Genomic DNA, 144179 nt, shown 5'->3' on the forward strand with positions numbered 1-144179 from the left:
GATGAGTAGTGATTGGCATATTTTTGATTGGTTGGAATTTGGATGAGCAAAATTGATAGAGAGACCCCCGATGTGGTGGGATGGCAAATCCACCATCCCTCACAGACGTGGGGCAAATGCGCACTAGCTTATGGGGTTTATGGCAGTGAAAACTAGCCCGGGGGGGTTAGGTTATATTGTGTGTAGGGACCTAGAAGATTGACATTAGGTAACGTTAAGGTTTAGTTAGTGACTGATACCTGTAGAGGGGACGCAGGTAGATTAGTATGGATGATAATGACGAGGGAGCGCAATAGTTTAAAGGGACGACTGGGAAGCGCAAGTTTCAGAGGGGAGTAGTTAGATGAGATGATGCCGTGTGTTTGAGGATTGAACAGGTGTGATTGCACAGGTGTGCAACTGAACAGGTGTGTGGAGCAGTGTATGAGTGAGTGATGGTGATGTGTGTTGTGTTGACCAACTGGTCCAGGAAGAGGAGGAGGGTGCAGGTGGCACCAGGTAGGATTGCACAGGTGTGCAACGACAGGTGAATGAAGAACAGGTGTATGTGGCTGTGTGGAATAAATGGAGTATTGGAATGGATGGTTGTGGAGTGAGTATGGTGGAAATTGTGGAGTGGAGTGGATGGTGCGAAGGTGTGAATGGGGGAAGAGTGGACCCCCATCACGGATACCCGGGGCGGGTAGTGTAAGTGTTAGGTAGAGGGTACAGGTAAATTGTGGTTGGATATTGGCATATGTGGTGCGGGTGAAAGAATGGTCTTTGGATGGGTGCATTAGTGTTGTGGAAATGGCTGGGCGTGTAGCCTGTTAGTGTGTGTAGTTGGTTTGGGCACTCCACCACTGTGAGGATGTCGGCCAGGTGAGGCCGCAGGTGGGCTCTGGGAGCCGGTAGTTGTGGATGGGGCCCGAGGATCCGGAGGACGGACCCGGGTAGCCCAGTGCCAGAGAGGGCACCGAGTGGGGAGAGCGCCAGAGGGCCTTCCCCAGGTTGATAGGTTAGGGTAAGGAGCAGGTAAGCTCGGAGGCAACTGCAGTGGTGGAGGTGTGCAGGTGGGTAGACCTGCTGGGAGAGCTACACGTCGCAGCCCAGAAATTGTGCGAAGGCACCGGGAGATGAATCGGGGGAGTGAGACCCCAAATTGAGAAGCACCACAGTTTGGTCAATGGGAATTGGTTTTTAGAACCCATAGTGTAAGTGGCCAATGGATTGGCAGGGAAAGACCCCGGGTAGTGTAAAGTGTGTTAATGTCATTTAGAAAGTAGTTAGGATGAAGTCTCCTCGCACCATCTGCATCCACTCACCTGAGGTGACAGGTACTCCACACCATGCCATGTTTTAATTATTTTTTACTGTGCAAATGTTTGGATTGTGAGACGCATCATGACGTGGGTGTGACATTGTGCGTAATTCCATCTCTGCCTCCTTATGAGGATTGATGACGAATTGGGTGATGGCAAATTTTGGATAGAGGGATTGTGGAGACGAATTTGGTGGGAGAGATAGACGGGGTAGAATCGACCCAGGACCTCGGGGAAATGTATGTGGAGGAAAGGGTGGAGGAGAGTAAAGAAGGTGTGGTTGAGGGGGTATCAGGCGCACAAGATGGCGTCCTCGCGCACATGGTTGTTGCGGCACCAAATTTAGTCGCGGCAGCCGAGCCCGCAGTGCCAATGGACTTTTGCCTATTTATGACGCATTTCATGGCATCTATGAAGGGTGACAGTAGGGGATTGGATGCAATGATGGCTACCCAGGGAATCGACATGAAAAAAAGGAGGAAGGAAGCAAAGGACAACCCGGAGGGATATCGGGAGCAAATAAACGACAGCATAAAAAAAATGGGGGAGTTCGTAGATGGCATGGGAGGCGGGAGAGGCACATCGGTGCACGACGAGGTAAAGCAGGTCGAGAAGCGCTGGTTGAGCGAAGCGGAGGAAAGCACGGGTACAATGACGGGGGTAGAAATCGCGACACGGGGTTTGGAAAAGCCGGCGACCAATGAGGTAGAGGGAATTTTATTAAAGCCAACGGTCGTCGAGGTGAGTAAAGAAAAAGCGGAAGTGGGTATTGAAATTGAAGAGATGACGGAGGTAGCCCGGGAATTGCAGGGAGAAATGGAAAATGTGCAAAGTCCCTGCTCACATCACGATGCTGTGCTTAACCCGAATGGAAGTTTGCAGGTTTTGGTGCAGGGAGGAAGAAGAACCCCGAAGGTGAGACGTGCTGTTGTGTATTGTGCGGGGAGATTTTGTAAGAGGATGTTTGGCGACAAAAGAATATTCGCGCGCTTGGGATCGAGGAAGCATCCGGGCGTTGGTGAAGGGTCCCGTGTGAGTGGAAATGGCATGCGTGGGAGGAAAAAGTGTGCGTTGGCGAGTGGGTGTGTTATAAAGTGTGGGAGTGAAACCGAGTGCGAGCGAGAATGCACGTCGGGGTGTATGGAGTGTGACACGAATAGTGAGTTGGTGATGGCGCAGGTGCGAGAGGGCACATCGGAGCGTGAGTGTGAAACCGAGTGCGAGCGAGAATGCACGTCGGGGTGTACGGAGTGTGACACGAATAGTGAGTTGGTGATGGCGCAGGTGCGAGAGGGCACATCGGAGCGCGAGTGTGAAACCGAGTGTGAGCGAGAATGCACGTCGGGGTGTACGAAGTGTGACACGGAGAGTAAGGTGGTGGTGGAACGTGTGCGAGAAAGCACACCTGAATTGGGGGTAGCGCGGGTGTGGGAGAGCCCATGTGAGCGTGTTAGTGGGTGGATGCAAGAGAGTGCACGCCCATGGTGAGTGTTACGGAGGACGTAACGGAGGAGAGGTGTGCGCAAGAGTGTGCGCGAGAGGTGTGGTGTGTAACAGGGAGAGCATTGGTGGAATGTACGGACGGCGTTGGAACGCCAGGTTTTGTGAGGGTGAAAGGGGTAGCGTATGCTTGTAAGCATGCAAGTAAAGCATCGACGGTAACCGGGTCAGTGGTTAGGGCGACGGATAGCCGATGCGAGCACTCGGTGCGAGGGGTGCTTTGTTGGGTGCGAGGCCCAGCGCGGATCGATGCTGCGTCGCTTCTCTTCGAAGCGTCGTTGCCGATTCGGGCTTGGCCCCGCCCCGCACGGTCGAGTCCGGGCCTTGTCGGGCGAGGCGACCGGTCCGGTTCGAGGGCGAGTGGGAGGAAGCGGACGGTGCCCCCTTGTGGGGACGGGGTTCCGACCGGGGGAGATTGAGCCATCGGGCCCGGGACCGCAAGGTGCCGCGCCGAGATGGTGCATGGAATCTCGGTCCAACCAAACCACCCCCCTTGAACCGAAAGCCGGACGGATTCAACCTGCAGGCAACCAAACCACCCGAGTTCATGGCTCGGCTGTACGATGCCGGGCTGTAGATGTGAATTGGCGCACCGAGAGGATGTAATAAGTAGACGGGTGATGAGGATAGTGTGTTGGTCCCAAAATTAGAAAAAAACAAAATTTGATGATTGGCAAAGGATTGGCAGTAATGATTGGCAGATGATGAGTAGTGATTGGCAAATTTTTGATTGGTTGGAATTTGGATGAGCAAAATTGATAGAGAGACCCCCGATGTGGTGGGATGGCAAATCCACCATCCCTCACAGACGTGGGGCAAATGCGCACTAGCTTATGGGGTTTATGGCAGTGAAAACTAGCCCGGGTGGGTTAGGTTATATTGTGTGTAGGGACCTAGAAGATTGACATTAGGTAACGTTAAGGTTTAGTTAGTGACTGATACCTGTAGAGGGGACGCAGGTAGATTAGTATGGATGATAATGATGAGGGAGCGCAATAGTTTAAAGGGACGACTGGGAAGCGCAAGTTTCAGAGGGGAGTATTTAGATGAGATGATGCCGTGTGTTTGAGGATTGAACAGGTGTGATTGCACAGGTGTGCAACTGAACAGGTGTGTGGAGCAGTGTATGAGTGAGTGATGGTGATGTGTGTTGTGTTGACCAACTGGTCCAGGAAGAGGAGGAGGGTGCAGGTGGCACCAGGTAGGATTGCACAGGTGTGCAACGACAGGTGAATGAAGAACAGGTGTATGTGGCTGTGTGGAATAAATGGAGTATTGGAATGGATGGTCGTGGAGTGAGTATGGTGGAAATTGTGGAGTGGAGTGGATGGTGCGAAGGTGTGAATGGGGGAAGAGTGGACCCCCATCACGGATACCCGGGGCGGGTAGTGTAAGTGTTAGGTAGAGGGTACAGGTAAATTGTGGTTGGATATTGGCATATGTGGTGCGGGTGAAAGAATGGTCTTTGGATGGGTGCATTAGTGTTGTGGAAATGGCTGGGCGTGTAGCCTGTTAGTGTGTGTAGTTGGTTTGGGCACTCCACCACTGTGAGGATGTCGGCCAGGTGAGGCCGCAGGTGGGCTCTGGGAGCCGGTAGTTGTGGATGGGGCCCGAGGATCCGGAGGACGGACCCGGGTAGCCCAGTGCCAGAGAGGGCACCGAGTGGGGAGAGCGCCAGAGGGCCTTCCCCAGGTTGATAGGTTAGGGTAAGGAGCAGGTAAGCTCGGAGGCAACTGCAGTGGTGGAGGTGTGCAGGTGGGTAGACCTGCTGGGAGAGCTACACGTCGCAGCCCAGAAATTGTGCGAAGGCACCGGGAGATGAATCGGGGGAGTGAGACCCCAAATTGAGAAGCACCACAGTTTGGTCAATGGGAATTGGTTTTTAGAACCCATTGTGTAAGTGGCCAATGGATTGGCAGGGAAAGACCCCGGGTAGTGTAAAGTGTGTTAATGTCATTTAGAAAGTAGTTAGGATGAAGTCTCCTCGCACCATCTGCATCCACTCACCTGAGGTGACAGGTACTCCACACCATGCCATGTTTTAATTATTTTTTACTGTGCAAATGTTTGGATTGTGAGACGCATCATGACGTGGGTGTGACATTGTGCGTAATTCCGTCTCTGCCTCCTTATGAGGATTGATGACGAATTGGGTGATGGCAAATTTTGGATAGAGGGATTGTGGAGACGAACTTGGTATAGGGGAAATATGGGGAAGACGTGACAGTAGTGACGAATTTGTAAATGTGTAGATTTTTGTACATATGGGGTAAGGGCAAGGGTAGGGTAGGTGACAGGGGGGTGACGTACGGTAGGGACGAGCTTTCTCACTTCGCCCTCCGTACGCATTTCGCCTTGCATTGCCTTATTGATGTGTACCCTTGTGACCTTACCCCTCGCTCAATTGTCTTTCCCCTTTTGTCTCCCACATGACCTGTGCGCCACTGGGTGCCGAGGGGAGCGTGCGTGGGTCGGCCATTGTGCGCCCGAAATTCCCAGAACCAGCTGTCTGCATCGATGCACCACATTATGGACCACATGTCTGTGGCCGAGCACCACTTATGGACCCCATGGGTTGGGGCATGGCCCCTCTGCTGGAACCGGCCATGAGGGCCCGAAATCTTGCTGGCGGACCTTGGCCACAGGGCACCGATGCCCCACAGGTGAACCACACGTAGTCGGCCCTGTGGGCCATAAATAAAGAAAATAAAAAGGACACATTGGGCACACGTTATTGCAAATAGGCCGCCAGTAAGCAAAGCAAAAGAATGACAACAACTGGAAGAAATAATAATAACCAGCAGAGGGAGCCGAAGAGCAAGAGACCACCTGCAGGGTTAGGGGTTGTTGATTTTATTTTTATTGAACATTGTTGAACAGTGATGACTGCACCGATTGGTGCTTGAGGGTGCTTTGGTGCGTTTTTGGGTGCTTTAATGGTGCATTGATGCAGAGCAGACTGTCTCCCCCCCCCCCCCCCCCCCCAGAAAGAACAATCACAGGTCCTGGGTTAGTTTTGTAAATAAAAATAGCGTCATTGTAAATAATGCTTCCCACCGTCAGTGTATAGTTTGAAGACCATTCCGCAATTCGGTTAACTGTGGGCGTAAGTCTGTTAGGCAGGGTGCAATGGAGCAGCGGGACACATTTATTTATGTTTTAAAACTGTCGCACTCAGGGTCAGGTTAAAAGTAGAGGGAACTACACCTACGTGCCACACTAAGGTAAAAGTTATAGGCCCGGGACGTGCCTAAGGGGAGGAGGGTGCAGTGTTGTGGATATGAGAATGTTTTTTTTATTTTATTGTTGTGGTAAAATGTTGTTGTAAAAGGTTGTTGTAAAATATCACCCCTCCTCCCTCCGTTTGTGGTTGTATAAAGGTCAAAGGGCGTTCCCGTAGTTAGTCCATAAAACATACATGCAGGACACGATATATCTTTTTTGACAGTTATATCCTTATTATGTGTATTCGTGTAAGGCTGTGTCTTCCATTAATTGAAATACTCCATTGGACCAGTGAAAGAGATAGATTCCCTTCATTCCCACTCCCAACACTTCCATTCCCCCCTTTCCGTCAATTGCAATTCGCATTGCCAACTGCATGTTGGGCGGTTTTCCCTTCATCCGCCATTGACCACGAGGCAGGGTTGGGGGAGAAAGGCGGGTCCCCACCTCGTCAGAGAGGGGAGGAGTGATCCAGCCCCACTCGACCAACCATGAACGAGGGGTTTGGCTTGAGAGGGCGGGAAGAGAACGTCTGGGGGAGGTTCGCAAAGGTTGAGGGGCGGGGCCTATATAACCCACGGCGGGGGTGTTCCCGAGGAGATGCACTTTGAGTTGGTCTGAGTCGGTTGCCAGAGGAGGGTCAGTGGTTGCATTGGTTGCGGTGGTAAGAAGTCGGTGGTGAGAAGTGGTGGCATCGAGGGGTCAGTGGTTGCGTTGGTTGCGTTGAGTTGTCAATGGTGAGGAGACACCAGGGCCAAGAGAGAGAAGGTGCCAAGGGCCATTACCAGCAGTTGCGCCAGAGACGGCAGACGCGCCCTGAGCTGAGCCAGAGAGGCAGCGTTGACTCCACCAGGCAGCTTCAACCCGTTACCCCGCGGGGACCAAATAGCGGTGGCATCGGTGGCCGTCGAGGTCCAGCCGATGTCCCGTGCGGGATCAAGCCCGAACCATCTGCCCCAGCTGAACCTTCCCATTCCTCCTTCCAACATTCATTCCATTCCATCCTTCTTGTATACGTGAGTTTGTTTTGTTTGTTCTGTCCCTGGGTATTTAATGAAGTCTGTAGGTAAGCTAATAATTGCACTGTGTCTCTGATCCTTCTGTATATTATTTTATTATCTTTCCTTCTCCTTGGTTACTTTGAGCATGTAAATAGTAGGAATAAATTTAGTGGTATTTCCAACCTTTCTGTCTTCTTCTTCTCCTTCTTCACATCCGTGTCGCCTTTGTCTTTTCCCTATTGACTAGCTACGGTGCGATCCGGCCAACGTCTGGGTGAATCGGGTGAGTCGGGGATCCTGTAACGGTCGCGGTTAAATACACCACCGCTCGGTCATCATAACATCTAAACCGCGATCTGTAACAATATATATATATATATATATATATATATATATATATATATATATATATATATATATATATATATATATATATATATATATAAAGGAGGAGTGTCTGTGTGTTTGTCTGTCTGGATGTCCGCTTATAACTCAAGAACGACACATTGGAGAAAATTTTAGACACAGATTCGGAATCAGCATAAAATCCCGGTGGTTTTAGGCTACGTTTTATTTTAATATCAATGGTTTAAAAAAAACCGTGCCAGCTGCAATTCCATGGTGTAGTTTGTGGCGGCGCTAGACGTTCGGGGTGTATTGCAATGGTTTGTCGGGTTTGGCTGTGGGTCCAGAATAGCTCCCATCTCCTTATGTCTTCCATTTTAATTTTGATTCTTCTGTTACAACGCCTTCCTTATCTACCTTATATCCCCCCGACGAGGCCGCTACATAATTTCATGCGGCAGAATTTCGTGCATTTTGAGTGAAAGAAGTGAGACGAAGTTGTAGGAGGAAGAACTAAGAAGAGGCGCGGTCACTGTGGAGGCCTCAATCGTGAGTGGAAATGGCGGGAATTGCGTTTGTATCGCAAAGTAAAGGATCTGCATTCATTTCTGAACTTGCATTGGTGGATTGTTATACATCTGCATTATTTTTCATTAAAAAACTTTATGTTGAACTCGAAGGCTCCAAGCATGGACTATATATATAGCCCTCATTGAGGTAAAAATAAAAGTAAAAAGCCTGCTATCGCTTGCCAAGCTAGCCGTTCCCCCCTCCCCCCTCCCCATCCCCCTCCCCTCCCCCTCCCATCCCCCCTCCCCTCCCCCTCCCATCCCCCCTCCCCTCCCCGCTCCCCCCTCCCGTCCCCCGTCCCCTCCACCCTCCCCCCTCTCCCTCCCCCCTCCCCCCTCCCCTCTCCCCTCCCCCCTCCCCCCTCCCCTATCCCCTCCCCTCTCCCCCCTCCCACTCCCCTCCCCCTCCCACTCCCCTCTCTCTCCCCCCTCTCCCTCCACCTCCCCATCCCTCCTCACATCCCCCCTCCCCTCCTCTCCCTCCCTCCTCTTCTCCCCTCCCCCTCACCTCCCCCCTCCCCTCCTCCCCCTTCCTCCTCTTCTCCCCTCCCCTCACCCGCTCACCCCCTTCCCCTCCCCCCTTTCTCCCTCCCCCTCCCCCTCCACTCCCCCCTCCCCTTTTCCTCCCCTCCCCCTCCCTTCCCCATGCCCCTCCCTTTCCCCCCTACCCCCTCCCCTCCCCCTCCCCCCTCTTCTCCCCTCCCCCCTCTTCTCCCCTCCCCCCCTCTTCTCCCCTCCCCACCCTCTCCTCCCCGCCCCCCCCGTTCCCCTCCCCTACCCTTCCCCCGCCCGGCAATGCCGGGTACTTCCCATGGCCAGCTGTACGTGGGCTGATCGAGGGTTGGAAAACCAAGCAATCTTTATGTCTTGGCACCAAGGAAGAAAACCAGAAATGTTGTATACCAAGAGGTTTTGAAAATTGACAATTGACAAAACGTCATGTGGGAAATGTACTGTGATATTGCTCTAAAATATACATGTTCTTTTCATCATATATTTGTCTTATTCTTATTCAACCCGGGCGAAGCCAGGTACCTCAGCTAGTATGTATGTATGTATGTATGTATGTATATATGTATGTATGTATGTATGTATGTATGTATGTATGTATATTGTTGCGGATATGAGGATTGTATGTTTTTGATTGTGTGTATTGTATTGGAAATTGCTGTGTAACATTGTTGATTATGGCCCCTCCTGCCTCCAGAGTTGTGTAAAGGTAAAAAGCGCGTCCCGGTAGTTAATTCCATGAAACACCACATTGAAGGACATGATAAAACCCTTGTTCAGTAGCTTATATCTTTATTATGTGTTTTAGGGTAAGGCCTTGTCTTCCATTAACATGACACTCCATTGCACCAAGTGAAAGAGATAGCTTCCCTTCATTCCCATTTCCAAAAACCTCCATTTCCCCTTTCGTCGATTGCCATTCGCATTGCCAACCAACAATTGCCGCCATTGACCACGAGGCAGGGTTGGGGAAGAAAGGCGGGTCCCCACCTCGTCATAGAGGGGAGGAGTGAGTCAGCCCCACTCAACCAACCACGAACAAGGGGTTGGAATTGGAGAGGGTGTGGAGAGAGACATCAAGGAGGTTCGCGAAGGTTGAGGGGTGGGGCCTATATAACCCGCCGCGGGGCGTTCCCCAAAGAGATGAGCTGAGAAGATAGATGAGCTGAGAAGGCAGATGAGCTGAGGAGGCAGATGAGCTGAGAAGAGAGATGAGCTATGACAAGAGCTGAGTTGTGAGGTCCAAAAGCAGAGATCATCCAGGGAAGCGCAAAAGCCTGCTATTCGTCACCTTGCTCGCCAGCGGCAGCGTCCCCAGCAGCAACACTCGACAGCCGTTTGGGACCTGGACGGCGGTTTTGAGCAGGGCCGTGAAGGGACGGCGGCTGCCGAACGCGCCGATCGTGCTGCCAGCTCTGGACCTTCCTCTCCTTTCCAGCCATTCCTGCCTGCAAGTTCCCCATTCATGTACGTGAGTTTGTTCTGTTCGTTCTGTCCTGGGTAGTCAATTAAGTCTGTATAAGCTAGTAATTTGCACTGTGTCACCTGCTTTTTCATGTCCCCTGTAAATAACCGTGACTGCTCTTTTTTTGCTTGTGTGTGTGTAAATAATAAACCCCGTTACTCTTCTGTACGTCTTCTTCTTCCTCTTTGCATTCGGTCGCTTTAGAGTTTTCCCACATTGAATAGCTGTGGCGCGATACGGCCAACGTCTGGGTGAATCGGGTGAGTCGGGGAAAAACTGTTCGGCCGCGGTGCCTCCGCTCGGTAAATAACATCTGATCCGCGGACCGTAACAATTGGTGTCAGGAGTGTCGGATCGGACCCGAAGCGCGCTTAACGCGCTCAAAATTACGAGCTGCTGGAAATTTGTGTTTTAAAGCAAAACGCGAATTTTGAAATCGCGCCATGGCTGGTCAAGGCGACGGGATGCCGGTGGGAGAGATAGACGGGGTAGAATCGACCCAGGACCTCGGGGAAATGTATGTGGAGGAAAGGGAGAAGGAGAACATTGGCAATGTGGTTGAGGGGGTATCAGGCGCACAAAATGGCGCTCTCGCGCACGTGGTTGAGGGGGCCACGGCCGCAGAACCAATGGGCGTGGTCCAAATGCAGGCCTCCATGGAGCAATTTATGGCGCAAATGCAGGCGTCCCTCAACCTGCAGGGGGAACGATTGGAGGGCCAAATGGGACAAATGGGGAACCGGATGGATGCTCAGGGTGAGCGGATAAGGGAGCGATTGGAGGGCCAAATGGGACAAATGGGGAACCGGATGGATGCTCAGGGTGAGCGGATAAGGAACGAAATGGGGGGCAAAATGGGGAAAATGGGGGGCAAAATGGGAGAAATGGGGGAACGGCTAGAAGTTAAATTTGAGGGGTTAGACAACGGGATAAAAGAGGTAAAGAATGGGTTAACGGGGGTGGAAAATAGAATGGCTGCCCAGGAGAATCAGTTAGAGGGGGTGAAAAATGGGTTAATGGGGTTAGAAAATAGGATGGAAGGCAAATTGCGGGAAATAGGGGAGCAATCCGCCCGAGAAATTAAACAGATGGGAGAGCAGATAGAGGAGGTGAAAATCGGGGAAGAAACCAAACTGGATGCTCAGAGGGATGAATTGGGACAGATGAGGGTGGCATCTACAAAAGAGAGCGAGGAGATGAAAGAGGAGATACGACGAGGTGTAAGTGAGGAGGTCTCGGGGGTACGCGAGGAGGTAAAGCGAGGTGAAAAGCGTGTAGAGAAAGAGGTGAGAAATGGGACAGCAAAGTTACAAGGGGGCATAGAGGACCTGACGGAGGAGGTGGAACAGCTGACGGTGGGACAGACGGAGTTAGTGGAGCAGGTACAAAAGAACACTGCGGTACTAGGAGGGTTAAAAGCGACACAAAACGACATTAAAAATGACTTGATAGCGACACAGAGGCAATGTCAGATGGTACGTGAGGGACTGACAACGAGGTTGGAAGAGGTGACAGAAGTAATGGAGACGAAGGACCGAGAGGTGAGGATGCACATAGAGACGGTCAAGATAGCCTTAGAGGACGAACTTGAGGAGACGCAACGGGAAATAAAAGAGGTGAAGCAAAAATTAGAGGAAGTGGAAGAAGAGGTGAGTGAAATTAAGAAGAGACGGACGGAAACTAAGAGAGAAATACAGGAGGAGGTAATGGAATTGGTACAAGGTTGGTGCTCAAATCGTGATGATGTGCTCGCTAACCAAATAAAGAGTTTGCAGGTGGCGAAGGAGGTGCGGAGACGAGGTGCCAAGGTGAGTGGCGATATACGTGGAAATGTACATGATGTGAGGGGAGCTTCAGTTGGCTTGGGGGTTGCTTTGGACCCGGGTGTTCGTGAGAGGCCGTTGGTGAAGTGTGTGACAGGTATGGTGTGCGAAGGAGGAGGTGTGCGAGAATGTCCGACTCTGGGGTGTGTGAGGAAAAAGTGCGCGCCGAGGAGTGAGTGTGCTGTCGAGAGTGAGTTGGTCGAAGCGCGTGTGCGAGGGGGCACATGGAAGCGCGGTGTGGTGAGTGTTACAGAGGATGTAACAAGAGAGTGTACACCTGTGGTGAGTGTTACGGAAGAAGTAATGGGAGAGTGTGCGCAAGAGGATGTGCGAGAAAGGTGTGTAACAGACAGGGGAAGATTGCGCTGTCAAGAGTAAGGGAGAATGCACGCCTGTGGTGAGTGTTACAGAGGATGTAACGAGAGAGTGTACACCTGTGGTGAGTGTTACGGAAGAAGTAACGGGAGAGTGTGCGCAAGAGGGTGCGTGAGAAAGGTGTGTAACGGACAGGTGCATGAGGAAAGAGTGCGCTGTCGAGAGTAAGGGTGAGTGTGCTGTCAAGAGTGGTGGTGAAAGTAGTGAGAGTGACACGGAGCATGAGTTGGTTGTGACAGGTGAGAGAGGATGTACACCTGGAATGGAGGGATGCACACCTGGAATGGTAGAATGCGTATGGGAATGCACGCTGGAGTTGGTCGTGAGGCACGTGGTTGGGTGTGCGAGTGAGAGCACACCTGTGATTGTCACAGAGGAGGTGACCGAGGAGGGGGCGCGAAGAGGTGTGTTGGTGAGGTGTGCGAACGACGAGTGTGTGCAAAGGTGTTCGGTGGTCAGGTGTGTGACCAGGTCTGTGAGCGAAAGAACGAGTGCAATAACGAAGCACGCGGGGTGTACGGGCGGCGTTGGAGCATCGAGCTCAGTGAGGGTGAAAGGGGTAGCGTATGCGTGTGAGCATGCAGGTGAGGCATCGACGGTAACCGGGTTAGTGGTTAGAACGACATTTAGCCGAATCAGGCCCTCGGTGCGCGTCGGGCAGCTTCGCGTGCCGCGAGGGCCAGCGGGGATCCGAACCACGGCGGGTTCGAAAGGACTGCCGTACGTGATCCACGCTGGGCCGCTTTGGAACGGCCGCATCCGTGCTCCACTAGGCGGAGCGGGCAGCCCGATAGGAAGGGTCGTCATGGCGACCCCTTTTTGTTGAGGCGTTCCGGCAGGTCGAGATCGGGCAATTGGATGGCTCCGTGCTGAGATGGTGCGTGGGATCTCGGCCCGGGTAAGCGTCCTTCCCTGCACCGAGTGCCGGACGCATCCAGCCGCCAGCACCAAACAACCCGCATTCATTGCTCGGCTTTACGAAGCCGGGCTGTGGAAGTGAATTGGCACACCGAGAGGCACTAGTGAGTGGACTGTGATGATGGTAATAGTGATAGTGATTTGATACGACATTTAGAATAGTGAGTAGAATTGGCAGTAATTGGAAAATCTTTGATTTGTGGAAATTGGACGAGCAAAATTAATAGTAAGAGATGCCCCATGTGGTGGGATGGCAACTCTGTCATCCCTCACAACGGGGGCAAAGGAGCACTAGGTTTATGGGGTTGATGGCAGTGAAAACTAGCCCGGTGGGTTAGGATATTTCGTGTGTAGGGATCTAGAGAGATGACCTTAGGTAACGGTAAGGTTAGTTAGTGACAAGGATACCTGTAGTGGGGACGCAGGTAGATTAGAGTGGATGATAATGACGTGGTATGTGCTTAGTTTAAAGGGAAGACGGGGAGCACTAAGTTAGTAGGGCAACAGGTAGATTACATGATGCCGTGTGAGTGTTGGAGGTGTATAGAAGTGCATTGTGAAAAGTGTGTGAGGAACAGGTGTGATTGCACAGGTGTGCAACTGGACAGGTGTGTGGAGCAGTGTATGAGTGAGTGATAGTGATGAGTTGTGTTGACCGAATGGTCCAGGGAGAAGGAGGGTGCAGGTGGCACCAGGTATGATTGCACAGGTGTGCAACAACAGGTGTATGGAGAATGGTTGTGTGAAATACGTGGAGTGTGGAATAAATGGTAGTGTGGAATATCTGGAGTATTGGAATGGATGGTCGTGGAGTGAGTATGGTGGAAACTATGGAGTGGAGTGGATGGTGCTAAGGTGTGAATGGGGGGAAGGATGGACCCCCATCACGAATACCCGGGGCGGGTAGTGTAAGTGTTAGGAGAGGTTATAGGTAATTTGTGGTTGGATATTGGCATCTGTGGTGCGGGTGAGAGAATGGTATTTGGATGGGTGCATTAGTGTTGTGGAAATGGCTGGGCGTGGAGCCTGTTAGTGTGTGTAGTTGGTTTGGGCACTCCACCACTGTGAGGATGTCGGCCAGGTGAGGCCGCAGGTGGGCTCTGGGAGCCGGTAGAGTTGTTGTGGATGGGGCCCGAGGATCTGGAGGACGGACCCGGGTAGCCCAGTGCCAGAGGGCACCAAGGGGTGACAGAGACAGGAGGGGCCTTCCCCAGTTAGATAGGTTAGGGTGAGGAGCTGGGTAAGCTCGGGTGGCAAATGCAGTGGTGGAGGTGTGCAGGTGGGTAGACCTGCTGGGAGAGCTACATGCCCCAGCACAGAAATTGTGCAAGGGCACCGGGAGATGAATCGGGGGAGTGAGACCCCAAATTGAGAAGCACCACAGTTTGGTCAATGGGAATTGGTTTTTAGAACCCATAGTGTAAGTTGGCCAATGGATTGGCGGGGAAAGACCCCGGGTAGTGTAAAGTATGTTCATGTCATTTAGAAAGTAGTTAGGATTGAAGTCTCCTCGCACCATCTACATCCACTCACCTGAGATGAGGTACCTCCACACCATGCCAGGTTGTTTTATTATTTTTATTGTGCAAATGTTTGGATTGTGAGACGCATCATGACGTGGGTGTGACATTGTGCTTGATGTTCCATCTCTTCCTCCTTATGAGGATTGATGATGAATTGGTGATGGCAAATTTTGGATAGAGGGATTGTGGAGACGAATTTGGTATAAGGGAAATATGGGAAGATGTGACGATAGCGACGGATTGGTAAATGTGTAGATTTTTGTAAATATGGGGTAAGGGCAAGGGTAGTGTAGGTGACAGGGTGGGTGACGTACGGTAGGGACGAGCTTTCTCACTTCGCTCTCCGTACACATTTCGCCTTGCATTGCCTTTGTTGATGTGTACCCTTGTGACCTTACCCCTCGCTCATCTGTCTTGTCCCCCGTTTGTCTCCCACATGACCTGAGCGCCACTGGGCGCCGAGGGGAGCGTGCGGGAGTCCGCCATTGTGCGCACGGAAATCCCAGAACCAGCTGTCTGCTTCGATGCACCATATTATGGACCACATGTCTGTGGCCGAGCACCACTTATGGACCCCATGGGTTGGGGCATGGCCCCTCTGCTGGAACCGGCCATGAAGGCCCGAAATCTTGCTGGCAGACCTTGGCCACAGGGCACCGATGCCCCACAGGTGAACCACACGTAGTCGGCCCTGTGGGCCATAAATAAAATAAATAAACATGGACACGTTTGGGCAAGTTTTATTGCAAATAGGCCGCCAGTAAGAAAATGAAAGAAAGACAACATCTGGAAGAAATAATAATAGCCAGCAGAGGGAGCCGAAGAGCAAGAGACCACCTGCAGGGTTAGGGGTTGTTGTTTTTATTTTTATTATTGAACATTGATGAACAATGATGACTGTGCACCGATTGGTGCTTGAGGGTGTATTGGTGCGTTTTTGGGTGTTTTCATGGTGCGTCGATGCAGAGCAGACTGTCTCCCCCCCAGAAAGAACAATCACAGGTCCTGGGTTGAGTTTTGTAAATAAAATAGCGTCACTGTAAATAATGCTCCCCACCGTCAGTGTGTAGTTTGAAGACCATTCCACAATTCGGTTAACTCTGGGCGTGAGTCTGTTAGGCAGGGTGCAATGGAGCAGCGGGACATATTTATCTATGTTTTAAAACTGTCACACTCAGGGTCAGGTTAAAAGTAGAGGGAACTACACCTACGTGTCACACTAACTTAAAGTTATAGGCCTGGGTCGTGCCTAAGAGGAGGATGGTGCAGTGTTGCGGATATGAAGATTGTATGTTTTTGATTGTGTGTATTGTATTGGAAATTGCTGTGTAACATTGTTGATTATGGCCCCTCCTGCCTCCAGAGTTGTGTAAAGGTAAAAAGGGCGTGCCGGTAGTTAATTCCATGAAAGACCACATTGAAGGACACGATAAAACCCTTGTTCAGTAGCTTATATCTTTATTATGTGTTTTAGGGTAAGGCCTTGTCTTCCATTAACATGACACTCCATTGCACCAAGTGAAAGAGATAGATTCCCTTCATTCCCATTCCCAAAAACCTCCATTTCCCCTTTCGTCGATTGCCATTCGCATTGCCAACCAACAATTGCCGCCATTGACCACGAGGCAGGGTTGAGGAAGAAAGGCGGGTCTCCAACTCGTCATAGAGGGGAGGAGTGAGTCAGCCCCACTCAACCAACCACGAACAAGGGGTTGGACTTGGAGAGGGTGTGGAGAGAGACATCAAGGAGGTTCGCGAAGGTTGAGGGGCGGGGCCTATGTAACCCGCCACGGGACGTTCCCCAAAGAGATGAGCTGAGAAGAGAGATGAGCTGAGAAGGCAGATGAGCTGAGAAGGCAGATGAGCTGATAAGAGACATGAGCTATGACATTAGCTGAGTTGTGAGGTCCAAAAGCAGAGATCATCCAGGGAAGCGCAAAAGCCTGCTATTCGTCACCTTGCTCACCAGCGGCAGCGTCCCCAGCAGCAAAACTCGACAGCCGTTTGGGGCCTGGACGGCGGTTTTGAGCAGGGCCGCAAAGGGACGGCGGCTGCCGAACGCGCCGATCGTGCTGCCAGCTCCGGACCTTCCTCTCCTTTCCAGCCATTCCTGCCTGCAAGTTCCCCATTCATGTATGTGAGTTTGTTCTGTTCGTTCTGTCCTGGGTAGTCAATTAAGTCTGTATAAGCTAGTAATTTGCACTGTGTCACCTGCTTTTTCATGTCCCCTGTAAATAACCGTGACTGCTCTTTTTTTGCTTGTGTGTGTGTAAATAATAAACCCCGTTACTCTTCTGTACGTCTTCTTCTTCCTCTTTGCATTCGGTCGATTTAGAGTTTTCCCACATTGAATAGCTGTGGCGCGATACGGCCAACGTCTGGGTGAATCGGGTGAGTCGGGGAAAAACTGTTCGGCCGCGGTGCCTCCGCTCGGTAAATAACATCTAATCTGCGGACCGTAACAATATATATATATATATATATATATATATATATATATATATATATATATATATATATATATATATATACAGTGGAACCTTGACTTACGAGTGCCCCAACTTACGAGTTTTTCGAGATACGAGCCGTCACTCTGGCGGTTTATTGCTTTGAGATGCGAGCCGAGATCCGAGTTACGAGCTTTCGCCACCCGGTCACGTGGTTATCTTGCCGTGCACGTACAGTATCTCTGTCGTGGTATAGCGCTGCATTTTAGTTTTCGCATTTCGGTTATTTTGAGTTTACGCCGCCAGGTGGGTTCCGGTCACGTGGTTATCTTGCCGTGCACGTACAGTATCTCTGACGTATAGCGCTGCATTTTAGTTTTCGCATTTTGGTTATTTTGAGTTTACGCCGCCAGGTGGGTTCCGGTCACGTGGTTATCTTGCCGTGCACGTACAGTATCTCTGACGTATAGCGCTGCATTTTAGTTTTCGCATTTCGGTTATTTTGAATTTATGCCGCCAGGTGGGTTCCGGTCACGTGGTTATCTTGCCGTGCACGTACAGTATCTCTGACGTATAGCGCTGCATTTTAGTTTTCGCATTTCGGTTATTTTGAGTTTACGCCGCCAGGTGGGTTCCGGTCACGTGGTTATCTTGCCGTGCACGTACAGTATCTCTGACGTATAGTGCTGCATTTTAGTTTTCGCATTTTGGTTATTTTGGAAAATTTCTTAGTTTTAACCATGGGGCCTAAGAAAGTGAGTGGCAAGTGCAGTGCTGAGAAGAAGAAGAGGATGATGAGCTTGGCTATGAAACACGCAATCGTCGAACAACATGAGCGAGGTGTGCGTGTTGTCGACTTGGCGAGGCAGTACGATCGTAGTACTTCTACGATATGTACGATTTTGAAGCAGAAGGAGTCGATAAAGGCTATAACGCCAGCCAAGGGCGTTACGATTATTTCAAAGCTCCGGACCTCTATCCATGAAGACATGGAGAAGTTGTTGTTTGTGTGGTTGACGGAGAAGCAGCTCGCAGGAGATACCGTGACCGAGAGCATCATGTGTGAGAAGGCACGAGACATTTACGGGGATTTGGTGCAGCAGACGGCGGGAACATCAACGGACGAGGCATCGGAAGAGTCATTCAAAGGCAGTCGTGGATGGTTTGATAATTTTAAGAAGAGGACCGGCATTCACTCTGTCGTCAGGCATGGTGAGGCAGCAAGCTCGGATGTGAAGGCAGCTGAAGATTTTATTATAACTTTTGCCAAACTGATAGAAATTGAAGGATACATCCACGTGGTCGTGCGTTGGCGCTGTGTTACGACACTTGCCTCACTCATTTTCGAAACATTTTGAAAGGGAGGAAGAAACAAACCTCGTTGGACAGGTTTTTATTGAAACGCCCTGCAAGTGCAAGTGAAAGCGAGGAAAGTGTGGCGAAAAAGGCAAAAGTTATCCCCTCCACCTCCGCCAGCATCTTCGTCTGATCTTCAAGGTAAATACACTTAATAAAACCAGTTTATTTCTTTACATTGTCTTTTATTATGTACAGTATATACGAGGTCGTGCTTGTTTATACATTATTTGTTATTTATAAAGTACATTTTCCTTATTTAAAAACACGTAACAAAAAAAATTGGTGTGGTTTTTTGGGGGCTGGAACGGATTAATAGCATTTCAATGCATTTCAATGGGGAAATTTGATTTGAGATACGAGCAATTTGAGTTACGAGCTCCGTCACAGAACGAATTAAACTCGTAAGTCAAGGTTCCACTGTATATATATATATATATATATATATATATATATATATATATATATATATATATATATATATATATATATATATATATATACATACATATATACACACACACACACAATTATACACACAACCAAAAGTATGCGGACACCCCTTCTAATTAGTGGATTCGGCTGTTTCACCCACACCCATTGCTGACAGGTGTATATAATCAAGCACACAGCCATACAATCTCCACGGACAAACATTGGCAGGAGAATGGGCCGTACTGAAGAGCTCAGTGACTTTCAACGTGGCACCGTCATGGGATGCCACCTTTCCAACAAGTCAGTTCGTCAAATTTCTGCCCTGCTTGAGCTGCCCCAGTCAAATGTAAGTGCTATTATTGTGAAGTGGAAACGTCTAGGAGCAACAACACCTCAGCCGTGAAGTGGTTGGCCACACAAGCTCGCAGAATGGGACCGCTGAGTGCTTAAGCACGTAGTGCGTAAAAATCGTCTGTCCTTGGTTGTAACACTCACTACCGAGTTCCAAACTGCCTCTGGAAGCAAAGGCAGCAAAACAACTGTTTGTCGGGAGCTTCACGAAATCGGTTTCCATGATCGAGCAGCCGCACACAAGCATAAGATCACCATGCGCAATATCAAGTGTCGGCTGGAGTGGTGTAATGCTCACCGCCATTGGACTCTGGTGCAGTGGAAATGCGTTCTCTCGAGTGATGAATCACGCTTCACCATTTGGCAGTCTGATGGATGAATCGGGGTTTGGCGGATGCCAGGAGAATGCTACCTGCCCCAATGCATAGTGCCTCCTGAAAAGTTTGGTGTAGGAGGAATAATGGTCTGGGTCCCCTCCCGAACTAGCCTCCCTCAGCCCCCTTCGTCGTCGAAGTGGTCAAACATGTCATGTGTTTTTAAGCATGGACAGCTGTACATTGCAGCGAGCAGAGTACTATGGCTACGCCACTGTTAGACTTCCGGTCTTGTTTTTGCAAACCTTTATCCCCATGGCTAGGCGATCATTTGTAAAATTTCGCATTGATCCGTTCAGCGATTCTGGAGAATGTTTAAAGTTTATGACGTCATAGGCAATGGCAGCCAATGTAAGTCAAAATTTGCAAAAACAAAATTCGTGATGCACTAACTAACATTGGTATCTGAGTTAAAGTTTCGTTGAGCTAGCTATTACGATTTTCTCAGCATTGTCTCCATTTTGTGAGAATAATAATAATCTTCACAAGAACAAAAGGCTTTCAGTGCCCAGTGGGAACCTCACAGGAAGCCTAATTTCAATTAAACAACACAGGGAAAATACCACAAAAAGATACAACGAATGAGGAGAACAAAACAAAACAAAAAACCCGTGCAGCCAAAAAAAATGAGCTGTCCCGACAGAGCTTGATTTTCACGACCCAAAATCGAGCGAAGGAAAGTTCACGCAGCTTCCTCGATTACGTTGTGAACATGACTCATTCAAAACATGAACATCGGAAAGTAAGAAGATCACAGCACGCTTGTTGTTATTATGAAGCTCGTTCTCCAGGTAACCAGATATGCACGAAGCAAGCGAGTCCACGGGGACAGGTGAAGCCTTCGGGGCACTCTTGCTCAACGCAACACCAAACCTAATCTGCAAGGTTCTTCCAGGATCCAGACCAAAGGTATTTTAAATTAACTATAAATTCAAGACAAGACCTCGACATGGCTCATTAACTTTGGCTCCAACATTTTGATGGTGCAATATATATAATAAACTCGTGTCTCGCTACCATACGTCACAGAGCGAGCGAGAGGATGACGTCATTACGTCGCTCGGCTTCCATTCGGGTCAATGACGTCAGAGCGGCGATCCTTCAAGGTCTCCGATACGTCAACGCGGTCACGTTTGTGTAGAAGTGAAGTGTTGAAGTTCATTTTGTTTACTCCATTTAAACACTATATATATATAGTTGTGGATATGAGGATTGTGTTTTTTTTTGATTGCTTTATTCTGGACCCTCCTGCCTCCAGTTGTGTATAAAGGTCAAAGGTCGTTCCGTAGTTATTTCATAAACAATCACGTTAGCCAATCATAGATTTCCCCTTTGTTGACAGTTATTTCCTTATTCTGTGTAGTAGGCTAAGGATTTGTCTTCCATTAATTTAAATACTCCATTGCACCAAGTGAAATAAGAGTAGATTCCCTTCACATTCCCCTTCCAACCATTGCCAACTGCATTCCCTCAAAGCCTCAATTGCCAACTGCACTGGGCGGTTTGTTAGGGTTGCTACAGCTGTGGTTTGTTTCATCCCAAGACTCCATTAGCCACAAGGTAATCTCAGAGCCGAAGGTGGGAGGAGTCGGCCCAGCGCCGGGAACAAGGCGTGGCCTTGCCAACGCCTCCTCTAAAGGCGGGATCGGGAGCCCGCGCGACCAACCAGGGCCGAGGTGAGCTCACCGATGGGCGTGTCCTGGACACCAGCGGCTTGATCGCCGGAGGCGCTATAAAGAGCGCGTGCGGAAGCCTTTGAAGGGAAGGCAAAGCGAAGCGAAGAGAGCAAGAGAGAGAGAGGGAGAAATAAGCAGAAAGAGGGAGTCAGGGCGAAGCAAGAGAGGAAGAGAGGGAGTCAGAGAGAACAAGTGCCAAGTGCCAAGCCTGAGGACAAGTAACAAGTGCCAAGCCTGAGAACAAGTGCAACCACCGCAGCTTTAAACCAATTGAACATTGCGCTCCAAAATGCCTCGGTAATATCCTGATTTGAAGATGCCATGCACACATTCCAGGCACCGAGTGCCAGAGGCAGCACAGCAACCCCAAAACGTCACTGAATATCCTCCATGTTTGACTGTTGGGAAGATGTTATTTTCTTTGAAGGCTTAATTTTGTTTTCTGTAAACATATAGATGATGTGCTTTACCGAAAAGCTCTAATTTGGTCTCATCTGTCCACAGGACATTCTCCCAGAAGGATTTTGGCTTGTTCAGGTGTGTTTTGGCAAAGTCCAGTGTGGCTTTCTTATTTCTCTCTCTAAGCCTGGATCTCCTACCATAGAACCCCCTTTCATTGAGTTGGCGATGGATGGTGTGAGTTGATACAGTCGTACCTTGTGTCTGAAGGTCATGTTGAATCTGTTTGGCAGTTGATTGAGGTGCTTTCTCCACCATTCGAACAATCCTTCACTGTAATCTTCGATTAAGTTTTATCTTGCGGCCACGTCCAGGGAGGATGGCTACAGTGCCATGGGCCTCAAACTTCCTGATAACATTGCGTACGGTGGACACAGGAACATCAAGGTCTCTGGAGATGGACTTGTAGCCTTGAGATTGTCCATGCTTGGCTTCAATCTTGTGTCTGATCTCCTCAGATAATTCTCTGTTTTTTTTTCTTTTCTCCATTCTCATTGTGGTACACACAGTGACATAAAACAGCAGAATGACTCCTTTTCTCTATTCAAACTGGTTGAATGAGTGATTTTTATATTGAAGGCACCTGCAACTCACCACAGGTGAGTTAAATTCCAAAGTAAAGCAGAATCACCTGCTTGAAATCTAATTATTTCTAACAACTTCTAAAAGGTGCCAATAATATTGTCCAGGCCATTTTAGGATTTCTGTGTGGAATAATCTAAGATTTAGTAATTTTTTCAGCTTTTTTGTTTTGTTCCACTGCAAACCAAAGAAATACATATGTGGATCCCAAAATATTTTTTAATTTCCACAATTTTCTGGAATAAATGGTGCATTATTTGGAAAAAGTGCAAAGGATCCAATATTTTTGGCCACAACTGTCGGTCATAGATCATGTGCCTGCAATTGCAGATTTTTAGGATAAGGAATTCGATTAAAACATTTTTGGCTGGTACACCACTTCACCTATGAGGTCATCATAATCATGCTTTTGTTCCCCATTGGGAGTACTTGACAATGTGCCAAGTTAAAAAAATTTCCATTCAGCGGTTTCAGATAAATATTTTTTGCATTATTTGCTTTTAATTCAAGATGGCTGCCATACCACGTGACATATGACGTCACAATTATCATAAAAACATTCTGCATATGTTTCACTCCTACCCTGAAAGTTTCGTCGCAATCGGACTTATGGTTGCTGAGAAAAACGAGGTTTAGCCTGTACGGACGGACAGACGGACAACCCGAAAACATCATGCCTCCGGCGGCCAAAAAAAAAGATTTCACTTGCACTAACTTACCCATAAACCTCCAACCAGGAACTGTTAAAAGTAACACCTGTGCCTTTGTGAAAACAACCACCTAAATTTAGAACTTGAGTCATTCGCCAAGATTACAGACAACTTTTACTGAACTTCAAAATAACAGTATATTATCGCATGCACGGACGGGGTGTGTGAGCTCTCGTTCACCCGTACATGTGGGATATGGACAGTTAATTGAGCAGTAATACGAGAGTTTGAAAAAATGATGTATTAATGCACGGACGCATGTAAACGCAAGGCCTTTCATGCACGTGCTGTGTGTGTTTACAGTGACTCGCTACAGTTTTAACCTGTCGTTCCTAGGTTCACTTAATATTGAGATTCCTCAAGGATCACTCAAACGCAGCCGAAACTGGCAGTGTTCGTGCGGAAAGGCAGAAAAATGGAAAAATGTTCCATTACAATTCAAATGGTTTATGAAACATATATGGGAATCGAGAGAGGTGTGGCGAGATGCCAGTAAATAAATAAATATCGGTACAGACAAAGTGCTCTCAAAGGAGTAGGGAAGCACTAGCACTTTTTTTTTCTTCTTTTTTTTGGGGATACAGAATCGAGGCTCGTGAAAGAGCTAACATTTATTTCACAAACAAATCAAACAGACAAACAAAATATATAAAAAGAGGGAGCGGAAGACAAGATGGGGAGAGAAGGGGAAGCACACAAACAAAACATTTGAGAGCAGGGAGATGTGTGGGAGGGAGAATGCATGGGGGGAGGAGGGGTGGGAAGGGGTGGGGGGGGGGTGGGAGAAGTATAAAATACAAGGACACCAAGGACTTCCAGGACAGAAGTTGGTATTTCAAAAAAGTCGATTTGGGGTTAAATTAGCGGGGGTATAAAAGATCAAGATTTTGGATGGGGGAAGATAAGAGATGGTGGTGAACAGCTGTTTTAAAGACCTGGAGGGTGGAGTGGGATTGGAGAGTGAGGGAGTTTGTTCCAGAGGTGGGAGAAAAGGGGAATGAGGAAGTGAAGGTGACCAGAGGGTCTTGATTTTGGCAGTTTAACCATAAGAGGGTTGCAGGCAGATCTTGTGCGACTTGTAGGAATATTTGGGGGACAGAGCCCAGAGAGAGCTGGGGGGGGGGGCAAGGCCGGAGAGGAGTCGGAAGAAGATGGAAAGACCACCAACCTACCTGTGTTGAGTGAGTGAAAGGCCCTTGGAGTTAGCTTCATCTCGGGAGATTCCAATGATTCTGAATGCTTTGGTTTCAACAGCGTGAAGACAAGCTAGGTGTGAGGCAGGAGCACCAGCCCAGAGGGGAGAGCAGTATTCCAATGAGCTGCGGATGAAAGCCTTGTATGTGCTGAGGAGCTCAGGTTTGCCAAGGAAGGACTTCGCACGATGGAGGATGCCCAGTCGGGGACTGGCTTTGGAGGCCAGATTTGAAATGTGGTTTTCCCAGGAAAGATCATGGCAGATAGTGAGACCCAAAAGCTTGAGTGACAGAACTTCTTGGAGAGGATTATTCAGAAAGTGGATGGGAGGGTTGTCCAGTCGGTCTTTTTGGAGAGACATCGTAAGAGTGTGAGATTTGTCAGGATTGAAAGACATGTTCCACTTGTTTGCCCAGTCTGTGATTTTGTCCATGTCTGCAGAGAGTGAGGAGGCTGCAGACTGCTGATATGAGGGATGAGGAATGGAGCGACAGAGAGTAGAGTCATCAGCAAAGAGATAGAGAGGATTTTCAAGAGAGTCAGAGAGATCATTGATGAAGACCAGAAAAAGCACAGGGCCCAGAACACTGCCTTTGGGAACTCCAGCCTGAACAGGAAGAGGAGATGAGAGAAACCCATTCAGGGCCACACGTTGACTATAACTAGAGAGGAAGTCCGCCAGCCATGCGTGGAGATTTCCATGGTTACCAAAGGAGGAGAGTTTGGTGAGCAGAGCGGGGTGCCAGACCGTATCGAAGGCTTGTATAAAATGAAATGGAATGAAACACAAAAGCTGAACTCAACTCTGGTGCTAGTAATAAGTAACAGAATCACATTAAACAATGGGACAGGCAAGGACTTCTGGGTGGTATGGAGCTTGTGGATGTGTAGGTTCACGATGGTTGTGGCTGTAGTACAGCCCAGGGCATGAAGGTGCGAAGGCAATGTCCTCCCAACTCTCCTCACAGGCCTGCATAGTTAGCGATAGATAGAGAGATATATTGTGAGATTGCTCTCCCGGTGGTGCAGCTCCAACCCCAAAAAGAGACCTGAACCTCAACACTGCAGAACTAGCACAACAAGTGGTCTCCACCGAACAAACAGAGCTGAATTGCACTGGACAGAACTCAAAACGGAACTGAACTACCACGCTCAAGCGCACTCATAAACCATGGCACCCCCCCCCCCCGCCCCCACCCCAACCCCTCCTATTGAGCAGTGCATCCAGCTCATTGGCCATCTGCTTATGTACAGTCACGTGAAAAAGTAAGTACACCCCATGTAAAGTTTTGACTTTTTCAACATATTTCAACATACAGCTATTTGATCTTCATTTCAACAATATTGATAGATAAAGGTGATATAATATAACAAATATCATGAAACATTTACATTTTGTAGTCCATTGTATAATTTTAAAAAGCATAAATGCAAATTTCGCATGTGGAAATTCGCACTGTTAACAAAGATACAGGAATCCCCTCTCATGGGGGCTCCCAATTACTTCGCATCATATGGAAGACGTTGGTCACCTGAACAGGACTTCATTGCCACTTTTGTTCTCAACATTGGTCAGACCTCTCCTCGAATATGGAAATATCCTCTGGCACTTCCATTTGAAGACAGAGCAGTTAAAGTTGAGAAAGTGCAGAGGAGGGCCACTAAAATGGTTCCAGAAATCAAGGATCTACTCTCCCAAGATAGGCTGAGGATCTTGAATCTACACTCCCTCTACTCCAGGAGGAGGAGTGATTATTGTACATCAGATTCTTCATGGGCTGATCAGGATCGATCACAGTCATTTCCTCAAGACATACTTTCACAAGAGGTCACTCATGCATGTTATTTAAGGCGAGAGAAGATGAGAAATCAGGAAGTGATTTTTAGCATTAGATTGGTGAATGACTGTAACAGTCTTCAACAGGAATTAGTTGAAGCAAGGATGACAAATTAAGTTAAGTCTAATTAGAACAACACTGGTGGAATATGCGTTTCCACCTTCCATACGTCTGCTCTTCTGAAGCATGTGAACACACTAAGGGTCAATATTACGATGAAAAGACTGTGGTATAATAGGATCAACTTCTTCCCTGAATCCAATGATGAGGATGACGATGATGATGAAGGTCTCAGAGCATGTCATGTTTAGTAAGACCAATAAATTCACTTGAATCCTTGATATTGTTACCTCCACGACCGAAGGTGGATGGAGGTTATGTTTTTACTCATGCCTGTTTGTTTGTTTGTTTGTGATCAAGATATCTAAAAAAGGTTGTGGACGGATTCGGACAAAATTTGGCATAGAGGTAGCGTATATGAAAACGACGAAATTATTAGATTTTGGCGACGATCCGGATTCGGATCCGGCTACTAGAATTTTAAAACTGATTCTTCACCGTTGGGAGATTGGGCCAAAAACAATATATGGCAGGATATCTCGAAGTTATGGACGGATTTGGATGAAACTTGGTGGACAGGTTGTGTGTGTGACAAGGACGAAACGATGCAATTTTGGTGAAGATCTGAATGTGGATACGGATACGATAATTATTTAATTTTTGAAGTGATTCTTCACCATTGGGAGATAGGACCAAATGCCATACATAGCAGGATATCTCAAAAAGTTATGGATGGATTTGGATGAAACTTGGTGGACGAGTTGCTTAGGTGAGAAGAACAAGCCGCTTAGATTTTGGTTCAGGTCCGAATCCAGATCCGGCCTATCAGTGGGATACAAAACAAACTTTTCAGCCTCGGGGAGGTATACGCTCTTCCGAGTGCCGTTTTAGTTTGTTCTTGCTGTTGTAAAATTATTGCTAATGATTGTGAAAATGCCCAAAGTAATTTTATTTTAACCTAATAATTTCATCCAGCTTATCCAAATGTCACTTCTCTCTCCATCTCCAGATGAAGGGCCTGCAAGACGGGCATCATATTCTGCAAGTCAAAAGGATTTCACTTCCGAGGATTTAATCAAAGCGAATATAGGACTGAGAGTGGGGATCAGGACCTTGGAGTTAATAACGGAAACACTCCCAAGAAGGCGCCGCCATTCCTGCAGGTGAGTTCACGCCATTTTTGCAGGAAGATAGATGCAGGAGAATTACAGACAAAACTAGATCCGGGCACTCGGTAGAGCGCATACCTTCGCCGCAGCTACTGTTCTGTACTTGGCATGGGAGTGTATGCGATGTGAAACTTTATGTGAAATGCGATCGATTTTTAAAAATCAGAATTTGAGCAAATCTGTTTCATTCGTCTGTTAATATGCCTCCCCGATTGACAAATCTGCAATTTGAATTTCATTTGAGGTTGAAATGATTGCGGGAGATCGCGTTATAGTGATGACGTCTTGGATGGACATCCTCTTCTTCAGTCGCTCATAACTTTGAGTGAAATACGATCGAGTTAAAAATAGTCAGAATTTGAGCAAATCTGTTTCATTCGTTTGTTAATATGCCTCATCTCTTGACAAATCTGCAATTATAATTTTTTTTGAGGTTGAAATGATCGCGGGAGATCGCGTTATAGTGATGACGTCCTGGATGGACATCTTCTTCTTCAGTCGCTCATAACTTTGAGTGAAATACGATCGAGTTAAAAATAGTCAGAATTTGAGCAAATCTGTTTCCCAAAATCTAATCAAATGTGTCCCGTATAATAACCAATCATCCCACCAAATTTCATGCAATTCGGTTGAATACTTTTTGAGTTATGCGATTAACATACACACACACAGACATACAAATAAATACACAGCGATCAAAACATAACCTTCCGCTTTTGCGAAGGTAATAATGAGAATTGTTGGAATGATTGCTTTAATATAATCTCAAAAAATGGTGTCAAAAACCTAATGATATTGTTGCAGATATGAGGATTGTATTTTTTTTTATTGTGTGCTTTATTATTATTATTGCTTGAGTCTGGCCCCTCCTGCCTCCAGTGTTGTGTAAAGGTCAAAGGGCGTTCCGGTAGTTAATTCCATAAAGCACCACATTGAAGGACACTATAAAACCCTTGTTCAGTAGCTTATATCTTTATTATGTGTTTTAGGGTAAGGCCTTGTCTTCCATTAAAATGACACTCCATTGCACCAAGTGAAATAGATAGATTCCCTTCATTCCCATTCCCAAAACCTCCATTTCCCCTTTCGTCATGGCCAAGCCTCAATTTGGCACATACATCCCCTCCAAAGGCGCCATTGAACATGTGCTCAGGTTGGGGAAGAAAGGCGTGCCCGTCCGTCGTCATCAAGGGCGGAGCCAGAGGGTCGCGCGACCAACCAGGGCCGAGGTGAGCACACCGATGGGCGCGTCCTGAAGGCCGGCAGCTTAATCGCCGGAGGCATTATAAAAGCGTGGGCGCAAGAGTGATAAGGAGGGAGTCGTCAAAGAGAGCTGTGAAGAGAGGTCCATGAAAAGAGGGAGTCGTCAAGGAGAGCTGCGTAGAGAGGTACATGACAAGAGAGGTCCATGACAAAGAGAGGTCCATGACAAAGAGAGGTCCATGACAAGAGTGGCGGTTGCATCCCCAGCAGCTTGAGCCACCGAAACTGCATCCACAGCAGCTTGAGCCACCGAAACTGCAGCCACAGCAGCGTGGGGCCTGGACGGCAGTTTGGAGCAGGGCCGCGAAGGAACGGCGGCTGCCCAACGCGCCGATCGTGCTGCAGGACCTGTTGGACCTCCCTCTCCTTCCAGCCAATCCTGCCTGCAACTTCCCCATTCGTGTACGTGAGTTTGTTCTGTTTGTTTTGTCCCGGGGAATCAATTAAGACTGCATAGGATAAGCTAGTAATTTTCACTGTGTCACCTGCTTTTTCATGTCCCCTGTACATAACCGTGACTGCTCCTTTTGCTTGTGTGTGTAAATAATAAATCCCGTTACTCTTCTGTACGTCTTCTTCTTCCTCTTTATATTCGGTCGCTTTAGAGTTTTCCACATTGAATATCTGTGGCGCGATACGGCCAACGTTTGGGTGAATCGGGGAAACTGTTAGGTCGCGGTGACTCCGCTCGGCAAATGTACCATCCTTAACCGCGGACCGTAACAATATCTTCATTCATGACAAATACTCAAAACTTGGAAGCAATCACAGGTCACCATTCATTGTGCATGACTCCGACACTCGTCGTGTTGTATCTGATTGCGAGATGGACGATCTTGCATGTAATGGGGATTCCTGATTCTTCATGTGGCCGGGGGATATTAGTGGGGTTTGTTCGATCCACAGTTTAGGTCAATCATTAAATTAATTCTTGCACTTCTGCTCGTTACCTCCGCTACCAAAAGGTGGATGGAGGTTATGTTTTCACTCCTGTCTGTCTGTTTGTTTGTGAACAAGATATCTCAAAAAGTTGTGCATGCATTTGGACGGGATTTGGCAGAGAGGTAGTGTAGGTGACAATAACTAATCGATTCGATTTTGTTGTAGATCCAAATCTGGATCCGGGTCAGAGAATTAAAAAAGTGATTTTTCATCATTGAGTGATCGGGCTAAAAGCGATACATAGCGGGATATCTCAAAAAGGTGTGGACTGATTTGGACGACACTTTTTGGACCGGTTGTGCATGTGACAAGGAAGAATCGATTCAATTTTGGTGAAGATCTGAATATGGATTCGGATATGAGAATTATTTAATTTTGTTGTGGGATTCTTCCCCATTGGGTAATAGGGCTAAAACCGATACATAGCGGGATATCTCAAAAAGTTATACATGTATTTGGACGAAACTTGGTGGACCGGTTATGTGTTTCACAAGGATTAATCGATTCCATTTTGGTGAAGATCTGAATTGTGGATTCGGATATGAGCATTTTTTTTTTTTAATGGGAATCTTCACCATTGAGTGATCGGGCTAAAACCTGATACATAGCAGGATATCTCAAAAAATTATACATGGATTTGGACGAAACTGGGTGGACCGGTTGTGTGTGTGACAAGGATGAATCGATTCAATTCTGGCGGAGATCTGAATATGGATTCGGATATGAGAATTATTGAATTTGTTATGGGATTCTTCACCATTGAGTGATCGGGCTAAAAGCAATACCTAGCGGGATATCTCAAAAAATTATACATGGATTTGGACAAAACTTGGTGGACCGGTTGTGTGTGTGACGAGGATTAATCAATTCAATTTTTTTGAAAATCTGAATATAGATTCGGATATGATAATTATTTAATTCCTACGTGATTCTTCACCATTGAGTGATAGTGCTAAAGCGATACATACGACATCGCACAATATCTCAAAAAGTTATGTGTTCATGTTTCATAAACTTGCAAATCTAAATAGAAATTTAAAGGATTTTCAGGTTCATTCACAAAACAATTAACTGCTTTGAAAGAGTATATATATATATATATATATATATATATATATATATATATATATATACATATACATATATATATATATATATATATATATATATATATATATATATATATATATATATATATATAAACACCTTTAGAGCCCATTTTACCCCGCAAAGCGGGGGTTGGCCTTTTTCGGGCACCGTGGTTGTTGTTGTTTTTGTTGGTCCCCTTTTTGAAGCAATGTTTTACGGCCGGATGCCCTTCCTGCCATCCAACCATTTTTGTTGCCTTTTACGACAAGCAGAGAATTACCAGTGAACTGGTACTCAATTAGCCGACCTCGGAAGGATGATTCAGGCTGAGTCAACCCCCCTGGTGTTACTTCAGCGATCGACCGGGATTACGAACCCAGGATCCTAGGTTATCCTAAGCTAGCACCCTAGCCGCTAGCCCAACACCAGGCTTATATATGAAAGACTATATTGTGGTGCTGCGCACACACGACTCGATTGCCAGAGAGGTAGGCCACAACGCGTTGATACAACAAGAGTCTTTATTCAGAGCTCGCACTTCAGCACCGGGCGGGCTCGAGCTTAGAGCCCCATATATGTCCCGAGGCCACGCCTTGCCCCCGGGCGTGGCCGATCGGTCGAAAGGCGGGGCATGCATTTTAGTTCCTTGCCTGGACGCTCGCGCCACCCACTGGTGCGCGGAATTATTGCCCCTTGTGCCCGCCACACGCCCCCCCCCCCCCCCCCCAGAATTCCCGTGCACCTGAAGGGTGAGCTTGTGGGGAAGCCAGATGACCTGGCCGAAACGCCCCCTGGCGATGCGTGCAGGGCTGGGGGGTTCCGGGGTTCTCACCGCCGCGGGGGCGGCCTCGAAGCGGAGGCAGAACTGCTTGCGGGGGGTGGTCCAGATCGATGTGGGCCGGCTTGAGGCGGTCCACTGAGATACAATCCGAGGCACCGTCGATGGCGACGGTGAAATTTTTGTCCCCGGTCTCCAGCACGCGGAAGGGCCCGTCGTACGGGGGCCGTAGCGGTGCCCGGTGGGCGTCGTGCCGGACGAAGACGTACTCCGCCGTGCGAAGCTCCGGGCGACGTGGGAGGACGGGCAACCGTGGTGTGCCATCGGTTGCCGGGGCGAACCTCCGGGCAGTCTCCTGCAGGGTGGTGCGCTGTTGCGCCGCGGACCAAGGAGCCATGGAGTCGGGGATAAATTCGCCCCGTACCCGCAGTGGTTGCCCGAAGACCAGCTCCGCCGAGGACACATGCAGGTCGTCCTTGGGCGCCGTCCTGAGGCCCAGCAGGACCCAGGGGAGCCTGTCGGCCCAGCTGCCATCATGGCGGCTGGCCCGGAGCGCGGCCTTCATCGAGCGATGAAAGCGCTCGCACAGGCCATTGGCCTGGGGGTGGTAGGCCATCGTGCGGTGCAGTTAGACGCTCAGCCCTTGCGCCACCGCGCCCCAGAGCTCCGAGGTGAACTGGGGGCCGCGGTCGGACGAGATGTCCGAGGCGGAACCGAACCGGGCAACCCAAGTGGCGATGAAGGCTTGCGCCACATCAGCCACAGACGTCGCCGCCAATGGCACGGCCTCCGGCCATCGTGTGGTGCGGTCCACCATGGAGAGGAGGTGGGTGAACCCCCGTGAGGGGGGCAGAAGTCCCACCAAGTCGACGTGGACATGGTCGAACCGACGCTCGGGCACCGTAAACGGGGCCAACGGGGCCTGGGTGTGGCGGTGGACCTTTGCGCGCTGGCATGCGAGGCACGTCCTAGCCCAGTCGCGGACGTCCTTCCTGAGGCCATGCCAGACGAACTTCGCCGCGACGAGCTCCTGGGAGGCCTTCATGCCCGGGTGGGACAGGCCGTCGATGGCGTCGAAAACCGTGCGCTGCCAGCCAGCGGGCACGATGGGGCGAGGCCGGCCGAGGGAGACGTCGCACAGGAGGGCCGCGCCCGCGACGTCGAACGGCACCTCGGTGACGCGGAGGCCCGTGACGGCGGTCCGCAAGGCCTGGATGCCGGGGTCGGCGGTCTGGTCCTCCGCCATCCGGGCATAGTCGATCCCAAGGTGGACCGCGTGCGCGACGGACCAGGAAAGGCAATCCACCACCGGGTTGTCTTTACCCGCGATGTGACGGCTGTCCGTCGTGTACTCGGACACGGCAGAGAGGTGACGCTGCTGCCGTGCCGACCATGGCTCAGCGACCTTGGCCATCGCGAACACAAGGGGCTACCAGTGTGGTGCTGCGCACACACGACTCGATTGCCAGAGAGGTAGGCCACAAAGAGTTGATACAACAAGAGTCTTTATTCAGAGCTCGCACTTCAGCACTAGGCGGGCTCGAGCTTAGAGCCCGCATATATGTCCCGAGGCCACGCCTTGCATGGCCGATCGGTCGAAAGGCGGGGCATGCATTTAATTCCCCGCCTGGATGCTCGCGCCACCCACTGGTGCGCGGAATTATTGCCCCTTGTGCCCGCCACAATATATGAACGATGCAATTTGATAATGAGAAATCCCCACTTTTCCACAGGGTGAAATTGTTGTCCAATTTATAGGACGGAATCAGACAATATTTTTTTATGTCTCCGCGGACAAAGTCGCCGGAGGCATTATGTTTTCGGGTTGTCTGTCCGTACGGGCTAAACCTCGTTTTTCTCAGCAAGCATATGTCCGATTGAGACGAAACTTTCAGGGTAGGAGTGACACCCTGCAAAATGTTTTTTATGTTAATTGTGATGTCATAAGTCACATGTTATGGCAGCCATCTTGGATTAAAAGCGAATAATTAAAAAATTATTTCTCGGAAGCCGCTGAATGGAAATTTTTTAAACTTGGCACATTGTCAAGTATTTCCAATGGGGAACAAAACCATGATAATGATGACATCGGTGAAGTGGTATATTAGCCAAAAATGTTTTCATCGACTTCCTTATCCTAAAAACTCTGAAATTGCACGCACATGATCTATGACCCATTTGTATTGGAATATTAAATGTATGACATCATCGGTCACATGGTTTGGCAGCCATATTGGATTGAAGGAGAATATTAAATAATTATATCTCTGAAACCACTCACCCTATCGATGCAAATTTTACAAATATAATCTAACAGCACTGTTGCATATGGTTTGAAAATGATGACGTCATAGGTCACGTGGTTTGGCAGCCATCTTGGATAGAAAAAGAACCTTATCCAATCACACGAAACTTCACAAATGTGATCCCCTACGCATACATATGCAGAGTGAAGGCATCTACCCATTGTGGACTATGGGGAGGCATATTGGCGACACAGTCGCATTGTGCTAGTTTTGTTTTTTTAAATTATGAGTGGGGGACACAGGATAAGAAGGAAATTTTTACACAGGAGGAGGCATTTTGGGCCATCATGCCTGTGCTACACCAACGCCAGATCATACCAAAATACGTTATTTGAATAACTTTTTCTAACAAAAAAACAACTTTGCTCCTCTATCTTCGAAACTGCTCCATAGAAAAAATAGAAACACGGCTCATTATCAAGTACTCCAAATGGGGAACAACATATATTCATGATGATGTCATCGGTGCCTTTATTATGGCGTCATCATTAAACGAGTAGAACACTTGATCCGATCAGTTTGAAATTTATTGAGCATGATCTACACAAACATTGTGTAGGAGAATTAAATTGATGACGTCATTGGTCACGTGTTTCCGCAGCCATATTGTATTGAACATAATTCTACGTCGTCATCAAACCACACAAATACAGCAGCTAATAAACACCACACAGAGTAAACCGCACAAACACGTTCTAGCGAGGGTCTGCAATCAGATTGCTCTTTCTTGTTACTTTTGTTATTCGAAGATGCCTTGGAAAAACGCCACGATAAAGCTATCTTAACATGGATATATGCCTCAACAGTCAACACGCATCCCCTTTGGCGGCAAAAATGCCCTTGGGGTGGGGGGCGGAGGGGGTGTTAAGTCGCTACAACCTCCATCGTCTGACCCTTACTCTCCCTGTCAAGTTTGGTTGCGATTGGATAAGTAACGATCGAATGTATCGCGGTCAGAAATCGTCAGACAGACACCAAATTGCATATTTTAGTATGACTAAGAACAAGACCGAGCTAAAAACACTGCCTTGGTGAATTCCAAAATCCACCAGGAGAGGGAAGAAGAGGTTCCATTGATAAAAGCATGTTGTTTGGGTGAATGGAGCAAGTCAGGAATCCAAGAATGAAGGCGGCGTGGTATGCCACAGGCAGGGAGCATGGCAAGCAAAGCAGGATGCTGGGCTGCGTAATGCGCGAGATGTGTCCAAGGAGATGGTTCTAACCTCTTAATTGAGATTTAGGACTCTCCAACCTGAAAAGCTCTTCCATGTACTAACTCCTCTATAAATTTAATAATCACTGACCTTTTCTGTTTACACCATCTGCTCCTATCATTTGCATAAACTAATTAATTATAATTGAGTCAGCTTTACAAATTAAATTATTTAACAAACCTCATTCATATTCAAATAAAAAAACAAATACAACATGGGAGTCATCAGGAAGAACCTGGATAGAATTCGGGTTCGGCTGCCACTCCTCTACCCTCTGTGCTCCTCTCTTACTCCATCAACAATTATTGATTCATCATCTGGTTGAAGTATAAACGTTTGTTAAGCCATGCTGTTTAAGTTGTGAATCAAATAGTTTATTTCATTATTTGGATGTTATAACCCCAATATTTGAGCTGAAAGTGCATCTTTGGCCATTTTGTAAACTCTTCAACCCCCCCTCCCCACCCCCAACCACCTTGTTGATAAGCAAATAAGCTTGTAATTAATTAAGCTTGTAATTGGCTTGCACTGTGTATATATATAATATATATATATAATTATATATATATATATAATTGGTAAGCTAGAATTGCACTGTGTCCTCCTCTTCTTCTGTGGTTATTTTCTTATCTTTCAATTCTCCTTGGTTATTTTGGTCCTGTAAATAGTAGTAATAAATAATATTTTTTCTTCTATACTCCTTTTGCTTCTTCACATTCGGTCGCTTTAGAGGTTTCCATATTGAGGGTCCGTGGGCGCGATTCGGCCCACGAATATAAATCGGGTCAGTCTTGGTAAACGGCTCACGGTGCAGTCCACTTCGCTCGGCACAACTAATCCATTATGCTGCGTCCGTGAGCGGGGAGTATTTCCTCGCGTGCCGGGAAGCGCTGGTATTTAGGTCATAGGACGGTTTGGGCCTAATACCCTCCCCAGCGTCGACCGGCCGCGGCGTCATACCCCCGGGACCGCGTCGATCAGTAATAAACGAGGGGCTTAATCCCCCCTTGGTAAGCGGGAAAGGCCGACGTCTGGGGTCCGTAACAATATATATATATATATATATATATATATATATATATATATATATATATATATATATATATATATATATATCTATATATATATATTGTTACGGACCGCGGATAAGATGTTGGTTTGCTGAGCAGATGGCACCGCGGCCGAACAGTTACCCCGACTAACCCGATTCCTGAACGTTGGCTGGATCGCGCCACAGATATTCAATGGGGAAAAGACTAAAGCGAAGGATGTGAAGAAGAAGAAAGACAAAGGGTAAAGAATACGAATATAATTTATTTACTATTTACAACCAAAAGTAACCAAGGAAGAAGGAAAGATAAGAAAATATTTTACAGAAGAATTCAGAGACACAGTGCAACGCTAGCTTACCTACAGTCTTAATTAACCCAGGGACAAGACACACAGAACAAACTCACGTACACAAAAGGATGGAAAGGCAGGAGGTGGATGGCTGGAGGGAGAGGAAGGTCCAACGGGTACTGCAGCACGATCGGCGCGTTTAGCAGCCGCCGTTCCTTCGCGGCCCTGCTCAAAACTGCCGTCCAGGCCCCAAGCTGCTGTTGTTGCTGCTGTGGCTGCTGCTGCTGCGGCTGTGGGGACGTCGCATGCTCTTTTCAGGACTCATCTCTCTCGTCTTGTCAAAGCTCATCTGCTTCTGTAAAAGCTCATCTGGTCCAACCACTCAACTCAACAACGTCTCCCTTTCTTCTTGTGCGCGCGGTTTTATAGCGCCTCAGGCGATCAAGCCGCCGGCCTTCAGGACACGCCCATCGGTCAGCTCGCCTCGGCCCTGATTGGTCGGCACAGCCCTCTGGCTCCGCCCTTGCTGACAATGGGCGGGCACGCCCTTCTTCCCCGAGCTGAGCACATGCTTAATGGCGGATTTGGGGCGAAATCAGCAACCTACCGCTGCAACAAACCTGGCAAACTGCCCAGTGCGGTTGGCAATGGAGACTTGGAGGGGATGTAGCTGGAAATGGAGATTTTGGGAATGGGAATGAAAGGGGATCTATCTTGTTTCACTTGGTGCAATGGAGTGTCATCTTAATGGAAGACAAGGCCTTACCCTAATACACATAATAAAGATATAACTATCAACAAGGGGGAAATCTATGATTGGCTGACGTGATTGTTTATGACCTAATTATGGTACGCCCTTTGACCTTTATACAAAACTGGAGTAAGGAGGGTCCAGAATAAAGAAATAATAATAAAAAACACAATAAAAAAACACAATCCTCATATCCACAACACTGCACCCTCCTCCTCCTAGGCACGTCCCGGGCCTATAACTTTAACTTAGTGTGACACGTAGGTGTAGTTCCCTCTACTTTTAACCTGACCCTGAGTGTGACAGTTTTAAAACATAAATAAATATGTCCCGCTGCTCCATTGCACCCTGCCTAACAGATGCACGCCCACAGCTATCCGAATTGCGGAATGGTCTTCAAACTATACATTGACGGTGGGGAGCATTATTTACAATGACGTTACTTTATTTACAAAACGTAACCCAGGACCTGTGATTGTTATTTTTGGGGGGGAGAGACAGTCTGCTCTGCATCAATGCACCCTGAAAGCACCCAAAACGCACCAACACACCCTCAAGCACCAATCGGTGCACAGTCATCACAGTTCATGAATAAAAATAACCAAACAACCCCTAAGATTCTTTCAATCCTGACAAATCTCACACTCTTACAATGTCTCTCCGAAAGGACCGACTGGACAACCCTCCCATCTACTTTCTCAACAATCCTCTCCAAGAAGTTCTGTCGCTCAAGCTTTTGGGTCTCACTATCTGCCATGATCTTTCTTGGGAAAACCACATTTCCAAGCTGGCCTCCAAAGCCAGTCGCCGACTGGGCATCCTCCGTCGTGCGAAGTCCTTCCTTGGCACACCTGAGCTCCTCACCACATACAAGGCTTTCATCCGCAGCTCAATGGAATACTGTTCCCCCCTCTGGGCTGGTGCTCCTGCCTCACACCTTGCTCGGCTTCACGCTGTTGAGGCCAAAGCTTTCAGAATCATTGGAATCTCCTGCGGTGTAGTCAACTCCGAAGGCCTTTCACTCACTCACCGCAGGCAGGTTGGTGGTCTTTCTGTCTTCTACCGACTCCTCTCTGGCCTTGCTCCCCCAGCTCTCTCTGTGCTCTGTCCCCCAAATATTCCTTCAGGTCGCACAAGATCTGCCAGCAACCCTCTGATGGTTAAACTGCCGAAATCTCGGCTCTCTGCTCACCTTCACTCTTTCATTCCCCTTTTCTCCCGCCTCTGGAACAAACTCCCCCACTCCATTCAATCCCACTCCTCCCTCCAGGTCTTTAAAACAGCTGTTCACCACCATCTCTTATCTTCCCCCATCGAAAACCTTGATCTTTTCTACCCCCGGTAATTCACCCCAGAGTCCTTGCAGCGTTCATATGTTTTATTCCTCTCCCACTTCCCCCCAAGTCCTCCCGATGTCCCTGCTCTCAAATGTTGTGTTTGTGTCCTTCCCCCTCTCTCCCCATCTTGTCTGCCGCTCCCCTTGTTTTTTTGTGTTTTGTGTGTCGGTTTGTCTTTTTTGTGATTATTGTTAGCTCTTTCACGAGCCTCGATCTTGTATACAAAAAAAAAAAAAAAAAAAAAAAAAAAAACCTGCTGGTGGTCTCTTGCTCTTCGGCTCCCTCTGCTGGGTATTGCTCTCTTCCAGATGTTGTCATTTTCTTTGCTGGCGGCCTATTTGCAATAAAACTTGCCCAAACATGTCCATTTTTATTTTATTTATTGCCCACAGGGGGCCGACTAGTGTGGTTCACCTGTGGGCGGCATCGGTGCCCTGTGGCCAAGGTCTGCCAGCAAGATCTCGGGCCTTCATGGCCGGTGCCAGCAGAGGGGCCATGCCCCAACCCATGGGGTCCATCAGTGGTGCTCGGCCACAGACATGTGGTCCATAAGGTGGTGCATCGATGCAGACAGCTGTTTCTGGGAGTTCCGGGCGCACAATGGCGGACTCACGCATGCTCCCCACGGCGCCCAGTGGTGCACAGGTCCTCATGTGGGAGACAAAAGGGGGAAAAGACAGATGAGCGAGGGGTAAGGTCACAAGGGTACACATCAATAAGGCAATGCAAGGTGAAGTGCGTACGGAGAGCGAAGTGAGAAAGCTCGTCCCTATCGTACGTCACCCCCCCCTGTCACCTACACTACCCTTGCCCTTACCCAATATTTACAAATTCTACACATTTACAAATTCGTCGCTAATGTCACGTCTTCCCCATATTTCCCCAATACCAAATTCGTCTCCACAATCCCTCTATCCAAAATTTGCCATCACCCAATTCATCATCAATCCTCATAAGGAGGGAGAGATGGAACAACAAAGCACAATGTCACAACCACGTCATGATGCGTCTCACAATCCAAACATGTGCACAATAAAAATAATAAAACATGGCATGGTGTGGTGGTACGTCATCCCAGGTGAGTGGAGGTAGATGGTGGAGACTTCAATCCTAATTATCCTCTAAATGACTTTAATACACTTTACACTACCCGGGGTCTTTCCCTGCCAAACCATTGGCAATCTTACTCTATGTGGTTTTAAAAACCAATTCCCATTGACCAAACTGTGGTGCTTTTCAATTTGGGGTCTCACTCCCCCGATTCATCTCCCTGTGCCCTTGCACAATTTCCGGGCTGGGTCGTGTAGCTCTCCCAGCAGGTCTACCCACCTGCACACCTCCACCACTGTAGTTGCCTCTGAGCTTACCTGCTCCTTACCCTAACCTATCTACCTGGGGAAGGCCCCTCCTGGTTCTGTCACCCCACTCGGTGCCCTCTGGCACTGGGCTACCCGGGTCCGTCCTCCGGATCCTCGGGCCCCATCCACAACAACTCTACCGGCTCCCAGAGCCCACCTGCGGCCTCACCTGGCCGACATCCTCACAGTGGTGGAGTGCCCAAACCAACTACACACACTAACAGGCTACACGCCCAGCCATTTCCACAACACTAATGCACCCATCGACATACCATTCTTTCACCCGCACCACAGATGCCAATATCCAACCACAATTTACCTATACCCTCTACCTAACACTTACACTACCCTCCCCGGGTATTCGTGATGGGGGTCCACTCTTCCCCCATTCACACCTCCGCACCATCCACTCCACTCCACAGTTTCCATCATACTCACTCCACGACCATCCATTCCAATACTCCATATATTCCACACTCCATGTATTTCACACAACCATTCTCCATACACCTGTCGTCGCACACCTGTGCAATCATACCTGGTGCCACCTGCACCCTCCTTCCTTCCTGGACCATTTGGTCAGCACAACTCACATCACTATCACTCACTCATACACTGCTCCATACACCTGTTCAGTTGCACACCTGTGCAATCACACCTGTTCCTCACACACTTTTCACAATACACTTCTGAATACACCTCCAACACTCACACGGCATCATCTAATCTACCTGTTGCCCTGCTAACTTAGTGCTCCCCGTCTTCCCTTTAAACTAAGCACATACCATGTCATTATCATCCACTCTCATCTACCTACGTCCCCACTACAGGTATCATTGTCTCTAACTAATCTTAACGTTACCTATTGTCATCTTCTCTGGATCCCCATCATTATATCCTAACCCTCCCGGGCTAGTTTTCACTGCCATAAACCCCATAACCAAGTGCTCCTTTGACCACATTGTGAGAGATGGCAGAGTTGCCATCCCACCACATCGGGTATCTTCTACTATCAATTTTCTCACCAAATTCCAACCAATCAAAAATTTTCTATCCCAAAATTTCGAATCCAAAAACACTATCCTCATCATCACGTCTACTCACTAGTGCCTCTCGGTGCGCCAATTCACTTCTAAAGCTCGGCTTCGCAAAGCCGAGCAATGAATGCGGGTTGTTTGGTGCCGGCGGCTGGATGCGTCCGGCACTCGGTGCAGGGAAGGACGCTTACCCGGGCCGAGATCCCACGCACCACGCCGTCCAATGGCCCGATCTCGACCTGCCGGAATGCCTCAACAAAAAGGGGTCGCCATGACGACCCTTCCTATCGGGCTGCCCGCTCCGCCTAGTGGAGCACGGATGCGGCCGTTCAAAGCGCGACCCGGCATGGATCGCGTATGGCGGTTCTTTCGACACCGCCGTGGTTCAGATCCCCGCTGGTCCTCGCGGCACGCGCAGCTGCCCGGCGCGCACCGAGGGCCCGATTCGGCTATAAGTTGCTCTAACCGCTAACCCGGTTACCGTCGATGCTTCACCTGCATGCTCACACGCATACGCTACCCCTTTCACCCTCACCGAGCTCGGTGCTCCAATGCTGCCCGTACACCCCGCGTACTTCGCTATTGCACTCGTTCTTTCGCTCACAGACTTGGTCACACACCTGACCACCGCACACCTTTGCACACACTTGTCGTTCGCACACCTCACCAACACACCTCTTCGCGCCCCCTCCTCGGGCACCTCCTCTGTGACAATCACAGGTGCACTCTCACTTGCACACCCAACCACGTGCCTCACGACCAACTCCAGCGTGCATTCCCACACACACTCTACCATTCCAGGTGTGCATCCTTCCATTCTAGGTGTACATCCTCTCATTCCAGGTGTACATCCTCTCTCACCTGCCACAACCAACTTACGCTCCGTGTCACTCTTACTACTTTTACCACCACACTCGGTCGCGCACTCACCCTTATTCTCGACAGCGTACTCTTTCCTCATGCACCCATCTGCTACACACCTTTCTCGCGCATCCTCTTGTGCGCACTCTCCCGTTACATCCTCTGTAATGCTCACCACAGGCGTGCATTCTCCCTTACTCTTGACAGCGCACTCTTTCCACATGCACCCGTCCGTTCCACACCTTTCTGGCACATCCTCCTGCGCACACTCTCCCGTTACACCCTCCTTAACACTCACCACAGGTGTGCACTCTCTCGTTACATCCTCTGTAACACTCACCACAGGCGTGCACTCTCTCGTTACATCCTCTGTAACACTCCCCATCCCTCGCTTCCATGTGCCCCCTCGCACACGCGCTACAACCAACTCACTCTCGACAGCACACTCACTCCTTGGCGCGCACTTTTTCCTCACACACCCCAGAGTCGGACATTCTCACACACCTCCTCCTTCGCACACCGTACCTGTCACACACTTCACCAACGGCCTCTCACGAACACCCGGATCCAAATCAACCCCCAAGCCGACTGAGGCTCCCCTCACATCATATACATTTCCGCGTATATCGCCACTCACCTTGGCACCTTGTCTCCGCACCTCCTTCGCCACCTGCAAAGTCTTTATTTGGTTAGCGAGCACATCATCACGATTCGAGCACAGACCTTGTACCAATTCCATTACCTCCTCCTTTATTTCTCTCTTAGTTCCCTCCGTCTCTTCTTAATTTCACTCACCACTTCTTCCACCTCCTCTAATTTTTCCTTTACCTCCTTCATCTCCCGGTGCGCCCCCTCTATCTCTTCCTCTAATGCCACTTTAACCGTTTCTATGTGCGTTCTCACCTCTCGGTCCTTCGTCTCCATTACTTCTGTCACCTCTTCCAACTTCTTCGTCAACCCCTCATGTACCATCTGACATTCCTTCTGTGTCGCTATTAATTCATTTTTAATGTCTTTTTGTGTCGCTTTTAACCCCCCGATTATTGCAGTGTTCTTTTCCACTTGGTCTACGAGTTCCTTTTGTCCCCCTGTCAGCTGTTCTACTCCCCTCGTCAGACCCTCTATTCCCCCCTGTAACCTAGCCGTATTAGTCCTCACCTCTTTCTCCATACGCTTTTCACCTCGCTTTACCTCCTCGCGTACCCCCGAGACCTCCTCGCTTACACCTCGTCGTATCTCCTCCTTCATCTCCTCCATCTCCTTAGTAGATGCCACCCTCATCTGTCCAAATTCATCCCTCTGAGCATCCAATTTACCTTCTAACCCGATTTTCACCTCCTCTATCTGGTTCCCCATCCGTTTGATTTCCCGGGCGGATTGCTCCCCTATCTCCCGCAATTTGCCTTCCATCCTATCTTCTAGCCCCGTTAACCCATTTTTCACCTCTTTTATCCTGTTGTCTAACCCCTCAAATTTATTGTCTAAACGTTCACTGGTACCCCTTGCTTCGTCCCTCATTGCCCCCATTTGGCTCCCCAATCACTCACTATTAGCCCTCATCTCATCCCTCTGCAGGTTGAGGGATGCCTGCATTTGCATCATAAATTGCTCCATGAGGGCCTGCATGTCAATCCCTCCCACTTGTGCAGCGGGCGCGGCCGCCGTAGCCATGTGCGAGGCGCCATTATGCGTCCCTTCAACCACGTGCGCGAGAGCGCCATTTTGCACGCCTCACCCCTCCTCAACCACCTCCTCATTGCTCTCCTCCCTTTCCTCGCTGTGGTCCTGAGTTACCCCTAACCCCTCTTCTAGCTCACCCACCTGCATCCGATCGCCTTGACTAGCCATGGCGCAATTTCAAAATTCGGGTTTTTCTTTAAAACAAATTTCAGCAGCTTGTAATTTTGAGCGCGTTAAGCGCGCTTCGGGTCCGATCCCACTCCTGACACCAATTGTTACGGACCGCGGATAAGATGTTGGTTTGCCGAGCAGATGGCACCGCGGCCGAACAGTTACCCCGACTAACCCGATTCCTGAACGTTGGCCAGATCGCGCCACAGATATTCAATGGGGAAAAGACTAAAGCGAAGGATGTGAAGAAGAAGAAAGACAAAGGGTAAGGAATACGAATATAATTTATTTACTATTTACAACCAAAAGTAACCAAGGAAGAGGGAAAGATAAGAAAATAATTTCCAGAAGAATTCAGAGACAGAGTGCAACGCTAGCTTACCTACAGTCTTAATTAACCCAGGGACAAGACACACAGAACAAACTCACGTACACAAAAGGATGGAAAGGCAGGAGGTGGATGGCTGGAGGGAGAGGAAGGTCCAATGGGTACTGCAGCACCCATTGAGGAATTGAGGAATTGTGAGGCAATGCTTGTGAAAGATGTGTGTGTGTGTTGAGTGTTTGACTTGCATGATGTGCAAGTGAAGTACTGGTGTGTGGAATGGATGATGTGGAGTGAGTATTGTGGAATGAGAGGAGTGGAGTGTATGGTGTGAAGGAGTGGATGGGGGAAGGATGGGCCCCTTCACGAGTACCTGGGGAAAGTTATGCCATGCCACCCTCCCCCTCCCCCCTCCTCTCCCCCTCCCCCCTCCCCTCTCCCCTCCCCCCTCCCACTCCCCTCCACCTACCCCCCTCCCACTCCCCTCCCCCTACCCCCTCCCACTCCCCTCCCCCCTCCCACTCCCCTCCCCCTCCCACTCCCCTCCCCCTCCCACTCCCCTCCCCCTCCCTCCCCCCCTCACCCCTCCCCCCTCCCCCTCCCCTCCCCCTCCCCCTCCCTCCTCACCTCCCCCCTCCCCTCCTCTCCCTCCCTCCTCTTCTCCCCTCTCCCCTCCCCCTCCCCTCCGCCCTCACCCTCACCTCCCCCCTCCCCCCTCCCCTCCTCCCCCTCCCTCCTCTTCTCCTCTCCCCTCACCCCCTCACCCCCTTCCCCTCCCCCCTTTCTCCCTCCCCCTCCCCCTCCACTCCCCCCTCCCCTTTTCCTCCCCTCCCCCTCCCTTCCCCATGCCCCTCCCTTCCCCCCCTGCCCCCTCCCCTCCCCCTCCCCCCTCTTCTCCCCTCCCCCCTCTTCTCCCCTCCCCCCTCTTCTCCCCTCCCCCCTCTTCTCCCCTCCCCCCCTCTTCTCCCCTCCCCACCCTCTCCTCCCCGCCCCCCCCCCCCGTTCCCCGCCCGGCAATGCCGGGTACTTCCCATGGCCAGCTGTACGTGGGCTGCTCGAGGGTTGGAAAACCAAGCAATCTTTATGTCTTGGCACCAAGGAAGAAAACCAGAAATGTTGTATACCAAGAGGTTTTGAAAATTGACATTTGACAAAACGTCATGTGGGAAATGTACTGTGATATTGCTCTAAAATATACATGTTCTTTTCATCATATATTTGTCTTATTCTTATTCAACCCGGGCGAAGCCAGGTACCTCAGCTAGTATATATATATATATATATATGTATATATATATATATATATATATGTATGTATGTATGTATGTATGTATGTATGTATGTATGTATATTGTTGCGGATATGAGGATTGTATGTTTTTGATTGTGTGTATTGTATTGGAAATTGCTGTGTAACATTGTTGATTATGGCCCCTCCTGCCTCCAGAGTTGTGTAAAGGTAAAAAGGGCGTCCCGGTAGTTAAATCCATGAAACACCACATTGAAGGACATGATAAAACCCTTGTTCAGTAGCTTATATCTTTATTATGTGTTTTAGGGTAAGGCCTTGTTTTCCATTAACATGACACTCCATTGCACCAAGTGAAAGAGATAGATTCCCTTCATTCCCATTTCCAAAAACCTCCATTTCCCCTTTCGTCGATTGCCATTCGCATTGCCAACCAACAATTGCCGCCATTGACCACGAGGCAGAGTTGGGGAAGAAAGGCGGGTCCCCACCTCGTCATAGAGGGGAGGAGTGAGTCAGCCCCACTCAACCAACCACGAACAAGGGGTTGGACTTGGAGAGGGTGTGGAGAGAGACATCAAGGAGGTTCGCGAAGGTTGAGGGGCGGGGCCTATATAACCCACCGCGGGACGTTCCCCAAAGAGATGAGCTGAGAAGATAAATGAGCTGAGAAGGCAGATGAGCTGAGGAGGCAGATGAGCTGAGAAGAGAGATGAGCTATGACAAGAGCCGAGTTGTGAGGTCCAAAAGCAGAGATCATCCAGGGAAGCGCAAAAGCCTGCTATTCGTTACCTTGCTCGCCAGCGGCAGCGTCCCCAGCAGCAACACTCGACAGCCGTTTGGGACCTGGACGGCGGTTTTGAGCAGGGCCGCGAAGGGACGGCGGCTGCCGAACGCGCCAATCGTGCTGCCAGCTCTGGACCTTCCTCTCCTTTCCAGCCATTCCTGCCTGCAAGTTCCCCATTCGTGTACGTGAGTTTGTTCTGTTCGTTCTGTCCTGGGTAGTCAATTAAGTCTGTATAAGCTAGTAATTTGCACTGTGTCACCTGCTTTTTCATGTCCCCTGTAAATAACCGTGACTGCTCTTTTTTTGCTTGTGTGTGTGTAAATAATAAACGCCGTTACTCTTCTGTACGTCTTCTTCTTCGTCCTCTTTGCATTCGGTCGCTTTAGAGTTTTCCCACATTGAATAGCTGTGGCGCGATACGGCCAACGTCTGGGTGAATCGGGTGAGTCGGGGAAAAACTGTTCGGCCGCGGTGCCTCCGCTCGGTAAATAACATCTGATCCGCGGACCGTAACAATTGGTGTCAGGAGTGTCGGATCGGACCCGAAGCGCGCTTAACGCGCTCAAAATTACGAGCTGCTGGAAATTTGTGTTTTAAAGCAAAACCCGAATTTTGAAATCGCGCCATGGCTGGTCAAGGCGACGGGATGCCGGTGGGAGAGATAGACGGGGTAGAATCGACCCAGGACCTTGGGGAAATGTATGTGGAGGAAAGGGAGGAGGAGAACATTGGCAATGTGGTTGAGGGGGTATCAGGTGCACAAAATGGCGCTCTCGCGCATGTGGTTGAGGGGGCCATGGCTGCAGAACCAATGGGCGTGGTCCAAATGCAGGCCTCCATGGAGCAATTTATGGCGCAAATGCAGGCGTCCCTCAACCTGCAGGGGGAGCGATTGGAGGGCCAAATGGGACAAATGGGGAACTGGATGGATGCTCAGGGTGAGCGGATAAGGGAGCGATTGGAGGGCCAAATGGGACAAATGGGGAACCGGATGGATGCTCAGGGTGAGCGGATAAGGAACGAAATGGGGGGCAAAATGGGGGAAATGGGGGGCAAAATGGGAGAAATGGGGGAACGGCTAGAAGCTAAATTTGAGGGGTTAGACAACGGGATAAAAGAGGTAAAGAATGGGTTAACGGGGGTGGAAAATAGAATGGCTGCCCAGGAGAATCAGTTAGAGGGGGTGAAAAATGGGTTAATGGGGTTAGAAAATAGGATGGAAGGCAAATTGCGGGAAATAGGGGAGCAATCCGCCCGAGAAATTAAACAGATGGGAGAGCAGATAGAGGAGGTGAAAATCGGGGAAGAAACCAAACTGGATGCTCAGAGGGATGAATTGGGACAGATGAGGGTGGCATCTACAAAAGAGAGGGAGGAGATGAAAGAGGAGATACGACGAGGTGTAAGTGAGGAGGTCTCGGGGGTACGCGAGGAGGTAAAGCGAGGTGAAAAGCGTATAGAGAAAGAGGTGAGAAATGGGACGGCAAAGTTACAAGGGGGCATAGAGGACCTGACGGAGGAGGTGGAACAGCTGACGGTGGGACAGACGGAGTTAGTGGAGCAGGTACAAAAGAACACTGCGGTACTAGGAGGGTAAAAAGCGACACAAAACGACATTAAAAATGACTTGATAGCGACACAGAGGCAATGTCAGATGGTACGTGAGGGACTGACAACGAGGTTGGAAGAGGTGACAGAAGTAATGGAGACGAAGGACCGAGAGGTGAGGACGCACATAGAGACGGTCAAGATAGCCTTAGAGGACGAACTTGAGGAGACGCACCGGGAAATAAAAGAGGTGAAGCAAAAATTAGAGGAAGTGGAAGAAGAGGTGAGTGAAATTAAGAAGAGACGGACGGAAACTAAGAGAGAAATACAGGAGGAGGTAATGGAATTGGTACAAGGTTGGTGCTCAAATCGTGATGATGTGCTCGCTAACCAAGTAAAGAGTTTGCAGGTGGCGAAGGAGGTGCGGAGACGAGGTGCCAAGGTGAGTGGCGATATACATGGAAATGTACATGATGTGAGGGGAGCTTCAGTCGGCTTGGGGGTTGCTTTGGACCCGGGTGTTCGTGAGAGGCCGTTGGTGAAGTGTGCGACAGGTACGGTGTGCGAAGGAGGAGGTGTGCGAGAATGTCCGACTCTGGGGTGTGTGAGGAAAAAGTGCGCGCTGAGGAGTGAGTGTGCTGTCGAGAGTGAGTTGGTCGAAGCGCGTGTGCGAGGGGGCACATGGAAGCGCGGTGTGGTGAGTGTTACAGAGGATATAACGAGAGAGTGTACACCTGTGGTGAGTGTTACGGAAGAAGTAACGGGAGAGTGTGCGCAAGAGGATGCGCGAGAAAGGTGTGTAACAGACAGGGGCATGGGGAAAGAGTGCGCTGTCAAGAGTAAGGGAGAATGCATGCCTGTGGTGAGTGTTACAGAGGATGTAACGAGAGAGTGTACACCTGTGGTGAGTGTTACGGAAGAAGTAACGGGAGAGTGTGCGCAAGAGGGTGCGTGAGAAAGGTGTGTAATGGACAGGTGCATGAGGAAAGAGTGCGCTGTCGAGAGTAAGGGTGAGTGTGCTGTCAAGAGTGGTGGTGAAAGTAGTGAGAGTGACACGGAGCGTGAGTTGGTTGTGACAGGTGAGAGAGGATGTACACCTGGAATGGCGGGATGCACACCTGGAATGGTAGAACGCGTATGAGAATGCACGCTGGAGTTGGTCGTGAGGCACGTGGTTGGGTGTGCGAGTGAGAGCACACCTGTGATTGTCACAGAGGAGGTGACCGAGGAGGGGGCGCGAAGAGGTGTGTTGGTGAGGTGTGCAAACGACGAGTGTGTGCAAAGGTGTTCGGTGGTCAGGTGTGTGACCAAGTCTGTGAGCGAAACAACGAGTGCAATAACGAAGCACGCGGGGTGTACTGGCGGCGTTGGAGCATCGAGCTCAGTGAGGGTGAAAGGGGTAGCGTATGCGTGTGAGCATGCAGGTGAGGCATCGACGGTAACCGGGTTAGCGGTTAGAACGACATTTAGCTGAATCGGGCCCTCGGGGCACGTCGGGCAGCTTCGCGTGCCGCGAGGACCAGCGGGGATCCGAACCACGGCGGGTTCGAAAGGACTGCCGTACGTGATCCACGCTGGGCCGCTTTGGAACGGCCGCGTCCGTGCTCCACTAGGCGGAGTGGGCAGCCCGATAGGAAGGGTCGTCATGGCGACCCCTTTTTGTTGAGGCGGTCCGGCAGGTCGAGATCGGGCAATTGGATGGCTCCGTGCTGAGATGGTGCGTGGGATCTCGGCCCGGGTAAACCTCCTTCCCTGCACCGAGTGCCGGACGCATCCAGCCGCCGGCACCAAACAACCCGCATTCATTGCTCGGCTTTACGAAGCCGGGCTGTGGAAGTGAATTGGCGCACCGAGAGGCACTAGTGAGTGGACTGTGATGATGGTAATAGTGATAGTGATTTGATACGAAATTTAGAATAGTGAGTAGAATTGGCAGTAATTGGAAAATCTTTGATTTGTGGAAATTGGACGAGCAAAATTAACAGTAAGAGATGCCCCATGTGGTGGGATGGCAACTCTGTCATCCCTCACAACGGGGGCAAAGGAGCACTAGGTTTATGGGGTTGATGGCAGTGAAAACTAGCCCGGGTGGGTTAGGATATATCGTGTGTAGGGATCTAGAGAGATGACCTTAGGTAATGGTAAGGTGAGTTAGTGACAAGGATACCTGTAGTGGGGACGCAGGTAGATTAGAGTGGATGATAATGACGTGGTATGTGCTTAGTTTAAAGGGAAGATGGGGAGCACTAAGTTAGCAGGGCAACAGGTAGATTAGATGATGCCGTGTGAGTGTTGCAGGTGTATAGAAGTGCATTGTGAAAAGTGTGTGAGGAACAGGTGTGATTGCACAGGTGTGCAACTGGACAGGTGTGTGGAGCAGTGTATGAGTGAGTGATAGTGATGAGTTGTGTTGACCGAATGGTCCAGGGAGAAGGAGGGTGCAGGTGGCACCAGGTATGATTGCACAGGTGTGCAACAACAGGTGTATGGAGAATGGTTGTGTGAAATACATGGAGTGTGGAATAAATGGTAGTGTGGAATATCTGGAGTATTAGAATGGATGGTCGTGGAGTGAGTATGGTGGAAACTATGGAGTGGAGTGGATGGTGCTAAGGTGTGAATGGGGGGAAGGATGGACCCCCATCACGAATACCCGGGGCGGGTAGTGTAAGTGTTAGGTAGAGGTTATAGGTAAATTGTGGTTGGATATTGGCATCTGTGGTGCGGGTGAGAGAATGGTATTTGGATGGGTGCATTAGTGTTGTGGAAATGGCTGGGTGTGTAGCCTGTTAGTGTGTGTAGTTGGTTTGGGCACTCCACCACTGTGAGGATGTCGGCCAGGAGAGGCCGCAGGTGGGCTCTGGGAGCCGGTAGAGTTGTTGTGGATGGGGCCCGAGGATCCGGAGGACGGACCCGGGTAGCCCAGTGCCAGAGGGCACCAAGGGGTGACAGAGCCAGGAGGGGCCTTCCCCAGTTAGATAGGTTAGGGTGAGGAGCTAGGTAAGCTCGGGTGGCAACTGCAGTGGTGGAGGTGTGCAGGTGGGTAGACCTGCTGGGAGAGCTACATGCCCCAGCCCAGAAATTGTGCAAGGGCACCGGGAGATGAATCGGGGGAGTGAGACCCCAAATTGAGAAGCACCACAGTTTGGTCAATGGGAATTGGTTTTTAGAACCCATAGTGTAAGTTGGCCAATGGATTGGCGGGGAAAGACCCCGGGTAGTGTAAAGTGTGTTAATGTCATTTAGAAAGTAGTTAGGATTGAAGTCTCCTCGCACCATCTACATCCACTCACCTGAGATGAGGTACCTCCACACCATGCCAGGTTGTTTTATTATTTTTATTGTGCAAATGTTTGGATTGTGAGACGCATCATGACATGGGTGTGACATTGTGCTTGATGTTCCATCTCTTCCTCCTTATGAGGATTGATGATGAATTGGTGATGGCAAATTTTGGATAGAGGGATTGTGGAGACGAATTTTAGTCCTTGAGCCAGACCAAAAGTAATGCTCCGGCGGGGGGAGTAATTCTCATTATGATTTTCCATTAGACCAATGTCTCAAGTGTCAGAAAAGGTGTGATGGACATCTGAGAACGGTAGCTTAGTGCCCGGATGGACGCCATCTTTGAAACCACCCAGCTCGAAAATGCCCATTTGGTGGGGTACATTGTTGCACGTGTATCTGGACTTCTATACTAGCTATCGATGTGCGGTTGACGACTAAATATACGTCCGATGTGTACCGTCTAAATAAAAAATAATATGAAGCATTTTGTTTTAGATTAATTATTATAAAAATCAATTATCGAAAAAAAATCATATATTTTTCAATATTTTATTATTAGACTTGTACTTTTTTTAGTGAAACAACACTGGTATGATTTTCCAAATTATGCATTGTGCTACACCGTTTATCTGTCTATAAAAATAACTCAAAAACTAAAACATATCATCCACCACGAGTTTACAACAAATAAATGTAAAGAGGCATAAAATGACTTAGGTCGCCGCTGGCATTATCTATTCTGACGATAACGCAAGTTAGGAATGTCGTACGGAGAGGATTTTAACACCATACGATATCTAATAAGCAGGCGGAAATTGTTACATAGGAAATCTGCACTTTGGTGGCCATCTTGGATTTCAAAATGGCCGCCAATTATATTAATTATTCATTACTAGAGTTTGGAAAGACGTATGGAGCTGATTTTAACACCATACGATGTATATTCCTAATAAGCAAGCGGAGGTATCATTGAACATGTCATGTTTTAGTCAAATAACACCGGTATGATCTTCCAAATTATACATTTTGCTAAACCGTTTATCTGTCTATAAAGATTTTCAGGCAATTTGGCCTGCATTATAATAGAGAACAACATATGCTATACAATATACAGTGCACACAAAGTTAATCATCAGAGTCGCCATCAGAGTCATTGGCATCCTGAGCCACGATAGCATCATCCTGCACCATGTTGGAGCATCCCTGCAGCTTACACACAACAGTGCACTTCAACCCATTCAGTATGCAGGAGCAATCTGACGGTCGACACGTCCTTCTGCATGTGCATGAGATGAGATTCAAGACGTTTCTGGAAGCTTTGATACGCCGCTTTCCCCTTTTGCAGGGTGTTGAGTAGGTCATTAGAAACGTCCTCCCTCGCAGCCGCTCCGGTAGATATACTGAGAAGACATGACGGATCATCGGCGAATGGATTGGTCCAGTCATTTTCCAGTAGATCACAGATAGCTGTGACGCCAGACTCATCACGTTTGATGCGAGAAGTAGACAAGTCAGGGTGCTTGGCGTGAGATGTGTCGCTGCCATTCACAAGGATAGTTTCTCGTAGTTGCCTCAGTGCAGTAGCCCGATTTTCTGCAGTTAGATAGTATCGTGACACAGCCCCTTGTCGAAGACTAAAACCTCGTGTTCCTCCAGCTGTTTGCGTATCTTTGTTTACTGTTTCTTCTGTTGTCTGATCAACAGCGATTCTGGCAAATGGATTCCCTGGTCTAAGCTATACGGAGAAGTAGCCTTGATTGAAATGCCTGTACAACTCGGGGCATGTTTCGTGGAGTTGCGTCATCTGTGCATAGTACACTGGTAGATATCTAGCATAGTTCACCTTGTTCATTGCGAAACACCAAGGGATCACTCTTCTGACACAAGCCAAGTGAAGCATCCAGTCGCCTTCTCTATCCGCACGAATCAACCCCAGCAGGGTCTCTACCATATCAATATACATCATCCAGAAGCGAGCCAGGTCTCCATGTTTGGTTCGCAGAAAATGTAGGTATTTCGCGAACATGTCAAAGCTCTGTACACATGAATCATCATCGAGAGCAGCAGCGAGAGTCTCGTGGCAAACATCCTCCTTGATGCTGCGAATTTTGAGGTCAGTGCTTCGAATCTGGGGTTCCTTGTCAGGATGATTGCTTTCTATCCACACCTGGAAGCCCTTCCAAATGATGCGCATTAGTGCCTCGTACATCAACTTGTGGAGTCGCACAGCATGGTTGTATTGCTTGCCTTCCAGAACCCTGTTGATGGAACCTTCAGCGATTACTCCTGACTCAACAGCTACATCCCGAAGGCCTGCATCTCCAAACATTTTCCCAATGCTCGACATGAAGTTACAGATGGTATGGAAGTTCCCCATCATGAGCACGATTCTTCCATATCGATCGACATCTTTCCATGCTATTTCGGTCGCCTTAGCAAATAGTGCCTGGTCTAGCACCACCGGTATACGCTCAAGCTGAAGTGATGACATGATGTTCAGAGCTTCTCTGAGGATTTCTTGCACTGTTGCCATATCTGTGGCAGGCGCGTTTATAGTCGGCAGGTAGCCAACTACATCTTCCGTCACCTGAACACGATCTCTAGTCATGATGTTGAAACCAGTCCACGAACTGATTGTCTGGTCGCATGGTTCCAGCATGCGAGTCATAATCCATACGTGATTTCGGCGCTGCGCAAGGGATGTTGCGCCTGCAAGAGTGTCAGAAAGATCTGCAGGCTTGATTGCAGGTGGGCCCTCTCATTTCCCACCGCTGTATATTGGAACTAAATCGCTGGATGACGGGATAGATCGCTTCTTATCTGCTTTGGATACTGCCGATGGAGGTTGGGGCGGCAAACACGACTGCGACTTCGGTTGGACGATGATACCGTTGACGCGATGCGATGTTCCGCCACCACTCAGCGATTCCTCTAGCCTGTCGATGTTATCGAATGCTAATACAGTCGGGACCGAAGGGTGCACATGTGACGGAAGTGGTACTGTATCTTTCTCCACACTTGCTAATTTGTCTATGCATAGCGCTGTCTCGATTTCTTCCAGAACTGTGTACGAACATCCGTGCCCGAGTCGATTCAATATTCTGATGACCTCTGTATTACCGGTGAGCGTTTTCATGACCCACGGAAGTAGGACATGCTTCGATGTTCTGATGGTACCCCGGTGTACAGCATTGATGATATCTTGAGCCATCGACCATACCAGTGTGTCGGCACGCGCAGAGCTACCCCCACTCCCGCAAATCAAAGTATGCAGAAATACACGAAGAGAATCTGGTATCTTCACGTAATCTGAAGTGAGTTCTGCTGGCTGAGGCGGCCAACGTTCATTGTAATGAGCATCTTTGATCTGGTGTCGCAGTGAAGTAGCTGCACGCACAATATTACTTTCACCGTCCGTTCGTTCAAATGCTTTCACTTCTGCTTTCAGGTTTACGCACTCTGCAGCAATCTCTCGCTTTGTCAGATTATCGGGCATCAAGTATACACGGTGTTTCACATTGAAGAAGATGAGCGATTCTCCAAACTCTCTTTGTAATGTGCGCTGCAGATTCTTCTTGATGGAGTCACAAACATCAACTGAAAATGTATCTGAAGACAGGATATCTGTTGCAACATCAACTATTGGAACAATCCTCGGGTTCAAGAACAAGTCAGTGCGAATGAAATTGAATATACATCGTATCATTTCTTTTTTCTCGATATTATCTTCAATGTCAGTTTCTACTTGAGGTTTTTGGGGCCGTGTGTAGTTTCTATAGCAAGAGAACTCTATCTCTTTGCTGATGACTCCACTCTCTGCCGCTCCATTCCTCTTCCCTCAGATCGGCAGTCTGCAGCCTCCTCACTCTCTGAAGACCTGGACAAAATCACAGACTGGTCAAACAAGTGGAACATGTCTTTCAATCCTGCCAAATCTCACTCTCTTACTATGTCTCTCCGAAAAGATCGACTGGACAACCCTCCCATCTACTTTCTCAACAATCCTCTCCAAGAAGTTCTGTCACTCAAGCTTTTGGGTCTCACTATCTGCCATGATCTTTCTTGGGAAAACCACATTTCCAAGCTGGCCTCCAAAGCCAGTCGCCGACTGGGCATCCTCCGTCGTGCGAAGTCCTTCCTCGGCACACCTGAGCTCCTCACCACATACAAGGCTTTCATCCGCAGCTCAATGGAATACTGTTCTCCCCTATGGGCTGGTGCTCCTGCCTCACACCTGGCTCGGCTTCACGCTGTTGAATCCAAAGCTTTCAAAATCATTGGAATCTCCCGCGATGAAGCTATCTCTGAGGGCCTTTCACTCACTCACCGCAGGCAGGTAGGTGGTCTTTCTGTCTTCTACCGACTCCTCTCCGGCCTTGCTCCCCCAGCTCTCTCTGTGCTCTGTCCCCCAAATATTCCTACAGGTCGCACAAGATCTGCCAGCAACCCTCTGATGGTTAAACTGCCGAAATCTCGGCTCTCTGCTCACCTTCACTCTTTCATTCCTCTTTTCTCCCGCCTGTGGAACAAACTCCCACACTCCCTTCAATCCCTCTCCTCCCTCCAGGTCTTTAAAACAGCTGTTCACCACCATCTCTTATCTTCCCCCATCCATAACCTTGATCTTTTCTACCCCCACTAATTCACCCCAGATCCACCTTGTTTGAAATTCCAACTTATTTCCTGGAAATCCTGGCAGTGTCCATATGTTTATACCTCTCCCACCCCCCCCCCCCCTTCACATGCCTCCCCCCCTTCACATGCCCCCCCCCCTTCACATGCCTCCCCCCCAAAGCCCTCTCCCTCCCACAGATCTCTCCATGTCTCCATGTCTCTCGGTCCCTGCTCTCAAATGTTGTGTTTGTGTCCTTCCCCCTCTCTCCCCATCTTGTCTACCGCTCCCGATGTTATTTGTTTTATGTGTCTGTTTGTCTTTCTGTGTGATTAATGTTCGCTCTTTCACGAGCCTCGATCTTGTATACAAAAAAAAAAAAAAAAAAAAAAAAAAAAAAAAAAAAGTGGTAGTGAGCCTCAGCTGCAACCATATCTCGTGTAGTCAATGCCAAAACTCTCTCATCATTGCGAGCTGTCGCAGCATCTCTTATTGTCTTATCTGCTCGAAGTTCAACAGCCAAGACAACTGTTTCATGGGTACGACTGCCTTTTATGAATTTTGAAGCACGCTGGCAAAAAATGCATTAATCATCGTAGACTGTTGAAGTTGATCCTGTCTCTTCCCGTGATGATCGCCGTCGCACCGCATCGCCAGTATCAACTGAAGAACTTCTAGCTGCATTGGTCAAAGTAGCTAGGTGGTTTTTGTGAGTGAAGTCTGATCTACAAGCCCTATGGTATAATATTGGAATATTAGGAAGTTCAACTGCGCCTTCTTGGACTAGCTTTAGAATTGGATAAAAGTTTCTAACTGCGGCTGCGTCACACAATGTCTTCCAAGAACTGTTGCCCGCTGCCTTGCTTAGTTCAGAGAGTGGCGACTTCTTGCTGCACAGGATGCACGTTCCGGACTCAGGTTCAATCTTCGCCCGTTTCGCCTCGACACCGGCCATCTCAGCTGAAAGAACAAAAAGACTGACGTTAGATTACTCCGATATCCGAAAAGCTCGCCAGCTTACATAGACATACTCATCCAAGTCAGTGAACATGTTAGATGGCGCCACAATACAACTCTATAATAGAGTTGTATGTGGCGCCATCCAACATGTTCACTTTTAGTTCTTAAGCCACCCACCCCCCCCCCCCCCCCCCTCAGAAATTAATCAGGTCACCGCAACAAATCTTAGACTGAGATATAGAATATAGAATATAGATATAGAATAGACTGACGTCACTTTCGGCACTGGGTTCTGTGGGTTGATTATCGGCGGGAAATTCCAACTGACATAGTTTCGGTTTGTGGAAAGTGCATGCCTTTTCATATATTTTTTGTGTAAACTCGTGGTGGATGATATGTTTTAGTTTTTGAGTTATTTTTATAGACAGATAAACGGTGTAGCACAATGCATAATTTGGAAAATCATACCAGTGTTGTTTCACTAAAAAAAGTACAAGTCTAATAATAAAATATTGAAAAATATATGATTTTTTTTCGATAATTGATTTTTATAATAATTAATCTAAAACAAAATGCTTCATATTATTTTTTATTTAGACGGTACACATCGGACGTATATTTAGTCGTCAACCGCACATCGATAGCTAGTATAGAAGTCCAGATACACGTGCAATAATGTACCCCACCAAATGGGCATTTTCGAGCTGGGTGGTTTCAAAGATGGCGACCATCCGGGCACTAAGCTACCGTTCTCAGATGTCCATCACACCTTTTCTGACACTTGAGACATTGGTCTAATGGAAAATCATAATGAGAATTACTCCCCCCGCCGGAGCATTCACTTCAAAATATGGCCGGTTGGCTCAAGGACTATTTGGTATAAGGGAAATATGGGAAGACGTGACGATAGCGACGGATTGGTAAATGTGTAGATTTTTGTAAATATGGGGTAAGGGCAAGGGTAGTGTAGGTGACAGGGTGGGTGACGTACAGTAGGGACGAGCTTTCTCACTTCGCTCTCCGTACACATTTCGCCTTGCATTGCCTTTGTTGATGTGTACCCTTGTGACCTTACCCCTCGCTCATCTGTCTTGTCCCCCGTTTGTCTCCCACATGACCTGAGCGCCACTGGGCGCCGAGGGGAGCGTGCGTGAGTCCGCCATTGTGCGCACGGAAATCCCAGAACCAGCTGTCTGCATCGATGCACCATATTATGGACCACATGTCTGTGGCCGAGCACCACTTATGGACCCCATGGGTTGGGGCATGGCCCCTCTGCTGGAACCGGCCATGAAGGCCCGAAATCTTGCTGGCAGACCTTGGCCACAGGGCACTGATGCCCCACAGGTGAACCACACGTAGTCGGCCCTGTGGGCCATAAATAAAATAAATAAACATGGACACGTTTGGGCAAGTTTTATTGCAAATAGGCCGCCAGCAAGAAAATGAAAGAAAGACAACATCTGGAAGAAATAATAATAGCCAGCAGAGGGAGCCGAAGAGCAAGAGACCACCTGCAGGGTTAGGGGTTGTTGTTTTTATTTTTATTATTGAACATTGATGAACAATGATGACTGTGAACCGATTGGTGCTTGAGGGTGTATTGGTGCGTTTTTGGGTGCTTTCATGGTGCGTCGATGCAGAGCAGACTGTCTCCCCCCCAGAAAGAACAATCACAGGTCCTGGGTTGAGTTTTGTAAATAAAATAGCGTCACTGTAAATAATGCTCCCCACCGTCAGTGTGTAGTTTGAAGACCATTCCGCAATTCGGTTAACTGTGGGCGTACGTCTGTTAGGCAGGGTGCAATGGAGCAGCGGGACATATTTATCTATGTTTTAAAACTGTCGCACTCAGGGTCAGGTTAAAAGTAGAGGGAACTACACCTACGTGTCACACTAACTTAAAGTTATAGGCCCGGGACGTGCCTAAGAGGAGGAGGGTGCAGTGTTGCGGATATGAAGATTGTATGTTTTTGATTGTGTGTATTGTATTGGAAATTGCTGTGTAACATTGTTGATTATGGCCCCTCCTGCCTCCAGAGTTGTGTAAAGGTAAAAAGGGCGTCCCGGTAGTTAATTCCATGAAACACCACATTGAAGGACACGATAAAACCCTTGTTCAGTAGCTTATATCTTTATTATGTGTTTTAGGGTAAGGCCTTGTCTTCCATTAACATGACACTCCATTGCACCAAGTGAAAGAGATAGATTCCCTTCATTCCCATTTCCAAAAACCTCCATTTCCCCTTTCGTCGATTGCCATTCGCATTGCCAACCAACAATTGCCGCCATTGACCACGAGGCAGGGTTGGGGAATAAAGGCGGGTCCCCACCTCGTCATAGAGGGGAGGAGTGAGTCAGCCCCCTCAACCAACCACGAACAAGGGGTTGGACTTGGAGAGGGTGTGGAGAGAGACATCAAGGAGGTTCGCGAAGGTTGAGGGGCGGGGCCTATATAACCCGCCACGGGACGTTCCCCAAAGAGATGAGCTGAGAAGAGAGATGAGCTGAGAAGGCAGATGAGCTGAGAAGGCAGATGAGCTGAGAAGAGAGATGAGCTATGACAATAGCTGAGTTGTGAGGTCCAAAAGTAGAGATCATCCAGGGAAGCGCAAAAGCCTGCTATTCGTCACCTTGCTCGCCAGCGGCAGCGTCCCCAGCAGCAAAACTCGACAGCCGTTTGGGGCCTGGACGGCGGTTTTGAGCAGGGCCGCGAAGGGACGGCAGCTGCCGAACGCGCCAATCGTGCTGCCAGCTCCGGACCTTCCTCTCCTTTCCAGCCATTCCTGCCTGCAAGTTCCCCATTCATGTACGTGAGTTTGTTCTGTTCGTTCTGTCCTGGGTAGTCAATTAAGTCTGTATAAGCTAGTAATTTGCACTGTGTCACCTGCTTTTTCATGTCCCCTGTAAATAACCGTGACTGCCCTTTTTTTGATTGTGTGTGTGTAAATAATAAACCCCGTTACTCTTCTGTACGTCTTCTTCTTCCTCTTTGCATTCGGTCGCTTTAGAGTTTTCCCACATTGAATAGCTGTGGCGCGATACGTCCAACGTCTGGGTGAATCGGGTGAGTCGGGGAAAAACTGTTCGGCCGCGGTGCCTCCGCTCGGTAAATAACATCTAATCCGCGGACCGTAACAATATATATATATATATATATATATATATATATATATATATATATATATATATATATATATATATATACACACACACACAATTATACACACAACCAAAAGTATGCGGACACCCCTTCTAATTAGTGGATTCGGCTGTTTCACCCACACCCATTGCTCACAGGTGTATATAATCAAGCACACAGCCATACAATCTCCATGGACAAACATTGGCAGGAGAATGGGCCGTACTGAAGAGCTCAGTGACTTTCAACGTGGCACCGTCATGGGATGCCACCTTTCCAACAAGTCAGTTCGTCAAATTTCTGCCCTGCTTGAGCTGCTCCAGTCAAATGTAAGTGCTATTATTGTGAAGTGGAAACGTCTAGGAGCAACAACACCTCAGCCGTGAAGTGGTTGGCCACACAAGCTCGCAGAATGGGACCGCTGAGTGCTTAAGCACGTAGTGCGTAAAAATCGTCTGTCCTTGGTTGTAACACTCACTACCGAGTTCCAAACTGCCTCTGGAAGCAAAGGCAGCAAAACAACTGTTTGTCGGGAGCTTCACGAAATCGGTTTCCATGACCGAGCAGCCGCACACAAGCATAAGATCACCATGCGCAATATCAAGTGTCGGCTGGAGTGGTGTAATGCTCACCGCCATTGGACTCTGGTGCAGTGGAAATGCGTTCTCTCGAGTGGTGAATCACGCTTCACCATTTGGCAGTCTGACGGATGAATCGGGGTTTGGCGGATGCCAGGAGAATGCTACCTGCCCCAATGCATAGTGCCTCCTGAAAAGTTTGGTGTAGGAGGAATAATGGTCTGGGTCCCCTCCCGAACTAGCCTCCCTCAGCCCCCTTCGTCGTCGAAGCGGTCAAACATGTCATGTGTTTTTAAGCATGGACAGCTGTACATTGCAGCAAGCAGAGTACTATGGCTACGCCACTGTTAGACTTCCGGTCTTGTTTTTGCAAACCTTTATCCCCATGGCTAGGCGATCATTTGTAAAATTTCGCATTGATCCGTTCAGCGATTCTGGAGAATGTTTAAAGTTTATGACGTCATAGGCAATGGCAGCCAATGTAAGTCAAAATTTGCAAAAACAAAATTCGTGATGCACTAACTAACATTGGTATTTGAGTTAAAGTTTCGTTGAGCTAGCTATTACGATTTTCTCAGAATTGTCTCCATTTTGTGAGAATAATAATAATCTTCACAAGAACAAAAGGCTTTCAGTGCCCAGTGGGAACCTCACAGGAAGCCTAATTTCAATTAAACAACACAGGGAAAATACCACAAAAAGATACAACGAATGAGGAGAACAAAACAAAACAAAAAACCCGTGCAGCCAAAAAAAATGAGCTGTCCCGGTAGAGCTTGATTTTCACGACCCAAAATCGAACGAAGGAAAGTTCACGCAGCTTCCTCGATTACGTTGTGAACATGACTCATTCAAAACATGAACATCGGAAAGTAAGAAGATCACAGCACGCTTGTTGTTATTATGAAGCTCGTTCTCCAGGTAACCAGATATGCACGAAGCAAGCGAGTCCACGGGGACAGGTGAAGCCTTCGGGGCACTCTTGCTCAACGCAACACCAAACCTAATCGACAAGGTTCTTCCAGGATCCAGACCAAAGGTATTTTAAATTAACTATAAATTCAAGACAAGACCTCGACATGGCTCATTAACTTTGGCTCCAACATTTTGATGGTGCAATATATATAATAAACTCGTGTCTCGCTACCATACGTCACAGCATCGCTCGCTTAAAGCGAGCGAGAAGATGACGTCATTACGTCGCTCGGCTTCCATTCGGGTCAATGACGTCAGAGCGGCGATCCTTCAAGGTCTCCGATACGTCAACGCGGTCACGTTTGTGTAGAAGTGAAGTGTTGAAGTTCATTTTGTTTACTCCATTTAAACACTATACATATATATATATATATATATATATATATATATATATATATATATATATATATATATATATATATATACATATATATATATATATATATATATATATATAGTTGTGGATATGAGGATTGTGGTTTTTTTTGATTGCTTTATTCTGGACCCTCCTGCCTCCAGTTGTGTATAAAGGTCAAAGGTCGTTCCGTAGTTATTTCATAAACAATCACGTTAGCCAATCATAGATTTCCCCTTTGTTGACAGTTATTTCCTTATTCTGTGTATTAGGCTAAGGATTTGTCTTCCATTAATTTAAATACTCCATTGCACCAAGTGAAATAAGAGTAGATTCCCTTCACATTCCCCTTCCAACCATTGCCAACTGCATTCCCTCAAAGCCTCAATTACCAACTGCACTGGGCGGTTTGTTAGGGTTGCTACAGCTGTGGTTTGTTTCATCCCAAGACTCCATTAGCCACAAGGTAATCTCAGAGCCGCAGGTGGGAGGAGTCGGCCCAGCGCCGGGAACAAGGCATGGCCTTGCCAACGCCTCCTCTAAGGGTGGGATCAGGAGCCCGCGCGACCAACCAGGGCCGAGGTGAGCTCACCGATGGGCGTGTCCTGGACACCAGCGGCTTGATCGCCGGAGGCGCTATAAAGAGCACGCGCAGAAGCCTTTGAAGGGAAGGCGAAGCGAAGCGAAGAGAGCAAGAGAGAGAGAGGGAGAAAGAAGCAGAAAGAGGGAGTCAGGGCGAAGCAAGAGAGGAAGAGAGGGAGTCAGAGAGAACAAGTGCCAAGTGCCAAGCCTGAGGACAAGTAACAAGTGCCAAGCCTGAGAACATGTGCAACCACTGCAGCTTTAAACCACCACAGCTTTGAGCTTCGACGGCAGTTTTCGTCCGTGGCTGCGAAGGAACGGCGGCTGCTAAACGTGCCGATCGACCAGGGGGCGGCGGCTGCTCACTCCCGGCCTGACCGTGCTCCGGTTCCAGTTTTCGTCCTCTCCCTCCAGCCATCCACCTCCTGCCATTCCTGTCATCATTCCCCGCATGAGTCTGTCTTTGTTTGTTCTGTCCCTGGGTTAATTAAGCCTGTATAGATAAGCTAGCATTTCACTGTGTCACCTTTCCTCTTCTGTATTTTATTTTCTTATCCTTCCTTCTTCCTTGGTTTCTTTCAATTGTGTAAATAGTAAATAAATCATATTTGTATTTCTTACCCTTTGCCTTTCTTTCTTCTTTACATCCTTCGTCTTAGTCTTTTCCCCATTGAATATCTGTGGCGCGATTCGGCCAACGTTCAGGAATCAGGTTAGTCGGGGTAACTGTTCGGGCGCGGTGGCCATCCGCTCGGCAAACAACATCCTCACCGTGGTCCCATAACAATTGGTGTCAGGAGCGAGATTGGACCCGAAGCGCGCATAACGCGCTCAAAATTACGAGCAGCCGAAATTCTGTTTTGTTTTGTTTTAGAAAACTCTGAAATTTGAAATCGCGCCATGGCTTGTCAAAGCGAAGGGATGCAGGTGGGGGAACTAGAAGAGGGGTTAGGGGTAACCCAGGACCAGACAGAGGAAATGGAGGAGAGCAATGGTGAGGTGGCTGAGGGAGTATCAGGTGCGCAAAATGGCGCCCTCGCGCACGTGGTTACAGCGGCACCAAATGTCGCCGCGGCCGCGACCGTAGCAGCGCCGCCGATGGATTGGGGGCTATTTATGGAACAAATAAAGGCCTTTATGGTTAAGTCGGGTGAAGAAATGGAAGACAGAAGGAGGGTTGACAGTGAGCAATTAAGAGAGGGGTTCAACAATAAATTTGAGGGGTTGGACAGTAAATTTGAGGGGTTAGACAACGGGATAAAAGGGGTGAAAAATAGGTTAACGGGGGTGGAAAATAGAATGGCTTCCCAGGAGAATCAGATAGAGGGGGTGAAAAATGGGTTAAGGGGGTTAGAAAACACAATGAACGACAAATTGCGGGAAGTAGGGGAGCAATCCGCCCGGGAAATCAAACGGATGGGGAACCAGATAGAGGAGGTGAAAATCGGGCTAGAAGGTACATTGGATGCTCAGAGGGATGAGTTGGAACAGATGAGGGTGTCATCGACCAGAGAGATGGGAGAAATGGGAGAGGAGATCAGACGAGGTGTAAGCGAGGAGGTCTCGGGGGTACGCGAGGAGGTAAAGCGAGGTGAGAAGTGTATGGAGAAAGAGGGGAGGAATAATACGGCTAGGTTACAGGGGGGGCATAGAGGGTCTGACGAGGGGAGTAGAACAGCTGACAGTGGGACAAAAAGAACTAGTGGACCAAGTGGAAAAGAACACTGCAATAATCAGGGGGTTAAAAGCGACACAAAAAGACATCAAGAACGAATTGATAGCGACAAAGAAGGAATGTCAGATGGTACATGAAGGGTTGACGAAGAGGTTAGAAGAGGTGACAGGGGAAATGGAGACGAAAGACCGGGAGGTGAGGACGCACATAGAAACGGTTAAGGTGGCGTTAGAGGAAGAGATAGAGGGGGCACACCGGGAAATTAAGGAGGTAAAGGAAAAATTAGAGGAGGTGGAAGAGGGGGTGAGTGAAATTAAGAAGAGATGGAGGGAAACTAAGAGGGAGATAAAGGAGGAGGTGATGGAATATGTGCAAGGTCGGTGCTCAAATCGTGATGGTGTGCTCGCTAACCAAATAAAGAGTTTGCAGGTGGTGAAGGAGGTGCGGAGACGAGGTGCCGAGGTGAGTGGCGATACACGTGGAAATATATATGATGTGAGGGGAGCTTCAGTCGGCTTGGGGGTTGGTTTGGATCCGGGTGTTCGTGAGAGGCCGCTGGTGAAGTGTGCGACAGGTACGGAGATTATGGACAGAGGAGGTGTGCGAGAATGTCCGACTCTGGGGTGTGTGAGGAAAAAGGGCACGCCAAGGAGTGAGTGTGCTGTCGAGAGTGAGTTGGTCATAGCGCGTGTGCGGGGTGGCACATGGAAGCGCGCAGTGGGGAGTGTTACAGAGGATGTAACGAAAGAGTGCACACCTGTGGTGAGTGTTACGGAGGGTGTAACGGGAGAGTGTGCGCAAGAGGATGCGCGAGAAAGGTGTGTAACGGACGGGTGCATGAGGAAAGAGTGCGCTGTCGAGAGTAAGGGTGAGTGCGCGACCGAGTGTGGTGGTGAAAGTAGTGAGAGTGACACGGAGCGTGAGTTGGTTGTGGCAGGTGAGAGAGGATGTACACCTGTAATGGAAGGATGCACACCTGGAATGGTAGAGCGTGTATGGGAATGCACACTGGAACTGGTAGTGAGGCACGTGGTTGGGTGTGCAAGTGAGAGCACACCTGTGGTTGTCACAGAAGAGGTGACCGAGGAGGGGGCACGAAGAGGTGTGTTGGTGAGGTGTGTGAACGACAAGTGTGTGCAGAGGTGTGCGGTGTTCAGGTGTGTGACAAAGTCTGTAAGCAGATTGAGTGTACCTGGGTGTGTCAGGGAAGGTGCAATGACAAAAAGCATGGAGACAGCGGGATGTATGAGCAAGGAACGGGCTGCGGGGTGTAAGCATGCGAATGGAGCATCGACGCTAACCGGGTTAGCGGTTAGAGCGACTTATAGCCGAATCGGGCCCTCGGTGCGTGCCGGGCAGCTTTGCGTGCCACGGGGATCCGCGGGAATTGTGACCGTGGCGGTTTCGAAAGAACCGCCTTGCGGGATCCACGCCAGTCCGCGCTTTGAACGGCTGCGTCCATGCTCCACTAAGCGGAGCGGGCGGCCCGGTAGGAAGGGTCGTCACGACAACCCTTTGTGGTTGAGGCGTTCCGGCAGGGCGAGATCGGGCCATTGGACGGCTCTGTGCCAAGATGGTGCATGGGATCTCGGCCCGGGTAAACCTCCTTCCCTGCACCGAGTGCCGGACGGATCCAGCCGCCAGCACCAAGCAACCCGCATTCATTGCTCGGCTTTGCGAAGCCGAGCTTTGGAAATGAATTGGCGCACCGAGAGGCTCTAGTGAGTAGACGTGTGATGAGGATAGTGTTTTGGCCCCGAAATTAGAAAAACTAAATTTGATGATTGGCAAAGGATTGGCAGAGTGATGATTGGTAATGGTAGAGTGATTGGCAGATGATTGGCAAATTTTTAATTGGCTGGAATTTGGTGAGCAAAATTGATAGTGGAAGATGCCCGATGTGGTGGGATGGCAACTTTGCCATCTCTCACAGAGGGGGCAAAGGAGCAATAGATTTATGGGGTTGGCAGTGAAAACTAGCCCGTGAGGGTTAGGATAATGAAAGAGATCTAGAGAAGATGACCTTAGGTAATGGTAAGATTAGGTAGTGACAATAATACCTGTAGTGGGGACGCAGGTAGATTAGTTTGGATGATAATGATGTGGTATGTGCTTAGTTTAAAGGGAAGACGGGGAGCACTAAGTTAGCAGGGCAACAGGTAGATGAGATGATGCCATGTGTTTGAGGATCGAAAGTGTATTGAGCAGGGTATGAGTAAATGATTGTGAGTGTGAGTTGTATTGAGATTGCACAGGTGTGCAACTGGACAGGTGGATGGAGCAGTGTATGAGTGAGTGATGGTGATGTGAGTTGTGTTGACCAGATGGTCCAGGGAGGAAGGAGGGTGCAGGTAGCACCAGGTATAGGAGTGATTGCACAGGTGTGCAACAACAGGTGAATGGAGAAAGGTGTATGGAATAAATGGTCTGGAATATATGGAGTATGGGAATGGATGGTCGTGGAGTGAGTATGATGGAAACTGTGGAGTGGAGTGGATGGTGCGGAGGTGTGAATGGGGTAAGAGCAGACCCCCATCACGAATACCCGGGGAGGGTAGTTTAAGTGTTAGGTAGAGGGTATAGGTAAATTGTGGTTGGATATTGGCATCTGTGGTGCGAGGTGAAAGAATGGTGTTTGGATGGGGCATTAGTGTTGTGGAAATGGCTGGGCGTGTAGCCTGTTAGTGTGTATAGTTGGTTGGGCACTCCACCACTGTGAGGATGTTGGCCAGGTGAGGCCGCAGGTGGGCTCTGGGAGCCGGTAGAGTTGTGGATGGGGCCCGAGGATCCGGAGGACGGACCCAGGTAGCCCAGTGCCAGAGGGCACCGAGTGGGGAGAGCGCCAGAGGGCCTTCCCCAGGTAGATAGGTTAGGGTAAGGAGCAGGTAAGCTCGGAGGCAACTGCAGTGGTGGAGGTGTGCAGGTGGGTAGACATGCTGGGAGAGCTGCACGACCCAAACCGGAAATTGTGCAAGGGCACCGGGAGATGAATCGGGGGAGTGAGACCCCAAATTGATGAAGCACCACAGTTTGGTCAAGGGGAATTTGGTTCTTAAAACTGCATAGTGTAAGTTGGCCAATGGTTTGGCAGGGAAAGACCCTGGGTAGTGTAAAGTGTGTTAAAGTCATTGAGGAAGTAGTTAGGTTTGAGATCTCCTTGCACCATCTACATCCACTCACCTGAGGTAACGATGGTACTCCGCACCATGCCAGGTTGTTTTGTTATTATTTTGATGCAAATGTTTGGAATGTGAGACGCATCATGACGTGGGTGTGACATTGTGCTGATGTTCCATCTCTTCCTCATTATGAGGATTGATGATGAATTGGGTGATGGCAAATTTTGGTTAGAGGGATTGTGAAGACGAATGTGGTGTCGGAGAAATATGGGGAAGACGTGACAGTAGTGACGAATTTGTAATGTGTAGATTGTTGTAAATATGGGGTAAGGGCAAGGGTAGTGTAGGTGACAGGGGGGGTGATGTACGGTAGGGAGGGTGTGTATAAAGGTGTGTATAAAGGTCAAAGGGACGAGCTTTTCTCCGCTCCGTCTCCATACGCACCTCACCTTGCATTGCCTTGTTTGATGTGTACCCTTGAGACCTTACCCCTCGCTCATCTGTCTTCCCCCCCCCCCCCCCCTTTTGTCTCCCAGCGAGGACTGTGCGCCACTGGGCGCCGAGGGGAGCGTGCGGGAGTCCGCCATTGTGCGCCCGGAACTCCCAGAACCAGCTGTCTGCATCGATGCACCACATTATGGACCACATGTCTGTGGCTGAGCACCACTTATGGACCCCATGGGTTGGGGCATGGCCCCTCTGCTGGAACCGGCCATGAGGGCCCGAGATCTTGCTGGCAGACCTTGGTCACAGGGCACCTATGCCGCACAGGTGAACCACACATAGTCGGCCCTGTGGGCCATAAATAAATCAAAACAATGGACACGTTCTGTGCAGGTTTATTTCCACCAATAGGCCGCCAGTAAGAAAATGAAAGAAAGACAACATCTGGAAGAACAAATAGCCAGCAGAGGGAGCCGAAGAGCAAGAGACCACCAGCAGCGTTTGGGGTTGTTTCGTTATTTTATTCATGAACAGTCATGACTGTGTACCGATTGGTGCTTGATGGTGCTTTGGTGCGTTTTTGGTGCTTTATGGTGCATCCATGCAGGGCAGACTGTCCCCCCCCCCACCCCCCCCCCCCAGAAAGAACAATCATAGGTCCTGGGTTGCGTTTTGTAAATAAAGTGGCGTCATTGTAAATAATGCTCCCCACCGTATATGTTTAGTTGGAAAACAATTCCGCAATTCGGTTAGCTGTGGGCCTGAATCTGTTAGGCAGGGTGCAATGGAGCAGCGGGACATATTTATCTATGTTTTAAAACTGTCACACTCAGGGTCAGGTTAAATGTAGAGGGAACTATACCTATCTGCCACACTAAAGGTAAAAGTTAATAGGCATGGAACGTGCCAAAGAGGAGGAGGGTGCAGTGTTGTGGATATGAGGATTGTGTTTTTTTTTTATTGCTTTATTCTGGACCCTCCTGCCTCCAGTTGTGTATAAAGGTCAAAGGTTGTTCCGTAGTTATTTCATAAACAATCACGATAGCCAATCGTAGATTTCCCCTTTGTTGACAGTTATTTCCTTATTCTGTGTATTAGGCTAAGGATTTGTCTTCCATTAATTTAAATACTCCATTTCACCAAGTGAAATAAGAGTAGATTCCCTTCACATTCCCCTTCCAACCATTGCCAACTGCATTCCCTCAAAGCCTCAATTGCCAACTGCACTGGGCGGTTTGTTAGAGTTGCTACAGCTGTGGTTTGTTTCATCCCAAGACTCCATTAGCCACGAGGTAATCTCGGAGCCGAAGGTGGGACGAGTCGGCCCAGCGCCGGGAACAAGGTGTGGCCTTGCTAACGCCTCCTCTAAGGGCGGGATCGGGAGCCCGCGCGACCAACCAGGGCCGAGGTGAGCTCACCGATGGGCATGTCCTCGACACCAGTGGCTTGATCGCTGGAGCCGCTATAAAGAGCGCGTGTGGAAGCCTTTGAAGGGAAGGCAAAGCGAAGCAAAGAGAGCAAGAGAGAGAGAGGGAGAAATAAGCAGAAAGAGGGAGTCAGGGCGAAGCAAGAGAGGAAGAGAGGGAGTCAGAGAGAACAAGTGCCAAGTGCCAAGCCTGAGGACAAGTAACAAGTGCCATGCCTGAGGACAAGTAACAAGTGCCAAGCCTGAGAACAAGTGCAACCACCGCAGCTTTAAACCAATTGAACATTGCGCTCCAAAATGCCTCGGTAATATCCTGATTTGAAGATGTCATGCACACATTCCAGGCACCGAGTGCCAGAGGCAGCACAGCAACCCCAAAACATCACTGAATAGTGAATATCCTCCATGTTTGACTGTTGGGAAGATGTTATTTTCTTTGAAGGTTTAATTTTGTTTTCTGTAAACATATAGATGATGTGCTTTACCGAAAAGCTCTAAATTGGTCTCATCTGTCCACAAGACATTCTCCCAGAAGGATTTTGGCTTGTTCAGGTGTGTTTTGGCAAAGTCCAGTGTGGCTTTCTTATTTCTCTCTCTAAGCCTGGATCTCCTACCATAGAACCCCCTTTCATTGAGTTGGCGATGGATGGTGTGAGTTGAAACAGTCGTACCTTGTGTCTGAAGGTCATGTTGAATCTGTTTGGCAGTTGATTGAGGTGCTTTCTCCACCATTCGAACAATCCTTCACTGTAATCTTCGATTAAGTTTTATCTTGCGGCCACGTCCAGGGAGGTTGGCTACAGTGCCATGGGCCTCAAACTTCCTGATAACATTGCGTACGGTGGACACAGGAACATCAAGGTCTCTGGAGATGGACTTGTAGCCTTGAGATTGTCCATGCTTGGCTTCAATCTTGTGTCTGATCTCCTCAGATAATTCTCTGGTTTTTTTTCTTTTCTCCATTCTCATTGTGGTACACACAGTGACATAAAACAGCAGAATGACTACTTTTCTCTATTCAAACTGGTTGAATGAGTGATTTTTATATTGAAGGCACCTGCAACTCACCACAGGTGAGTTAAATTCCAAAGTAAAGCAGAATCACCTGCTTGAAATCTAATTATTTCTAACAACTTCTAAAAGGTGCCAATAATATTGTCCGGGCCATTTTTGGATTTCTGTGTGGAATAATCTAAGATTTAGTATTTTTTTCAGCTTTTTTGTTTTGTTCCACTGCAAACCAAAGAAATACATATGTGGATCCCAAAATATTTTTTAATTTCCACAATTTTCTGGAAGAAATGCTGCATTATTTGGAAAAAGTGCAAAGGATCCAATATTTTTGGCCACAACTGTCGGTCATAGATCATGTGCCTGCAATTGCAGATTTTTAGGATAAGGAATTCGATTAAAACATTTTTGGCTGGTACACCACTTCACCTATGAAGTCATCATAATCATGCTTTTGTTCCCCATTGGGAGTACTTGACAATGTGCCAAGTTAAAAAAATTTCCATTCAGCGGTTTCAGAGAAATATTTTTTGCATTATTTGCTTTTAATTCAAGATGGCTGCCATACCACGTGACATATGACGTCACAATTATCATAAAAACATTCTGCATATGTTTCACTCCTACCCTGAAAGTTTCGTCGCAATCGGACTTATGGTTGCTGAGAAAAACGAGGTTTAGCCCGTACGGACGGACAGACGGACAACCCGAAAACATCATGCCTCCGGCGGCAAAAAAAAAAGATTTCACTTGCACTGACTTACCCATAAACCTCCAACCAGGAACTGTTAAAAGTAACACCTGTGCCTTTGTGAAAACAACCACCTAAATTTAGAACTTGAGTCATTCGCCAAGATTACAGACAACTTTTACTGAACTTCAAAATAACAGTATATTATCGCATGCACGGACGGGGTGTGTGAGCTCTCGTTCACCCATACATGTGGGATATGGACAGTTAATTGAGCAGTAATACGAGAGTTTGAAAAAATGATGTATTAATGCTAGCAAGGCCTTTCATGCACGTGCTGTGTGTGTTTACAGTGACTCGCTACAGTTTTAACCTGTCGTTCCTAGGTTCACTTAATATTGAGATTCCTCAAGGATCACTCAAACGCAGCCGAAACTGGCAGTGTTCGTGCGGAAAGGCAGAAAAATGGAAAAATGTTCCATTACAATTCAAATGGTTTATGAAACATATATGGGAATCGAGAGAGGTGTGGCGAGATGCCAGTAAATAAATAAATATCGGTACAGACAAAGTGCTCTCAAAGGAGTAGGGAAGCACAAGCACTTTTTTTTTCTTCTTTTTTTTTGGGATACAGAATCGAGGCTCGTGAAAGAGCTAACATTTATTTCACAAACAAATCAAACAGACAAACAAAATATATAAAAAGAGGGAGCGGAAGACAAGATGGGGAGAGAAGGGGAAGCACACAAACAAAACATTTGAGAGCAGGGAGATGTGTGGGAGGGAGAATGCATGGGGGGAGGAGGGGTGGGAAGGGGTGGGGGGTGGGAGAAGTATAAAATACAAGGACACCAAGGACTTCCAGGACAGAAGTTGGTATTTCAAAAAAGTCGATTTGGGGTTAAATTAGCGGGGGTATAAAAGATCAAGATTTTGGATGGGGGAAGATAAGAGATGGTGGTGAACAGCTGTTTTAAAGACCTGGAGGGTGGAGTGGGATTGGAGAGTGAGGGAGTTTGTTCCAGAGGTGGGAGAAAAGGGGAATGAAGAAGTGAAGGTGACCAGAGAGTCTTGATTTTGGCAGTTTAACCATAAGAGGGTTGCAGGCATATCTTTTTTTTTTTTTTTTTTTTTTTTTTTGTGTATACAAGGTCGAGGCTCGTGAAAGAGCGAACATTAATCACACAGAAAGACAAACCGACACATAAAACATATAACATAGGGAGCGGTAGACAAGATGGGGAGAGAGGGGGAAGGACACAAACACAACATTTGAGAGCAGGGACCGAGAGACATGGAGACATCGAGAGATCTGAGAGAGGGCGAGGGCTTGGGGGGGGGGGCGTGGGAAGGGGGCGGTGGGAGAGGTATAAAACATATGGACACTGCCAGGACTTCCAGGAAAGAAGTTGGAATTTCAAACAAGGTGGATCTGGGGTGAATTAGCGGGGGTAGAAAAGATCAAGGTTTTGGATGGGGGAAGATAAGAGATGGTGGTGAACAGCTGTTTTAAAGACCTGGAGGGAGGAGTGGGATTGAAGGGAGTGAGGGAGTTTGTTCCAGAGGCGGGAGAAAAGAGGAATGAAAGAGTGAAGGTGAGCAGAGAGCCGAGATTTCGGCAGTTTAACCATCAGAGGGTTGCTGGCAGATCTTGTGCGACCTGTAGGAATATTTGGCGGACAGAGCACAGAGAGAGCTGGGGGTGCAAGGCCGGAGAGGAGTCGGTAGAAGACAGAAAGACCACCTACCTGCCTGCGGTGAGTGAGTGAAAGGCCCTCAGAGATAGCTTCATCGCGGGAGATTCCAATAATTCTGAAAGCTTTGGTTTCAACAGCGTGAAGCCGAGCTAGGTGTGAGGCAGGAGCACCGGCCCATAGGGGAGAACAGTATTCCATTGAGTTTCGGATGAAAGCCTTGTATGTGGTGAGGAGCTCAGGTGTGCCGAGGAAGGACTTCGCACGACGGAGGATGCCCAGTCGGCGACTGGCTTTGGAGGCCAGCTTGGAAATGTGGTTTTCCCAAGAAAGATCATGGCAGATAGTGAGACCCAAAATCTTGAGCGACAGAACTTCTTGGAGAGGATTGTTGAGAAAGTAGATGGGAGGGTTGTCCAGTCGATCTTTTCGGAGAGACATAGTAAGAGTGTGAGATTTGTCAGGATTGAAAGATATGTTCCACTTGTTTGACCAGTCTGTGATTTTGTCCAGGTCTTCAGAGAGTGAGGAGGCAGCAGACTGCCGATCTGAGGGAAGAGGAATGGAGCGGCAGAGAGTGGAGTCATCAGCAAAGAGATAGAGAGGATTTTCGAGAGAGTCAGAGAGATCATTGATGAAGACCAGAAAAAGCACGGGGCCCAGAACACTGCCTTGGGGAACTCCAGCCTGAACAGGAAGAGGAGATGAGAGAAACCCATTCAGGGCCACACGTTGACGACGACTAGAGAGGAAGTCCGCCAGCCATGCGTGGAGATTTCCATGGATACCAAAGGAGGAGAGTTTGGTGAGCAGAGCGGGGTGCCAGACCGTGTCGAAGGCACGTGATATGTCGAGGGAGACAGCTCTAATTTCCTGTTTGGCATTGAGGACCTCCATCCATTGTTGAGACAGCAGAAGCAGCATGTCCAGAGTAGAGTGACCTGGTCTGAAACCAAATTGATGATCAGAGATCAAGCCATTGGAGAAGAGGAAAGATTTCATATCCGAAGCAATGATGGATTCCATGACTTTGCTGATAATTGGGAGAAGGCTGATTGGTCTGTAGTTGCTAGGATCTGTTTTTGCACCTTTTTTGTGCAAAGCGGTGATGTTGGCTGATTTCCAAGCAGATGGCAGTTGACCTTGAGCAAAAGAGAGGGTGAAGAGAACAGAGAGAGGGTGAGATAGAGCAGCAGAGCAGGATTTTAGGACCCGTGGGCTGATGCCGTCGGGTCCAGTTGCAGAATCAGAGTCGAGGGTTGACAGAAACTTTTCCACCTTGTCAGGAGGAAAGGACACGGAGTCCAGGAGCAGCAGGGTACGACTGGGTATGGTGGGTACAGAGAGGGATGGGTTTGGGACACAAGATTTAGAGGCAAACACAGAGTTGAGGCATTCAGCTTTTTCACGTGCGGAGTCAGCTGTGTAGCCGTTTGAGGTAAGGGAGGGGATGGAGGGGGAACAAACACCAGAAACGGATTTGACCAGACGCCACCAGGATTTGGAAGAGGGAGACAGATAAGAGAGTTCGGTCTTGAGAACGGAGAGATATTGTTTCCTGGCTCTCCTGAGGGTGGACACACACTTGTTTCGGGCTTTGTGAAAGGAAATGAGATTTCCTTCCGTTGGATTTGCTTTCCAGGAGACGAAGGCAAGTTGTTTCTGGGCAACAGCCTCACCACAAGATTCCGTGTACCATGGACGGGAGGAAGGGTATGACAACTGAAGACGAGATGGGATAAATCTGTGCATGAGAGAGAGCAATTTACTTTGGAAGAATTCCCAGGATGAGTTGATGTCAGAGGTGGTGGAGATGGGAGACCAGTCCAGATGATTGATGGCTGCTTGAAGACCGTGCCAGTTGGCCTGAGTGAAATGCCAGACTCGTCGACGCTGAGCAGGCTCCCTGAGGATGGTCAGAGAGATGTCCACTTTAACAAGGACATGATCAGATGATCCGATCGGAGCAGAAGAAGAGCAGCAGACATTTTCAGGGAAGTTAGTCATAACCAAGTCCAGAAGAGAAGATGTTCCGTTGACTGAGATCCGGGTCGGGAAATTGACAGATTGTGTCAGTCCCAGTGAGTCGCAGAAGTCCTTTGCTGAGGAGCCATGGCTGGTGAGAGAGGTACCCACACCCAGCCAACTGGCATGATGACAGTTGAAATCACCACATATGAGGAAGAGAGAGTTGGGATGAGTAGATAGAAGTTGGTCCATATCATCAGACAGCGAGATGTAGATTGAGTCATCACTGTTTGGTGGACGGTACAACACACATATGAACAAGAGGTGGGAGCGAAGGGGAAGCCGTAGCCAGAGGTATTCCTGGGGGTGAGGTGGAGAGAGTGCAGTGCAGGGCGAGTGAGGAAGAGAGTTTTTGATAAAGATAGCAACCCCGCCTCCAGGACGAGGCTCAGGTCTATCATACCGGAGGAGGGAGTAGCCCGGGAGAGATACTATGGAATCAGAGACATCATAAAGGAGGAAAGTTTCTGTTAAGCAGATCACGTCTGGTTTGACAGAAGCAACCTGTATGGAGAGATCAGTTAAGTTTGAACAAAGGCCCCGGATGTTTGAGGTCCATACCGTTAATGAAGAGGAAGGGGGAGCATCAGATACAGAACAGGGGGGAGGAGGGGTAGGGTAAGATGTGGAAGAGGTGGAAGAGGTAGGGAGAGCTGTTGAAGGTGTGTCAGAGATTTCAGAATAGCTCGGAGAAAGGGAAGGATGGGGCGGACAAAAGGTTTGATGGTGATTGGGTGAGCCACAATGAGGTGTTATTTGAGGAGGGGGAAGAGCGAGGCAGAAGGTTGGGGGAGATGGAGGTGAGAGTTTGAAGGGGGAAGAAGCGGGGAGGACGCTTTGAGGAGGGGGAGTGAGAGGGGGGAAATTGAGAAGCAATGAGGGTGGGGAGATTTGAAGGGGAGGGGTGAGGGGGGAGTTTGGGAGGGAAGGGGCAAGGGGAGGGATTTGAAAGGGATGGGATATGGGGGAGATTTGGAGGGGAGGGGTGAGGCAGGAGTCTAGGAGGGGAGGGGCGAGGGGGCGTCTTGGCGGGGAGGGGTGAGGGGGTAGTTTAGGAGGGAGGGGGCAAGGGGGGAGATTTGAAAGGGATGGGTGATGGGGAAGATTTGGAGGGGAGGGGTGATGGGGAAGATTTGGAGGGGAGGGGTTATGGGGAAGATTTGGAGGGGAGGGGTGAGATTGGATTTTTGAAAGTGTACGATTTATGGGAAACGAACATTTATTGCAAAATGAGTTTCTTGTGACCTTCGAGTTAAAAATACGTTTAAGGACGCTGGATGGAGGATGGAGTGCAGGAGAGTTTAGGGAATGTAGAAAAAAGGCACTATAGGAGATGGATATTTTTTTTGGGATGAATTGATTTGGTGAGCAGGTCGAAAGCAGCCTTTTAAAGAAGAAGAAGAAAAAGGTGTTATAAAATATGACGGAATACATAACTTGAGGGGAAAGTGTAAACATTGAAGGTTAATGAGTGAAAACTATCTGGGGAAATGGGGGAGAAACACGTAAGTTTTTCTTGTGCGACTTGTAGGAATATTTGGGGGACAGAGCCCAGAGAGAGCTGGGGGGGGGGGGGCAAGGCCGGAGAGGAGTCGGAAGAAGACGGAAAGACCACCAACCTACCTGCGTTGAGTGAGTGAAAGGCCCTTGGAGTTAGCTTCATCTCGGGAGATTCCAATGATTCTGAATGCTTTGGTTTCAACAGCGTGAAGACAAGCTAGGTGTGAGGCAGGAGCACCAGCCCAGAGGGGAGAGCAGTATTCCAATGAGCTGCGGATGAAAGCCTTGTATGTGCTGAGGAGCTCAGGTTTGCCAAGGAAGGACTTCGCACGACGGAGGATGCCCAGTCGGGGACTGGCTTTGGAGGCCAGATTTGAAATGTGGTTTTCCCAGGAAAGATCATGGCAGATAGTGAGACTCAAAAGCTTGAGTGACAGAACTTCTTGGAGAGGATTATTCAGAAAGTGGATGGGAGGGTTGTCCAGTCGGTCTTTTTGGAGAGACATCGTAAGAGTGTGAGATTTGTCAGGATTGAAAGACATGTTCCACTTGTTTGCCCAGTCTGTGATTTTGTCCATGTCTGCAGAGAGTGAGCAGGCTGCAGACTGCCGATATGAGGGATGAGGAATGGAGCGACAGAGAGTAGAGTCATCAGCAAAGAGATAGAGAGGATTTTCAAGAGAGTCAGAGAGATCATTGATGAAGACCAGAAAAAGCACAGGGCCCAGAACACTGCCTTTGGGAACTCCAGCCTGAACAGGAAGAGGAGATGAGAGAAACCCATTCAGGGCCACACGTTGACTATAACTAGAGAGGAAGTCCGCCAGCCATGCGTGGAGATTTCCATGGTTACCAAAGGAGGAGAGTTTGGTGAGCAGAGCGGGGTGCCAGACCGTATCGAAGGCTTGAATAAAATGAAATGGAATGAAACACTAAAGCTGAACTCAACTATGGTGCTACTAATAAGTAACAGAATCACATTAAACAATGGGACAGGCAAGGACTTCTGGGTGGTATGGAGCTTGTGGATGTGTAGGTTCACGATGGTTGTGGCTGTAGTACAGCCCAGGGCATGAAGGTGTGAAGGCAATGTCCTCCCAACTCTCCTCACAGGCCTGCATAGTTAGCGATAGATAGAGAGATAGATTGTGAGATTGCTCTCCCGGTGGTGCAGCTCCAACCCCAAAAAGAGACCTGAACCTCAACACTGCAGAACTAGCACAACAAGTGGTCTCCACCGAACAAACAGAGCTGAATTGCACTGGACAGAACTCAAAACGGAACTGAACTACCACGCTCAAGCGCACTCATTAACCATGGCACCCCCCCCCGCCCCCACCCCAACCCCTCCTATTGAGCAGTGCATCCAGCTCATTGGCCATCTGCTTATGTACAGTCACGTGAAAAAGTAAGTACACCCCATGTAAAGTTTTGACTTTTTCAACATATTTCAACATACAGCTATTTGATCTTCATTTCAACAATATTGATAGATAAAGGTGATATAATATAACAAATATCATGAAACATTTACATTTTGTAGTCCATTGTAGAATTTTAAAAAGCATAAATGCAAATTTCGCATGTGGAAAAAATAAGTACACCCCTACATTTATCACTACTTCAAATACCTAAAATTAGAATCAGGTGCACCAGCTCAGGTGCAAATGATTAGAACATCGTTAGACAGGATCTTGGAGGAACCCATCTTATTTAAACCTCAGACATTTAGTTTGGTTTGCTCTTTGTTGTTGAAGTGTGCGGCATCACCATGCCTATATCAAAAAGCTCTCTGAGGCCTTCAGAAAGAAGAATATAGATGCCTACGAGTCTGGGAAGGGATTTAAAAACATCTCCAAACAATTTGAAATCAATCATTCGACTGTCTGGAAGATCATCTACAAGTGGAGGAGAGAAGATTCCAAACAACTGCCAACTTGTTCAGGCCAGGCCGCCCCAGCAAGTTCAGCCCGAGAGCAGACCACAAGATGCTGAAAGAAGTCTCTAAGAACCCCCAGAATGTCATCACGAGACATACAGGTAGCTCTTGCCACTGTTGATGTCAAAGTGCACGAGGCTACCATTAGAAAGAGGCTGCACAAATTTGATCTACATGGGAGGTGTGCCATGAGCAAACCTTTGCTGTCCAGAAAGAACATCAGGGCGAGACTAAAGTTTGCCAATGAACACCTAGGCAAAGACCAGCACTTCTGGAACAATGTGCTCTGGACAGATGAGTTAAAGGTAGAGCTATTTGGCCACAGTACCAGAAGACATGTTTGGCGAAAACCAAAGACAGCATTTGACCAAAAGAACCTGATACCAACTGTAAAGCATGGAGGTGGAAATATTGTGGTTTGGGGCAGCTTTGCTGCATCAGGGCCTGGGCAGCTCATCTTCATATAATCCACTATGAATTCTTCATTTTACCATAGGGTGCTTGAGGATAATGTGAGGCTATCTGTTGGAAAGTTGAAGCTCAACCGAAGGTGGACCTTGCAACATGACAATGACCCTAAACATACCAGTAAATCCACCAAGGAATGGCTGAAAAGAAAGAAATGGAGATTTCTGGAATGGCCAAGTCAAAGCCCGGATCGAAATCCCATCGAGATGTTGTGGGGGGATTTGAAACGAGCTGTGCATACAAGAAACCCCTCAAACATCACACAGCTGAAATAATTCTGCATGGAGGAGTGGGCAAAAATTTCTCCCAGTCGATGTCAGAGACTGGTAGACAGTTATATGAAACGCCTACTTGAGGTTGTTTCTGTCAAAGGGGCCAATGCCACCTATTAGAGCCAAGGGTGTACTTACTTTTTCCGCATGCGAAATTTGCATTTATGTTTATTTAAAATATACAATGGACTACAATATGTAAATGTTTCATGATATTTGTTATATTATATCACCTTTATCTATCAATATTGTTGAAATGAAGATCAAATAGCTGTATGTTGAAATATGTTGAAGAAGTCAAAACTTAACATGGGGTGTACTTACTTTTTCACATGACTCTATGTATGCCATCATCTTCTGATCACAGAAGAAAACTAGAAGGGCACTCAGCAGAGCGCATACCTCCGCCAAGCTGAACAGTTTGTTTTGTATCCCAATGACAGGCCGGATCTGGATTCGGACCTGAACCATAATCAAATCTGCTTGTTATTGTCGCCGAACCAACTCGTCCACAACTTTTAAAAATATTTTATAAATCGCTTTTCGCCCGATCTCTCAATGGTGAAGAATCACTTTAAAAATTAAACTTGCCGGATCCGGATCTGGATCTTCACCAAAATTGAATCGATTCTTCCTTGTCACATACATAACCTCTCCACCAAGTTTCGTCCAAATCCGTCAACAACTTTTTGAGATATCTTGTTCACAAACAGACAGACATGGGAGAAAACAACCTCCATCCACCTTCGGTGGCGGAGTTAATAAAATATGATGCATTCAAGGAGTTGCAGTTGATGTTATATCTTGACTAGCATTTGATGTCATCCCCCCATGAAAGGATGCTGCAAAAGCTGTATGCATATGGAATTGGAGAGAAAATAGATGCATGGCTTAGAGCCTTCTTGATAGAAACAGAGCAAAGTAATCGTAAATGGCAGAATGTCTGACTGGTGCAGGGTGACGAGCGGTATACCGCAAGGCAGTGCACTGGGTCCCGCATCATTTGCTGTCTGCGTTCATGATCTCCCTGACATGGTGGAAAGAACCATTCATATATTTGCAGATGGAACAAAGCTGTACGGCCCAGCCAGAACCACAGAGCAAACCGATATGCAGTGGGACCCTGCTATTCGCAGTTTCTCTATTCGTGCGGGATACGTTCCTGGAAAATCCGCGAATAGCCAAACTAGCAAATAACAGAACAATGTTTAAATGGAAAAAGGGGGGATAGAATCCTGAGTCATGAAAATCCACAAATATAGAGGACCAACCCACAAATGGCGAGGAAAAATCTGCGAATGGTAAGGGAAATCCAGAGAATGTCGACGATAATCCAGAAAGGTCGATGAAAGTCCTGCGAATGTATGCCGTGGCATTGTTTCAATGCCCCTGAAAAACCGCGAATTTGCAGAACACGGCTGCGAAAAGGAAAAAAAACGCGAATTTGTGGGACACTTTTCGACGAATCGAGAAACAAGTCGCATTTTATCACCCTAAAATTCACGGAACAGCGAATAGCGGGGTCCGATAGTACTACAAAAGGACCTGGATTGTGTAACTGTATGGGCAGACATGTAGCAACTGCCCTTTGACCAAGATAAATGCAAGGTGGTCCACATGGGCAGAAACCACCTCAAACAGGAGTACAGTATGAATCGAGTTTCAGTACAGAATGTCAATGAGGAGATAGACCTGGGAGTTCAAGTCTATGTTACTGCAGCTGTTAACAAAGATACAGGAATCCCCTCTCATGGGGGCTCCCAATTACTTCGCATCATAAGGAAGACATTGGTCACCTGAACAGGACTTCATTGCCACTTTTGTTCTCAACATTGGTCAGACCTCTCCTCGAATATGGAAATATCCTCTGGCACTTCCATTTGAAGACAGAGCAGTTAAAGTTGAGAAAGTGCAGAGGAGGGCCACTAAAATGGTTCCAGAAATCAAGGATCTACTCTCCCAAGATAGGCTGAGGATCTTGAATCTTCACTCCCTCTACTCCAGGAGGAGGAGTGATTATTGTACATCAGATTCTTCATGGGCTGATCAGGATCGATCACAGTCATTTCCTCAAGACATACTTTCACAAGAGGTCACTCATGCATGTTATTTAAGGCGAGAGAAGATGAGAAATCAGGAAGTGATTTTTAGCATTAGATTGGTGAATGACTGTAACAGTCTTCAACAGGAATTAGTTGAAGCAAGGATGACAAATTAAGTTAAGTCTAATTAGAACAACACTGGTGGAATATGCGTTTCCACCTTCCATACGTCTGCTCTTCTGAAGCATGTGAACACACTAAGGGTCAATATTACGATGAAAAGACTGTGGTATAATAGGATCAACTTCTTCCCTGAATCCAATGATTAGGATGACGATGATGATGAAGGACTCGGAGCATGTCATGTTTAGTAAGACCAATAAATTCACTTGAATCCTTGATATTGTTACCTCCACGACCGAAGGTGGATGGAGGTTATGTTTTTACTCATGCCTGTCTGTTTGTTTGTTTGTTTGTGAACAAGATATCTAAAAAAGGTTGTGGACGGATTCGGACAAAATTTGGCATAGAGGTAGCGTATATGAAAACGACGAAATTATTAGATTTTGGCGAAGATCCGGATTCGGATCCGGCTACTATAATTTTAAAACTGATTCTTCACCGTTGAGTGATCGGGCCACAAACGATACATAGCAGGATATCTCAAAAAGTTGTGGACGGATTTGGACTAAACTTGTTGGACCGGTTGGGTGTGCGACAAAGAAGAATAGATTATAATTTGGTGAAGATCAAAATTCGGGTCCAGCTGGTTGAATTTTAAAAGTGATTCTTCACCGTTGGGAGATTGGGCCAAAAACAATATATGGCAGGATATCTCAAAGTTATGGACGGATTTGGATGAAACTTGGTGGACAGGTTGTGTGTGTGAGAAGGACGAATCGATGCAATTTTGGTGAAGATCTGAATGTGGATACGGATACGATAATTATTTAATTTTTAAAGTGATTCTTCACCATTGGGAGATAGGACCAAATGCCATACATAGCAGGATATCTCAAAAAGTTATGGATGGATTTGGATGAAACTTGGTGGACGAGTTGCTTAGGTGAGAAGAACAAGCCGCTTAGATTTTGGTTCAGGTCCGAATCCAGATCCGGCCTATCAGTGGGATACAAAACAAACTCTTCAGCCTCGGGGAGGTATACGCTCTTCTGAGTGCCGTTTTAGTTTATTCTTGCTGTTGTAAAATTACTGCTGATGATTGTGAAAATGCCCAAAGTAATTTTATTTTAACCTAATAATTTCATCCAGCTTATCCAAATGTCACTTCTCTCTCCATCTCCAGATGAAGGGACTGCAAGACGGGCATCATATTCTGCAAGTCAAAAGGATTTCACTTCCGAGGATTTAATCAAAGCGAATATAGGACTGAGAGTGGGGATCAGGACCTTGGAGTTAATAACGGAAACACTCCCAAGAAGGCGCCGCCATTCCTGCAGGTGAGTTCACGCCATTTTTGCAGGAAGATAGATGCAGGAGAATTACAGACAAAATAATGAGAATTGTTGGAATGATTGCTTTAATATAATCTCAAAAAATGGTGTCAAAAACCTAATGATATTGTTGCAGATATGAGGATTGTATTTTTTTTATTGTGTGCTTTATTATTATTATTGCTTGAGTTTGGCCCCTCCTGCCTCCAGTGTTGTGTAAAGGTCAAAGGGCGTTCCGGTAGTTAATTCCATAAAGCACCACATTGAAGGACACTATAAAACACTTGTTCAGTAGCTTATATCTTTATTATGTGTTTTAGGGTAAGGCCTTGTCTTCCATTAAAATGACACTCCATTGCACCAAGTGAAATAGATAGATTCCCTTCATTCCCATTCCCAAAACCTCCATTTCCCCTTTCGTCAAGGCCAAGCCTCAATTTGTCAATTACATCCCCTCCAAAGCCGCCATTGAACATGTGCTCAGGTTGGGGAAGAAAGGCATGCCCGCCCGTCGTCATCAAGGGCGGAGCCAGAGGGTCGCGCGACCAACCAGGGCCGAGGTGAGCACACCGATGGGCGCGTCCTGAAGGCCGGCAGCTTAATCGCCGGAGGCATTATAAAAGCGCGGGCGCAAGAGTGATAAGGAGGGAGTCGTCAAAGAGAGCTGTGAAGAGAGGTCCATGAAAAGAGGGAGTCGTCAAGGAGAGCTGCGTAGAGAGGTACATGACAAGAGAGGTCCATGACAAAGAGAGGTCCATGACAAAGAGAGGTCCATGACAAGAGTGGCGGTTGCATCCCCAGCAGCTTGAGCCACCGAAACTGCATCCACAGCAGCTTGAGCCACCGAAACTGCAGCCACAGCAGCGTGGGGCCTGGACGGCAGTTTGGAGCAGGGCCGCGAAGGAACGGCGGTTGCCCAACGCGCCGATCGTGCTGCAGGACCTGTTGGACCTCCCTCTCCTTCCAGCCAATCCTGCCTGCAACTTCCCTATTCGTGTACGTGAGTTTGTTCTGTTTGTTTTGTCCCGGAGAATCAATTAAGACTGCATAGGATAAGCTAGTAATTTTCACTGTGTCACCTGCTTTTTCATGTCCCCTGTACATAACCGTGACTGCTCCTTTTGCTTGTGTGTGTAAATAATAAATCCCGTTACTCTTCTGTACGTCTTCTTCTTCCTCTTTACATTCGGTCGCTTTAGAGTTTTCCACATTGAATATCTGTGGCGCGATACGGCCAACGTTTGGGTGAATCGGGGAAACTGTTAGGTCGCGGTGACTCCGCTTGGCAAATGTACCATCCTTAACTGCGGACCGTAACAATATCTTCATTCATGACAAATACTCAAAACTTGGAAGCAATCACAGGTCACCATTCATTGTGCATGACTCCGACACTCGTCGTGTTGTATCTGATTGTGAGATGGACGATCTTGCATGTAATGGGGATTCCTGATTCTTCATGTGGCCGGGGGATATTAGTGGGGTTTGTTCGATCCACAGTTTAGGTCAATCATTAAATTAATTCTTGCACTTCTGCTCGTTACCTCCGCTACCAAAAGGTGGATGGAGGTTATGTTTTCACTCCTGTCTGTCTGTTTGTTTGTGAACAAGATATCTCAAAAAGTTGTGCATGCATTTGGACGGGATTTGGCAGAGAGGTAGTGTAGGTGACAATAACTAATCGATTCGATTTTGTTGTAGATCCAAATCTGGATCCGGATCAGAGAATTAAAAAAGTGATTTTTCATCATTGAGTGATCGGGCTAAAAGCGATACATAGCGGGATATCTCAAAAAGGTGTGGACTGATTTGGACGAAACTTTTTGGACCGGTTGTGCATGTGACAAGGAAGAATTGATTCAATTTTGGTGAAGATCTGAATATGGATTCGGATATGAGAATTATTTAATTTTGTTGTGGGATTCTTCCCCATTGGGAAATAGGGCTAAAACCGATACATAGCGGGATATCTCAAAAAGTTATACATGTATTTGGACGAAACTTGGTGGACCGATTATGTGTTTCACAAGGATAATCGATTCCATTTTGGTGAAGATCTGAATTGTGGATTCGGATATGAGCATTTTTTTTTTTTTATGGGAATCTTCACCATTGAGTGATCGGGCTAAAACCTGATACATAGCAGGATATCTCAAAAAATTATACATGGATTTGGACGAAACTGGGTGGACCGGTTGTGTGTGTGACAAGGATGAATCGATTCAATTCTGGCGGAGATCTGAATATGGATTCGGATATGAGAATTATTGAATTTGTTATGGGATTCTTCACCATTGAGTGATCGGGCTAAAAGCAATACATAGCGGGATATCTCAAAAAATTATACATGGATTTGGACAAAACTTGGTGGACCGGTTGTGTGTGTGACGAGGATTAATCAGTTCAATTTTTTTGAAAATCTGAATATAGATTCGGATATGATAATTATTTAATTCCTACGTGATTCTTCACCATTGAGTGATAGTGCTAAAGCGATACATACGACATCGCACAATATCTCAAAAAGTTATGTGTTCATGTTTCATAAACTTGCAAATCTAAATAGAAATTTAAAGGATTTTCAGGTTCATTCACAAAACAATTAACTGCTTTGAAAGAGTATATATATATATATATATATATCTATATATATAAACACCTTTAGAGCCCATTTTACCCCGCAAAGCGGGGGTTGGCCTTTTTCGGGCACCGTGGTTGTTGTTGTTTTTGTTGGTCCCCTTTTTGAAGCAATGTTTTACGGCCGGATGCCCTTCCTGCCATCCAACCATTTTTGTTGCCTTTTACGACAAGCAGAGAATTACCAGTGAACTGGTACTCAATTAGCCGACCTCGGAAGGATGATTCAGGCTGAGTCAACCCCCCTGGTGTTAATTCAGCGATCGACCGGGATTACGAACCCAGGATCCTAGGTTATCCTAAGCTAGCACCCTAGCCGCTAGCCCAACACCAGGCTTATATATGAAAGACTATATTGTGGTGCTGCGCACACACGACTCGATTGCCAGAGAGGTAGGCCACAACGCGTTGATACAACAAGAGTCTTTATTCAGAGCTCGCACTTCAGCACCAGGCGGGCTCGAGCTTAGAGCCCCATATATGTCCCGAGGCCACGCCTTGCCCCCGGGCGTGGCCGATCGGTCGAAAGGCGGGGCATGCATTTTAGTTCCTTGCCTGGACGCTCGCGCCACCCACTGGTGCGCGGAATTATTGCCCCTTGTGCCCGCCACACGCCCCCCCACCCCCCCAGTATTCCCGTGCACCTGAAGGGTGAGCTTGTGGGGAAGCCAGATGACCTGGCCGAAACGCCCCCTGGCGATGCGTGCAGGGCTGGGGGGTTCCGGGGTTCTCACCGCCGTGGGGGCGGCCTCGACGCGGAGGCAGAGCTGCTTGCGGGGGGTGGTCCAGATCGATGTGGGCCGGCTTGAGGCGGTCCACTGAGATACAATCCGAGGCACCGTCGATGGCGACGGTGAAATTTTTGTCCCCGGTCTCCAGCACGCGGAAGGGCCCGTTGTACGGGGGCCGTAGCGGTGCCAGGTGGGCGTCGTGCCGGACGAAGACGTACTCCGCCGTGCGAAGCTCCGGGCGACGTGGGAGGACGGGCAACCGTGGTGTGCCATCGGTTGCCGGGTGAACCTCCGGGCAGTCTCCTGCAGGGTGGTGCGCTGTTGCGCCGCGGACCAAGGAGCCATGGAGTCGGGGATAAATTCGCCCCGTACCCGCAGTGGTTGCCCGAAGACCAGCTCCGCCGAGGACGCATGCAGGTCGTCCTTGGGCGCCGTCCTGAGGCCCAGCAGGACCCAGGGGAGCCTGTCGGCCCAGCTGCCATCACGGCGGCTGGCCCGGAGCGCGGCCTTCATCGAGCGATGAAAGCGCTCGCACAGGCCATTGGCCTGGGGGTGGCAGGCCGTCGTGCGGTGCAGTTAGACGCTCAGCCCTTGCGCCACCGCGCCCCAGAGCTCCGAGGTGAACTGGGGGCCGCGGTCGGACGAGATGTCCGAGGCGGAACCGAACCGGGCAATCCAAGTGGCGATGAAGGCTTGCGCCACATCAGCCACAGACGTCGCCGCCAATGGCACGGCCTCCGGCCATCGTGTGGTGTGGTCCACCATGGAGAGGAGGTGGGTGAACCCCCGCGAGGGGGGCAGAGGTCCCACCAAGTCGACGTGGACATGGTCGAACCGACGCTCGGACACCGTAAACGGGGCCAACGGGGCTTGGGTGTGGCGGTGGACCTTTGCGCGCTGGCATGCGAGGCACGTCCTAGCCCAGTCGCGGACGTCCTTCCTGAGGCCATGCCAGACGAACTTCGCCGCGACGAGCTCCTGGGAGGCCTTCGTGCCCGGGTGGGACAGGCCGACGATGGCGTCGAAAACCGTGCGCTGCCAGCCAGCGGACACGATGGGGCGAGGCCGGCCGAGGGAGACGTCGCACAGGAGGGCCGCGCCCGCGACGTCGAACGGCACCTCGGTGACGGGGAGGCCCGTGACGGCGGTCCGCAAGGCCTGGATGCCGGGGTCGGCGGTCTGGTCCTCCGCCATCCGGGCATAGTCGATCCCAAGGTGGACCGCGTACGCGACGGACCAGGAAAGGCAATCCACCACCGGGTTGTCTTTACCCGCGACGTGACGGCTGTCCGTCGTGTACTCGGACACGGCAGAGAGGTGACGCTGCTGCCGTGCCGACCATGGCTCAGCGACCTTGGCCATCGTGAATACAAGGGGCTACCAGTGTGGTGCTGCGCACACACGACTCGATTGCCAGAGAGGTAGGCCACAAAGTGTTGATACAACAAGAGTCTTTATTCAGAGCTCGCACTTCAGCACTAGGCGGGCTCGAGCTTAGAGCCCGCATATATGTCCCGAGGCCACGCCTTGCGTGGCCGATCGGTCGAAAGGCGGGGCATGCATTTTAGTTCCCCGCCTGGATGCTCGCGCCACCCAATGGTGCGCGGAATTATTGCCCCTTGTGCCCGCCACAATATATGAACGATGCAATTTGATAATGAGAAATCCCCACTTTTCCACAGGGTGAAATTGTTGTCCAATTTATAGGACGGAATCAGACAATATTTTTTTATGTCTCCGCGGACAAAGTCGCCGGAGGCATTATGTTTTCGGGTTGTCCGTCCGTACGGGCTAAACCTCGTTTTTCTCAGCAACCATATGTCCGATTGAGACGAAACTTTCAGGGTAGGAGTGACACCCATGCAGAATGTTTTTTATGTTAATTGTGATGTCATAAGTCACATGGTATGGCAGCCATCTTGGATTAAAAGCGAATAATTAAAAAATTATTTCTCGGAAGCCGCTGAATGGAAATTTTTTTAACTTGGCACATTGTCAAGTATTTCCAATGGGGAACAAAACCATGATAATGATGACATCGGTGAAGTGGTATACCAGCCAAAAATGTTTTCATCGACTTCCTTATCCTAAAAATCTGAAATTGCACGCACATGATCTATGACCCATTTGTATTGGAATATTAAATGTATGACATCATCGGTCACATGGTTTGGCAGCCATATTGGATTGAAGGAGAATATTAAATAATTATATCTCTGAAACCACTCACCCTATCGATGCAAATTTTACAAATATAATCTAACAGCACTGTTGCATATGGTTTGAAAATGATGACGTCATAGGTCACGTGGTTTGGCAGCCATCTTGGATAGAAAAAGAACCTTATCCAATCACACGAAACTTCACAAATGTGATCCCCTACGCATACATATGCAGAGTGAAGGCATCTACCCATTGTGGACTATGGGGAGGCATATTGGCGACACAGTCGCATTGTTCTAGTTTTGTTTTTTTAAATTATGAGTGGAGGACACAGGATAAGAAGGAAATTTTTACACAGGAGGAGGCATTTTGGGCCATCATGCCTGTGCTACACCAACGCCAGATCATACCAAAATACGTTATTTGAATAACTTTTTCTAACAAAAAAACAACTTTGCTCCTCTATCTTCGAAACTGCTCCATAGAAAAAATAGAAACACGGCTCATTAATCAAGTACTCCAAATGGGGAACAACATATATTCATGATGATGTCATCGGTGCCTTTATTATGGCGTCATCATTAAACGAGTAGAACACTTGATCCGATCAGTTTGAAATTTATTGAGCATGATCTACACAAACATTGTGTAGGAGAATTAAATTGATGACGTCATTGGTCACGTGTTTCCGCAGCCATATTGTATTGAACATAATTCTACGTCGTCATCAAACCACACAAATACAGCAGCTAATAAACACCACACAGAATAAACCGCACAAACACGTTCTAGCGAGGGTCTGCAATCAGATTGCTCTTTCTTGTTACTTTTGTTATTCGAAGATGCCTTGGAAAAACGCCACGATAAAGCTATCTTAACATGGATATATGCCTCAACAGTCAACACGCATCCCCTTTGGCGGCAAAAATGCCTTGGGGTGGGGGGCGGAGGGGGTGTTAAGTCGCTACAACCTCCATCGTCTGACCCTTACTCTCCCTGTCAAGTTTGGTTGCGATTGGATAAGTAACGATCGAATGTATCGCGGTCAGAAATCGTCAGACAGACACCAAATTGCATATTTTAGTATGACTAAGAACAAGACCGAGCTAAAAACACTGCCTTGGTGAATTCCAAAATCCACCAGGAGAGGGAAGAAGAGGTTCCATTGATAAAACCACGTTGTTTGGGTGAATGGAGCAAGTCAGGAATCCAGGAATGAAGGCGGCGTGGTATGCCACAGGCAGGGAGCATGGCAAGCAAAGCAGGATGCTGGGCTGCGTAATGCCCGAGATGTGTCCAAGGAGATGGTTCTAACCTCTTAATTGAGATTTAGGACTCTCCAACCTGAAAAGCTCTTCCATGTACTAACTCCTCTATAAATTTAATAATCACTGACCTTTTCTGTTTACACCATCTGCTCCTATCATTTGCATAAACTAATTAATTATAATTGAGTCAGCTTTACAAATTAAATTATTTAACAAACCTCATTCATATTCAAATAAAAAAACAAATACAACATGGGAGTCATCAGGAAGAACCTGGATAGAATTCGGGTTCGGCTGCCACTCCTCTACCCTCTGTGCTCCTCTCTTACTCCATCAACAATTATTGATTCATCATCTGGTTGAAGTATAAACGTTTGTTAAGCCATGCTGTTTAAGTTGTGAATCAAATAGTTTATTTCATTATTTGGATGTTATAACCCCAATATTTGAGCTGAAAGTGCATCTTTGGCCATTTTGTAAACTCTTCACCCCCCCCCCCCCCACCCCCAACCACCTTGTTGATAAGCAAATAAGCTTGTAATTAATTAAGCTTGTAATTGGTAAGCTAGAATTGCACTGTGTCCTCCTCTTCTTCTGTGGTTATTTTCTTATCTTTCAATTCTCCTTGGTTATTTTGGTCCTGTAAATAGTAGTAATAAATAATATTTTTTCTTCTATACTCCTTTTGCTTCTTCACATTCGGTCGCTTTAGAGGTTTCCATATTGAGGGTCCGTGGGCGCGATTCGGCCCACGAATATAAATCGGGTCAGTCTTGGTAAACGGCTCACGGTGCAGTCCACTTCGCTCGGCACAACTAATCCATTATGCTGCGTCCGTGAGCGGGGAGTATTTCCTCGCGTGCCGGGAAGCGCTGGTATTTAGGTCATAGGACGGTTTGGGCCTAAAACCCTCCCCAGCGTCGACCGGCCGCGGCGTCATACCCCCGGGACCGCGTCGGTCAGTAATAAACGAGGGGCTTAATCCCCCCTTGGTAAGCGGGAAAGGCCGACGTCTGGGGTCCGTAACAATATATATATATATATATATATATATATATATATATATATATATATATATATATATATTATATATATATATATATATTGTTACGGACCGCGGATAAGATGTTGGTTTGCTGAGCGGATGGCACCGCGGCCGAACAGTTACCCCGACTAACCCGAATCCTGAACGTTGGCTGGATCGCGCCACAGATATTCAATGGGGAAAAGACTAAAGCGAAGGATGTGAAGAAGAAGAAAGACAAAGGGTAAAGAATACGAATATAATTTATTTACTATTTACAACCAAAAGTAACCAAGGAAGAAGGAAAGATAAGAAAATATTTTACAGAAGAATTCAGAGACACAGTGCAACGCTAGCTTACCTACAGTCTTAATTAACCCAGGGACAAGACACACAGAACAAACTCACGTACACAAAAGGATGGAAAGGCAGGAGGTGGATGGCTGGAGGGAGAGGAAGGTCCAACGGGTACTGCAGCACGATCGGCGCGTTTAGCAGCCGCCGTTCCTTCGCGGCCCTGCTCAAAACTGCCGTCCAGGCCCCAAGCTGCTGTTGTTGCTGCTGTGGCTGCTGCTGCTGCGGCTGTGGGGACGTCGCATGCTCTTTTCAGGACTCGTCTCTCTCGTCTTGTCAAAGCTCATCTGCTTCTGTAAAAGCTCATCTGGTCCAACCACTCAACTCAACAACGTCTCCCTTTCTTCTTGTGCACGCGGTTTTATAGCGCCTCAGGCGATCAAGCCGCCGGCCTTCAGGACACGCCCATCGGTCAGCTCGCATCGGCCCTGATTGGTCGGCACGGCCCTCTGGCTCCGCCCTTGCTGACAATGGGCGGGCACGCCCTTCTTCCCGAGCTGAGCACATGCTTAATGGCGGATTTGGGGCGAAATCAGCAACCTACCGCTGCAACAAACCTGGCAAACTGCCCAGTGCGGTTGGCAATGGAGACTTGGAGGGGATGTAGCTGGAAATGGAGATTTTGGGAATGGGAATGAAAGGGGATCTATCTTGTTTCACTTGGTGCAATGGAGTGTCATCTTAATGGAAGACAAGGCCTTACCCTAATACACATAATAAAGATATAACTATCAACAAGGGGGAAATCTATGATTGGCTGACGTGATTGTTTATGACCTAATTATGGGACGCCCTTTGACCTTTATACATAACTGGAGTAAGGAGGGTCCAGAATAAAGAAATAATAATAAAAAACACAATTAAAAAAACACAATCCTCATATCCACAACACTGCACCCTCCTCCTCCTAGGCACGTCCCGGGCCTATAACTTTAACTTAGCGTGGCACGTAGGTGTAGTTCCCTCTACTTTTAACCTGACCCTGAGTGCGACAGTTTTAAAACATAAATAAATATGTCCCGCTGCTCCATTGCACCCTGCCTAACAGATGCACGCCCACAGCTATCCGAATTGCGGAATGGTCTTCAAACTATACATTGACGGTGGGGAGCATTATTTACAATGACGTTACTTTATTTACAAAACGTAACCCAGGACCTGTGATTGTTATTTTTGGGGGGGAGAGACAGTCTGCTCTGCATCAATGCACCCTGAAAGCACCCAAAACGCACCAACACACCCTCAAGCACCAATCGGTGCACAGTCATCACTGTTCATGAATAAAAATAACCAAACAACCCCTAACCCTGCTGGTGGTCTCTTGCTCTTCGGCTCCCTCTGCTGGCTATTGCTCTCTTCCAGATGTTGTCATTTTCTTTGCTGGCAGCCTATTTGCAATAAAACTTGCCCAAATGTGTCCATTTTTATTTTATTTATTGCCCACAGGGGGCCGACTAGTGTGGTTCACCTGTGGGCGGCATCGGTGCCCTGTGGCCAAGGTCTGCCAGCAAGATCTCGGGCCTTCATGGCCGGTGCCAGCAGAGGGGCCATGCCCCAACCCATGGGGTCCATCAGTGGTGCTCGGCCACAGACATGTGGTCCATAAGGTGGTGCATCGATGCAGACAGCTGTTTCTGGGAGTTCCGGGCGCACAATGGCGGACTCACGCATGCTCTCCACGGTGCCCAGTGGCGCACAGGTCCTCATGTGGGAGACAAAAGGGGGAAAAGACAGATGAGCGAGGGTTAAGGTCACAAGGGTACACATCAATAAGGCAATGCAAGGTGAAGTGCGTACGGAGAGCGAAGTGAGAAAGCTCGTCCCTACCGTACATCACCCCCCCTGTCACCTACACTACCCTTGCCCTTACCGAATATTTACAAATTCTACACATTTACAAATTCGTCGCTAATGTCACGTCTTCCCCATATTTCCCCAATACCAAATTCGTCTCCACAATCCCTCTATCCAAAATTTGCCATCACCCAATTCATCATCAATCCTCATAAGGAGGGAGAGATGGAACAACAAAGCACAATGTCACACCCACGTCATGATGCGTCTAACAATCCAAACATGTGCACAATAAAAATAATAAAACATGGCATGGTGTGGTGGTACGTCATCCCAGGTGAGTGGAGGTAGATGGTGGAGACTTCAATCCTAATTATCCTCTAAATGACTTTAATACACTTTACACTACCCGGGGTCTTTCCCTGCCAAACCATTGGCAATCTTACTCTATGTGGTTTTAAAAACCAATTCCCATTGACCAAACTGTGGTGCTTTTCAATTTGGGGTCTCACTCCCCCGATTCATCTCCCTGTGCCCTTGCACAATTTCCGGGCTGGGTCGTGTAGCTCTCCCAGCAGGTCTACCCACCTGCACACCTCCACCACTGTAGTTGCCTCTGAGCTTACCTGCTCCTTACCCTAACCTATCTACCTGGGGAAGGCCCCTCCTGGTTCTGTCACCCCACTCGGTGCCCTCTGGCACTGGGCTACCCGGGTCCGTCCTCCGGATCCTCGGGCCCCATCCACAACAACTCTACCGGCTCCCAGAGCCCACCTGCGGCCTCACATGGCCGACATCCTCACAGTGGTGGAGTGCCCAAACCAACTACACACACTAACAGGCTACACGCCCAGCCATTTCCACAACACTAATGCACCCATCGACATACCATTCTTTCACCCGCACCACAGATGCCAATATCCAACCACAATTTACCTATACCCTCTACCTAACACTTACACTACCCTCCCCGGGTATTCGTGATGGGGGTCCACTCTTCCCCCATTCACACCTCCGCACCATCCACTCCACTCCACAGTTTCCATCATACTCACTCCACGACCATCCATTCCAATACTCCATATATTCCACACTCCATGTATTTCACACAACCATTCTCCATACACCTGTCGTCGCACACCTGTGCAATCACACCTGGTGCCACCTGCACCCTCCTTCCTTCCTGGACCATTTGGTCAGCACAACTCACATCACTATCACTCACTCATACACTGCTCCATACACCTGTTCAGTTGCACACCTGTGCAATCACACCTGTTCCTCACACACTTTTCACAATACACTTCTGAATACACCTCCAACACTCACACGGCATCATCTAATCTACCTGTTGCCCTGCTAACTTAGTGCTCCCCGTCTTCCTTTAAACTAAGCACATACCATGTCATTATCATCCACTCTCATCTACCTACGTCCCCACTACAGGTATCATTGTCTCTAACTAATCTTAACGTTACCTATTGTCATCTTCTCTAGATCCCTATCATTATATCCTAACCCTCCCGGGCTAGTTTTCACTGCCATAAACCCCATAACCAAGTGCTCCTTTGCCCCCATTGTGAGAGATGGCAGAGTTGCCATCCCACCACATCGGGTATCTTCTACTATCAATTTTCTCACCAAATTCCAACCAATCAAAAATTTTCTATCCCAAAATTTCGAATCCAAAAACACTATCCTCATCATCACGTCTACTCACTAGTGCCTCTCGGTGCGCCAATTCACTTCTAAAGCTCGGCTTCGCAAAGCCGAGCAATGAATGCGGGTTGTTTGGTGCCGGCGGCTGGATGCGTCCGGCACTCGGTGCAGGGAAGGACGCTTACCCGGGCCGAGATCCCATGCACCACGCCGTCCAATGGCCCGATCTCGACCTGCCGGAACGCCTCAACAAAAAGGGGTCGCCATGACGACCCTTCCTATCGGGCTGCCTGCTCCGCCTAGTGGAGCACGGATGCGGCCGTTCAAAGCACGGCCCGGCGTGGATCGCGTATGGCGGTTCTTTCGACACCGCCGTGGTTCGGATCCCCGCTGGTCCTCGCGGCACGCGCAGCTACCCGGCGCGCACCGAGGGCCCGATTCGGCTATAAGTTGCTCTAACCGCTAACCCGGTTACCGTCGATGCTTCACCTGCATGCTCACACGCATACGCTACCCCTTTCACCCTCACCGAGCTCGGTGCTCCAACGCCGCCCGTACACCCCGCGTACTTCGCTATTGCACTCGTTCTTTCGCTCACAGACTTGGTCACACACCTGACCACCGCACACCTTTGCACACACTTGTCATTCGCACACCTCACCAACACACCTCTTCGCGCCCCCTCCTCGGTCACCTCCTCTGTGACAATCACAGGTGCACTCTCACTTGCACACCCAACCACGTGCCTCACGACCAACTCCAGCGTGCATTCCCACACACACTCTACCATTCCAGGTGTGCATCCTTCCATTCTAGGTGTACATCCTCTCATTCCAGGTGTACATCCTCTCTCACCTGCCACAACCAACTTACGCTCCGTGTCACTCTTACTACTTTTACCACCACACTCGGTCGCGCACTCACCCTTATTCTCGACAGCGTACTCTTTCCTCATGCACCCGTCTGCTACACACCTTTCTCACGCATCCTCTTGCGCACACTCTCCCGTTACATCCTCTGTAATGCTCACCACAGGCGTGCATTCTCCCTTACTCTTGACAGCGCACTCTTTCCACATGCACCCGTCCGTTCCACACCTTTCTGGCGCATCCTCCTGCACACACTCTCCCATTACACCCTCCTTAACACTCACCACAGGTGTGCACTCTCTCGTTACATCCTCTGTAACACTCACCACAGGCATGCACTCTCTCGTTACATCCTCTGTAACACTCCCCATCCCTCGCTTCCATGTGCCCCCTCGCACACGCGCTACAACCAACTCACTCTCGACAGCACACTCACTCCTTGGCGCGCACTTTTTCCTCACACACCCCACAGTCGGACATTCTCGCACACCTCCTCCTTCGCACACCGTACCTGTCGCACACTTCACCAACGGCCTCTCACGAACACCCGGATCCAAATCAACCCCCAAGCCGACTGAGGCTCCCCTCACATCATATACATTTCCGCATATATCGCCACTCACCTTGGCACCTCGTCTCCGCACCTCCTTCGCCTCCTGCAAAGTCTTTATTTGGTTAGCGAGCACATCATCACGATTCGAGCACAGACCTTGTACCAATTCCATTACCTCCTCCTTTATTTCTCTCTTAGTTTCCCTCCGTCTCTTCTTAATTTCACTCACCACTTCTTCCACCTCCTCTAATTTTTCCTTTACCTCCTTCATCTCCCGGTGCGCCCCCTCTATCTCTTCCTCTAACGCCACTTTAACCGTTTCTATGTGCGTCCCCACCTCTCGGTCCTTCGTCTCCATTACTTCTGTCACCTCTTCCAACTTCTTCGTCAACCCCTCATGTACCATCTGACATTCCTTCTGTGTCGCTATTAATTCATTTTTAATGTCTTTTTGTGTCGCTTTTAACCCCCCGATTATTGCAGTGTTCTTTTCCACTTGGTCTACGAGTTCCTTTTGTCCCACTGTCAGCTGTTCTACTCCCCTCGTCAGACCCTCTATTCCCCCCTGTAACCTAGCCGTATTAGTCCTCACCTCTTTCTCCATACGCTTTTCACCTCGCTTTACCTCCTCGCGTACCCCCGAGACCTCCTCGCTTACACCTCGTCATATCTCCTCCTTCATCTCCTCCATCTCCTTAGTAGATGCCACCCTCATCTGTCCCAATTCATCCCTCTGAGCATCCAATTTACCTTCTAACCCGATTTTCACCTCCTCTATCTGGTTCCCCATCCGTTTGATTTCCCGGGCGGATTGCTCCCCTATCTCCCTCAATTTGCCTTCCATCCTATCTTCTAGCCCCGTTAACCCATTTTTCACCTCTTTTATCCCGTTGTCTAACCCCTCAAATTTATTGTCTAAACGTTCACTGGTACCCCTTGCTTCGTCCCTCATTGCCCCCATTTGGCCCCCCAATCGCTCACTATTAGCCCTCATCTCGTCCCTCTGCAGGTTGAGGGACGCCTGCATTTGCATCATAAATTGCTCCATGAGGGCCTGCATGTCAATCCCTCCCACTTGTGCAGCGGGCGCGGCCGCCGTAGCCATGTGCGAGGCGCCATTATGCGTCCCTTCAACCATGTGCGCGAGAGCGCCATTTTGCGCGCCTCACCCCTCCTCAACCACCTCCTCATTGCTCTCCTCCCTTTCCTCGCTGTGGTCCTGAGTTACCCCTAACCCCTCTTCTAGCTCACCCACCTGCATCCGATCGCCTTGACTAGCCATGGCGCGATTTCAAAATTCGGGTTTTTCTTTAAAACAAATTTCAGCAGCTTGTAATTTTGAGCGCGTTAAGCGCGCTTCGGGTCCGATCCCACTCCTGACACCAATTGTTACGGACCGCGGATAAGATGTTGGTTTGCCGAGCAGATGGCACCGCGGCCGAACAGTTACCCCGACTAACCCGATTCCTGAACGTTGGCCAGATCGCGCCACAGATATTCAATGGGGAAAAGACTAAAGCGAAGGATGTGAAGAAGAAGAAAGACAAAGGGTAAGGAATACGAATATAATTTATTTACTATTTACAACCAAAAGTAACCAAGGAAGAAGGAAAGATAAGAAAATAATTTCCAGAAGAATTCAGAGACAGAGTGCAACGCTAGCTTACCTACAGTCTTAATTAACCCAGGGACAAGACACACAGAACAAACTCACATACACAAAAGGATGGAAAGGCAGGAGGTGGATGGCTGGAGGGAGAGGAAGGTCCAATGGGTACTGCAGCACGATCGGCGCGTTTAGCAGCCGCCGTTCCTTCGCGGCCCTGCTCAAAACTGCCGTCCAGGCCCCAAGCTGCTGTTGTTGCTGCTGTGGCTGCTGCTGCTGCGGCTGTGTGGACGTCGCGTGCTCTTTTCAGGACTCGTCTCTCTCGTCTTGTCAAAGCTCATCTGCTTCTGTAAAAGCTCATCTGGTCCAACCACTCAACTCAACAATGTCTCCCTTTCTTCTTGCGCGAGCGCTTTTATAGCACCTCAGGCGATCAAGCCGCCGGCCTTCAGGACACGCCCATCGGTCAGCTCGCCTCGGCCCTGAATGGTCGGCACGGCCCTCTGGCTCCGCCCTTGATGACGATGGGCGGGCACGCCCTCCTTCCCCGAGCTGAGCACATGCTTAATGGCGGCTTTGGGGCGAAATCAGCAACCCACCGCTGTAACAAACCTGGCAAAGTGCCCAGTGCGGTTGTCAATGGAGACTTGGAGGGGATGTAGCTGGAAATGGAGATTTTGGGAATGGGAATTAAAGGGGATCTATCTTGTTTCACTTGGTGCAATGGAGTGTCATCTTAATGGAAGACAAGGCCTTACCCTAATACACATAATAAAGATATAACTATCAACAAGGGGGAAATCTATGATTGGCTGACGTGATTGTTTATGACCTAATTATGGGACGCCCTTTGACCTTTATATATAACTGGAGTAAGGAGGGTCCAGAATAAAGCAATAATAATAAAAAACACAATAAAAAAAACACAATCCTCATATCCACAACAATATATACATATATATAAATGTATATATATATATATATATATATATATATATATATATATATATATATATCTATATATAAAGGAGGAGTGTCTGTGTGTGTGTCTGTCTGGATGTCCGCTTATAACTCAAGAACGACACATCGGAGAAAAGTTTTAGACACAGATTCGGAATCAGCATAAAATCCCGGTGGTTTTAGGCTACGTTTTATTTTAATATCAATGGTTTTAAAAAAACCGTGCCAGCTGCAATTCCATGGTGTAGTTTGTGGCGGCGCTAGACGTTCGGGGTGTATTGCAATGGTTTGTCGGGTTTGGCTGTGGGTCCAGAATAGCTCCCATCTCCTTATGTTCTTCCATTTTAATTTTGATTCTTCTGTTACAACGCCTTCCTTATCTACCTTATATCCCCCCGACGAGGCCTCTACATAATTTCATGCGGCAGAATTTCGTGCATTTTGAGTGAAAGAAGTGAGACGAATTTGTAGGAGGAAGAACTAAGAAGAGGCGCGGTCACTGTGGAGGCCTCAATCGTGAGTGGAAATGGCGGGAATTGCGTTTGTATCGCAAAGTAAAGGATCTGCATTCATTTCTGAACTTGCATTGGTGGATTGTTATACATCTGCATTATTTTTCATTAAAAAACTTTATGTTGAACTTGAAGGCTCCAAGCATGGACTATATATATAGCCCTCATTGAGGTAAAAATAAAAGTAAAAAGCCTGCTATCGCTTGCCAAGCTAGCCATTCCCCCTCCCCCCTCCCCATCCCCCTCCCCTCCCCCTCCCATCCCCCTCCCCTCCCCGCTCCCCCTCCCGTCCCCCGTCCCCTCCACCCTCCCCCTCCCCCCTCCCCTCCCCCCTCCCCCCTCTCCTCTCCCCTTCCCCCTCCCACTCCCCTCCCCCTACCCCCTCCCACTCCCCTCCCCCCTCCCACTCCCCTCCCCCTCCCACTCCCCTCCCCCTCCCTTCCCCCTCACCCCTCCCCCCTCCCCCTCCCCTCCCCCTCCCCCTCCCTCCTCACCTCCCCCCTCCCCTCCTCTCCCTCCCTCCTCTTCTCCCCTCTCCCCTCCCCCTCCCCTCCCCTCTCCCCCTCACCTCCCCCCCTCCCCCTCCCCTCCTCCCCCTCCCTCCTCTTCTCCCTCCCCTCACCCCCTCACCCCCTTCCCCTCCCCCCTTTCTCCCTCCCCCTCCCCCTCCACTCCCCCCTCCCCTTTTCCTCCCCTCCCCCTCCCTTCCCCATGCCCCTCCCTTTCCCCCCTACCCCTCCCCTCCCCTCCCCCCTCTTCTCCCCTCCCCCTCTTCTCCCCTCCCCCCTCTTCTCCCCTCCCCCCCTCTTCTCCCCTCCCCACCCTCTCCTCCCCGCCCCCCCCCGTTCCCCGCCCGGCAATGCCGGGTACTTCCCATGGCCAGCTGTACGTGGGCTGCTCGAGGGTTGGAAAACCAAGCAATCTTTATGTCTTGGCACCAAGGAAGAAAACCAGAAATGTTGTATACCAAGAGGTTTTGAATGAAAATTGACATTTGACAAAACGTCATGTGGGAAATGTACTGTGATATTGCTCTAAAATATACATGTTCTTTTCATCATATATTTGTCTTATTCTTATTCAACCCGGGCGAAGCAGGTACCTCAACTAGTGTATATATATATATATATATATATATATATATATATATATATATATATATATATATATATATATATATATATGTATGTATGTATGTATGTATATTGTTGCGGATATGAGGAATGTATGTTTTTGATTGTGTGTATTGTATTGGAAATTGCTGTGTAACATTGTTGATTATGGCCCCTCCTGCCTCCAGAGTTGTGTAAAGGTAAAAAGGGCGTCCCGGTAGTTAAATCCATGAAACACCACATGAAGGACATGATAAAACCCTTGTTCAGTAGCTTATATCTTTATTATGTGTTTTAGGGTAAGGCCTTGTTTTCCATTAACATGACACTCCATTGCACCAAGTGAAAGAGATAGATTCCCTTCATTCCCATTTCCAAAAACCTCCATTTCCCCTTTCGTCGATTGCCATTCGCATTGCCAACCAACAATTGCCGCCATTGACCACGAGGCAGAGTTGGGGAAGAAAGGCGGGTCCCCACCTCGTCATAGAGGGGAGGAGTGAGTCAGCCCCACTCAACCAACCACGAACAAGGGGTTGGACTTGGAGAGGGTGTGGAGAGAGACATCAAGGAGGTTCGCGAAGGGTTGAGGGGCGGGGCCTATATAACCCGCCGCGGGACGTTCCCCAAAGAGATGAGCTGAGAAGATAAATGAGCTGAGAAGGCAGATGAGCTGAGGAGGCAGATGAGCTGAGAAGAGAGATGAGCTATGACAAGAGCCGAGTTGTGAGGTCCAAAAGCAGAGATCATCCAGGGAAGCGCAAAAGCCTGCTATTCGTCACCTTGCTCGCCAGCGGCAGCGTCCCCAGCAGCAACACTCGACAGCCGTTTGGGACCTGGACGGCGGTTTTGAGCAGGGCCGCGAAGGGACGGCGGCTGCCGAACGCGCCGATCGTGCTGCCAGCTCTGGACCTTCCTCTCCTTTCCAGCCATTCCTGCCTGCAAGTTCCCCCATTCGTGTACGTGAGTTTGTTCTGTTCGTTCTGTCCTGGGTAGTCAATTAAGTCTGTATAAGCTAGTAATTTGCACTGTGTCACCTGCTTTTTCATGTCCCCTGTAAATAACCGTGACTGCTCTTTTTTTGCTTGTGTGTGTGTAAATAATAAACGCCGTTACTCTTCTGTACGTCTTCTTCTTCCTCTTTGCATTCGGTCGCTTTAGAGTTTTCCCACATTGAATAGCTGTGGCGCGATAACGGCCAACGTCTGGGTGAATCGGGTGAGTCGGGGAAAAACTGTTCGGACCGCGGTGCCTCCGCTCGGTAAATAACATCTGATCCGCGGACCATAACAATTGGTGTCAGGAGTGTCGGATCGGACCCGAAGCGCGCTTAACGCGCTCAAAATTACGAGCTGCTGGAAATTTGTGTTTTAAAGCAAAACCCGAATTTTGAAATCGCGCCATGGCTGGTCAAGGCGACGGGATGCCGGTGGGAGAGATAGACGGGGTAGAATCGACCCAGGACCTTGGGGAAATGTATGTGGAGGAAAGGGAGGAGGAGAACATTGGCAATGTGGTTGAGGGGGTATCAGGTGCACAAAATGGCGCTCTCGCGCACGTGGTTGAGGGGGCCACGGCCGCAGAACCAATGGGCGTGGTCCAAATGCAGGCCTCCATGGAGCAATTTATGGCGCAAATTCAGGCGTCCCTCAACCTGCAGGGGGAGCGATTGGAGGGCCAAATGGGACAAATGGGGAACTGGATGGATGCTCAGGGTGAGCGGATAAGGGAGCGATTGGAGGGCCAAATGGGACAAATGGGGAACCGGATGGATGCTCAGGGTGAGCGGATAAGGAACGAAATGGGGGGCAAAATGGGAGAAATAGGGGGCAAAATGGGAGAAATGGGGGACGGCTAGAAGCTAAATTTGAGGGGTTAGACAACGGGATAAAAGAGGTAAAGAATGGGTTAACGGGAGTGGAAAATAGAATGGCTGCCCAGGAGAATCAGTTAGAGGGGGTGAAAAATGGGTTAATGGGGTTAGAAAATAGGATGGAAGGCAAATTCGCGGGAAATAGGGGAGCAATCCGCCCGAGAAATTAAACAGATGGGAGAGCAGATAGAGGAGGTGAAAATCGGGGAAGAAACCAAACTGGATGCTCAGAGGGATGAATTGGGACAGATGAGGGTGGCATCTACAAAAGAGAGGGAGGAGATGAAAGAGGAGATACGACGAGGTGTAAGTGAGGAGGTCTCGGGGGTACGCGAGGAGGTAAAGCGAGGTGAAAAGCGTATAGAGAAAGAGGTGAGAAATGGGACGGCAAAGTTACAAGGGGGCATAGAGGACCTGACGGAGGAGGTGGAACAGCTGACGGTGGGACAGACGGAGTTAGTGGAGCAGGTACAAAAGAACACTGCGGTACTAGGAGGGTTAAAAGCGACACAAAACGACATTAAAAATGACTTGATAGCGACACAGAGGCAATGTCAGATGGTACGTGAGGGACTGACAACGAGGTTGGAAGAGGTGACAGAAGTAATGGAGACGAAGGACCGAGAGGTGAGGACGCACATAGAGACGGTCAAGACAGCCTTAGAGGACAAACTTGAGGAGACGCACCGGGAAATAAAAGAGGTGAAGCAAAAATTAGAGGAAGTGGAAGAAGAGGTGAGTGAAATTAAGAAGAGACGGACGGAAACTAAGAGAGAAATACAGGAGGAGGTAATGGAATTGGTACAAGGTCGGTGCTCAAATCGTGATGATGTGCTCGCTAACCAAATAAAGAGTTTGCAGGTGGCGAAGGAGGTGCGGAGACGAGGTGCCAAGGTGAGTGGCGATATACATGGAAATGTACATGATGTGAGGGGAGCTTCAGTCGGCTTGGGGGTTGCTTTGGACCCGGGTGTTCGTGAGAGGCCGTGGGTGAAGTGTGCGACAGGTACGGTGTGCGAAGGAGGAGGTGTGCGAGAATGTCCGACTCTGGGGTGTGTGAGGAAAAAGTGCGTGCTGAGGAGTGAGTGTGCTGTCGAGAGTGAGTTGGTCGAAGCGCGTGTGCGAGGGGGCACATGGAAGCGCAGTGTGGTGAGTGTTACAGAGGATATAACGAGAGAGTGTACACCTGTGGTGAGTGTTACGGAAGAAGTAACGGGAGAGTGTGCGCAAGAGGATGCGCGAGAAAGGTGTGTAACAGACAGGGGCATGGGGAAAGAGTGCGCTATCAAGAGTAAGGGAGAATGCATGCCTGTGGTGAGTGTTACAGAGGATGTAACGAGAGAGTGTACACCTGTGGTGAGTGTTACGGAAGAAGTAATGGGAGAGTGTGCGCAAGAGGGTGCGTGAGAAAGGTGTGTAATGGACAGGTGCATGAGGAAAGAGTGCGCTGTCGAGAGTAAGGGTGAGTGTGCTGTCAAGAGTGGTGGTGAAAGTAGTGAGAGTGACACAGAGCGTGAGTTGGTTGTGACAGGTGAGAGAGGATGTACACCTGGAATGGAGGGATGCACACCTGGAATGGTAGAACGCGTATGAGAATGCACGCTGGAGTTGGTCGTGAGGCACGTGGTTGGGTGTGCGAGTGAGAGCACACCTGTGATTGTCACAGAGGAGGTGACCGAGGAGGGGGCGCGAAGAGGTGTGTTGGTGAGGTGTGCGAACGACGAGTGTGTGCAAAGGTGTTCGGTGGTCAGGTGTGTGACCAAGTCTGTGAGCGAAACAACGAGTGCAATAACGAAGCACGCGGGGTGTACGGGCGGCGTTGGAGCATCGAGCTCAGTGAGGGTGAAAGGGGTAGCGTATGCGTGTGAGCATGCAGGTGAGGCATCGACGGTAACCGGGTTAGCGGTTAGAACGACATTTAGCCGAATCGGGCCCTTGGGGCACGTCGGGCAGCTTCGCGTGCCGCGACGACCAGCGGGGATCCGAACCACGGCGGGTTCGAAAGGACTGCCGTACGTGATCCACGCTGGGCCGCTTTGGAACGGCCGCGTCCGTGCTCCACTAGGCGGAGTGGGCAGCCCGATAGGAAGGGTCGTCATGGCGACCCCTTTTTGTTGAGGCGTTCCGGCAGGTCGAGATCGGGCAATTGGATGGCTCCGTGCTGAGATGGTGCGTGGGATCTCGGCCCGGGTAAACCTCCTTCCCTGCACCGAGTGCCGGACGCATCCAGCCGCCGGCACCAAACAACCCGCATTCATTGCTCGGCTTTACGAAGCCGGGCTGTGGAAGTGAATTGGCGTACCGAGAGGCACTAGTGAGTGGACTGTGATGATGGTAATAGTGATAGTGATTTGATACGAAATTTAGAATAGTGAGTAGAATTGGCAGTAATTGGAAAATCTTTGATTTGTGGAAATTGGACGAGCAAAATTAATAGTAAGAGATGCCCCATGTGGTGGGATGGCAACTCTGTCATCCCTCACAACGGGGGCAAAGGAGCACTAGGTTTATGGGGTTGATGGCAGTGAAAACTAGCCCGGGTGGGTTAGGATATATCGTGTGTAGGGATCTAGAGAGATGACCTTAGGTAACGGTAAGGTTAGTTAGTGACAAGGATACCTGTAGTGGGGACGCAGGTAGATTAGATTGGATGATAATGACGTGGTATGTGCTTAGTTTAAAGGGAAGATGGGGAGCACTAAGTTAGCAGGGCAACAGGTAGATTAGATGATGCCGTGTGAGTGTTGGAGGTGTATAGAAGTGCATTGTGAAAAGTGTGTGAGGAACAGGTGTGATTGCACAGGTGTGCAACTGGACAGGTGTGTGGAGCAGTGTATGAGTGAGTGATAGTGATGAGTTGTGTTGACCGAATGGTCCAGGGAGAAGGAGGGTGCAGGTGGCACCAGGTATGATTGCACGGGTGTGCAACAACAGGTGTATGGAGAATGGTTGTGTGAAATACGTGGAGTGTGGAATAAATGGTAGTGTGGAATATCTGGAGTATTGGAATGGATGGTCGTGGAGTGAGTATGGTGGAAACTATGGAGTGGAGTGGATGGTGCTAAGGTGTGAATGGGGGGAAGGATGGACCCCCATCACGAATACCCGGGGCGGGTAGTGTAAGTGTTAGGTAGAGATTATAGGTAAATTGTGGTTGGATATTGGCATCTGTGGTGCGGGTGAGAGAATGGTATTTGGATGGGTGCATTAGTGTTGTGGAAATGGCTGGGTGTGTAGCCTGTTAGTGTGTGTAGTTGGTTTGGGCACTCCACCACTGTGAGGATGTCGGCTAGGAGAGGCCGCACGTGGGCTCTGGGAGCCGGTAGAGTTGTTGTGGATGGGGCCCGAGGATCCGGAGGACGGACCCGGGTAGCCCAGTGCCAGAGGGCACCAAGGGGTGACAGAGCCAGGAGGGGCCTTCCCCAGTTAGATAGGTTAGGGTGAGGAGCTAGGTAAGCTCGGGTGGCAACTGCAGTGGTGGAGGTGTGCAGGTGGGTAGACCTGCTGGGAGAGCTACATGCCCCAGCCCAGAAATTGTGCAAGGGCACCGGGAGATGAATCGGGGGAGTGAGGCCCCAAATTGAGAAGCACCACAGTTTGGTCAATGGGAATTGGTTTTTAGAACCCATAGTGTAAGTTGGCCAATGGATTGGCGGGGAAAGACCCCGGGTAGTGTAAAGTGTGTTAATGTCATTTAGAAAGTAGTTAGGATTGAAGTCTCCTCGCACCATCTACATCCACTCACCTGAGATGAGGTACCTCCACAACATGCCAGGTTGTTTTATTATTTTTATTGTGCAAATGTTTGGATTGTGAGACGCATCATGACGTGGGTGTGACATTGTGCTTGATGTTCCATCTCTTCCTCCTTATGAGGATTGATGATGAATTGGTGATGGCAAATTTTGGATAGAGGGATTGTGGAGACGAATTTGGTATAAGGGAAATATGGGAAGACGTGACGATAGCGACGGATTGGTAAATGTGTAGATTTTTGTAAATATGGGGTAAGGGCAAGGGTAGTGGAGGTGACAGGGTGGGTGACGTACGGTAGGGACGAGCTTTCTCACTTCGCTCTCCGTACACATTTCGCCTTGCATTGCCTTTGTTGATGTGTACCCTTGTGACCTTACCCCTCGCTCATCTGTCTTGTCCCCCGTTTGTCTCCCACATGACCTGAGCGCCACTGGGCGCCAAGGGGAGCGTGCGTGAGTCCGCCATTGTGCGCACGGAAATCCCAGAACCAGCTGTCTGCATCGATGCACCATATTATGGACCACATGTCTGTGGCCGAGCACCACTTATGGACCCCATGGGTTGGGGCATGGCCCCTCTGCTGGAACCGGCCATGAAGGCCCGAAATCTTGCTGGCAGACCTTGGCCACAGGGCACTGATGCCCCACAGGTGAACCACACGTAGTCGGCCCTGTGGGCCATAAATAAAATAAATAAACATGGACACGTTTGGGCAAGTTTTATTGCAAATAGGCCGCCAGCAAGAAAATGAAAGAAAGACAACATCTGGAAGAAATAATAATAGCCAGCAGAGGGAGCCGAAGAGCAAGAGACCACCTGCAGGGTTAGGGGTTGTTGTTTTTATTTTTATTATTGAACATTGATGAACAATGATGACTGTGCACCGATTGGTGCTTGAGGGTGTATTGGTGCGTTTTTGGGTGCTTTCATGGTGCGTCGATGCAGAGCAGACTGTCTCCCCCCCAGAAAGAACAATCACAGGTCCTGGGTTGAGTTTTGTAAATAAAATAGCGTCACTGTAAATAATGCTCCCCACCGTCAGTGTGTAGTTTGAAGACCATTCCGCAATTTGGTTAACTGTGGGCGTACGTCTGTTAGGCAGGGTGCAATGGAGCAGCGGGACATATTTATCTATGTTTTAAAACTGTCGCACTCAGGGTCAGGTTAAAAGTACAGGGAACTACACCTACGTGTCACACTAACTTAAAGTTATAGGCCCGGGACGTGCCTAAGAGGAGGAGGGTGCAGTGTTGCGGATATGAAGATTGTATGTTTTTGATTGTGTGTATTGTATTGGAAATTGCTGTGTAACATTGTTGATTATGGCCCCTCCTGCCTCCAGAGTTGTGTAAAGGTAAAAAGGGCGTCCCGGTAGTTAATTCCATAATACACCACATTGAAGGACACGATAAAACCCTTGTTCAGTAGCTTATATCTTTATTATGTGTTTTAGGGTAAGGCCTTGTCTTCCATTAACATGACACTCCATTGCACCAAGTGAAAGAGATAGATTCCCTTCATTCCCATTTCCAAAAACCTCCATTTCCCCTTTCGTCGATTGCCATTCGCATTGCCAACCAACAATTGCCGCCATTGACCACGAGGCAGGGTTGGGGAAGAAAGGCGGGTCCCCACCTCGTCATAGAGGGGAGGAGTGAGTCAGCCCCACTCAACCAACCACGAACAAGGGGTTGGACTTGGAGAGGGTGTGGAGAGAGACATCAAGGAGGTTCGCGAAGGTTGAGGGGCGGGGCCTATATAACCCGCCACGGGACGTTCCCCAAAGAGATGAGCTGAGAAGAGAGATGAGCTGAGAAGGCAGATGAGCTGAGAAGGCAGATGAGCTGAGAAGAGAGATGAGCTATGACAATAGCTGAGTTGTGAGGTCCAAAAGCAGAGATCATCCAGGGAAGCGCAAAAGCCTGCTATTCGTCACCTTGCTCGCCAGCGGCAGCGTCCCCAGCAGCAAAACTCGACAGCCGTTTGGGGCCTGGATGGCGGTTTTGAGCAGGGCCGCGAAGGGACGGCGGCTGCCGAACGCGCCGATCGTGCTGCCAGCTCCGGACCTTCCTCTCCTTTCCAGCCATTCCTGCCTGCAAGTTCCCCATTCATGTACATGAGTTTGTTCTGTTCGTTCTGTCCTGGGTAGTCAATTAAGTCTGTATAAGCTAGTAATTTGCACTGTGTCACCTGCTTTTTCATGTCCCCTGTAAATAACCGTGACTGCCCTTTTTTTGATTGTGTGTGTGTAAATAATAAACCCCGTTACTCTTTTGTACGTCTTCTTCTTCCTCTTTGCATTCGGTCGCTTTAGAGTTTTCCCACATTGAATAGCTGTGGCGCGATACGGCCAACGTCTGGGTGAATCGGGTGAGTCGGGGAAAAACTGTTCGGCCGCGGTGCCTCCGCTCGGTAAATAACATCTAATCCGCGGACCGTAACAATATATATATATATATATATATATATATATATATATATATATATATATATATATATATATATATATATACACACACACACACAATTATACACACAACCAAAAGTATGCGGACACCCCTTCTAATTAGTGGATTCGGCTGTTTCACCCACACCCATTGCTGACAGGTGTATATAATCAAGCACACAGCCATACAATCTCCATGGACAAACATTGGCAGGAGAATGGGCCGTACTGAAGAGCTCAGTGACTTTCAACGTGGCACCGTCATGGGATGCCACCTTTCCAACAAGTCAGTTCGTCAAATTTCTGCCCTGCTTGAGCTGCTCCAGTCAAATGTAAGTGCTATTATTGTGAAGTGGAAACGTCTAGGAGCAACAACACCTCAGCCGTGAAGTGGTTGGCCACACAAGCTCGCAGAATGGGACCGCTGAGTGCTTAAGCACGTAGTGCGTAAAAATCGTCTGTCCTTGGTTGTAACACTCACTACCGAGTTCCAAACTGCCTCTGGAAGCAAAGGCAGCAAAACAACTGTTTGTCGGGAGCTTCACGAAATCGGTTTCCATGACCGAGCAGCCGCACACAAGCATAAGATCACCATGCGCAATATCAAGTGTCGGCTGGAGTGGTGTAATGCTCACCGCCATTGGACTCTGGTGCAGTGGAAATGCGTTCTCTCGAGTGATGAATCACGCTTCACCATTTGGCAGTCTGACGGATGAATCGGGGTTTGGCGGATGCCAGGAGAATGCTACCTGCCCCAATGCATAGTGCCTCCTGAAAAGTTTGGTGTAGGAGGAATAATGGTCTGGGTCCCCTCCCGAACTAGCCTCCCTCAGCCCCCTTCGTCGTCGAAGCGGTCAAACATGTCATGTGTTTTTAAGCATGGACAGAGCTGTACATTGCAACAAGCAGAGTACTATGGCTATGCCACTGTTAGACTTCCGGTCTTGTTTTTGCAAACCTTTATCCCCATGGCTAGGCGATCATTTGTAAAATTTCGCATTGATCCGTTCAGCGATTCTGGAGAATGTTTAAAGTTTATGACGTCATAGGCAATGGCAGCCAATGTAAGTCAAAATTTGCAAAAACAAAATTCGTGATGCACTAACTAACATTGGTATCTGAGTTAAAGTTTCGTTGAGCTAGCTATTACGATTTTCTCAGAATTGTCTCCATTTTGTGAGAATAATAATAATCTTCACAAGAACAAAAGGCTTTCAGTGCCCAGTGGGAACCTCACAGGAAGCCTAATTTCAATTAAACAACACAGGGAAAATACCACAAAAAGATACAACGAATGAGGAGAACAAAACAAAACAAAAAACCCGTGCAGCCAAAAAAAATGAGCTGTCCCGGTCGAGCTTGATTTTCACGACCCAAAATCGAACGAGGGAAAGTTCACGCAGCTTCCTCGATTACGTTGTGAACATGACTCATTCAAAACATGAACATCGGAAAGTAAGAAGATCACAGCACGCTTGTTGTTATTATGAAGCTCGTTCTCCAGGTAACCAGATATGCACGAAGCAAGCGAGTCCACGGGGACAGGTGAAGCCTTCGGGGCACTCTTGCTCAACGCAACACCAAACCTAATCGACAAGGTTCTTCCAGGATCCAGACCAAAGGTATTTTAAATTAACTATAAATTCAAGACAAGACCTCGACATGGCTCATTAACTTTGGCTCCAACATTTTGATGGTGCAATATATATAATAAACTCGTGTCTCGCTACCATACGTCACAGCATCGCTCGCTTAAAGCGAGCGAGAGGATGACGTCATTACGTCGCTCGGCTTCCATTCGGGTCAATGACGTCAGAGCGGCGATCCTTCAAGGTCTCCGATACGTCAACGCGGTCACGTTTGTGTAGAAGTGAAGTGTTGAAGTTCATTTTGTTTACTCCATTTAAACACTATATATATATATATATATATATATATATATATATATATATATATATATATATATATATATATATATATATATATACATATATATATATATATATAGTTGTGGATATGAGGATTGTGTTTTTTTTTGATTGCTTTATTCTGGACCCTCCTGCCTCCAGTTGTGTATAAAGGTCAAAGGTCGTTCCGTAGTTATTTCATAAACAATCACGTTAGCCAATCATAGATTTCCCCTTTGTTGACAGTTATTTCCTTATTCTGTGTATTAGGCTAAGGATTTGTCTTCCATTAATTTAAATACTCCATTGCACCAAGTGAAATAAGAGTAGATTCCCTTCACATTCCCCTTCCAACCATTGCCAACTGCATTCCCTCAAAGCCTCAATTGCCAACTGCACTGGGCGGTTTGTTAGGGTTGCTACAGCTGTGGTTTGTTTCATCCCAAGACTCCATTAGCCACAAGGTAATCTCAGAGCCGCAGGTGGGAGGAGTCGGCCCAGCACCGGGAACAAGGCGTGGCCTTGCCAACGCCTCCTCTAAGGGCGGGATCAGGAGCCCGCGCGACCAACCAGGGCCGAGGTGAGCTCACCGATGGGCGTGTCCTGGACACCAGCGGCTTGATCGCCGGAGGCACTATAAAGAGCACGCGCAGAAGCCTTTGAAGGGAAGGCGAAGCGAAGCGAAGAGAGCAAGAGAGAGAGAGGGAGAAAGAAGCAGAAAGAAGGAGTCAGGGCGAAGCAAGAGAGGAAGAGAGGGAGTCAGAGAGAACAAGTGCCAAGTGCCAAGCCTGAGGACAAGTAACAAGTGCCCAGCCTGAGAACATGTGCAACCACCGCAGCTTTAAACCACCACAGCTTTGAGCTTCGACGGCAGTTTTCGTCCGTGGCTGCGAAGGAACGGCGGCTGCTAAACGTGCCGATCGACCAGGGGGCGGCGGCTGCTAAACGTGCCGATCGACCAGGGGGCGGCGGCTGCTCACTCCCGGCCTGACCGTGCTCCGGTTCCAGTTTTCGTCCTCTCCCTCCAGCCATCCACCTCCTGCCATTCCTGTCATCATTCCCCGCGTGAGTCTGTCTTTGTTTGTTCTGTCCCTGGGTTAATTAAGCCTGTATAGATAAGCTAGCATTTCACTGTGTCACCTTTCCTCTTCTGTATTTTATTTTCTTATCCTTCCTTCTTCCTTGGTTTCTTTCAATTGTGTAAACTAGGGCATTGCCCGTACTATATCTATATCTAAAATTATATCCCCCCCCTCTATTTACATGAAATGCTTTGGTCCAAAGCGAACGGCTTGCGAGTACGGTGACAATCCCCCCCCTCTATTTACATGCAATGGTTTGGTCCAAAGCGAACGGCTTCTGGAGTTTGGTAAAGAAATCGCCATCGCGTGCACAAACGCGCAGGAAAGCGAATGAATCGCAAATTCGGTTTTATTAGTTTTAAAACATAGTTTAACGCCAACATAGTTTGCAAACGTGAAATAAATGAATACGCTCTCAAATGTGCCATCCGAGGCAGAGTGTGTCCTCCACGTTCGGCACACGCGATCGTTCGCTGCTCTCTGATTGGTTGAATCGTTTTTTGGACATAGCTCGGTAAGTAATTGTCCGATTAATATGAAACCTTGAAAAGGCACATCCTCGGGTCCCCAGCAATATACCTGGCAAGTTAAAAGTATATCGGACCCGTGGTTGTCGAGAAACAGCGGTCACAGACAAACAGACGTACAAACGTACAAACGTACAAACGTACAGAGATTACTGGAATTATAGATAGATAGTAAATAAATCATATTTGTATTTCTTACCCTTTGCCTTTCTTTCTTCTTTACATCCTTCGTCTTAGTCTTTTCCCCATTGAATATCTGTGGCGCGATTCGGCCAACGTTCAGGAATCGGGTTAGTCGGGGTAACTGTTCGGGCGCGGTGGCCATCCGCTCGGCAAACAACATCCTCACCGTGGTCCCATAACAATTGGTGTCAGGAGCGAGATTGGACCCGAAGCGCGCTTAACGCGCTCAAAATTACGAGCAGCCGAAATTCTGTTTTGTTTTGTTTTAGAAAACTCTGAAATTTGAAATCGCACCATGGCTTGTCAAAGCGAAGGGATGCAGGTGGGGGAACTAGAAGAGGGGTTAGGGGTAACCCAGGACCAGACAGAGGAAATGGAGGAGAGCAATGGTGAGGTGGTTGAGGGAGTATCAGGTGCGCAAAATGGCGCCCTCGCGCACGTGGTTACAGCGGCACCAAATGTCGCCGCGGCCGCGACCGTAGCAGCGCCGCCGATGGATTGGGGGCTATTTATGGAACAAATAAAGGCCTTTATGGTTAAGTCGGGTGATGAAATGGAAGACAGAAGGAGGGTTGACAGTGAGCAATTAAGAGAGGGGTTCAACAATAAATTTGAGGGGTTGGACAGTATATTTGAGGGGTTAGACAACGGGATAAAAGGGGTGAAAAATAGGTTAACGGGTGTGGAAAATAGAATGGCTTCCCAGGAGAATCAGATAGAGGGGGTGAAAAATGGGTTAAGGGGGTTAGAAAACACAATGAACGACAAATTGCGGGAAGTAGGGGAGCAATCCGCCCGGGAAATCAAACGGATGGGGAACCAGATAGAGGAGGTGAAAATCGGGCTAGAAGGTACATTGGATGCTCAGAGGGATGAGTTGGAACAGATGAGGGTGTCATCGACCAGAGAGATGGGAGAAATGGGAGAGGAGATCAGACGAGGTGTAAGCGAGGAGGTCTCGGGGGTACGCGAGGAGGTAAAGCGAGGTGAGAAGTGTATGGAGAAAGAGGGGAGGAATAATACGGCTAGGTTACAGGGGGGGCATAGAGGGTCTGACGAGGGGAGTAGAACAGCTGACAGTGGGACAAAAAGAACTAGTGGACCAAGTGGAAAAGAACACTGCAATAATCAGGGGGTTAAAAGCGACACAAAAAGACATCAAGAACGAATTGATAGCGACAAAGAAGGAATGTCAGATGGTACATGAAGGGTTGACGAAGAGGTTAGAAGAGGTGACAGGGGAAATGGAGACGAAAGACCGGGAGGTGAGGACGCACATAGAAACGTTTAAGGTGGCGTTAGAGGAAGAGATAGAGGGGGCGCACCCGGAAATGAAGGAGGTAAAGGAAAAATTAGAGGAGGTGGAAGAGGGGGTGAGTGAAATTAAGAAGAGACGGAGGGAAACTAAGAGGGAGATAAAGGAGGAGGTGATGGAATATGTGCAAGGTCGGTGCTCAAATCGTGATGGTGTGCTCGCTAACCAAATAAAGAGTTTGCAGGTGGCGAAGGAGGTGCGGAGACGAGGTGCCGAGGTGAGTGGCGATACACGTGGAAATATATATGATGTGAGGGGAGCTTCAGTCGGCTTGGGGGTTGGTTTGGATCCGGGTGTTCGTGAGAGGCCGCTGGTGAAGTGTGCGACAGGTACGGAGTTTATGGACAGAGGAGGTGTGCGAGAATGTCCGACTCTGGGGTGTGTGAGGAAAAAGTGCACGCCAAGGAGTGAGTGTGCTGTCGAGAGTGAGTTGGTCATAGCGCGTGTGCGGGGTGGCACATGGAAGCGCGCAGTGGGGAGTGTTACAGAGGATGTAACGAAAGAGTGCACACCTGTGGTGAGTGTTACGGAGGGTGTAACGGGAGAGTGTGCGCAAGAGGATGTGCGAGAAAGGTGTGTAACGGACGGGTGCATGAGGAAAGAGTGCGCTGTCGAGAGTAAGGGTGAGTGCGCGACCAAGTGTGGTGGTGAAAGTAGTGAGAGTGACACGGAGCGTGAGTTGGTTGTGGCAGGTGAGAGAGGATGTACACCTGTAATGGAAGGATGCACACCTGGAATGGTAGAGCGTGTATGGGAATGCACACTGGAACTGGTAGTGAGGCACGTGGTTGGGTGTGCAAGTGAGAGCACACCTGTGGTTGTCACAGAAGAGGTGACCGAGGAGGGGGCACGAAGAGGTGTGTTGGTGAGGTGTGTGAACGACAAGTGTGTGCAGAGGTGTGCGGTGTTCAGGTGTGTGACAAAGTCTGTAAGCGGATTGAGTGTACCTGGGTGTGTCAGGGAAGGTGCAATGACAAAAAGCATGGAGACAGCGGGATGTATGAGCAAGGAACGGGCTGCGGGGTGTAAGCATGCGAATGGAGCATCGACGCTAACCGGGTTAGCGGTTAGAGCGACTTATAGCCGAATCGGGCCCTCGGTGCGTGCCGGGCAGCTTTGCGTGCCACGGGGATCCGCGGGAATTGTGACCGTGGCGGTTTCGAAAGAACCGCCTTGCGGGATCCACGCCAGGCCGCGCTTTGAACGGCTGCGTCCATGCTCCACTAAGCGGAGCGGGCGGCCCGGTAGGAAGGGTCGTCACGACAACCCTTTGTGGTTGAGGCGTTCCGGCAGGGCGAGATCGGGCCATTGGACGGCTCTGTGCCGAGATGGTGCATGGGATCTCGGCCCGGGTAAACCTCCTTCCCTGCACCAAGTGCCGGACGGATCCAGCCGCCAGCACCAAGCAACCCGCATTCATTGCTCGGCTTTGCAAAGCCGAGCTTTGGAAATGAATTGGCGCACCGAGAGGCTCTAGTGAGTAGACGTGTGATGAGGATAGTGTTTTGGCCCCGAAATTAGAAAAACTAAATTTGATGATTGGCAAAGGATTGGCAGAGTGATGATTGGTAATGGTAGAGTGATTGGCAGATGATTGGCAAATTTTTAATTGGCTGGAATTTGGTGAGCAAAATTGATAGTGGAAGATGCCCGATGTGGTGGGATGGCAACTTTGCCATCGCTCACAGAGGGGGCAAAGGAGCAATAGATTTATGGGGTTGGCAGTGAAAACTAGCCCGGGAGGGTTAGGATAATGAAAGGGATCTAGAGAAGATGACCTTAGGTAATGGTAAGATTAGGTAGTGACAATAATACCTGTAGTGGGGACGCAGGTAGATTAGTTTGGATGATAATGATGTGGTATGTGCTTAGTTTAAAGGGAAGACGGGGAGCACTAAGTTAGCAGGGCAACAGGTAGATGAGATGATGCCATGTGTTTGAGGATCGAAAGTGTATTGAGCAGGGTATGAGTAAATGATTGTGAGTGTGAGTTGTATTGAGATTGCACAGGTGTGCAACTGGACAGGTGGATGGAGCAGTGTATGAGTGAGTGATGGTGATGTGAGTTGTGTTGACCAGATGGTCCAGGGAAAAAGGAGGGTGCAGGTAGCACCAGGTATAGGAGTGATTGCACAGGTGTGCAACAACAGGTGAATGGAGAACAGGTGTATGGAATAAATGGTCTGGAATATATGGAGTATGGGAATGGATGGTCGTGGAGTGAGTATGATGGAAACTGTGGAGTGGAGTGGATGGTGCGGAGGTGTGAATGGGGTAAGAGCGGACCCCCATCACGAATACCCGGGGAGGGTAGTTTAAGTGTTAGGTAGAGGGTACAGGTAAATTGTGGTTGGATATTGGCATCTGTGGTGCGAGGTGAAAGAATGGTGTTTGGATGGGGCATTAGTGTTGTGGAAATGGCTGGGCGTGTAGCCTGTTAGTGTGTATAGTTGGTTGGGCACTCCACCACTGTGAGGATGTTGGCCAGGTGAGGCCGCAGGTGGGCTCTGGGAGCCGGTAGAGTTGTGGATGGGGCCCGAGGATCCGGAGGACGGACCCGGGTAGCCCAGTGCCAGAGGGCACCGAGTGGGGAGAGCGCCAGAGGGCCTTCCCCAGGTAGATAGGTTAGGGAAAGGAGCAGGTAAGCTCGGAGGCAACTGCAGTGGTGGAGGTGTGCAGGTGGGTAGACCTGCTGGGAGAGCTGCACGACCCAACCCGGAAATTGTGCAAGGGCACCGGGAGATGAATCGGGGGAGTGAGACCCCAAATTGATGAAGCACCACAATTTGGTCAAGGGGAATTTGGTTCTTAAAACTGCATAGTGTAAGTTGGCCAATGGTTTGGCAGGGAAAGACCCTGGGTAGTGTAAAGTGTGTTAAAGTCATTGAGGAAGTAGTTAGGTTTGAGATCTCCTTGCACCATCTACATCCACTCACCTGAGGTAACGATGGTACTCCGCACCATGCCAGGTTGTTTTGTTATTATTTTGATGCAAATGTTTGGAATGTGAGATGCATCATGACGTGGGTGTGACATTGTGCTGATGTTCCATCTCTTCCTCATTATGAGGATTGATGATGAATTGGGTGATGGCAAATTTTGGTTAGAGGGATTGTGAAGACGAATGTGGTGTCGGAGAAATATGGGGAGACGTGACAGTAGTGACGAATTTGTAATGTGTAGATTGTTGTAAATATGGGGTAAGGGCAAGGGTAGTGTAGGTGACAGGGGGGGTGATGTACGGTAGGGAGGGTGTGTATAAAGGTGTGTATAAAGGTCAAAGGGACGAGCTTTTCTCCGCTCCGTCTCCATACGCACCTCACCTTGCATTGCCTTGTTTGATGTGTACCCTTGAGACCTTACCCCTCGCTCATCTGTCTTCCCCCCCCCCCCCCCTTTTGTCTCCCAGCGAGGACTGTGCGCCACTGGGCGCCGAGGGGAGCGTGCGGGAGTCCGCCATTGTGCGCCCGGAACTCCCAGAACTAGCTGTCTGCATCGATGCACCACATTATGGACCACATGTCTGTGGCTGAGCACCACTTATGGACCCCATGGGTTGGGGCATGGCCCCTCTGCTGGAACCGGCCATGAGGGCCCGAGATCTTGCTGGCAGACCTTGGTCACAGGGCACCTATGCCGCACAGGTGAACCACACATAGTCGGCCCTGTGGGCCATAAATAAATCAAAACAATGGACACGTTCTGTGCAGGTTTATTTCCACCAATAGGCCGCCAGTAAGAAAATGAAAGAAAGACAACATCTGGAAGAACAAATAGCCAGCAGAGGGAGCCGAAGAGCAAGAGACCACCAGCAGCGTTTGGGGTTGTTTCGTTATTTTATTAATGAACAGTCATGACTGTGCACCGATTGGTGCTTGAAGGTGCTTTGGTGCGTTTTTGGTGCTTTATGGTGCGTCCATACAGGGCAGACTGTCCCCCCCCCACCCCCCCCCCCCCAGAAAGAACAATCATAGGTCCTGGGTTGCGTTTTGTAAATAAAGTAGCGTCATTGTAAATAATGCTCCCCACTGTATATGTTTAGTTTGAAAACAATTCCGCAATTCGGTTAGCTGTGGGCGTGAATCTGTTAGGCAGGGTGCAATGGAGCAGCGGGACATATTTATCTATGTTTTAAAACTGTCACACTCAGGGTCAGGTTAAATGTAGAGGGAACTATACCTACCTGCCACACTAAAGGTAAAAGTTCATAGGCCCGGGTCGTGCCAAAGAGGAGGAGGGTGCAGTGTTGTGGATATGAGGATTGTGTTTTTTTTTTATTGCTTTATTCTGGACCCTCCTGCCTCCAGTTGTGTATAAAGGTCAAAGGTTGTTCCGTAGTTATTTCATAAACAATCACGATAGCCAATCGTAGATTTCCCCTTTGTTGACAGTTATTTCCTTATTCTGTGTATTAGGCTAAGGATTTGTCTTCCATTAATTTAAATACTCCATTTCACCAAGTGAAATAAGAGTAGATTCCCTTCACATTCCCCTTCCAACCATTGCCAACTGCATTCCCTCAAAGCCTCAATTGCCAACTGCACTGGGCGGTTTGTTAGAGTTGCTACAGCTGTGGTTTGTTTCATCCCAAGACTCCATTAGCCACGAGGTAATCTCGGAGCTGAAGGTGGGACGAGTCGGCCCAGCGCCGGGAACAAGGTGTGGCCTTGCTAACGCCTCCTCTAAGGGCGGGATCGGGAGCCCGCGCGACCAACCAGGGCCGAGGTGAGCTCACCGATGGGCATGTCCTGGACACCAGTGGCTTGATCGCTGGAGGCGCTATAAAGAGCGCGTGCGGAAGCCTTTGAAGGGAAGGCAAAGCGAAGCGAAGAGAGCAAGAGAGAGAGAGGGAGAAATAAGCAGAAAGAGGGAGTCAGGGCGAAGCCAGAGAGGAAGAGAGGGAGTCAGAGAGAACAAGTGCCAAGTGCCAAGCCTGAGGACAAGTAACAAGTGCCATGCCTGAGGACAAGTAACAAGTGCCAAGCCTGAGAACAAGTGCAACCACCGCAGCTTTAAACCAATTGAACATTGCGCTCCAAAATGCCTCGGTAATATCCTGATTTGAAGATGTCATGCACACATTCCAGGCACCGAGTGCCAGAGGCAGCACAGCAACCCCAAAACATCACTGAATAGTGAATATCCTCCATGTTTGACTGTTGGGAAGATGTTATTTTCTTTGAAGGCTTAATTTTGTTTTCTGTAAACATATAGATGATGTGCTTTACCGAAAAGCTCTAATTTGGTCTCATCTGTCCACAGGACATTCTCCCAGAAGGATTTTGGCTTGTTCAGGTGTGTTTTGGCAAAGTCCAGTGTGGCTTTCTTATTTCTCTCTCTAAGCCTGGATCTCCTACCATAGAACCCCCTTTCATTGAGTTGGTGATGGATGGTGTGAGTTGAAACAGTCGTACCTTGTGTCTGAAGGTCATGTTGAATCTGTTTGGCAGTTGATTGAGGTGCTTTCTCCACCATTCGAACAATCCTTCACTGTAATCTTCGATTACGTTTTATCTTGCGGCCACGTCCAGGGAGGTTGGCTACAGTGCCATGGGCCTCAAACTTCCTGATAACATTGCGTACGGTGGACACAGGAACATCAAGGTCTCTGGAGATGGACTTGTAGCCTTGAGATTGTCCATGCTTGGCTTCAATCTTGTGTCTGATCTCCTCAGATAATTCTCTGTTTTTTTTTCTTTTCTCCATTCTCATTGTGGTACACACAGTGACATAAAACAGCAGAATGACTCCTTTTCTATGTTCAAACTGGTTGAATGAGTGATTTTTATATTGAAGGCACCTGCAACTCACCACAGATGAGTTAAATTCCAAAGTAAAGCAGAATCACCTGCTTGAAATCTAATTATTTCTAACAACTTCTAAAAGGTGCCAATAATATTGTCCAGGCCATTTTAGGATTTCTGTGTGGAATAATCTAAGATTTAGTAATTTTTTCAGCTTTTTTGTTTTGTTCCACTGCAAACCAAAGAAATACATATGTGGATCCCAAAATATTTTTTAATTTACACAATTTTCTGGAAGAAATGCTGCATTATTTGGAAAAAGTGCAAAGGATCCAATATTTATGGCCACAACTGTCGGTCATAGATCATGTGCCTGCAATTGCAGATGTTTAGGATAAGGAATTCGATTAAAACATTTTTGGCTGGTACACCACTTCACCTATGAGGTCATCATAATCATGCTTTTGTTCCCCATTGGGAGTACTTGACAATGTGCCAAGTTAAAAAAAATTCCATTCAGCGGTTTCAGAGAAATATTTTTTGCATTTGCTTTTAATTCAAGATGGCTGCCATACCACGTGACATATGACGTCACAATTATCATAAAAACATTCTGCATATGTTTCACTCCTACCCTGAAAGTTTCGTCGCAATCGGACTTATGGTTGCTGAGAAAAACGAGGTTTAGCCCGTACGGACGGACAGACGGACAACCCGAAAACATCATGCCTCCGGCGGCAAAAAAAAAAGATTTCACTTGCACTGACTTACCCATAAACCTCCAACCAGGAACTGTTAAAAGTAACACCTGTGCCTTTGTGAAAACAACCACCTAAATTTAGAACTTGAGTCATTCGCCAAGATTACAGACAACTTTTACTGAACTTCCATTAACAGTATATTATCGCATGCACGGACGGGGTGTGTGAGCTCTCGTTCACCCATACATGTGGGATATGGACAGTTAATTGAGCAGTAATACGAGAGTTTGAAAAAATGACGTATTAATGCTAGCAAGGCCTTTCATGCATGTGCTGTGTGTGTTTACAGTGACTCGCTACAGTTTTAACCTGTCGTTCCTAGGTTCACTTAATATTGAGATTCCTCAAGGATCACTCAAACGCAGCCGAAACTGGCAGTGTTCGTGCGGAAAGGCAGAAAAATGGAAAAATGTTCCATTACAATTCAAATGGTTTATGAAACATATATGGGAATCGAGAGAGGTGTGGCGAGATGCCAGTAAATAAATAAATATCGGTACAGACAAAGTGCTCTAAAAGGAGTAGGGAAGCACAAGCACTTTTTTTTTTCTTTTTTTGGGGGATACAGAATCGAGGCTCGTGAAAGAGCTAACATTTATTTCACAAACAAATCAAACAGACAAACAAAATATATAAAAAGGGGGAGCGGAAGACAAGATGGGGAGAGAAGGGGAAGCACACAAACACAACATTTGAGAGCAGGGAGATGTGTGGGAGGGAGAGGGCATGGGGGGAGGAGGTGTGGGAAGGGGTGGGGGGGGGGGTGGGAGAAGTATAAAACACAAGGACACCAACGACTTCCAGGACAGAAGTTGGTATTTCAAAAAAGTCGATTTGGGGTGAAATTAGCGGGGGTATAAAAGATCAAGGTTTTGGATGGGGGAAGATAAGAGATGGTGGTGAACAGCTGTTTTAAAGACCTGGAGGGTGGAGTGGGATTGGAGAGTGAGGGAGTTTGTTCCAGAGGTGGGAGAAAAGGGGAATGAAGGAGTGAAGGTGACCAGCGAGTCTTGATTTTGGCAGTTTAACCATAAGAGGGTTGCAGGCAGATCTTGTGCGACCTGTAGGAATATTTGGGGGACAGAGCCCAGAGAGAGCTGGGGAGGGGGGGGCAAGGCCGGAGAGGAGTCGGAAGAAGATGGAAAGACCACCAACCTACCTGCGTTGAGTGCGTGAAAGGCCCTTGGAGTTAGCTTCATCGCGGGAGATTCCAATGATTCTGAATGCTTTGGTTTCAATAGCGTGAAGACGAGCTAGGTGTGAGGCAGGAGCACCAGCCCCGAGGGGAGAGCAGTATTCCAATGAGCTGTGGATGAAAGCCTTGTATGTGCTGAGGAGCTCAGGTGTGCCAAGGAAGGACTTTGCACGACAGAGGATGCCCAGTCGGCGACTGGCTTTCGAGGCCAGATTTGAAATGTGGTTTTCCCAGGAAAGATCATGGCAGATAGTGAGACCCAAAAGCTTGAGTGACAGAACTTCTTGGAGAGGATTATTCAGAAAGTGGATGGGAGGGTTGTCCAGTAGGTCTTTTTGGAGAGATATCGTAAGAGTGTGAGATTTGTCAGGATTGAAAGACATGTTCCACTTGTTTGCCCAGTCTGTGATTTTGTCCATGTCTGCAGAGAATGAGGAGGCTGCAGACTGCCGATATGAGGGATGAGGAATGGAGCGACAGAGAGTAGAGTCATCAGCAAAGAGATAGAGAGGATTTTCAAGAGAGTCAGAGAGATCATTGATGAAGACCAGAAAAAGCACAGGGCCCAGAACACTGCCTTTGGGAACTCCAGCCTGAACAGGAAGAGGAGATGAGAGAAACCCATTCAGGGCCACACGTTGACTATGACTAGAGAGGAAGTCTGCTAGCCATGCGTGGAGATTTCCATGGTTACTAAAGGAGGAGAGTTTGGTGAGCAGAGCGGGGTGCCAGACCGTATCGAAGTCTTGTATAAAATGAAATGGAATGAAACACTAAAGCTGAACTCAACGATGGTGCTACTAATAAGTAACAGAATCACATTAAACAATGGGACAGGCAAGGACTGCCGGGTGGTATGGAGCTTGTGGATGTGTAGGTTCACGATGGTTGTGGCTGTAGTACAGCCCAGGGCATGAAGGTGCGAAGGCAATGTCTTCCCAACTCTTCTCACAGGCCTGCATAGTTAGCGATAGATAGAGAGATAGATTGTGAGATTGCTCTCCCGGTGGTGCAGCTCCAACCCCAAAAAGAGACCTGAACCTCAACACCGCAGAACTAGCACAAAAAGTGTTCTCCAACGAACAAACAGAGCTGAACTGCACTGGACAGAACTCAAAACGGAACTGAGCTACCATGCTCAAGCGCACTCATGAACCATGGCACACCCCCCCCCCCCCCACCCCAACCCCTCCTATTGAGCAGTGCATGCAGCTCATTGGCCATCTGCTTATGTACAGTCACGTGAAAAAGTAAGTACACCCCATGTAAAGTTTTGACTTTTTCAACATATTTCAACATACAGCTATTTGATCTTCATTTCAACAATATTGATAGATAAAGGTGATATAATATAACAAATATCATGAAACATTTACATTTTGTAGTCCATTGTAGAATTTAAATAAACATAAATGCAAATTTCGCATGTGGAAAAAATAAGTACACCCCTACATTTATCACGACTTCAAATACCTAAAATTAGAATCATGTGCACCAGCTCAGGTGCAAATGATTAGAACATCGTTAGAGAGGATCTTGGAGGAACCCGTCTCATTTAAACCTCAGACATTTAGTTTGGTTTGCTCTTTGTTGTTGAAGTGTGCGGTATCACCATGCCTAGATCAAAAAAGCTCTCTGAGGCCTTCAGAAAGAAGAATATAGATGCCTACGAGTCTGGGAAGGGATTTAAAAAGATCTCCAAACAATTTGAAATCAATCAATCGACTGTTCCGAAGATCATCTACAAGTGGAGGAGAGAAGATTCCAAACAATTGCCAGCTTGTTCAGGCCAGGCCGCCCCAGCAAGTTCAGCCCGAGAGCAGACCACAAGATGCTGAAAGAAGTCTCTAGGAACCCCATGAATGTCATCACGAGACATACAGGTAGCTCTTGCCACTGTTGATGTCAAAGTGCACGAGTCTACCATTAGAAAGAGGCTGCACAAATTTGATCTACATGGGAGGTGTGCCATGAGCAAACATTTGCTGTCCAGAAAGAACATCAGGGCGAGACTAAAGTTTGCCAATGAACACCTAGGCAAAGACCAGCACTTCTGGAACAATGTGCTCTGGACAGATGAGTTAAAGGTAGAGCTATTTGGCCACAGTACCAGAAGACATGTTTGGCGAAAACCAAAGACAGCATTTGACCAAAAGAACCTGATACCAAGTGTAAAGCATGGAGGTGGAAATATTGTGGTTTTGGGCAGCTTTGCTGCATAAGGGACTGGGCAGCTCACCATCATATAATCCACTATGAATTCTTCATTTTACCAGAGGGTGCTTGAGGATAATGTGAGGCTATCTGTCGGAAAGTTGAAGCTCAACCGAAGGTGGACATTGCAACATGACAATGATCCTAAACAATTTGAAATCAATCATTCGACTGTCCGGAAGATCATCTACAAGTGGAGGAGAGAAGATTCCAAACAACTGCCAACTTGTTCAGGCCAGGCCGCCCCAGCAAGTTCAGCCCGAGAGCAGACCACAAGATGCTGAAAGAAGTCTCTAAGAACCCCCAGAATGTCATCACGAGACATACAGGTAGCTCTTGCCACTGTTGATGTCAAAGTGCACGAGTCTTCCATTAGAAAGAGGCTGCACAAATTTGATCTACATGGGAGGTGTGCCATGAGCAAACCTTTGCTGTCCAGAAAGAACATCAGGGCGAGACTAAAGTTTGCCAATGAACACCTAGGCAAAGACCAGCACTTCTGGAACAATGTGCTCTGGACAGATGAGTTAATGGTAGAGCTATTTGGCCACAGTACCAGAAGACATGTTTGGCGAAAACCAAAGACAGCATTTGACCAAAAGAACCTGATACCAACTATAAAGCATGGAGGTGGAAATATTGTGGTTTGGGGCAGCTTTGCTGCATCAGGGCCTGGGCAGCTCACCATCATATAATCCACTATGAATTCTTCATTTTACCAGATGGTGCTTGAGGATAATGTGAGGCTATCTGTTGGAAAGTTGAAGCTCAACCGAAGGTGGACCTTGCAACATGACAATGACCCTAAACATACCAGTAAATCCACCAAGGAATGGCTGAAAAGAAAGAAATGGAGATTTCTGGAATGGCCAAGTCAAAGCCCAGATCGAAATCCCATCGAGATGTTGTGGGGGGATTTGAAACGAGCTGTGCATGCAAGAAACCCCTCAAACATCGCACACCTGAAATAATTCTGCATGGAGGAGTGGGCAAAAATTTCTCCCAGTCGATGTCAGAGACTGGTAGACAGTTATATGAAATGCCTACTTGAGGTTGTTTCTGTCAAAGGGGCCAATACCACCTATTAGAGCCAAGGGTGTACTTACTTTTTCCACATGCGAAATTTGCATTTATGTTTATTTAAATTATACAATGGACTACAATATGTAAATGTTTCATGATATTTGTTATATTATATCACCTTTATCTATCAATATTGTTGAAATGAAGATCAAATGTCTGTATGTTGAAATATGTTGAAGAAGTCAAAACTTAACATGGGGTGTACTTACTTTTTCACATGACTGTATGTATGCCATCATCTTCTGATCACAGAAGAAAACTAGAAGGGCACTCGGTAGAGCGCATACCTCCGCCAAGCTGAACAGTTTGTTTTGTATCCCAATGACAGGCCGGATCTGGATTCGGACCTGAACCATAATCAAATCTGCTTGTTCTTGTCGCCGAACCAACTCGTCCACAACTTTTAAAAATATTTTATAAATCGCTTTTCGCCCGATCTCTCAATGGTGAAGAATCACTTTAAAAATTATACTTGCCGGATCCGGATCTGGATCTTCACCAAAATTGAATCGATTCTTCCTTGTCACATACATAACCTCTCCACCAAGTTTCGTCCAAATCCGTCAACAAATTTTTGAGATATCTTGTTCACAAACAGACAGACATGGGAGAAAACAACCTCCATCCACCTTCGGTGGCGGAGTTAATAAAATATGATGCATTCAAGGAGTTGCAGTTGATGTTATATCTTGACTAGCATTTGATGTCATCCCCCCATGAAAGGATGCTGCAAAAGCTGTATGCATATGGAATTGGAGAGAAAATAGATGCATGGATTAGAGCCTTCTTGATAGAAACAGAGCAAAGTAATCGTAAATGGCAGAATGTCTGACTGGTGCAGGGTGACGAGCGGTATACCGCAAGGCAGTGCACTGGGTCCCGCATCATTTGCTGTCTGCGTTCATGATCTCCCTGACATGGTGGAAAGAACCATTCATATATTTGCAGATGGAACAAAGCTGTACGGCCCAGCCAGAACCACAGAGCAAACCGATATGCAGTGGGACCCCGCTATTCGCAGTTTCTCTATTCGCGCGGGATACGTTCCTGGAAAATCCGCGAATAGCCAAACTAGCAAATAACAGAACAACGTTTAAATGGAAAAAGGGGGGATAGGGTCCCGAGTCATGAAAATCCACAAATATAGAGGACCAAACCACAAATGGCGAGGAAAAATCTGCGAATGGTAAGGGAAATCCAGAGAATGTCGACGATAATCCAGAAATGTCGATGAAAGTCCTGCGAATGTATGCCGTGGCATTGTTTCAATGCCCCTGAAAAACCGCGAATTTGCGGAACACGGCTGCGAAAAGGAAAAAAAACGCGAATTTGTGGGACACTTTTCGACTAATCGAGAAACAAGTCGCATTTTATCACCCTAAAATTCACAGAACAGCGAATAGCGGGGTCCGATAGTACTACAAAAGGACCTGGATTGTGTAACTGTATGGTCAGACATGTAGCAACTGCCCTTTGACCAAGATAAATGCAAGGTGGTCCACATGGGCAGAAACCACCTCAAACAGGAGTACAGTATGAATCGAGTTTCAGTACAGAAAGTCAATGAGGAGATAGACCTGGGAGTTCAAGTCTATGTTACTGCAGCTGTTAACAAAGACACAGGAATCCCCTCTCATGGGGGCTCCCAATTAATTTGCATCATAAGGAAGACGTTGGTCACCTGAACAGGACTTCATTGCCACTTTTGTTCTCAACATTGGTCAGACCTCTCCTCGAATATGGAAATATCCTCTGGCACTTCCATTTGAAGACAGAGCAGTTAAAGTTGAGAAAGTGCAGAGGAGGGCCACTAAAATGGTTCCAGAAATCAAGGATCTACTCTCCCAAGATAGGCTGAGGATCTTGAATCTACACTCCCTCTACTCCAGGAGGAGGAGTGATTATTGTACATCAGATTCTTCATGGGCTGATCAGGATCGATCACAGTCATTTCCTCAAGACATACTTTAACAAGAGGTCACTCATGCAAGTTATTTAAGGCGAGAGAAGATGAGAAATCAGGAAGTGCTTTTTTAGCATTAGATTGGTGAATGACTAACAGTCTTCAACAGGAATTAGTTGAAGCAAGGATGACAAATTAATTTAAGTCTAATTAGACCAACACTGGTGGAAGATGCGCTTCCACCTTCCATACGTCTGCTCTTCTGAAGCATGTGAACACACTGAGGGTCAATATTACGATGAAAAGACTGTGGTATAATAGGATCAACTTCTTCCCTGAATCCAATGATGAGGATGACGATGATGATGAAGGACTCAGAGCATGTCATGTTTAGTAAGACCAATAAATTCACTTGAATCCTTGATATTGTTACCTCCACGACCGAAGGTGGATGGAGGTTATGTTTTTACTCATGCCTGTTTCTTTGTTTGTTTGTGAACAAGCTATCTAAAAAAGGTTGTGGACGGATTCGGACAAAATTTGGCATAGAGGTAGCGTATATGAAAACGACGAAATTATTAGATTTTGGCGAAGATCCGGATTCGGATCCGGCTACTAGAATTTTAAAACTGATTCTTCACCGTTGAGTGATCGGGCCACAAACGATACATAGCAGGATATCTCAAAAAGTTGAGGACGGATTTGGACTAAACTTGTTGGACCGGTTGGGTGTGCGACAAAGAAGAATGGATTAGAATTTGGTGAAGATCAAAATTCGGGTCCAGCTCGTAGTAAGGGCATTTTATGAGATATTTCACAAATCTGTTAACTAAATTGTTACCAAAAAATTTCTTCACCAATATGTTTGTAAAGGTGTGTTATAACATGTGTTAAAATGTTGAAGTTCAACTCCCGTGGGAAACCCAGAAAAAAAGCTGTTGAATTCGGGTACCGAAAAATTATTTTCGAGAATTTTTATTTTTTTTAATCGGCCCTTAAGTAACTTATGAGGGGTCAAATAAGGGTTTTTCATGATTCTGAGTTGATTGTTAACATTTATATTTTCACTTTTACATTTACACACAAAGTAGCTTTTATTTCACATACATATATAATACTCAAGAGTTATTTCTCATTCACAATGTCAGAAGTTTCAACAGTCATTGTCTATGTCTTCTTCAGACTCAACAACATCATGACTGCAGTTTCTGCATGTAATGCCATTACAGACTCCACAGGCCGAGATGCACGTGACCCCATTCTTCTTGCAGCTGCATCGCCGGTTGCTGCAATCTCCATGACAATTACAGCTCGTGAACTGCAATAGCTCCTCAGGAGCCGTGGGGTCCAGTGTTGGAACTGGCTCATACCCATGCACACATATTGTCCATCCATATTCACTGGGGTTCAGAGACATGCTCTGTAGAAGGATCCAGTCCCGGGTCTGCAGGTAGGCACGGAGTGAATGTTGTGCAGCTGCACCCTCTGTTGGAGGTAGAGTCTCTGGTTTGATCACTCCTGCCGCTGCCTTCCTTGAGAACATGTTGTACCGAATTTCACCCAATGTAGTATCTCGTCCATGGTAAATGTACTTGAAAATCGCAGTACCAGCCTGAATCACTGTTTCCTTGGTGGCTTTGATCTTGGCTTTGATCACCCACCCCGCTGCCCAGAGTGTGTCACCTGGAGTGAGGAGTGGCTGATCATGAGCCAGGGAGGAGGAAAGCTCAGCGAGGGGGAGAAACATGATCGCGTTCGTTCCTATCTGTTTCCTGTTCATAAATGGAATAATCTTTACTTCAGTTCCTCTCAGGATCTTAGCTTTGTCGAGTGCCTTCAACTTCACCCGGGGGAAAGCTGCTGTTGTCTGTGGATCTGGCAAAGGTGGTGCCGGAGAGGTGACTTCGATCCAACCCATTGAGTGAAAGGGAGTGTTTCTGTGAATAGAGACAATGTTTAAATCTATATTGTCTCCAACAAACTGAGTGATTGCATTGTTTGTTTCCCCAACCTCCATAAAGACCACCTGATCATTACTTGACAATTCACTTTCACTGGCTGGCACTTTGGCTGTCATCACTGATTGATCCTCAAGCGCAGCATCAACCGCAACCTCATCATTGATCTGTTCATCGGTTTCCTCCACAATGGTGTCAAGAGTGCCAGAAGTATCTGGAACATCATCTCCACTCCTACTATTAAGGAAGCAGTATTTGTAGTTTTGTGTCTCCGTGTAAGACTCAGTGTATCCCAGCCGGTGGAACTTGTTGAGCATCCATTTTGACCCAAATCTATGATCAAGTTGTATGGCAAGCCCCATTTGGTGTGGCAATACTCCAGACCGAGGTCGACAGGCCTTAATAAAATTCTGCCCCCAAACGGTAACTCTTTCGTCTGTCTTGACAATCGGTCTCAAGAACATCTGAAGGCTTGCAGGTACAAGTGTCAGCTGACTATCGATGTCAGTCATACTGTGTGTGGTGGGGTATGACTTTGGACCTAAATCAATCAAGGCAATATCATTGGATATGAACTTGAGTGCCGTCTTTATGATCTGAGTCTTCTCATCTCCATGGTCAAGATTAGCATGATGCTCTCGCAGAATATTGTCGGTGCCATCTTTGAGACAGAGTACATCTGCCCTTCTTTCCTGTGTTGTGAAATACAAGGTGTCTTCGTATTTCTCTAGAAGTTTTATCTTTAGCCAATGCTTTGAATAAGAAAGGCTCTTCTCTGGTGACTGATCAAACTCCTGCAGCTTTTCATGGACTTGGTCCATGTTCATTACCCCATGCTCTAATTCTGAGTCTAACCATTCGCAGAATTCAATAAAAACTGCCTCTCGCTCCTCATCAATACTCCTCTGTCCTCTCTTCCTTTTTCCTTCGTCATCAGTCTTGGACAAACTGTCACCTCTCGCAAACATAAGTTTGCATCGCAAATGGTACAGTGTTTCTTCTGCTACCAAGTCGTTGATCCCTTCCAGGCGTCCAATGACTTCAGTGCCCCAGTCATCCCCGCGACTCCGTGCTGTCTTCAGCAAGCTTGCCTTCAGTGTATCTGCAGTCAAATTATCTGGCACTCTGTATTTCTTTCTAGCTTGTGCTGGATTATTTTTGTAGAGCTGGGCTGCTGGGTTGCAAAGAATGCATACATTCTTATACAGGAGGTCAACTGACTGTGATCTTCTAGAACTGCAGCCAGTTGATGAACTGAACTCACAAGTAGTGCGTCTTCTCTTCAACTTTGATGACTCTTTCTCTGCCTTTGATGCTTGAGCTGACTTCTTGGTGGTTGCAACAAAGTTGTTGTACAGATCATTTTTACACTTCTGGTGGTACCTCAGTTTTCCTTCCTTTTGAGCTTCCTTCATACGTTCCACAACAGTAACATTTTCGACAGTTTCTGCTTGTTTCAATAAAGTTGAGTATCCCTTTGGAGTTGCCTGTATGAGCCTTTCAGCTGGTGTATCCGAGCGTGCACAGATGAAGCAATTGAGCACAGGTGGAGTAACGTCTTCATCCATATTGCTAGACTCCATGTCCTGCAAAGTAGAAAATGAGATATATTTAGAAATTATTTTTCCACAAAGGAGTGTCTGTGGTGAAATATAAATGTTAACAATCAACTCAGAATCATGAAAAACCCTTATTTGACCCTTCATAAGTTACTTAAGGGCCGATTGAAAAAAATAAAAATTCTCGAAAATACTTTTTCGGTACCCGAATTCAACAGCTTTTTTTCTGGGTTTCCCACGGGAGTTGACCTTCAACATTTTAACAAATGTTATTACACACCTTTACAAACATATTGGTGAAGAAATTTTTTGGTAACAATTTAGTTAACAGATTTTCATATGTTTCCCTTACTATAGTAGAATTTTAAAAGTGATTCTTCATCATTGGGAGATCCGGCCAAAAACAATATATAGCAGGATATCTCAAAGTTATGGACGGATTTGGATGAAACTTGGTGGACAGGTTGTGTGTGTGACAAGGACGAATCGATGCAATTTTGGTGAACATCTGAATGTGGATACGGATACGATAATTATTTAATTTTTTAAGTGATTCTTCACCATTGGGAGATAGGACCAAATGCGATACATCGCAGGATATCTCAAAAAGTTATGGATGGATTTGGATGAAACTTGGTGGACGAGTTGTTTAGGTGAGAAGAACAAACCGATTAGATTTTGGTTCAGGTCCGAATCCAGATCCGGCCTATCAGTGGGATACAAAACAAACTTTTCAGCCTCGGGGAGGTATACGCTCTTCCGAGTGCCGTTTTAGTTTGTTCTTGCTGTTGTAAAATTATTGCTAATGATTGTGAAAATTCCCAAAGTAATTTTATTTTAACCTAATAATTTCATCCAGCTTATCCAAATGTCACTTCTCTCTCCATCTCCAGATGAAGGGACCGCAAGACGGGCATCATATTCTGCAAGTCAAAAGGATTTCACTTCCGAGGATTTAATCAAAGCGAATATAGGACTGAGAGTGGGGATCAGGACCTTGGAGTTAATAACGGAAACACTCCCAAGAAGGCGCCACCATTCCTGCAGGTGAGTTCACGCCATTTTTGCAGGAAGATAGATGCAGGAGAATTCCAGACAAAATAATGAGAATTGTTGGAATGATTGCTTTAATATAATCTCAAAAAATGGTGTCAAAAACGTAATGATATCTTCATTCATGACAAATACTCAAAACTTGTAAGCAATCAAAGGACACCATTCATTGTGCATCACTCCGACACTCGTCGTGTTGTATCTGATTGCGAGATGGACGATCTTGCATGTAATAGGGATTCGTGATTCTAATGTGGCCGGGGTATATTATTGGGGTTTGTTCGATCCACAGTTTAGGTCAATCATTAAATTAATTCTTGCACTTCTGCTCGTTACCTCCGCTACCAAAAGGTGGATGGAGGTTATGTTTTCACTCCTGTCTGTCTGTCTGTTTGTTTGTGAACAAGATATCTCAAAAAGTTGTGGACGCATTTGGACGGAATTTGGCAGAGAGGTAATGTAGGTGACAAGAACTAATCGATTCGATTTTGTTGCAGATCCAAATCTGGATCCGGATCAGATAATTCAAAAAGTGATTCTTCATCATTGAGTGATAGGGCTAAAAGCGATACATAGCGGGATATCTCAAAAAGTTGTGGACGGATTTGGACGAAACTTTTTGGACCGGTTGTGCATGTGACAAGGAAGAATCGATTCACTTTTGGTGAAGATCTGAATATGGATTCGGATATGAGAATAATTTAATTTTGTTGTGGGATTCTTCACCATTGAGTGATCGGGCTAAAACCTGATACATAGCAGGATATCTCAAAAAATTACACATGGATTTGGACGAAACTTGGTGGACCGGTTGTGTGTGTGACAAGGATGAATCGATTCAATTCTGGTGGAGATCTGAATATGGATTCGGATATGAGAATTATTTAATTTTTTAGGGGATTCTTCACCATTGAGTGATCGGGCTAAAAGCAATACATAGCGGGATATCTCAAAAAATTATACATGGATTTGGACAAAACTTGGTGGACCGGTTGTGTTTGTGACGAGGATTAATCGATTCAATTTTTTTGAAAATATGAATATAGATTCGGATATGATAATTATTTAATTCCTACGTGATTCTTCACCATTGAGTGATAGTGCTAAAGCTATACATACGACATCGCACAATATCTCAAAAAGTTGTGTGTTCATGTTTCATAAACTTGCAAATCTAAATAGAAATTTAAAGGATTTTCAGGTTCATTCACAAAAGAATTATCTGCTTTGAAAGAGTATATATATATATATATATATATATATATATATATATATATATATATATATATATAAACACCTTTAGAGCCCATTTTTCCCCGCAAAGCGGGGGTTGGCCTTTTTCGGGCACCGTGGTTGTTGTTGTTTTTGTTGGTCCCCTTTTGAAGCAATGTTTTACGGCCGGATGCCCTTCCTGCCACCAACCCTTTTTGTTGCCTTTTACGACAAGCAGGGAATTACCAGTGAACTGGTACTCAATTAGCCAACCTCGGAAGGATGATCAGGCTGAGTCAACCCCCCTGGCGTTAATTCAGCGATCGACCGGGATTACGAACCCAGGATCCTAGGTATCCTAAGCTGGCACCCTAGCCGCTAGCCCAACACCAGGCTTATATATGAAAGACTATATTGTGGTGCTGCGCACACACGACTCGATTGCCAGAGAGGTAGGCCACAACGCGTTGATACAACAAGAGTCTTTATTCAGAGCTCGCATTTCAGCACTGGGCTGGCTCGAGCTTAGAGCCCCATATATGTCCCGAGGCCACGCCTTGCCCCCGGGCATGGCCGATCGGTCGAAAGGCGGGGCATGCATTTTAGTTCCCTGCCTGGACGCTCGCGCCACCCACTGGTGCGCGGAATTATTGCCCCTTGTGCCCGCCACACGCCCCCCCCCCCCCCAGAATTCCCCCACACCTGAAGGGTGAGCTTGTGGGGAAGCCGGATGACGGATGACCCGGCCGAAATGCCCCCTGGCGATGCATGCAGGGCTGGGGGGTTCCGGGGGTCTCACCGCCGGGGGGCGGCCTTGACACGGAGGCAGAGCTGCTTGTGGGGGGTGGTCCAGATCGATGTGGGCCGGCTTGAGGCGGTCCACTGAGATACAATCCGGGGCACTGTCGATGGCGAAATATTTGTCCCCGGTCTCCAGCACGCGGAAGGGCCCATCGTACGGGGGCCGTAGCGGTGCCCTGTGGTCGTCATGCCAGACGAAGAGGTACTCCGCCGTGCGAAGCTCCGGGGCGACGTGGGAGGATGGGCAACCGTGGTGTGTCATCAGTTGCCGGGGCGAACCTCCGGGCAGTCTCCTGCAGGGTGGTGCGCTGTTGCGCCGCGGACCAAGGAGCCATGGAGTCGGGGATAAATTCGCCCTGTAGCCGCAGTGGTTGCCCGAAGACCAGCTCCGCCGAGGACGCGTGCAGATCGTCCTTGGGCGCCATCCTGAGGCCCAGCAGGACCCAGGGGAGCCTGCCGGCCCAGCTGCCGTCGCGGCAGCTGGCCCGGAGCGCGGCCTTCATCGAGCGATGAAAGCGCTCGCACAGGCCATTGGCCTGGGGGTGGTAGGCCGTTGTGCGGTGCAGTTAGACGCTCAGCCCTTGCGCCACCGCGCCCCAGAGCTCCGAGGTGAACTGGGGGCCGCGTTCGGACGAGATGTCCGAGGGGGCACCGAACCGGGCAACCCAAGTGGCGATGAAGGCTTGTGCCACATCAGCCGCAGACGTCGCCGCCAATAGCACGGCCTCCGGCCATCGTGTGGTGTGGTCCACCATGGAGAGGAGGGGGGCAGAGGTCCCACCAAGTCGACGTGGACATGGTGGAACCGACGCTTGGGCACCGTAAACGGGGCCAACGGGGCCTGGGTGTGGCGGTGGACCTTTGCGCGCTGGCATGCGAGGCACGTCCTGGCCCAGTCGCGGACGTCCTTCCTGAGGCCATGCCAGACGAACTTCGCCGCGACGAGCTTCTGGGAGGCCTTCGTGCCCGGGTGGGACAGGCCGTCGATGGCGTCGAAAACCGTGCGCTGCCAGCCAGCGGGCACGATGGGGCGAGGCCGGCCGAGGGAGACGTCGCACAGGTGGGCCGTGCCCGCGACGTCGAACGGCACCTCGGTGATGCGGAGGCCCGTGACGGCGGTCCACAAGGCCTGGACGCCGGGGTCGGAGGTCTGGTCCTCCGCCATCTGGGCATAGTCGATCCCGAGGTGGACCGCGTGCGCGACGGACCAGGAAAGGCAATCCGCCACCGGGTTGTCTTTACCCGCGACGTGACGGATGTCCGCCGTGTACTCGGACATGGCAGAGAGGTGACGCTGCTGCCGTGCCGACCATGGCTCAACGACCTTGGCCATCGCGAACACAAGGGGCTACCAGTGTGGTGCTGCGCACACACGACTCGATTGCCAGAGAGGTAGGCCACAACGCGTTGATACAACAAGAGTCTTTATTCAGAGCTCGCACTTCAGCACGAGGCGGGCTCGAGCTTACAGCCCGCATATATGTCCCAAGGCCACGCCTTGCGTGGCCGATCGGTCGAAAGGCGGGGCATGCATTTTAGTTCCCCGCCTGGACGCTCGCGCCACCCACTGGTGCGTGGAATTATTGCCCCTTGTGCCCGCCACAATATATGAACGATGCAATTTGATAATGAGAAATCCCCACTTTTCCACAGGGTGAAATTGTTGTCCAATTTATAGGACGGAATCAGACAATATTTTTTTATGCCTCCGCGGACAAAGTCGCCGGAGGCATTATGTTTTCGGGTTGTCCGTCCGTACGGGCTAAACCTCGTTTTTCTCAGCAACCATATGTCCGATTGAGACGAAACTTTCAGGGTAGGAGTGACACCCATGCAGAATGTTTTTTATGTTAATTGTGATGTCATAGGTCACATGGTATGGCAGCCATCTTGGATTAAAAGCGAATAATTAAAAAATTCTTTCTCGGAAGCCACTGAATGGAAATTTTTTTAACTTGGCACATTGTCAAGTATTCCCAATGGGGAACAAAACCATGATAATGATGACATCGGTGAAGTGGTATACCAGCCAAAAATGTTTTAATCGACTTCCTTATCCTAAAAATCTGAAATTGCGCGCACATGATCTATGACCCATTTGTATTGAAATATTAAATTTATGACATCATCGGTCACATGGTTTGGCAGCCATATTGGATTGAAGGAGAATATTAAATAATTATATCTCTGAAACCACTCACCCTATCGATGCAAATTTTACAAATATAATCAAACAGCACTGTTGCATATGGTTTGAAAATGATGATGTCATAGGTCACGTGGTTTGGCAGCCATCTTGGATAGAAAAAGAACCTTATCCAATCACACGAAACTTCACAAATGTGATCCCCTACGCATACATATGCAGAGTGAAGGCATCTACCCATTGTGGGACTATGGGGAGGCATATTGGCAACACAGTCGCATTGTTCTAGTTTTGTTTTTTTAAATTATGAGTGGAGGACACAGGATAACAAGGAAATTTTTACACAGGAGGAGGCATTTTGGGCCATCATGCCTGTGCTACCCCAACGCCAGATCATACCAAAATAGGTTATTTGAATAACTTTTTCGAACAAAAAAACAACTTTGCTCCTCTATCTTCGAAACCGCTCCATAGAAAAAATAGAAACACGGCTCATTATCAAGTACTCCCAATGGGGAAGAACATATATTCATGATGATGTCATCGGTGCCTTTATTATGGCGTCATCATTAAATGAGTAGGACACTTGATCCGATCAGTTTGAAATTTATTGAGCATGATCTACACAAACATTGTGTAGGAGAATTAAATTGATGACGTCATTGGTCACGTGTTTCCGCAGCCATATTGTATTGAACATAATTCTACGTCGTCATCAAACGTGCCGATCGGGCGTCCACGCGGAGCTCGGCATCGGCATGGGGAGTCGGGGGTTGTCTCGTGCTCTCCAGGTCCCTTGAGGAGGGACGAAACCGCCAGGGCTGGCAACGAACCAGACTCAAGGGTGTGTGTGTGTGTGTGTGTGTGTGTGTGTGTGTGTGTGTGTGTGTGTGTGTGTGTGTGTGTGTGTGTGTGTGTGTGATCATTTCCGAGATAACTTGTGAACCGCTGAAAGGATTTTGAACAAGTTTTGTAAAAGTATTCATTCAGTGATGATGTATTCACTATGATACACAGACAAAGTGATTAGAATTTGGGTTCAAAAGGTCAAAGTTATATTGTCATGTGACCTTCCCAGGTCAAAAATATCAACGAAAACCAAAGGGCAAAATCCCATAGGAAATCTGAGGCCCGCCCTCCCTTTCCCCCATGCCCCTCCCTTTCCCCCCTACCCCTTCCTTTCTGCCCTACCCCTTCCCAATCCCCCTCCCTTTCCCCCATGCTCCTCCCTTTCCCCCCTACCCCTTCCTTTCTGTCCTACCCCTTCCCCACCCCCCTCCCCCACCCCCTCCACCACCCACCTCGCCCTCCCCCTCCACCTCCCCCTCCCCCCACCTTCCCACTCCTCCCAAGTCTATCTCTGTGTGTGTGTGTGTGTGTGTGTGTGTGTGTGTGTGTGTGTGTGTGTGTGTGTGTGTGTGTGTGTGTGTGTGTGTGTCTGAACCTTATGGAATCGAAAATGGTTTGGCCGATTTACATCAAATTTTGCATGTGTGCTCGGGGTACCAAACTCGGGTCATAGGTAAAAAAAAATACCATCCACCACCCCTTCCCTCTCCCTATGAGGGTAGGGAGACCACTTGCAATTTTCACCTATATATGTATATATTGCAAAGTGGTTTAACCACTGATCCCTGCCTAACATAGGGTTACCGACACCATATTTTGCTCCGAGAGGGAACGAGTATTATGAGTAATCCAAATTTCACCATACAGCAATTTCCAACACCATACCAGAATGACTCCACACAAGTAGGATAGTGTTTGGCTAATAATGTGTAACATCATCACCTTAAATGAGAGGTTATCTACATTTGAGTGAAACAACCTGCCCGTTCAAGGTAACAAAAATGGTTGTCACCTTCATTTGCTATGGCAAATAATCAATCATATTTGAACTCCAAAATAATCAAAGGATTGGTGAAAACCCAGAAACTCAAAATGGTCAACAGCATTTCCACACATTAAATAGACTGTTGTCCTGAATAATGATGTATGTAAGGCTATTTAAAGGAAACACTGAAAGTATGTTACACACCTGTCAGCCTGCTTTGCATGACAGTGGGATTCCAGTACAGGTAGAGTGTCACAGTGAGCACCGATACAGGTCTTCGGAGGCATGAGTCGAAGGCTTACGAAATGTTTACTTGAGCAAAGCAGCAGATTTAAAGTACCAAATATGCAATACGGTGAACTCAGATGAAAATTTGTCAGTTTAACAATGGTCGTGTGTTCCGATTACTTCATTCAAATGTACCGACAAGCAGCACAATTTGATATTCTGAATACAGGTAATGCAGGATTCCTGAAAGATGCAATCACAATGCAAAATTTCGACAGATCGGTAATTTATTCAGCCCCCCAATATGTAAGCTTTTCACTCGCGCACTAACCTGGAAAAGTGGTCCAACAAGCCACACCTTGGCACAAGCCTCACAAAAGAAATCTGTGAGCGGCATGATGATGTCCCCTGCTTCTCAATGTGGACTTCAGGGCAGTCAGAAGGTTCCAGTAACTCCAACAGCACCAGATGATCCTGTTGCTCTTTTGTTTGTGTGTTTGTGTTTGTGTGTGTTTGTGTAATGTTACCGATAGACTCCTAAACGGAGAGGCTCACGTGCTTGATATTTGGCATAGACATGGCCATTGAGCCTGGGAAGAACATGGCTGACCTAAAAAAAAATATTTCATAATATTTTTTTCCCATATTTTTACCTCAGCGCATTTCAGCGAGGAATATTATGCACGGAATCTGAGGCGGTGGCAGAGCAGCGCGCTGATTCGCTCAGAGCGATCACGTGATGTTCCTTGCCGCCATAAACTCAGTTACGCATTCGCACGTATTTCAGAGCGAAAAGCGATTGCGTTTTTTCACATTTCAGCGAGGAACATTGCCATTCACACCACATAGGCTTTTTTTTCTTTCATCTTTACGAGATCCATATTTTTTATTCATATTTACCTCAGCGCATTTCAGCGAGGAATATTATACACGGAATCTGAGCAGGTGGCAGAGCAGCGCGCTGATTCGCTCAGAGCGATCACGTGATGTGCCTTGCCGCCATAAACTCAGTTACGCGTTCGCACGTAATTCACACGTTCAAAACAAACGAGATCCGCGAAGCGAGTTGGTCGAGTCGTGCTAACCAAGATGGCGACACGGCGGCTTCACTTTTCACGGAGTATGAGCGTTCTATATATTTTCAATTCAGTGCGCCCGACTCGCTCACGTACTTGATTTGCGGCATAGACATGGCCATTGGGCCTTCACGGTGTAATTTGTGCGAGGCTTTTGTCCGAGTGAGCTTGAGTCGAGAGGGCAAATGTACGGGTTAGGAATGTACGGGTCTCCCTTCCCCCGCCCGGCAACGCCGGTACTGGAGGGCGTCACAGGATCGGTGAGTCTCCAAATCCGCTTCGTGCTGTTGCGAAGATGCAGGACTATGTCGCGATTGTTGTGCTGCTCTCCGACCATGAGAACTGCAACGTCATTGTTGACTGGCCCTCCCCTTCCCTCCCCCCCCACTCCCCCCTCCTCCTCCCCTGCCCCTCCCCCTCCCATCCTTCCCCCTCCCCCTCCCATCCCTCCCCCTCCCCCTCCCATCCCTCCCCCTCCCCCTCCCATCCCTCCCCCCTCTTCTCCCCTCCCCCCTTCTTCTCCCCTCCCCCCCTTCTTCTCCCCTCCCCCCCCTCTCCCCCCTCTCCTCCCCTCCCCCCCGTTCCCCTCCCCTCCCCCGCCCGGCAATGCCGGGAACTTCTGCTAGTAAAATACAAAGATAACATTTTAACCACAGAATCATCCAATCACCTCAGATCTCAATTGTTTTAAGATAATAAACGCGAGTTTATGTCGACACGAAATTTATATTTGGTGAAAGAAAAGAATACAAACAATAATCGATTCGATGCTCCGCACGCTCGCTGTCCGTACGTCTGACGTCACGCAATGACGTGTTAACGTAGCGACCTTGCGGAGGCCAATGACCTGCGTTTGGTGTTTTATTATTACCATTTTTATGACAAAATCACCAATTTACTGGAAAACATTTTAATAAAACTAATACCATCTAAAAATATATATATTCCATGGGCAAAAATAATTATCGCTGAGTGACGTTATTTTATTTTTTTGGTATACAACATGGAGGCTCGTGTAACAGCTAACATCATTTGACGTTTGAATTTTAAACAACGACAAACGGGACCCGCCCTGTGGGCGGGGCTTCAGCTGGGAAGCCCAAATGAAAAGGAAAAATATCAGAAATTGAAGGGTTTTTTTTATTTTAAACGATTCATATAAACATCCTTTGAATCATATCACACGCAAATCATCAAAATCTAAACAGTACATGGCGCCCATTTTGAAAAAAAGATTGAAATCTGCAAAACGGAAGCGGCCGCTCCACCTGTTTGCTGTTTCTCCATCGCTTTGCACACGCTGCCGTGTTACTGAGGAGCCGCACGTTTATACAGGAAGATTTCGTCAGGGGTCGATCTTCTCTCTCCTGGTACGTAGAATAAACAGTATTTGTAGAATTTCAACAAAAGCCACATCACTGTTCATATCGGGAAATATTATTCCATCGAGTTTGGAAAAACTGCAGAATTGGAAAACTGGAAAAACAATATCGCCTGTTTTACTCCCAGGGGTCCCAGGATTACCCACCCAAAATATCGTTGCGATCGGTTCAGCCGTTTTTGCGGTACCTTCGAACGGACAGATGGACGGACGGACATTTGGTAAATTATAGTGAGATAATAAATCTTTATTGTCCCCGAAATAAAGTGCTGCACTGCAGCTGACCCCACGTGACACCATTTACTCTTCTGTTGTTTCGTCGCCACTTTGCTTTCTTTGAGTGGATTTTTCTTGGTTAATGGAAGATGGAGATTCACGACCTCTGCAGCTGTCGAAATGGCTTCGGGGTTTACGCGCGCTGCTTGTGAGCAAGGAGGAAGTGGACAAGCGGTAACATATAAACGTCCTTATTGTAAGAGCACACTGTAACACTGAACTGCTCCGGCTGGTCGCCCGGTGTATATCATGAGGCCACGCCTACCCCTCGGGCGTGGCCACCGCCCACTTGGTGCGTGGAATGATGTCACCACACCAGTGGGCTTTTTTGTCCGCCACACGCGCCCCCCCCAGAATTCCCGCGCACCTGGAAGGCCAGTTTGCGGGGCAGACGAATGACCCGGCCGAAGCGCCCCCTGGCGATCGGCGGCGTCCGGGGTGCAGGGATGCCAGGTGGGATGCCCCTGGCTGCCCCTGGGATGGGTGCAGGACCGGGGCGCGGCGTGGCGGCGGGGCTGGGCGGTGCCGGGGGTCCGCCCGCAGGAGGGCGGCCCCGACGTGGGGGTCGGGCCACTGGCGGTGGATGGTCCACATCGAGGTGGGCCGGCTTGAGGCGGTCTACCGAAACGCGGTCAGGAGTACCGCCGATGTCCAGGGTGAAGTGCTTCGCCCCGGTCTCCAGCATGCGGAAAGGCCCGTCGTACGGGGGCCGCAGTGGTGTCCGATGGGCATCGTGGCGGACGAAGACGTACTCTGCCGTGCGAAACTCCGGGGCGACGTGCGTCGGTGGGTGCCCGTGGCATGCCGTTGGCACCGGGGCGAACCTCTGGGCGGTCTCTTGCAGAGCGGAGCGCTGCTGCGCCATGGTGCCGTGGAGTCGGGGAGGAACTCGCCCGGCACCCACAGCGGTTGCCCGAAGACCAACTCCGCCGCGGATGCGCGCAGGTCCTCCTTGGGCGCCGTCCGGAGGCCCAGCAGGACCCAGCGTAGCCTGTCGACCCAGCCGCCGTCACGGAGGGTGGCCCGGAGCACGGCCTTCAATGAGCGGTGAAATCGCTCAAACAGGCCGTTAGCCTGTGGGTGGTAGGCCGTGGTTCGGTGCAGCCGGACCCCGAGCCCCTGCGCAACCGCCCCCCAGAGCTCCGAGGTGAACTGGGGGCCGCGGTCGGATGAGATGTCTGAGGGGGCGCCGAACCGGGCGACCCAGGTGGCGATGAAAGCCTGTGCGACATCGGCCGCCGTTGTCGATGCCAAGGGCACGGCGTCCGGCCACCAGGTGGTGCAGTCCACCATGGTGAGGACGTGTGTGAAACCCCGCGAGGGGGGCAGAGGTCCCACCAGGTCCACGTGGACGTGGTCAAACCGGCGTTCCGGCACCGTGAACGGGGCCAACGGGGCCTGGGTGTGCCGGTGCACCTTGGCGCGCTGGCACGCGAGGCACGTCCTGGCCCAGCCGCGGACGGCCTTCCGGAGGCCATGCCAGACGAACTTGTCGGCGATCAGCCTTTGGGAGGCCCTCGCGCCCGGGTGGGACAGGCCGTGGATGGCGTCAAACACCTGGCGCTGCCAGCCCGCGGGCACGATGGGGCGAGGACGCCCGAGGGAGACGTCGCACAAGAGGGCCGCGCCCGCGCCGTCGAACGGCACCTCAGTGACGCGGAGGCCCATGACGGCGGTCGCAAGGCCTGGACGTCGGGGTCAGTGGCCTGGTCCGCTGCCATCCGGGCATAGTCGATGCCGAGGTGGACTGCGTGGGCGACGGCCCGGGAAAGGCAATCCGCCACCGGGTTGTCCTTCCCCGCGACGTGCTGGATGTCCGTCGTGTACTCGGACACGGCCGAGAGGTGACGCTGCTGCCGGGCCGACCACGGCTCGGTGACCTTGCCCATCGCGAAGATCAGCGGCTTGTGGTCGATGAAGGCAGTGAACGCCCGGCCCTCGAGCAGATGGCGGAAGTGCCTGACCGCCAAGTGAAGTCCGAGCAACTCGCGGTCGAAGGTACTGTAACGGCGTTCGGGCGGGCGAAGCTGCCGGCTAAAGAACGCCAGCGGTTGCCAAGCTCCACGCACCCATTGCTCGTGCACCGCGCCCACCGCGTAGTCCGAGGCATCGGTGGTGAGGGCGATCGGTGCATCGGGCGCCGGGTGCGCGAGCATGGTGGCGTTAGCCAAGGCGAGCTTCTCGCCCGTGAACGCCGTGTCCATCTGCTTGGTCCAGGTAACGTCGCCTTTGCCCGGCTTACCTCGGAGAGCTTCGTGCAGGGGGCGCAGGAGCTGGGCGATACGGGGCAGGAACCGATGGTAAAAGTTCACCATGCCCAGGAACTCCTGCAGCCCTCTGATCGTGCGGGGGCGCGGAAACCCCGTCACCGCCTCCACCTTGGCCGGCAGGGGGACGGCTCCATGCCTGGTGACACGGTGCCCCCGAAAATCGATTGTGGCGGCGCCGAACCGGCACTTTGCGGGGTTCACAATCAGGCCATGCTGGCCCAGGCGTTCGAAGAGCGTGCGGAGGTGGCGTAGGTGCTCTTCGCGGGACGCGCTGGCGACGAGGATATCGTCCAGGTAGATGTAGACAAAGTCCAAGTCGCGCAGGACGCTGTCCATCAGTCGCTGGAACGCCTGAGCCGCATTCTTCAGACCGAAGGGCATGCGCAGGAACTCGAAGAGTCCGAATGGCGTGATGACCGCCGTCTTCGGGACGTCCTCCGGCCTGACGGGGACCTGATGGTAGCCGCATATGAGGTCCACCTTCGAGAAGAAGGACCTGCCCGCCAAACGGGCGGAAAAGTCCTGAATGTGGGGGACGGGGTAGCGGTCGGGAGTCGTGGCGTCATTGAGACGGCGATAGTCCCCGCACGGTCGCCATCCCCAGCCGGGCTTCGGCACGATGTGCAGCAGCGACGCCCAAGCGCTCTCTGAGCGCCGAACGATGCCGAGTCGCTCCAGGGTAGCGAACCCCGCTTTTGCCACCGCCAGCTTCGTCGGCTCGAGGCGGCGTGCCTGGGCGTAGACCGGTGGCCCGACGGTGGGGATGTGATGGGCCACCCCGCGCTTGACGGCGCCCGCCGAGAAGGTGGGCCACGTGAGGGCCGGGAAGCCGGCGAGGAGGCGGGTGAATGTGTCCGCTGCCGGAAGCGTACAGCCCAACGTGGCCGGAACCGAATCGTTCGGCAAGCCGCTTGGCAAGCCGCCCGTTGAGCTGGGCAACGCACAAGCGAGCGAGCTGAACGTCTCGGCCTGGACAAGCCGTCTGCGCTTGACGTCGACCAGGAGCCCATTAGCGCACAGGCAGTCCGCGCCAAGCAGTGCCATGGGCACGTCGGCGGTGACGAACGTCCATCGGAAAACCTGCCCTCCAAACCGCAGAGAGAGGCAGCGTTTTCCGTACGTACGGATGGGCGTCCCGTTCGCGGCAAGCAGCGCGGGGCCCCCACCCGCGGCGTGCTTGTCTGACGTGCCGGCGGGAATGACACTCACCTGCGCTCCCGTGTCGCACAGGTAACGGCGCCCGGAGAAGGTGTCCGTTATGAACAGCAGGCTGCTCGAACGGCCGGCGCTCATCGCCACTATTGAGCGCCGGCCCGGGCGTTTCCCGACCCGTTGAAGGAGCACGGCGGATGACACCGCCGAGCTTCGTGGCCGAACTTGGCGTGGAACCAGCACCAGGTGGTGGAGCTGGAGGAGCGCGGCTGGCTCCGCCAGGCCGGTGGAGTTGGCGGGTTTCCCCGCGGTGGCGGTTTTCGCCGCGGCGGTGGGCGGGGCGTGGCGGCGCTCACGAGACGCGTATCAGCATGCTGCTGAACATCAGCGTGCTGTAGAAGCGGATGCTGTGGAACATGCTGCTGAACATCAGCGCCGAGGGCCGTGACGGCCACGCCGACGCTCGCCCGCGTGTCCGAAGCGGCGAAGTACCTGTCCGCCTCGGCTGCCAATGCTCGGGGTTCCGTTCGCTCGGTCCCGGCCAACGCGAGGCGAACCTGCGCTGGAAGTTGGCGCCGGAAAAGCGCCCGGAATAGCGAACCGGGGGCTTCGTCGCCCAACAGTGACAGCATATGGTCCATTCGGACCGACGGGCGCGTCTCACCGAGCTCGGGGAGATCCAGGAGGCGGTCGGCCCGTGCGTCGTCCGTGAGGCCGAACGTGGCTAGGAGTAGCCGCTTGAGTGTCTCGTATTTGTGGCCGTCCGGTGGGTGGCGAAGGACGGACACAACTCGAGCGGCCGTGCCGGGCCCGAGGGAGGCGACGACATGGCAGTAGCGCAGGTCGTCGTTGGTGAGGCGCCAAAGCTGAAATTGGGCTTCGGCTTGAACGAACCAGACTTCGGCCTGGGCCTCCCAAAATTCGGGAAGTTTAATCGCCATTGCCTTGTCGTTGGCCATTGCAATGGCGTCGTGTTCGGAAGGATCGCTACGGCAGATCCAACGTCGAGGGTCACCAGTAAAGCGCGGCGTTACGCGCGCTGCTTGTGAGCAAGGAGGAAGTGGACAAGCGGTAACATATAAACGTCTTTATTGTAAGAGCACACTGTAACACTGAACTGCTCCGGGCTGGTCGCCCGGTGTATATCATGAGGCCACGCCTACCCCTCGGGCGTGGCCACCGCCCACTTGGTGCGTGGAATGATGTCACCACGCCAGTGGGCTTTTGTGTCCGCCACAATAACATTTTAACCACAGAATCATCCAATCACCTCAGATCTCAATTGTTTTAAGATAATAAACGCGAGTTTATGTCGACACGAAATTTATATTTGGTGAAAGAAAAGAATACAAACAATAATCGATTCGATGCTCCGCACGCTCGCTGTCCGTACGTCTGACGTCTCGCAATGACGTGTTAACATAGCGACCTTGCGGAGGCCAATGACATGCGTTTGGTGTTTTATTATTACCATTTTTATGACAAAATCACCAATTTACTGGAAAACATTTTAATAAAACTAATACCATCTAAAAATATATATATTCCATGTGCAAAATTAATTATCGCTGAGTGACGTTATTTTATTTTTTTGGTATACAACATGGAGGCTCGTGTAACAGCTAACATCATTTGACGTTTGAATTTTAAACAACTACAAACGGGACCCGCCCTGTGGGCGGGGCTTCAACTGGGAAGCCCAAATGAAAAGGAAAAATATCAGAAATTGAAGGGTTTTTTTTATTTTAAACGATTCATATAAACATCCTTTGAATCATATCACACGCAAATCATCAAAATCTAAACAGTACATGGCGCCCATTTTGAAAAAAAGATTGAAATCTACAAAACGGAAGCGACCGCTCTACCTGTTTCTCTGTCGCTTTGCACACGCTGCCGTGTTACTGAGGAGCCGCACGTTTATACAGGAAGATTTCGTCAGGGGTCGATCTTCTCTCTCCTGGTACGTAGAATAAACAGTATTTGTAGAATTTCAACAAAAGCCACATCACTGTTCATATCGGGAAATATTATTCCATCGAGTTTGGAAAAACTGCAGAATTGGAAAACTGGAAAAACAATATCGCCTGTTTTACTCCCAGGGGTCCCAGAATTACCCACCCAAAATATCGTTGCGATCGGTTCAGCCGTTTTTGCGGTACCTTCGAACGGACAGACGGACGGACGGACATTTGGTAAATTATAGTGAGATAATAAATCTTTATTGTCCCCGAAATAAAGTGCTACACTGCAGCTGACCCCACGTGACACCGTTTACTCTTCTGTTGTTTCGTCGCCACTTTGCTTTCTTTGAGTGGATTTTTCTTGGTTAATGGAAGATGGAGATTCACGACCTCTGCAGCTGTCGAAATGGCTTCGGGGTTTTGCTGCTGCTGCACATGTTGGGCTGGTATCGGTTCTTCACTTCACGGGCATTCTTTACAAGATGGCGTCATCACGTATACTCGCGAGGCCTTGCTGAACCTGCGTTTCAATCGTGTTGGT

This window comes from Myxine glutinosa, chromosome 1 (assembly GCF_964187855.1).
Source record: "Myxine glutinosa chromosome 1, kmMyxGlut1.1, whole genome shotgun sequence".
In the NCBI taxonomy this organism is placed as follows: domain Eukaryota; kingdom Metazoa; phylum Chordata; class Myxini; order Myxiniformes; family Myxinidae; genus Myxine; species Myxine glutinosa.